General features: G+C 37.9%; 7 protein-coding genes and 1 non-coding gene across 13 annotated transcripts; 3 read left to right on the top strand and 5 right to left on the bottom strand.

The window, feature by feature from the left end:
- Window positions 1–799: 799 nt before the first annotated feature.
- Window positions 800–10,473, bottom strand: WDR83OS (WD repeat domain 83 opposite strand). The gene is made up of 4 exons (XM_070937397.1): window positions 10,354–10,473; window positions 5,793–5,898; window positions 3,865–3,962; window positions 800–1,014 (listed from the first exon to the last, which is right to left on the bottom strand). The coding sequence occupies exons 1-4, from the start codon at window positions 10,401–10,403 to the stop codon at window positions 948–950; spliced, it is 321 nt and encodes a 106-aa protein (XP_070793498.1). The 5' UTR covers window positions 10,404–10,473; the 3' UTR covers window positions 800–947.
- A 42-nt stretch (window positions 10,474–10,515) lies between these two features.
- Window positions 10,516–20,297, top strand: WDR83 (WD repeat domain 83). Its single transcript, XM_070937396.1, has 10 exons — window positions 10,516–10,746; window positions 12,205–12,458; window positions 12,791–12,911; window positions 13,490–13,595; window positions 15,735–15,783; window positions 15,867–15,993; window positions 16,497–16,564; window positions 17,012–17,120; window positions 17,640–17,754; window positions 18,488–20,297. Exons 2-10 carry the CDS (start codon window positions 12,356–12,358, stop codon window positions 18,638–18,640), a joined length of 951 nt encoding a protein of 316 aa, XP_070793497.1. The 5' UTR covers window positions 10,516–10,746; window positions 12,205–12,355; the 3' UTR covers window positions 18,641–20,297.
- Window positions 20,298–33,532: 13,235 nt separating this feature from the next.
- On the bottom strand, window positions 33,533–47,722 carry FBXW9 (F-box and WD repeat domain containing 9). Of its 2 annotated transcripts, none has more exons than XM_070937394.1 (11): window positions 47,350–47,722; window positions 46,181–46,612; window positions 45,392–45,531; window positions 43,415–43,543; window positions 40,628–40,740; window positions 39,117–39,208; window positions 37,657–37,805; window positions 35,797–35,910; window positions 35,594–35,683; window positions 34,511–34,576; window positions 33,533–34,328 (listed from the first exon to the last, which is right to left on the bottom strand). In XM_070937394.1, exons 2-11 carry the CDS (start codon window positions 46,608–46,610, stop codon window positions 34,254–34,256), a joined length of 1,398 nt encoding a protein of 465 aa, XP_070793495.1. In that variant the 5' UTR covers window positions 46,611–46,612; window positions 47,350–47,722; the 3' UTR covers window positions 33,533–34,253. The 2 variants fall into 2 exon arrangements, with proteins under 2 accessions (XP_070793495.1, XP_070793496.1); XM_070937395.1 differs by lacking the exon at window positions 47,350–47,722 and adding an exon at window positions 47,237–47,281.
- Window positions 47,723–51,209: 3,487 nt separating this feature from the next.
- Window positions 51,210–80,633, bottom strand: TNPO2 (transportin 2). Of its 3 annotated transcripts, XM_070937387.1 has the most exons (25): window positions 80,450–80,626; window positions 77,716–77,831; window positions 76,719–76,794; window positions 75,010–75,159; window positions 73,240–73,346; window positions 71,452–71,585; window positions 69,001–69,082; window positions 67,523–67,645; window positions 66,284–66,402; window positions 65,766–65,826; window positions 64,590–64,758; window positions 63,991–64,143; window positions 63,610–63,835; window positions 62,519–62,690; window positions 60,129–60,215; window positions 59,724–59,831; window positions 59,040–59,198; window positions 57,990–58,077; window positions 56,878–56,976; window positions 55,724–55,819; window positions 54,513–54,588; window positions 53,208–53,307; window positions 52,518–52,592; window positions 52,112–52,242; window positions 51,210–51,392 (listed from the first exon to the last, which is right to left on the bottom strand). In XM_070937387.1, exons 2-24 carry the CDS (start codon window positions 77,812–77,814, stop codon window positions 52,135–52,137), a joined length of 2,667 nt encoding a protein of 888 aa, XP_070793488.1. In that variant the 5' UTR covers window positions 77,815–77,831; window positions 80,450–80,626; the 3' UTR covers window positions 51,210–51,392; window positions 52,112–52,134. The 3 variants fall into 3 exon arrangements, with proteins under 3 accessions (XP_070793488.1, XP_070793490.1, XP_070793491.1); XM_070937389.1 differs by lacking the exons at window positions 51,210–51,392; window positions 52,112–52,242; window positions 52,518–52,592; ... (8 more) ...; window positions 62,519–62,690; window positions 63,610–63,835 and having other exon boundaries at window positions 64,043–64,143; window positions 64,586–64,758; window positions 80,450–80,633; XM_070937390.1 differs by lacking the exons at window positions 51,210–51,392; window positions 52,112–52,242; window positions 52,518–52,592; ... (12 more) ...; window positions 65,766–65,826; window positions 66,284–66,402 and adding an exon at window positions 68,817–68,853 and having other exon boundaries at window positions 67,553–67,645; window positions 80,450–80,633.
- LOC139313501 (small nucleolar RNA SNORD41) lies at window positions 62,866–62,938 on the bottom strand. Its single transcript, XR_011600109.1, has one exon. It is a non-coding gene; the product is annotated as a small nucleolar RNA SNORD41 (small nucleolar RNA).
- Window positions 80,634–87,503: 6,870 nt separating the features above from the next.
- Window positions 87,504–98,425, top strand: LOC139312525 (RING finger protein 11-like). Of its 2 annotated transcripts, XM_070937392.1 has the most exons (4): window positions 87,504–87,713; window positions 93,586–93,755; window positions 95,475–95,647; window positions 97,701–98,425. In XM_070937392.1, exons 1-3 carry the CDS (start codon window positions 87,588–87,590, stop codon window positions 95,644–95,646), a joined length of 468 nt encoding a protein of 155 aa, XP_070793493.1. In that variant the 5' UTR covers window positions 87,504–87,587; the 3' UTR covers window position 95,647; window positions 97,701–98,425. The 2 variants fall into 2 exon arrangements, with proteins under 2 accessions (XP_070793493.1, XP_070793492.1); XM_070937391.1 differs by lacking the exon at window positions 97,701–98,425 and having other exon boundaries at window positions 95,475–97,152.
- A 1,358-nt stretch (window positions 98,426–99,783) lies between these two features.
- On the bottom strand, window positions 99,784–104,537 carry TRIR (telomerase RNA component interacting RNase). Its single transcript, XM_070937393.1, has 3 exons — window positions 104,258–104,537; window positions 102,055–102,132; window positions 99,784–101,576 (listed from the first exon to the last, which is right to left on the bottom strand). The coding sequence occupies exons 1-3, from the start codon at window positions 104,513–104,515 to the stop codon at window positions 101,469–101,471; spliced, it is 444 nt and encodes a 147-aa protein (XP_070793494.1). The 5' UTR covers window positions 104,516–104,537; the 3' UTR covers window positions 99,784–101,468.
- A 116-nt stretch (window positions 104,538–104,653) lies between these two features.
- GET3 (guided entry of tail-anchored proteins factor 3, ATPase) lies at window positions 104,654–117,542 on the top strand. 2 transcript variants are annotated; one of them, XM_070937385.1, is made up of 8 exons: window positions 104,654–104,774; window positions 105,092–105,252; window positions 107,385–107,532; window positions 109,552–109,700; window positions 110,214–110,364; window positions 110,767–110,874; window positions 113,304–113,501; window positions 115,320–117,542. In XM_070937385.1, the coding sequence occupies exons 1-8, from the start codon at window positions 104,736–104,738 to the stop codon at window positions 115,449–115,451; spliced, it is 1,086 nt and encodes a 361-aa protein (XP_070793486.1). In that variant the 5' UTR covers window positions 104,654–104,735; the 3' UTR covers window positions 115,452–117,542. The 2 variants fall into 2 exon arrangements, with proteins under 2 accessions (XP_070793486.1, XP_070793487.1); XM_070937386.1 differs by having other exon boundaries at window positions 104,689–104,876.
- Window positions 117,543–138,661: the final 21,119 nt, after the last annotated feature.

Here is a 138,661-nt window from a genome sequence, read left to right as displayed (position 1 = left end):
GGGAGTACTCATGAATCACCAGATGCAATCCAGTCTTTGGAAGTTAGCCAAAGAACACTGCTTTGAAGCAACCAAAAAGCCTAAAGCCGTCACTCTATCACTTATTAATTGTTCATTCTTGTTTGAGTAAAAAAAGATAAAAATACTATTGAGTCCATGAGTAAAGGTGGTTCCAATTAATTTTTCAGAAATTAAGAGTGTTGTGGCCTCTCCATTCTATGCCTGTTCTCTAATACAAATTTGAACCCTTTTATACAGGAGAATGCTGTTAAACTATAGTACACAGATTAAATGTCCCTACAAAAATGTAGTAGTACTGCATTGCGAATGAATACAATTCTCTCTGGATTCATCCAATTCTTGATATAACTGAGGGTACCTTTTTAAAATTGTACTTGGAAAGATCCTTGTCTCATATACTTCATAGATAATAGTGCTAGAAATCAAAAACTAGTACATGCCTCTGCAACACGCTATTTTGATTAAAAGCTATGAGGAAAGCTGCCTACTTCTATAGATACAAAAAGCTTTATATTTCCCAAGACATTATTTCTGTTGTATACTAATTAGCTACAAGTAACAATTTTTAAAATATATTTATTGATGATAAACTTATTCCTGGACCACACTGATTCTTTTTTCTATGGAGCAAACCCTCCTAATAGTCCAGGGAATACACTGAGAATGCTTTCTTTATATTGGTTTGGCTCAGAGTTATACTGGCAATCAAATAAGAGGCATTCTTAACATGTTAAGAAAACTTGGCAAGATAGCCAATGTATATTTAACAATCATTACTTTATTGATATAGCAAAGTAAACATTCCCAATATGTTGCAATGGTATACCTGTGCAATTAAATTTATGTTGTATAAGAAAACCTTCTACTCTGAACAGGATAACCCATCTACTTGGGAAGATGAGTTTTAAAGGAAAGTGTTATTTTTTTCACCAAGGAGGAGACATGGGCTGAGGATTTTGAAGATAGGACATCACTACAGCAGAAATAGACAACCTGAAAAAAAAGAATAGTGACAGAATTAATGTAGAATCCTTAACATTTTATCCACAGTAATATCAATATTAATTACAATTATCCCAGCTTTCCAAAATAGGTAATCAAATTAAAAAATATATTTGCTCAGGAATATGTATTTGACATCAATCTAAATTTATTTCTTGCAGGTGTTTTCCTCAGCAATAATTAGCAAAGGAGAAACTAAATGAACACTTCTTGTACTTGAAGCCTCAACTATTTGCCTAATAGTAGCGGCTCACAAAACAAATACCTTTCCAAATTAATAATTTGGTCTCTGCGCGAGCTGCACTGGCTCCCGGTGGTCTTCTGGGTGCACTTCAAGGTATTGGTTACCACCTTTAGAGCGCTCCATGGCCCGGGTATTTACGAGACCGCCTTCTGCCACCGATAGCCTCCCACCGACCAGTACGCTCCCACAGAGAGGGGCTCCTCAGGGTGCCGTTGGTAAAACAATGCTGACTGGCAGCCCCCAGGGGGAGAGCCTTCTCTGTGGGGGCACCTATCCTCTGGAATGAGCTGCCCCCGGAGATACGGCAGATCGCGTATCTTCGCATCTTTCGCCATGCCCTAAAGACGTTTCTATTCCAACAAGCCGGGCTGGCCTAATTTTTTAAATTGTTTTAATTTTAAATTGTTTAATTATTGGTCTTAATACAGGGGTGCTTTTAATTGTGGGCCAAATTAATTTAATTAGATTTTAATACTGTTTTTAAATTTTGTATTTCTTGTGTTTTATCTGTTGGCTGTTCACCACCCCGAGTCCTTTGGGAGAAGGGCGGTATATAAATATAAACAATAAATAAATAAATAAGAAGTTAAATTTAGAATCATTAGCCATTACTGAAAGTTACTGGATGATTTTTGTTGGCAGAAAAGAACTGAAACTTTAGAATTTAATCAAGAAAATAAGAGCTTTTGTGAGAAAAGAATAACATGTATCTACAAATATTTTCTTGTTAGATGTAAGCAGTATAATCCTAAAAAGAACAGAAAAGACTGAAAAAGAGAAGGTCAATGAGCAAGAAGACAAACTAGAAAAGGAGAATGCAAGTTTATTACTTAATCTGTTGACACAAATAGAGAAAGAGGGAATCTAGGATAAAATCTTTTTAAAAATGCAAAAATCTAGCATTTCCACATTCATTGAAACCCCACAGAGTTTGAAAACTGTAACAGAGAATTGCTTCCACAATATAAAAATCTGAGGTAAACACCATATTTATTAGAAAGGAAGATGATCACATAGGCATCTGCTAATAGCTCCAATCATGAAAATAATATGACTGCAGGAACATGAGGCAATACCTGCCCCTTGTAATTCTGACATCAGACAGATGTATTTAAGCCATAGGGTTGCATTGTAATATCCTGATGTATGTTTCTACAGTCACTTTCCTCCAGGAACTCTTATGAATGATCTTCAATTCAAGGCAATCCCACTCCCTCCTCAAAAAAGAAAGAGTAAAGAGAGGGAAAACTCCATAAATAAAAAATCCCATGTACTGTCCAACTTCATAGTCTTGTAAACCCAAGACTTGCAACCAGTCCTGGAGATTTACTTCTCTCAATAAATTTGTGCATGAATTAGCTTGTGTATTATGTAGAAACATATAAAAAATCCATAAAAGAACAAAACAACAAAAATACAGTAACTATTGATTAAAATTGGCAGTCACACTTTATAATAATTGATTCCTATCTGTACATACATAAACATACAATACACAGAAAACTTCCTCATACAAAAATAGGAGTACAAACATTTTTTCAATAAAATAGGAAAAAGAAGAAGAAAAATGGAAATACAGGTAGGTGTTAGTTGCATTGTGAAGGGAAGAGAAGAAAAATGATTGAAGGAAACTGAATAAGGATGAAATAAGAATTTATTAAGCAGGGGAAAAATAAAAAGCAGCTCTGTTAAGGCTTCACAAAGACTTTAAATTCAATAAGCAAGTTGAGTCTCCCAAATAATCTAATTTTCAAAAGCATTGATATTTTCAAGCATTTCCTCACTGTAGATGTAAACATGAAAATGTCTGGAGATCAGATCACTGAGGTGACCTGGAGTTTCGGGTGATTTTTAATCTTAGGCTACTGTTCTCCACATGTAGAATGTGTATGTCTGTAGTGAGGCAAAGGAATATGCTATTATTGCTTTCTCTCCATGGATGAACTCCAGATCCATTTTTCTAGAGACCTTTTTTACAGTCAGGTAAAACTTACTACTCCATTTCAATAGTGTCTGTTTTTAAAGTAACTTCTATTCCATAAATATAACATCCATCTCAATTCCAATGAAAGGATCCTTTGAAAAGCCTAACAATGAGGCAGATTTGTCTTAATCGGTCACATACATGGTAGAGAAAAGAGGCAAAATGGAGATGCTCAGGCAACAGAAGTTAATAAAAGTTTACCACAAAAGCTAGTCTTCTAGATTCCATTATTTGCCAATGTTTCTTATCGGTGGATGATGTACCCCGTTGTTGTTAACGAGTATAAACTCAGCAGAAAGGAGGAAGAGAAGGCAGCTTCAATTATTAATCTACCATGAAGCATCAAGGCTTCACTTTGATGAGAAGCGAAACAGCTTTTACTTTAAAGATAAGTATTATAAAATGAGTCATTATCAGAGGGAAAACTACTCAAATCAAAAGAAAAACAAGAATCAGTAAGCTTTTGGACTAGTAGGCATATTTGGAATTTGGAGAACTTTGCAATTAGCATTCTTGAGAAAGTATTTCCAGGGCAAGACCTATGTATTCCGAAATGAATACCATAGCAAATCAGACATAATACAAGTCTGAAAGAAGTAAAAACACGGCTTACATGAAACTGCTCATCATCTGTTTGGTGTCTTCTGAGCTCCTAGAGTTGGCAAAACTGATAAATGAGCAGTAGACAGCAATCCAAGCACACCATTTTAACTGCAAACACCATGGAAAAATATGATGAGAACCTCATGGAGTCACAGATACACCAGTTATTAAAGTTTAATAATATTATAAATATTCCACTTTGTTATTCCTATGAGTTCAGGAACAGTTAAAAAAATTAATAAATATTGCTAAAGCATAATCATGATGTTACTTATAAAATACATATAGACAAAAATAAAGCCATATTAATGAACTCAGACTTTTTCAGTTGCTTCTACTGAATTAAATGCCATTATCAATGAGAAATATAAACTGAAAATTCTAATTTCAAAAGAAATATATGACATATGAAGTTGTGTGGTTTAATAATTTTAAGAAAAATATATATGTTGAGAATACATATCTAAGGACATCTAAGGAAGACTTGAAAAAGATATCAGTAGTTATTCAACATTTTATTAACACATTCAGAAAGAAATCCCAAAGAACTTTGGAACAACCAGGACCTGGATGACTGAGAATCATTACAGACATTCAGATAGAGATTCTATTATTTGTGAAAACCACAATATAGATTTCAATACACTGTTATTACAATGTAGGTCTTTATGGATTTTTCCTAAACTTTGTATAGTGTCACCTCAAATAGAAACTCATGCAAAGTGCTCTCTCTCTCCCTCTCTCCCTCTCCCTCCCTCCCTCTCTCTCTTAAGATTATTTTAGCAGTAGTTAAAAGATTTCATATTAAAGGTATGGACTATTGTTATGTGAATAATGCCTTGGCCCTCTGTAAAAAGAAAAATGCTGATGATTGAGGAGCAAATAAATGACATTGAGGCTTAAATTTATCTCATAATTAAACTGAATTTCTATATATATTAACCTGATGATAGCTTCTCAATTACATAACCGTAATTACTATTTCATACAGGCCATCCATTCAGAGCATACAGTTGAATTACTATTAATGTATCTGTCTCTTAATACTAAGAAGAGATCTGATATAATTAAACTCTTAGATATTTTAATCTAGAATTGAGATCTGAATGAGTTGTTGTAAAGTAATTGACATATATTTTCAAAAACATTTATATATGATGGTACTATTACCAGTAATGGGTATTATTACTTTTACACAGAAGACGTTATCCTCTAGGCACAATTCAGTTCCCTTAGGGCAGTGTTTCTCAACCTTGGTAGCTTGAAGATGGGTGGACTTCAACTCCCAGAATCCCCCAGCCAGCGCTGCTGGCTGGGGATTCTGGGAGTTGAAGTCCACCCATTTTCAAACTTCCAAGGTTGAGAACCACTGCCTTAGGGAGAATCAAACTGAAATTAATGAAAAGAGCCTTGCACAGGATATATCTTTATATCTTTTCTGTAGCATGGATATATAGCAAAGCATTCCTCTAATGAAAGAATTTCATTTTAACCATTCTATCATCTATAATGCTCCACAATGCTTATGCAGATTTTAAAGTCAGTTTTGATTTCTTCTGGAATAATTTACACTAATACATCTTAAACAGCCTATGTAAATTTAGCTAAAACTGTTAAAAATAAAGTCCAAATTAATATGAATTGAAACATTAAGCTATTAATTTATTGCTGAAAGTTAAATAGTAACTAGTCAGCCTTTGAAAGTTGGCAGAAAAGTTTCTGAGAAGTACTGTGTAATTAATCCAATTCAACACTGAAAAGAAAGAAAACTGGAGTTACAAGGAATAATCCAGATTTTATTGCAAAATGCTAGAACTATACTATCCAATAGCAATTCAGTAATTGTATCATAATATGTAAGTAGTAAAACATTTTACTTGATTTGTTCAGTTAGTGCTTGATGTCTTTTGGTCAAAACCTGGGTATTCTAATACTCACTTTTAACATTAAGCCACACATGCTGAAAATCATCCCTAGCAAATTCATATAATCTGGTGTAGGATCTTCTAAAGTAGGGTTGTTTTCTGTAGTTGGAGGCTTGTATCTGCAAATAAAAATTCATTATAAGGAAAAGCAAAAGTATTACATTATATTCAAACCCAAAACAAATATTTCTAGCAACAATTCTGAACTGATGAGGAAAACATAAACTCTACTTTTCCTGCAAAAAATAAAACTTTCATACAAGTTCAAAGTCAACAGCTCGAAAAAAGAAATGGTATCAATATTTAGTATTTTTCCCCAAGTGATACTTCAGCACACTACAGAAAGCTCTCTCTAAATTTTAATAAAGAATATTCTGTTTCAACCACTTCAAATAATAAAGACCAAACAATAGGAGAAGAGTCTTGTTTTAATATGGACAAAAAAGAAAAGGATTATGAGAAACTCTGTAAATTAAATTCTATAAAATTTGTGTACAAGTAGTCTTTGAGAGCCAGTTTGGTGTAATGATTAAGGCATCAGACTAGAAACTAGGAGACCATGAGTTTCAGTCTTGCCTTAGGCATAAAGTCGGCTGGGTTACCTTGGTCTAGACATTTTTCTAAACCCTAAGAAGGAGGCAATGGTAAACCACTTCTGAAAATCCTTGCCAAGAAAACTGTAGCGACTTTTCCAGGCAATCTCCAAGAATCAAACATGATTGAATGGAAGGAAAAAATAAAAAATAAATTCTTATTTAGCGATTGCCTTGTTTAGTGACCATCATAGTTACAACAGTGATGAAAAAGTAACTTCACAAATCCTCACATTTATGATCCTCACAGGTCTGTAAATAAAGGAAAGCTGGAGTAAGAATATAAACATAGTTGCAGTTTCACTTAGTGACCACTTCTCTTAATGATAGACTTGCTGGTCCCAGTTCTGGTTCTTAAAGTGTAATCTAGTATATTAAATAGAATAAAAATGATATTATGAATTACTGGTTAACTGTTCAATATGTAAGGCTCACACAGGTAGCACTTAGATTAAGGCAGCAATTAGGACCAAGATTGCCTTCACTAAGTGTTGTGGATGTAAAACATATTACCAGATTGCATTGTTTAATGATGGCAATCCTGGCAGTCCCGGTTTCTGTTGTAATCCCTGGAGTGAGAAGAGGTAGGAGTCCCAAGTAAGGAGCACAGGAGGAATTGCACAGGTGCCACGGGGGCTCTGAGAGCACTAAGAAGCACAAGCAGGTTAGTGTGGGCCTGAGAGGCTGAAGAGGGCCAGCAAAGGTGCTGCAACAGGCATGATCTACAGAGTGCAGGTGGGCTGGGTGTACTATAGAATACGAGATCTCTGGGATCTCGTAGTCCATAATGAACTCCTCTGGGGAAAAAAAGCAGAAAAAGTGACTTACTGGAGTGACTTGCAACCTTCCCTGCCAGTTTTCCACTGATTGTTTGTTCAAAACCAGCATGATAGTCCGCAAATGGCAATCACATGATGTGTCTTGCGGTGATGTCATAATTGTGAGCTGGGCACCCAAGCTCCCAGATAGTTATCAGACAACCAAATGGATCCTGCAACAGCTGGAACTTCAAGGGCTGATTGTAAGTCTGTAGTTTCAGTGGGTTCAGCATCACTGTATCTTTGAATGGTTAATGAACACATGAATGCAAGCCAAGTACTATCTGTGTAGGCAAAACTAACAGCTGAAACTTCAAGGGCTGGTTGTAAGTTTGTGGTGTAGTTTTTCAGTACCACTGTAACTTTGAATGGTCACTGAATGAATGGACATAAACCAAAGACTATCCATGTAGGCAAAACTTACATTTAAGGGCCAGAAATCAAGATTAATTATCTCTTTTTATTGGATTCCTTTGACCAAAGGGGCAAAGTAAAAACCATACAAAAGATATAGGGCTGTTTTCTATTCTTTCTTCTTACTATATTGGCCTATTTAGTTTGTTGTATGCCCTGGACATCTCATGGGTGGTTCAAAAATTTGCTCAACAGAATAGAGTAAAAGCAGCAGTATACATTATTCCTTAAGCATAAACATCTCAATGCTAGATTGGGATTCCTTGTGCACAGTCACTCATGCCTTCGTCATCTCTCGCCTGGACTATGGCAATGCTCTCTACATGGGGCTCCCCTTGAAGAGCACCCGGAGACTCCAGCTGGTCCAGAATGCGGCCGCGCGGGTAGTTATGGGAACTGCATGGCGCTCCCACATAAACTCCCAGTGGTTTTCTGGGTGTGCTTCAAGGTGTTGGTTATCACCTTTAAAGTGCTCCATGGCATAGGACCTGGATATCTTCGAGACTGCCTGCTGCCACCAATGAGCCTTGATAGTACAGGGGTTTAGTGCACCCTGTTATTAACACAGCTGCCTGCAATTTCTGCTGGTTCGAATCTCTCCAAGGCTCAAGGTTGACTCAGCCTTCCATCCTTTCTAAGGTAGGTGAAATGAGGACCCAGTTTGTGGGGGCAATAAGCTGACTTTGTATAAAAATATACAAAAGGATGAAGGCTATTGCTTAACGCATTGTAAGCCGCCCTGAGTCTCCGGAGAAGGGCGGCATATAAATCAAATTTAAAAAAAAAAAAAATGGCCTCCCACCGACCTGTGCGCTCCCACAGAGAGAGCCTCCTCAGGGTGCCATCGGCCAAACAATGTAGACTGGTGGCCCCCAGACGGAGGGCCTTCTCTGTGGGGGCACCTGCCCTCTGGAATCAACTGCCCATAGAGATACGAAGAATTCAAGACCTCGGTGCCTTCCGCCGTGCCCTGAAGACCTTTCTTTTTCAGCAAGCTGGGCTGGCTTAACACTTTTTTTAAAATGTTTTTAATAGCTTTGCTATTGTTCTTTTAATTTTGGGGCCAAACATATATATATCTTTTTAAATTGGTTTTAATGTTTGTATTTATATTTTTACTTAAACATAAATTTACCGCCCTGAGTCCTTCGGGAGAAGGGCGGTACATAAATTTGAAAAATAAATAAATAAATAAATAAATGCAGAGATATTGCAAATCAAGTACAAATTTGCAACTTGCTGTACACTTACTTGGATATAAATCCTTCAAAACTCAATTGGTATATCCATAAATTACCACACATGGGATTGTACAATCTGATTTGTAGTAGCCTAATTTAACTACATAGTTTAACAAGATTTAAATGTGGGTGTGTTTCTACTGCTCCACTTGGCATTACTGTATTAGTTACCACCATCTACTCTTAGTTATTTCTTATTTATTTCTTATTTATTTATATCCTTCTTGATATGCACTTATAATGGATTTTTCAATGTAATCATGAAAATGTATGACAGTTCAATCATTCTACTTTAGAGATTCATACACAAGCAACCACTCCACTCTATTTCTTCATTCAGTTTGCCAATTTACTTCCTGAAACTCAAACCATAATTACTAGTTTTTGTTTTTACTAAACTTCACTACATGTATTCTATAATGCAGAAAAAAAAAATGTCCAAAATTTTATCTAAGATATATTGCCTCTTCCCTCATGTACATTCAAGTAATATAGTCAGACCTCAACCAAACATAAAGTTATTCATAATTTAATAAGGCACTCTTAAAATAAAAGGACTTGAGCCATGCCTATCTTATTTCAATACAGCAATACATTTTTCTGTGAACTGAAGGTTGTGTCTGAAATTAGCCGTATCAAACTACGTTATGCTTTCAGAGGCTTTATTCAGGAATCAATTTATCCTCTCTTTGAAGTTGTAATATTAAGTATCCCTGGGCCTTTCTACATAATCACCAATTAGTACAACTACTAAAAGTAGTTAGGCTAGAGTTAAAGGAACTGGGCTACAAAGAAGAAAAACCTCTAGCTCTCCTTATCATTTCATAGTTGTGTATTTTGTATCTGGAACTGGTAGAAGTTAGCTGCTAATTTACCACGGGGTATATATATAAATATATTTAGCCCTTGAAAGTAAATAATACTTTTACACTTCAAAGCATTCCATTTGTCAGGAAAAGTTCCAGTCTTTCATTGGCATAGAGTTGTGGATGTGAAGTACTGTGTTTAATAACTTTGGAACAGTACCCATGAAACTACCTGGGTGACACTGCTTGTGCCATTTTGTAAGCTTTTCTTTTTAACTTTACCAAGTAAATTATTCTTTATTAAAAAAAAAAAAAAAGAATATCAGCTCTTCGCAGACCCACCCATAACTAGCAAGGCCCTGACCTTCTTACTCGCACCAGATTACTCATGGGTATTATTGCCTTAGAATCAGGGCCTACTTTGATCGTTTGAAACTATCTGCCCTTTCGCAATATTTGTCTCCATTCTCCCCTTTTTTTTCCCCTATGTGATTTTTCCCTCGTTGTCCCTCAAACGACAGCAGCCAGACCCCCTCCCCCCGAACCTCGCGACTTCGCTACGATGTTGCCATAGTGACCCCAGGCAAGTCACGTGCCACCGTGCGTGACTTGTCCGTTCCGTCTCCTTCCGTGCTACAGCAACTCCGGGACCCAAATCGTGACGTTACCATGCCAACTCCCAATCCCACACTGCAGCCTGACCTGAGAATGCGGTTGGGACGCCGCGGATCTGCCATACTGTTGCTAGACATCCCACTGTGCCGCGGGCTACAGTACTGTGCTGAGAGCGACCTCCTTTCGAGGCTGCAGCAACTTCCGCTTCCTTTCAACGCCGCAGGGGGGGTGACTAAGAGTGTAACACCCCCGAGTTTAGGCGCTTTTGTTCCGGCCTATGAGTCCACGCTTATGTTGACACTGGAAAGGCCTTGCAACTGAAATTTCTGGAGGAGGAGGAGAAGGAGGAAGAATGTTGTAGCCCTTCCCTTCTCGCTTGAAGAAATTATGCCGAGAGGGGGTGGAACCAATGAAACTAGATTGGAGGAGTAAATGGACGAGTCGACGCCTGCATTTCCCTATAATCTTTCTTGCTATTTCGTAAGTAAAAGCTGCAAGAGGTTACTAAGAAATGTGAGCTATTTTCCCACATGCATAGTTCCATGATTCGAAGAGGAGACAGCGGGCGGGTAGGAGAGAGGTTTAATTTCAATAACTGGCCTCTTATACAGAGACAGCATTTGACCTTTGAAAGGATCCCTGGTACAACCTACCCATCCACCCACCCCCTTCTTCTGCCTGATAAAAACTCCATTTGACTATCCGGAGATTCTCCCATCTAGTAGCATCATCTACTACAGACCTGCAGATCTGGGCTGCGAGAGTCCGACCCTCATTTGATGGAAACCCAAAGGTGCTTTTTTCAAGAGGCAACTGGACTTTCTTGTTTTTCTTTGAAGACGTTTCGCTTCTCATCCAAGAAGCTTCTTCAGCTCTGGCAGGATAATATGGGGTGGGGGGGGAAGCACCTGTGGGACAACCATGACCTGGATGACTGAGAATCTCCATAGACATTTGATAGAAACAAAAATGAAATTTGGCTAGATCATTGCTGCCAACTAGTGGTTGTCCCGTTGTTTGTAGTCCTAATCAAATATCAAGACCAATGTTTCTTCTCCTCCCTGCTTTTCCTTTATCCTGAATTTTTGGTCATTTTGCCTGATACGTTTTGGACGTTAAAAAGCTTGTGGTTTCAACTTACAATAGTTCATTTAGTGACCTTTTTAAGTTACAATATCACTGAAAAAAGTGACTTATGACTATTTTTCACATTTATGGCCATTGCAGCATTCCCATGGTCATGTGACCAAGATTTGGATGCTTGGCAACTGGTTCATGTTTATGACAGTTGCAGTGTCCCCCAGATCTTTTGCAACCTTCTGACAAGCAAAGTCAATGGGGAAGCCAGATTCACTTAACCGGGTTATTAATTTAACAACCAATGATTCACTTAACAACTGTGGCAAGCAAAGTTGTAAAATTGGGCAAAACTCACTTAACAGATGTCTCACTGAGCAACATAAATTTTGGGCTCAATTATGGTCATAAATCGGAGACTACTTGTACAGCTGCCGTGTAATAAAGGCACCATAAAATACAATTAAGTTTTAGTTTAATGCCTAAAGAAGTAAAGCTGAAAGGTTTTGAAGGAAGAGACCTTTCTTTCTTAAAAGTTTAAAGTGCCCTAGGTATGCTTAAGCAAGATAGACTTGTAAAGATAAGTGGTGTGAAATCGGAGAATGCTGACAGCCTTCTCAAGAAGACTGGCATGTTGTTATTCAGCAGCTTCCCAAATAGATGTTTTACATACAATACAGGAAGATATTTATGTTGCTTCAGCAGAGCAAATGTAGAGTACGTTTGACTTGGTTTAGTAAGTAGCCATTGACTGAAGTACAGTAATCTATTTTGATATGTTATTTTTGAAACAAAATTGATTGCTCAAAAAGAGATTGCAACTGACAAATATTTTCTATGTATCTTCTATTTTGCAATAAGGTAATGCAATTCGGGAGGCAACAAGTACCCAGAAGCAACATCACCTAATGCATCAGTCTGCCTTAGGCTATTCCTGATTCTAGAGATTTTGCTGTGGAGGTTCAGTATTATGCATGTGGATTTAATTTAGCAATCAAGCTACATCTATGTGATGGCCTTTCCAGAACCCAAATCCAAGAAACCTGAGCTTCCCCAAAAATTGCTTGGTACATTAGAATGTAAACAAGGAGCTATAAGAGCAGTGAGATTCAATGGTGAGTCTATTTCTGATTCCATAAAATAGAATAAAATAAAATAAAGGATTTCAGTTATTAGAACTAGAGAAAACTCAGAAGCAAATTTATATAGAATTAATAGTGTAGAACTATAAGCTTTTAGTAACTTGTGAATGGATCAAGGCAACAGTTGTAAGGATTATGAAAAGATAGCTAGTGAGAGATGTGACTTGTTGGGTCAAAAAGTTTGAAATTGCAAAATGAATAGTGGAATTTGCATCATTCTAAGCGAAATGAAACTGACAGTCTTCCAGGGATTCCCTGAATTTACTCAACTAGATAACATTAAATGAGACTTTTCTTTTTCTCAGTGGATGGAAATTACTGTCTCACCTGTGGCAGTGACAAATCACTCAAGCTTTGGAACCCACACAAAGGGACTCTCCTCAAGACGTATTGTGGCCATGGCTATGAAGTCCTAGATGCTGCAGGGTAGGAACTAGGGGAGGTGGATCCACTTTATTTTAAAAAAATCCAACTATTTTGAAAACACTGAAATACTTTAAGAAAGTTTAAAATAACTGGATTAGATGATGGGGAAGGAACTTTACAAAAATATTATTTTGAAAAATACAAATATGTAAAATTCTATAATGAAATAAAAATAAATGAAAAATATTGACATAACTATAATGAACTTAACAAAACTAATTTATCTGAAAAATTACTATGACATTAAAAATTTAAATTTAAGTACTACTCTTATGTAAAAGTGTGTTTCTGTAAAGTTTGAGTAAGGAAAAAAAAACAATACAGTAATTGCCAGGGAAATTCTATTCATGTTCATATTTTAAAATCTTGTCCACTCATTTAAACCTTTTTTGCTATTAAAATGACAAAAAACTTACATTTAAAAAACTGAGAAGCTCAATATATATGCTACACTTACACATTACAGTTGAAAATTTGCATATACAGCTTTTAAAAAGAAAAGTACTCTTTATTTAGATGCTAAAGAAAATTATTTCTCTTGCTTTTCCTATTCCCCTCTTTATCTGTGTTTTTCTTAGATCATTTGATAACAGCCAACTTTGTTCATGTGGAGCAGACAAAACAGTTGTGCTGTGGGATGTTGCCACAGGCCAAGTGATTCGCAAGTTCCGTGGCCATGCAGGGGTAAGATCTATTTTGTCCTTTGGGATGCTTGGAAAATTAGAAGATTTATGTCTTTTTGAAATATGAATTCCTCTGAGTTTCTACCTTAGAGGTTAATAGTTATGTGTTCTGCTTCTGAGAGCATCAGAATCCCTGTTCTGGTTGGCAGAAACCCCTGTGAAATATAAAATGTTTATAATGGGAGATAAAAAAACTGGATGAAACTCAGAATTCTCTGGGATAAGTCAGAAATGTTACTGGAGACATGGATAAGGAAAACAAGATTATAGAAACAGAATTGTAATTCTCAGATTAAAAAATACAAAACACTAGTTGATTTGCTGAATAAGGAATTATTGGTCTTGTACATTAGAAATGGAGGAGAAAGACTCTATGTCTCATAGTGAGTTTGCTTAGAATATCTGCCCCAATAGCTTCCGTATTTCAACATATTCTTCCAAAGAAACTTTACAAAAAAGAGGAACCTTTATAAAGTGCAATCATTTGCTTGTTCAGCAATTATGCATACCATAAACTGCATCTGTATGTACCGTATTTCCCCGAAAATAAGACCCTGTCTTATATTTTTTTGAACCCTGAAATGAGTTCTTGGCCTTATTGCCATGCGCTCAAAAGCCTGATTGGCCTTATTATCAGGGGACTTATATGGACTGTCATACAGTGAGCCAATGCTGTAAAGTGTAAGCCTCAGCATGGCCTTTAGGATTAAGGATCAACATGAATTTTTTTCACAAGTAGCTTCAGTGATCTTGCATTTTTTGAGGGGAGGTTGGGGTAGGGTTAGTTGAGATTCTAAGTAAGGAATTGTGAGTTCAGTAGCACATCTGCTATGAGGCAAACAGATGTTGTCTTTGTCATGTGCCTCCAGAAGTAATTAGCCTGTTGTAGTATTCTGACTTGGGCATAGGGCCTAGCTATCTTCGAGACCGCCTACTGCCACCGACGACCTCCCACCGACCCGTGCGCTCCCACAGAGAGGGCCTCCTCGGGGTGCCATCAGCCAAACAATGCAGGCTGGTAACCCCCAGGGGGAGGGCCTTCTCTGTGGGGGCACCCACCCTCTGGAATCAGTTGCCCCCTGAGATAAAGAGAATCCATGACCTCAGTGCCTTCCGCCGTGCCCTTAAAACTTTCTTTTTTCAACAAGCCGGGCTGGCTTAATTTCTTTTTAAGGGTTTTTTAATTGTTTTGTTTTGTTTATCGTTTTAATTAATGGGGCCAAATCTATATATATTTTTTAACTGTGTTTTAATATTTGTATTTGATGTTTTTATTTGGCTGTTCACTGCCCTGAGTCCTCAGGGAGAAGGGCGGTATACAAATTCAAAAATAAAATAAAAATAAATAAATAAATATTATTATGACAGCTTATTGACTGTTCTTTTCATGAGCAGAGTTAAATGGAATATTATTTTAATTTCTGCTCAGTATACTTGTGTTTGTATCTTATTGGAAAAAATGTAAACCCAATAAATATACCTATGCACAGCTGATACTAAGGTCTCTGGTTGAGGATTATAGTGAGTGGCAATAAGTAGGAGTGATAAAAAATTGTACCGTGGTACTGATGAAGAGAGTATTTAATAAAAAGTATAATGCCTAATAGTTATGAAACTGCTAGGTTTGACTAGCTGTGGTGAGGGATGGAACTATGGCTGTATAAACATTTGAAGGATGTGTTACAAAAAATATAGATGTGAACAAAGCATCCCTCCTTGAAATCGTTTTGGAGCACATACAGACAAAATTCTACTGGGTCTGTTGGCAAAACAAAATACTGGTAGCTCTGTATGACATACACGCAGTGACAACCAAAAAAAGATGCTTAAGCAGTCATAGTGAGCTTTCTAGTAGATATGGTTGCCTCAGCAGTTTGAAAAATAATGTTTCACTCATGCTAACACATTTTGCTTCAAATACTTTGCACAGCTATTGATGAAATAATAATGGAGATTAATGTATGGAATTCCAGCTACTGCCAGAGTTTGCAATAGTTTAAGTGTTGAAGGACAAGGGAATGGGAAAAATAATGCAGACTTGTACACTCTCTCCAAGCTCAGCTCCCATAAATGGGAAGTTAAACATAAATTGAGAACAATAGCAATATCTTTTTATATTCCCTTTTTTTCAACTGAACAGAAGGTGAATTGTGTCCAGTTCAATGAGGAGGCCACTGTAATTCTTTCAGGTAAGAAATCTCCTTGCCTTCTATGTTGCTTCTAGATTGTTCATCCTAGCCTTTATTTAGCATGGATCTTTACCTTCTTGCAGGTTCCATTGACTCCAGTGTCCGTTGCTGGGATTGTCGTTCTCGCAGACCAGATCCAATCCAAATCTTGGATGAAGCCAAAGATGGCATCTCCAGTCTGAAAGTCTCAGACTATGAAATTCTTACAGGGTAAAAGAGGATAGGATGAAGTTTGAATTGGAAAAGGCAAATTTGGTGTTTTGCTAAATCCAGAATAGATTATTTTAGAGAAGGGGTTAAATATTCTCAACTTTTCCATATCTGTTTTTAATTTAAAAAAAATAACTTTTCTCCCTTTTGGAACAGAATCTAAAATCGTGTTAATTTTTGCTAAAATATGAGAAAATGAACGAACATGTGTACGACTGTACTGGAAATTTTCATAATTCCATAATCCAAACTCACTCATAGCAAGTCTTATGGTTGTTGTTGTTAGTTGCTAAGTCGTGTCTGATCCATCGAGACCCCATGGACAACATTCCTCCAGGCCTTCCTGTCCTCTACCATCCTCTGGAGTCCATTTAAACTCACGCTCACTGCTTCAGTGACTCCATCCCGCCACCTCATTTTGAGAACAGATATTTTTGAAGTGTATAGTTTGTGACTTCAGGATCAGAGTATTCTCTTAACAATGTTGCTCTGTTGTTTCCCAGTTCTGTGGATGGACGTGTCCGACGTTATGACCTCCGTGCTGGAGAACTCTGCGCAGACTACATTGGAAGTAAGTTCATATATGGAATATCCAATAAACTGCTGAAGTGAGAACCATATTTTTGAAGATGTCACTTTGTTGTGGGATATGGTGCCTTTAGTTGTCTTGTGCTTGATAAATAACTCATTTTTTTTCATCCTCTGTTTGGTAGACTTCTATCGGCTTCAAACTGAAAAGTGTCTGCAAGGACATCAATTGTATCTTCAGGCTTGCATCCACATTTGATGATTATGCACTAACAATTCATATAATAATTGTCACTGTTGACTCATTGATTTTCTCCATGATATATCGATATATTCTTAGATAGTAGTTAGCAGTACTTGGCATAATACCTACAAGGCACTATACCTTCCTTATTTCTTTTTGAATAGGTTCTTTCCTCTTCATGCACATAGACCCTTGTATCTACTGCAAGAAGCAATAACATCCAACATTGCCATGTTTTCATTATAGGTCCCATTACCTGTGTATGTTTCAGCAAGGATGGGCAATGTACACTGGCTGCTAGCTTGGATTCTACACTGCGATTGCTGGACAAGGATACAGGCGAGCTACTAGGAGAGTAAGCAAATACTTTTCATTGTTAACTGTAATGCTTCCTTTAGCACAGGGCTGTCAAACATGTGAGATGGATGCATCACACGCTGTCCACGCCCAGTTTAGCGAAGGGGAAAAAAGTCACGATACGTCACATGATACTGCCGTGATGACGCAAGCTTGACATCCCTGCTTTAGCAGTTAGATTAAGGTTGACTCCAGCTTTTCCCAGTACAGAAGTATAAGTGCATGCTGAAGAGCAAGATGCAATTGCTTTAAATACACATAAATATTTTATACACGTATAGACATTTCCCTTAATTATTGAGTTAAAGAAAAATGTATTTATGTAATAGATTTTAATGTATATATGAAAGATCTTCTGTGGCTATGAATAAGTTTGTGTTAAATTTTGTAATGGTGTCCTTTTTTAATTAACTTTCTATTCACACAAGGACTGGTAGCAGCTTCAGGCAGCTTGATGGGGAAACATCTTCCAAGATGGCCAAGAATAATCTCCTTTTTCTCCCAATTGTATCTCCAGCTACACAGGCCACAAGAATGTAACTTACAAGATGGACTGCTGCCTGAGTGAAAGAGACACACATATTGGGAGCTGCTCAGAAGATGGAAAAGTCTATTTCTGGGATCTGGTTGAGGTAAACAGGATTGGCTGGGAAAATCAAGAGCTTTCCTTTGAGGTAGTCATTTGACTTTTTGGTCAGCCAATCACTGGGGTGTAACCAAAATTCTACTTGGTTGGAGAAGACAGTTTTTTTCTGGAAATAAAGCAAGCCACCTTCTTCTTTTCCCAGCACCCATCAATGATTAGTAGGAAACAGACATCTAAATTGGGAACAGAAATAGCAGTTGTTTTTATTGGTTTGTTTCATTTGGTCTTACTTAGCGGTTTAAATGGATCTACTTATAATATAATCAGGACAGTAGCAGCATCAATGCAGGTTTTTAATCTAAGAGGTAAATGACACTTGACATAAGTGATCTAGGTATTATATTTGAAGTTCATGTGTCAAGCATTTCTATGCAAGTTTATTTGGCTTGAAGCTAAGTGCCTGGCTTATATTTGTAAAAGGTGAACACTGTTTATTTCTCTTCTTGAGTTAGGTAGCATTTCTTTCAATTCAGATAATCAAATGAGGACAATTTCTTCTTAATATTATTCATATGAAATAACTGGCCTTGCTAGTGGTTTATATGTCCTAATCCCTTGTTCAATTTTCTTCTCTAAGATCATGCTGGTTAATGAGAGGACATTGTCACAAGCAGTCCTGCAAGTCAGATTTTGTGCAAATAATATATCTGTAGGTAATCTCTGTCCTCTGTAGGTTTTGTGATCCATGTAGCTACATTTTGTCCTTTTCCCTCCCATAGGGCTCCCTTGTTCTGGCCTTGCCAGTGTGCAATACTGCTGTCCAGTCACTGTCCTTCCACCCAGTTGAAACCTGCCTACTCACTGCTGCAGGGGGTCTTGTTCAGTGTTGGAGGGAAGAATCTTACACAGCTGAGGAAGGTGTGCCTGCATGACTAACATTGCCTTTGTGACTGCGTTGAGCAAGACTGAAGATACAGGATGATGGATCTCTCTAGTGCATTTCTCTTACAGTTCTATGAGTACAGTTGTATGTACTTTGCTTTCAGGAGGAAGGATGGAGCATAATTTGGACTCTGCTTCTTCTGTAGAGCCAGCCTGACTGAAAGCTGCCCTTGACCTTTCAGGGCTCAAAAGTTTCCTTGCTTTAAGTGACAGTATTTTTAAATTCAGCCTATGTATTACAGACAGTCAAGTAAAAAGTTCATTTTTAAAAATTGGGTGTTTCTGGATTAGAAAGAAATAGAGTTTAAATGGTACGTGGACATTGTTTTATTGTAAGTTTTTGCGGCTCAGATGCTTAAACTTCATAAACACTAGCCCTGATCTTCACTTGGACAAATACATTAATTGAAATTGTCACTGCAAAAAAATAAAGTAATCTTGAGAAGAAAATATAAGTTTTTTACTCTTAGCTGTTCACCTGTTTAAAATAACAGGAAAAATATTTTGATTGCTGATGTTCAGAAGTGCTCAGACCTTGTTGGTCACATCTGCTTGGTTAGTGAACCATGCATGTCTTTAGTTTTACATCTGAATAGAAAAAATGCCGCAATGTTACAGATTGTTAATGACAGATATTGAAGAAAATGTTTTTAGATTTAGATTTAGATTTAGATTTTATTGAACTTCTATACCGCCCTTCTCCCAAAGGACTCAGGGCGGTGTACAGCCATATTAAAACACATATAAACCACAAAATTTAAGAACAATTTAAAAACAAATATATAAAATTTGGCCCACGAAATTAAAAACTAACCAACACCCAATTTAAAAATTCCTATTAGGCCTGCCCGGCTTGTTGGAATAAAAGTCTTCAGGGCACAGCGAAAAGTACGCAGGTCGGGGATCATACGAACCTCTAGGGGCAGCTCATTCCAGAGGGCTCATTCCAGAGGGCTAGTGCCCCCACAGAGAAGGCTCTCCCCCTTTTAAAAGGCTGTTGTCCAGGAAAATTTAAATGTTAACTTGAACTTTTCTAGGGAGCTCATCCTCCTTCGATATAAATATAGTATTTTTTAAATTGGATGTTTATGAGTCCAAAATTAAAAAGGTTACGTATATACTCTGCGTCAGTGTGGAATTCAGGCTGAACCCCGGAAATGGAAGAGAATAGTATGAACAGATCAAGTTACTATTTTCTCGGGAGTGTATTTACTACCCTTGAATTCAAACAACTGAAGCCAGAATTGTATAGGTGCTAAATAAATTAAAATTCTCCTCCCAGAATTACTACATTTTAAGACTTGCACCAGTTATGTATAAATAAGTGGAAACATATTTTTTTTTATTGTGGGAATGTATCACATAGCATCTAGAAGTATCTCCTATGTTTTAGAAGTCCACTCAGTTGCTTAATTCTATTGTTACATATTCAATGAGAAGACAGATCTCTCTCCCTAAGTATTTTAAGTCATTAAAATAGATTGAATTGGTTTTTTCTTTTATTGTTCAGATGCAAGATGCTTTTCTATAGAAATAAAAATGAAATTATAAGAAATAGATGTGTTCTTATTGAAGTGTTCAAATCTCATATTCATGCCACTCACTGTTGCTCGAAAAGTAATTAGAAAAAACTGATTTTAAAGAAACCAGCCCAGCAACTTAAGATCAATAAAATATTTCTGTTTCAGTTATTGTGGTTACTGTAATAAAAAAGACTTCAAGAATCAAACATTCAGTCTTCCTTAATTTCATGCCTTTAAAATCCATTGGATTTACAACCGTTACCATCCCCAGATAGCATGACTAATCTGAAAGGCACCAGTTGAGGAAAGCCAATAGAAAAAAACCTACAAAGTGCAAAAGTATGCATTGCATCAACATTGCAACACTACTACATCTAGATACCTTAACGCTAAATAAAATTTATATGCTTTACTCCTGATAAAATGATGAACAAAATGCAGCAATCAACTGTGGTTCTGGGTGAGATAGAAAATTCTACTTTGTGATTGTCTTCTTTCATAAATAAGATTTTTTTCTTCTTCTGTTCAATCAAGAGTTGGAGACTGCCTGGAGAAATCCCTGCATTTTCTTGGCAAGATTTGCCCTGCTTCTTTCCTAGACCTGAATGAAAGTAACTAGCCCAAGGTCACTCAGCTGCCTTTGTGTCTTAAGACAGGACTAGAATTCATAGTCTTGAGTTCTAGATAGATACTTTAATCACTACACCAAACTGGCTCTCATAAAAATCAGATTACTGCGTAGAAAATATTAAATGCCCTCTAAAGCTGTTCTCTTGACATTTTTTTATATGGAATATATTTTCCAACTCTACATTAAAAAAAAAGGTTACTTGCTTAAATAAACTTCATAGTTATGTAAGGAACCATCTCCGGGTTGCTCATATTCTACTAAATTTCTACAGTTAATGCCACAGATTTGTTCTTATGAATCCTAGTAGACAGCTGAATAGAGGGATGGCATGAAATCAGATTTTCTCAACTGAGCAATTTAGTCATTGCATCATATCCTGTGGCATCATGTGTTCTCCCATATTGTTTAAACTGACTTTACAGGTTTGGAAACCAAAACTCTCTGTTGTTGAGTTAGTGCATGATACACAAAGGATTACTTGGAACACAAGATAGTAGTAGGTGTGGCAGGGACAGCAGGCATTCAATTAATTTGAAATTATTCCCTCCACTGCATAGTCATGGTAGCAGAACTTCTATGCGGTTTGTTTTGGTGTCTCGGAATAGTCAGATTAAGCAAAGAAATCAGGTGAAATCATTGCATTCAGTTTCTCATGTCATGAAAATGGCACAGAACAGTGATATAACTAGTAATCAGTATCATCTGGAAGGACTGAATTCAGCTTATCTCAGTGCTTTGGCCCCCTAATGCTGCACTATGGCTCAAATAATATAAGTTAATGGCAAGTGTGCTGAGGAGCAATGGGCCTTTTGAAGTCAATTTGATCAAGAGTCCTGTAACATGGAAACTGGTATCAGTCTAAGATTTTGTAGAGAGTAGGAAATCACACCTTATTCAGGTCCTTTAACTTGACTCTTCATTTAACGCCAGACAGATGAAGTAATCAAGAGCAAGAAAAGTACAGTTAATTATGAGGATTTAGATCTGCTGTTTACACCCCCAGCAAATGCTATTACCAGGCAGTTATTTTGATATGTACATGCTAAAAGCATTCAAAAGAATCCAAGATCATTGAAGAGATGAAGACAACAGAGTAGAAGCAAAGATTAAAATGGTGGTAGTTTTAGTTTAGAACGAGAGCATCCAACCTTTGCAACTTTTAAGTCCTGTAGACTTCAACTCCCAGAATTCCTCAGCCCAGCCATATCTGTTAGGATAGGGCAGAAAGTGGCTATTTATTAGAAATCTTTTTTAACCTTGAAATAGAAATTCTAGCATTGACAATGTTACCTAGTTTGGGTAACGAAACATCTGCAAGAAAACAGGGTCAGAGAACACCAAGGACCTCCTCATAGAAATTCTTGTAATATTTTCTGCCTCCAGTGTGAAAAATGGCTCAGCTAAACTTGAATAATAGTACTTTGATTTATGGAAAAATAACAGCTGTCATTCTACACAGGCAGCAATGATTTTAGATTGTTGGTAAACTAGAGTCCAGAGCATTAGGATTCCAATACCAATTTTGTCATTCTGGGCTAAGTCTTGTTAAAGAGATAAATTTTTAAAAGAGTTAAATGCTTGATCTGTAAGATTATTAAGAGAACGAAAAGCAATACATTTTTCAGAAGACACCAGTTCAAAACCGTACTTTCCTAAAGATAAGTTCTTTCATCTGATAACCAAGATAGTGTTTGAAACATTATAATGCTATTTATCTTCTGTGCCAGCATTTCCCCACTCAGGATTTTGATATCAGCAATCAGCTGATTGCAATTGAAGATGCCAATCATTAGAACAGCTGTTGGCTGAGGATGGACCACAGAATATGCCGGTAGGTTACATATGTTCATAAGCCTTCTAGGAATGAAGGTTTGACAGAAGCAACAGATTTCTTATTCAAAGACCCACATGAAAAAAACACTGGCTATTGTAAGATATGGATTAAGGAGCAAAGAGTTCATGGGTAAAAATACCGAGTATATTTCCTAACGCTTGGATTGATTGGCTCAAAATTTTTTTCCTTTTGGGGAGAGAGAAAAATGCTGTCAAGGCAGAACAGGATTTCAGGGGAAGATGGTGCATTGAAGAAGTTTCAGCAAAACCCTGGAAATTGTAGTCATTTACAAGGAGTTGGTTAGTAGTTCAGCTCCTACGATCCTCTCTGGATAAGAGAGAAATGTCAGATCACCCAAGCTGTTTCTCCTTATTGTTGCTCCTTACAAAGAGACTGCAAGACAGCAGATTCTGAAAGGGGGAAAATTGGCAGATGGTTCACCATAAGTATGGTAGCTGCAAATGGAATGGTTCAAAGGCACTAGGTTTGTGCACTTCCCTTGCTAACCATCTTTGAAAATTACTCATTAACTCATTCAAGGAAGTTAGATGTCTTCAAAGTGACAAGCCTGGAAAAATCTGGTGAGTGCCTTCAATCTCTAATATAAGAAAATGAAATTTATATTTATAATTTTAAAGAATTTAACAACAAAAAAGGCAATGTTTTGGCTACAGAAAGTTTTAAATGGACTAAAGGGCTCAGAAAATGTTGGAATATTGGATTTTGAGTATGAAGACTTCAAAATTATTTTTAAAGAGGAAATGTATGTTTGTGAAAAATAATTTATTATGGTATTTAAGGATATATTTGAGCAACTCCATCAGGAATTGCACTGAGACTTTGAATTAATTATGTCAGCTATGTTGTGTCTTTTGGGGAACAGGCTGTCTCCAGAAGATGTTACAGAACTAGATATTTATTTTATTTTAAAATTTTAAAAACGTCACCTTTATTATTTTAATTCAAGACAGTGAATATGCCTAATACGCCTCCTATCTCTTTTCTCCAAAACAACCATCTGAGTTGAGTTGACCTGAGAGACAGAATGATTGGCCCAAAGTCACTCACCCTATGATTTTGCAACAAATATATCTAGATATACAATAAGCTCCACTTGAGAACAATATGAGTGAAACTCCAAATAAAAATTTGCCATTAGATGTAAAGAGAAAATTGTGGGAAGCTTTAAAAATTATGAAGGAAAAAAAATGACAATCCTAGGGAGCAATTGGAATAATACTTTTTTTATATTTTTTTGCTGGATTTACAAGAGACTGCTTAAAAATACTCAAGAACTTCGTAGTAAGGATCAAAAACTATTGACCAGGATTAAAATGGGACACGCTGTCATTTTGGGCGGCTCTGTTTGTATGTACTGATGACTGGAAAAATGTGATATACTAGGTTAGCTTATATAGTGTTTAAACATTAACTATATAGCCATTTTATGTATCCTAAATTTTTAACATTGAAACACTTTGTATCTAATATGTGGATTTATTTTTTAAAAGAAAATGTCTTTTTGTTATGTTAAACTCTAGTTGTTTGTTTATATTAGGATGCTGGGAATACTTTATTTTGTTAATAGTTTAGAATTGAGATATGGAATGTTTATTTGAATTGATATATTGCTATTTTGGGCTGGTTCCCTCTGGAATTGTTGGCATTTGAAATGGGAGAAATATTGGAGTTTGTCTTAAAAAATAAATGGCCTCTTTTTCTAATATTAAACATTAGGCTTTGTTTATTGACACCAGGATATTGAGATCTTTTTATGTCTTTTAAATGGGATTTTGCTTACAGCTAAGAGATGAGATATGGAAAGTTAAGTTTTATATATGTTAACATTTTAGAGCTCTAAAATTTTTCCTGATAATTGAATGAAGAGATGTAACTTATTTGATTTGCTTGGGGTTTTATGGGAGTTTGATACTTATTAATTAAGAGAAGGTGAAGAGATTATGAAACTTTATATTTGTCATGATAGTGGAAAGTTGTTTTCTAAAAGGGGATCTTTTTAGTTTTTTGTTTTCTTGCACTAAATTTATTTCTTTTCTTTTTTCCTTTAAGCTTTTATTGTTCTTTTTATTTATTTTTTTGATAACATTATGAAAAAAAGCAGAACAATAACCAGGAAAAACAAGATTGCGGCACCAAAGAAACAAGGATAAATATACAAAACATTCATTTTTCCCCTTCCAGACAGATCTATTAATTAATTAATTAATTAATCCCATTAATATTAATGAGAAAGAGGAACAGGAAGAGAAAGAGGGGTATGGTTAACAAGCCACATCACTAGGAATCATTAGTTACTTTTTCTCTCAAATTCTGATTAATATATTCTGCTGCTTACCAAGATTGTGTTTCTTCTCTCAGATATATTCTGTTTGTAATAAGAACAAGATATTCATTGGAACAATTATTCAAAGTAGGCATCATCTAACACACCACAATAGACCTAATAACTCATCAAAGATTTTACCCAGAGGTTCTTGAGATATAGTATAAACTTCTAGTCCCAACTGTTCTAGACAATCAAACTTTTGAATTATTTGATAAAAGCTCAGAATGAAAGATGACTGTGAGGTTTTTAAGATCCCTCATTCTAAGCAGTGGTGGATTTTGTAATGGAATGTGCAGATGACTTTGAAGAAAGAGGCTGCCTAGGAAACAAATAGACAAGAATGCCTTAACAGTCAGAGAAAGAAACTTAGGAAGGACCCAACCGAATGGACCAAGCAGTTAAAAGTAGCGACAGGAAGTTTATACTTTCAGACTTGCAAGATTCTGTAAAGGTAGCCTTACATTTAGATTTAGCTCATCTATTTCATTATCTGGTTTACTTGACAGATTATAACATGCACCCATTTCTCCACCAAGAATGGGTTTTCGTTCTCCAATCATAGGAGTTATGTAATGTACTTCTCTTATTCTCATTACAATTCTCCAAATTAGCTACTTACCTGCGACAATGTTGTCTGGATTAAGCCAAATGTGATGCACTCCTTAGCAGCATCAAGTCTCTAATTTTCCTTTTAGATTTTTTAAAAAAAACTTCTTTATGGAAAACCTTCGTTCCAAGTTTGAGCATATCTTTCTGGATTTTATATTATGCTTTCTGCATTTAATAGAAAACATTGTTCATGAATGTAAAGCAATACACATTATAAGATGAAGATCACAAAATTTTGCCAGGTCAGAGATAGTTTATTACCATAACTGAGTTTCCACTATATTCAGGGGAATAATTAGTGTAAACTGTATTGTCCCATTCATTATTTTTTTCTCTGAGCATTCCATTATTTCATACTGCTCATTAAATAAAGAAATTAGGAACATGAAATTTAGTGCATCAATGTAACCTCATCTGATTTGTAAACCACAGCAGGTTTAAAGTCTGGATTAAATTTGACTAAAACATGGAACTATAAACAATGATAAAATCTTAAACCTAGGAAGTAATGGGGGTGGAACAGGAATTTTTTTATTCACTTCTATTGGGGCAGAAATTTTAGATGGGAAATGAATTTAGCAAAGATTATTTCATGTCAAACATATTAAACATTCAATATATTTTCAGCCAGGTCCCTTTCAAGAAATTGTTAGAATTGACTTCCGGCTGATGTCACGGCGAGATCGGAGGTGAGGAGCGGTTCTCTGCACTCCTGTGCAGAGTTCTCCCTGTTGGAGGGCTCCAAAAGGAGCTAAAGCCACCCTGTAGGGGTGGTGAAGAAAAGAGGAGCACCCCGCAGGTCACAGAGAGCAGCAACTCTCCTGCTTGACCCAGGGCTTCTTCCCTCTCATCCACAACGAGGAGAAGAGGCAGCCATCATGGCTGCCATGAAGCTGGGACAGCCGAGACAACAAAGGAATGTGCAGGAGTGGTGTAAATGAACAGTGACTGGAGCTGGATGAGAAGATTCATTTTTTTATTTAGACCCTAACTTTAAAAGAAAAAAAAAAGAAAAAAAGAAAGAAAGAGGAAAATCCAGGAAAAGAGACTCTTAGAACTATTTCTTAAAGCAGCGAACAACCAGAGAGAAAAATCCTAGACTCGAAAGAAAGGAACCAAGGGGAGAAAAGCTAAAGATCTTTTAAAATATAGAAAATTGGATTTTTTTAAACTGGGTAGGTGTTCTTTTGGAAAGGTATTATAAAATGCTGGAATTATTTACTTGAATAGCTGACTTTGTTTCCATAAATTGAACTAAAATTGGATTAATCAATTTATCAGACTTGAAACAACACTGAAACCTAAGCTGAAGGCGCCATTTACTAGTGAATGAAAAATATACCATATCCCTGTGCCTTTGTGTTTTTTTTTTTTTTTCAGGCACAAAAATTCTGGAGGATGATATGGGTGTGGATTAGAGAAATAATAAAAGAAAATTTTGATTTTGACCCAAAAGCTTTTCTCCTGGGAATTTTGAAAACTGAATATGCAAAAAAGAAAAAGTATTTAATTATACATATTCTGACAGCCGCTAGAATTTCCTTTGCCCAGTATTGGAAAGAAAAACAAATACCACCTCAAGAACATGTTATTGGAAAAATATTGGAGTGCGCCGAAATGAACAAATTGACTTCAGAAATTAATGACAGAGAAGATTCAGAATTTTATAGCGTGTGGGACATGTGGTACGAATGGATGGGGGAAAGAAATAAAGAAGGTAATAGAGATTAAATTTTAACTAATTAACAAAATCTATATGAATAGTATTAGATTTAGTCTTAGGGAGTTGAGCACTATTATTTTTAAGTGTTTGAAATTAAATCTAGCTTCAAGAAACAATATCAACAAAAGACAAGCAATAATGTATGTAGATGTATATATGTATATAACTGCACCAATGAACCGAAAATGTACCGATTGTATCACTATATGTTATAATAAAATCAAATTTAAAAAAAAAAAAAAAAAGAAAAATATACCATATCCCTACAAGCCTGGGAATAAACAACATTCATCATTCTGGAGGACTATAGTGTTATTTACTGTTCTATAACTATTTATTTTATGATTACTGGAGACTTTATTGTGAAAATAAAGAAGACTTTTAAGTAAAGCAAAGTAAAGTAAAGTAAAATGACTTGATTTGTGGAAAGCTGCCTGGACTATTTAAATGGAACTGATCAATAATCCTTAGATGTAAAGAACTATGATTATTGAACTTTCTGAGGAGCAACATTGGACTTGAATATATTGTTTTTGGACTTGAGTAAGAGCAGGACTTATTAAAATAAGACAAGATGCTTCCTCAGGGGGAAATGAGTGAGATTTCAAGAAAAATGGCATTGATGTTTCAAAGCATTAGGGGTACTATGACAAAGAACCATAGAGAGAAAAAAAAACTAATGCAAGGCATAAATGGCAAAATAGAAAATAGGCTACAACTGATAATGAATGAAAATCAAAGAGTCCAAGAAAAAGAGGAAACAGTAGAAAGAATAGAGGAAAAGATAGAATAGACAAACCAGGAAACAAAGCAAGAAGATGAGAAAGAGAAGATGATAAAGATAATAATGACTGATGAAATAAACCAAGGGAAAAGTACTTTAAGAGATTTAAAAATGGAACAGAATAATTTGGAAAATACTTTTGACAGGGAGATAAGGGTTTGTGTGGACACTCTGGAGATCTGGAGACCTGGCAACTCTGGAGACCTGGCAGTTTAGGAGGATAGAGATGGCAGAAATATTCAGACTGAATGGTGAAGACACAGATGCTGATAGAGACAAAGATCCAAGAGAGAAGTATGGGAGGCAAGCCAAAAAACGAATAAGAATTGAAGCATTAAAACGTTCAAGAGATGGTGGATAGAAAGGAATTATTATGTTTTACTTTTTTTCTAATATAACAATGGCCTGATTAAAAACTGAAATAGAGGTAGAAATAAGAATACATACCTTTATATAAAGCAATAGTTAGATGGAAAGATTGGAGGTTGAAAGATGGTATTATTAGGTATGTCTAAGATGACTGGTACTTGAATGGCATATTGTGACTTTGAACAACCAAATAATGAAGAACTATGTTTTAATATAAACATGTGTATTAACACTAGGATTAGTAATGGTGGCCTGACTAGAAGCTAGAATAGACGTAGAAATAAGAAATAGGGGGGATATTAGCAGATATAATTTTCATATAATAGAATATAAATAATAATTAGATGGGAAAATTAGAGATTGAAGGATGGTATTACTATGTATGTTTAATAATATCATTGGCATTAAAATGGAACACTGAAATATTGAATAACTAATCTAAAACTATCATGTATATCAATACTAGGATTATATAAGTTTGACTAATGTAACAAGTAGTTGTTGTTGTTGTTGTTGTTATTATTATTGCTGTTTGTATCAAAATGAACTATATCCACAGGCCACATAATTCATGTATTGAGATTGATGTATATTTAAAAATAAAAATCCAATAAAACTTTAAAAAAATATTAGAATCTGCCAATTTAGGGAATCTTTGTTGTTTATTGTCTAGAATCTACCTTTCCAGTTCTACCCTACCCATCTACCCATTTTGTAGTTTTTCAATCATTTGGGCAAATTTTGTGTGCTTTTGAACATAGCCAAGGTTTTCTGCAAATATTATTTTGAAGATTATATTTTAAGAAGCAATACAATGCCACAAATAAATGAATTAACATTCTCTTTGGATCTAAGATATTTCACAGACACTCCCTTCCCTCTCAAATCTTATTGATAGAATAATTAATTTTTTAAAATAATTTTGTGTAATTTTAAAAATAACAAATTCAGCAGGGAGGGAGAAAATGAAAAGAGAAAGAATACAAAGAAGAAATAAAAGAAAAATTAAAAATTTTTTTTTAAAAAAAGTGACTATAATCTTTATTACAAGTACAAGCTTAATATTTCTTTCTCCTTGCATCCATATATCTCTTCCCACAGTTCATCACTTATCCATTTGCAAATCCATAAATCATTAACTTTTCAGTCCAGTTGTCATCAAAAAGTCCATAAAGAGCTACAGAAATTTAACAAATTATTTTGACTTTAACCCTGGTAAAACAAATTGGTTTTAAATTCTAACAATGGTAGATTTTGATTCGTTCAAATGCTGTTTTAGATTTTGATCTTCCTTTCTTTTTTCTTTTTTCCATCTCTAAAGTTGCTTCAAGGCTTTAACAAGCCTCTTTTGTTAATTCATCAAGAAGTTGTTATCCAGAGCATTATCTTGGCTTGTCATTTGTATTTCCATATTAACTGCTGTCTCTATCTTGTTTTTCTTTATTTTCTAGTAAATCTGCCTATGCTTTTTTAGGTCTTAGTTAATTAGTTAGTTAGTTTATTGTATTTGTATACCGCCCTTCTCCCAAGGGACTCAGGGCGGTGAACAGCCATGGTAAAAACAATGTACAACAAAAATTAAAAGCTTATTAAAATAATTCAATCATTCGGCCAAATTTAAAACATCCAACTAAGATCATTTTAAAACCCCTATCAAAACCCAATTTAAAAAACCTTTATCCTGTCAGTCCAGCTTGCTGGAATAATAGGGTCTTCAGAGTGCGACAGAAGGCACGGAGATCGGGGATCCTTCGTATGTCCGGGGGCAGTTCATTCCATAGGGCTGGGGCCCCCACAGAGAAGGCTCTCCCCCTGGGGGCCACCAGTCTACATTGTTTGGCTGACGGCACCCTGAGGAGGCCCTCTCTGTGGGAGCGTATTGGTCTGTAGGAGGCAATTGGTGGCAGAATGCGGTCTTGTAGATAACCAGGTCCTAAGCCATGGAGCGCTTTAAAGGTGGTAACCAACACCTTAAGCGCACCCGGAAGACCACCGGGAGACAGTGCAGCTCACGCAAGATAGATGTTACATGGGAGTGACGAGTCGCCCCCATTATTACTCGTGCGGCTGCATTCTGGACCAGCTGGAGCCTCTGGGTGCTCCTCAAGGGGAGCCTCATGTAGAGAGCATTACAATAGTCCAGCCAGGAAGTGACGAGGGTGTGAGTAACTGTGCGCAGGGCGTCCCGATCCAGAAAGGGACGCAACTGGGAGATCAGGCGAACCTGATAAAAGGCCCCCCTGGCCACGGCGGTCATATGATCCTCCAAAGACAGCCGTGAGTCCAGGAGAACACCCAAGTTGCGAGCCCTTTCTGAGGTGGGTAAGATCTCATCCCCAATAGCCAGCGATGGTGTCAGCTGGCTATATCGGGCCGTCGGGAGTCACAGCCTCAGTCTTGGAGGGGTTGAGTCTGACCCTGTTCCTCCCTATCCAGATCCGCACGGCCTCCAGACAGCGGGACATCACGTCAAGGGCATCATTGGGGTGGCCTGGGGTAGAAATGTACAACTGTGTGTCATCAGCATACAGTTGACACTTCACCCCAAAGCCACGGATGATCTTGCCCAGCGGCTTCACATAAATGTTAAACAGAAGAGGCGAGAGGACCGACCCTTGTGGCACCCCACAAGTGAGGAATCTCGAGGTCGACCTCTGCCCCCCCGTCAACACAAACTGCGTATGGTCAGAGAGGAAGGAGAACCACCGTAGCACGGTGCCCCCCACTCCCACCCCCTCTAGCCGACGCAGCATGATACCATGATCGATGGTATCAAAAGCTGCTGAGAGATCTAGGACCAGGACAGAGGAGCAACCCCTGTCCCGAACCCTCCAGAGATCAACCAATGCGATCAATGCCGTTTCCGTGCTGTAATCCGCCCTGAAGCCCGACTGGCACGGATCTAGATAGACAGCTTCATCCAGGAATCGTGGAAGTTGTCGCACCACCACACTCTCAACAACCTTCGCTGCGAAGCGGAGGTTGGAGACAGGACGATAGTTAACTAATACAGCTGGGTCCAGGGAAAGCTTCTTGAGGAGAGGCCTCACCACCGCCTCTTTCAGGGCGGGTGGGAAGACCCCCTCACTCAATGAAGCGTTGGTAATCTCCTGAAACCAGCCTCGTGTAACCTCCCGGGAGGCCAGCACCAACCAGGAGGGACACGGGTCCAGTAAACATGTGGTAGCGTTAAGCCTCCCCAAAATCCTGTCCATGTCCTCAGGAGTCACATGGTCAAACTCTTCCCAGGTGACACTCTCAAGACTCACCTCCGTCCTCATCAGGTCTTCATCATGTAGGTCTTTCAAAGCATTTTCTTTACATCTTTCCTTTCTTCTTTTCTAAATTATACATTCACATAAGCAAACATTTCTGACATTGCAGCTGCAATAGGCCCCATTCTTCAAGTATCTTGAAATGATTCATACTTCACAGCATTATCTGTCATTTTCTCCAATCCAATACTTATTCTCCAATTTAAAAATTAGAAGTAGCCTTTTTTATTTTCCTGCCTTCTAGTGTGTATTTTTTGACACCATAAAGACTTATTTCTCTGTTATTTGGATAGACTAAATAAAATAGTATCCCCATGAAGGAATTATTTATTAATTTAATTTTCCCAAAATCTTTTAACAAAAGTCCTATAGTTCCAAATGTTTCTTGTCCTTTTTGACATTTATTGTTGCTTTAACCATTGCTATCCTGTCAAGCACAGCTTCTTTCAATTGTTGGATATTCAACTTTGTATCAGATTTAATGTTATCAAGTCAGCGTGTTCTTTGCTTGCTCTTCTTGTTCCACCATTCCTAGCCTCATTGCCTTCTCCAGTGAATTTGCATGCATGACATGGTCAAAGTAAATCAGATGTGATTTTGGCATTTATATCTCAGCTACAAACTTTCCCAGTTTTAGTCACAAATTGAGCTCCGTGGATCTTACTTCATACTTAAGAGATCCATAGAGGGGGCATGCATAAGTGCACTAATGTTCCTATTGTCCATCATTGTATTTTTATTTTATTTTTGTTTTTGTTTTTTTAACAAATTACAATAAATAAATAAAATAAATAGAAGGAAAAGAATGACACTGTCCTGCTTAGAGTTAGTAACTGTTGTGGCCCTCCAGCGGCCTGCGCGGATTGTGGCTGATCCTGACGATGAGGAAGCTGGTGTGGGGTCGCGCCAGCAACCTGTGCAGCCAGCACTTGCATCGGACAGCGAGGAGGCTGAAGAGGATGTGGTGCCAGAGGCAGAGACTCATCCAAGTGGAGAGAGCGAAGTGGAGGAGCTTCTCCTCAATGCTCGAGCACGCAGAGCTGCCAAAAGGCAGGAGTGGCTACTCAGGAGGAGGAGGTCTCCTCGAGAGTAAGGTTTGAGGATAATTGGCCACTCCCTTAGCCTATTTAAGTCACACGCAGTTAGTAATTTCTTGCTGGAAACAATGTGTAATTATTACAGAGCATTTTGGAGAGTGAGTGTCTTATTGTATCTTGTTTTCTGGGCTGATTGCCAACCTTTGCCGGACTTTATTTATTCTTGGTACGTTATAACTTTGATAAGGACCGTTGGTGTGTGTCACAATCCTTGGGAATCCAGAGCTGGGGCAGAACAGTAACATTTTTAATTCTCAGCGATAACAAGAAGATGGAAGGATTTTAGCTTATCGATTTGCTTTTGTTGGATAATTCAAAAGCAAGTTTATGTACACATATCCAAATGCATTCAAATTTAACCAGTCCTTAGATTGCTTATAAAATGACAAAGGACTGACAAATAAATTAAAAAAGCTATAAATGATAATACAGCAATTGATATTTTGTGTTGCACTCGTGTCTATATTCTAGATTTTCACATTATGTTAACCCATGGTTTACTTTAATCATGATATACTGAACAAGCCTCAAGGCTAATTCAATAATGCTAGATTACAAATCATGCTTTATAAAATACTGTGGTATTGTTCATACATAATATTAAAACAAAACCAACCAAACCATGTGGCTGAGCACAAGACATGAACCTTGCCATATGTCATTGAAGAAATAGTTCATCTTGTTCAAAACTTGTTTTTGTTATAATTTAATAACGACAAAATTGAGAAAATGGTTGTACAGTCAAAATTTGCTATAATCTTATTTAGTGGGTTTCATTTCTTAATTCTAAGCCAAATCTTTTAAAAATCATGCTTTAAGACATGCTTTGCTTATCACAAGGGAGGAAAAAGGCAACATAACTCTTGATCTGCCATTATGGCAGAGTTATTTTAATTAAATGTAAACGTTCACCAGGCCCGGTTAGCTGGGTAGTCTCTTTAATCATCACCCTCCCCTCTGCCCATAATTCACCCTTTCATGCTTAGACCTGTGCTTATTTACCTGGTAAGCCAATAAGTTCTTGGCCATCAAGCCATAGAGAGTATACTGCCCCTATATGTTGAGTGGGGCAGACCTCGAAGGGGCCAGAGGATGGAAAGAGTACACACAAATATGTGTTTCAGCCAAACAAGATAAATGAGAGAGAGATGGCCAGCAAGAAAGGGTTAGGTTAAGGTTAAGGTTCAAGTATGAATCAGATAGCCTCCATACAAGCCTCTGTGTTACCCCTACTCAGACAAGCAAGGCTGAGGTTTCAACATCTGATTATTCAGCACCAAAGAACATATTAAAAAAAAAATAACAACAACAACAATTCAGCAGATACCAGGAATCTGGAACCTATGAGGAAATAATCCAATACACTGTACTTGATGATCCTGAACTTGAGAGCATGGCTTTTGGCTTGTCATCAAATACTGAGTTTCCAAACCTCCAAGGACAAACCACCTGAGGCAGCTACTGCCACATTTCCTTCAGCACAGATCTGCAAAAAAAAAAAAAAAAAAAAAAAAAGGATGATAAGCACTAAGCCCACAATAAGCCCACAATAAAATTCCATTTGACCCAAAACAGTGATGACGATAGTGAATGGATCCCTCCTTTCATAGCTGCAGCACTCCTTTCCTAGAATAATATCTACCAGCATCTCCATCCTGTTGTCCTTACCCCATTTAGCACATAGCTGTGAGTCTGTGAGAAGATGACCTTTGGTGGATCTGTAGGAACATGGATCTGAAAGAAAAATACAAGAGGTTTAAGTCTAAAAATGATACGAGAATATAACAAATTGGGAAAAAAAAACCCCTTATTTTACTTTGCTATATGTAAAGTCTAGAGTCCCAAAACATTTGTGCCAATGCAATTATTTGGTATAAGCAACTCTCCAAAATAATGGTCTACGAATCTGATAAAGCCAGGCAGTATGGAGTGAAGGAGCTTATCTGTACACAGTGATATGGAAGCAATATGTGAAAAAACTATAAGATGGCCTTCACCATATTTCATCATCTTTATCTGAAGCTACCCTAGAGTTGGTGAAATAATCCAATGTTTTGGTTTATAGCTAAAACTTTATGGAAACTAGGATCTCATTCTTGCTTTATTTTTCAGTAAAATATTTAAAAATGATGGTGGACAGAATTCATTTTGCTTCCACTGATCAAATCTACTGTGATGTGATTATTTTTTTGTTCTGTTTTGTTTTGCTCCTCAGTCACAACACTACCAGAACTATTTTTCCAGGCCACAAATAATTCAGTTATTCTTTAGATTTGATTTGATTTTTCAGTCCAAAGAGAGCACCCACCAAATATATAAAGCATGTTAAGGACTAATTGTTTGGAAATGCATATTTTGTAAGAAAATACACATAATTCATGCAACTTCTTGTGCAGATTTAAAAATAAACCAATGCAGAAACAGAAGAGAATTTACTTTTTGATGAACTCATGTGAAACAGAAATAGATTGGAAATCTATGAGTCGTGGTGGAGCAGTGGTTAGAATGCAGTATTGCAGACTAATTCTGAATTCCACTGCCAGGAATTCAACCCTGAGAAGCTCAAGGTTGACTCAGCCATCCATCCTTCTGAGGCTGATAAAATGAGGACCCAGATTGTTGGCAATATGCTGACATTGTAAACCACTCAGAGACTTCTGTAAAATACTATAAAGTGGCATATAAGTCTAAGTGATTTTGCTATTACTGTTCATTCCTAATAAAGTACTTAGATACCACCACAATTCTTACACGGAACGTCTTGTCAGTGGAAGTTGTATACAGTGCACCCAATGAGTGTTGGACTCCAGTGATCTGAGAGCGATGACCTACATCAAAATACTGACAAAAGAAAAAGCAGTGAGACGTCAAATGACAGAGAATTGTTGTATGTGTGGAAATTAGAGAAGAACCATATTTCTCTGTTCCTCCATGATCTATCATCAGTACCATACCCGAATTTGCTGGAAATGCCCTCCATTGTTCTCAAAGACATATAGCATTCCATAATTGTCACCAGCCCATAGTTGAGAACCCTGGTATGACATGGAAAATAGGTATGTATCCAGCTGTGGGAAAAGATAAATATCATTGCCATAGGCTCAGTTCTGCATGACACCAGAGGTAAGTATGAAATAACACAACTCCCATGGTCAGTAGGTTTATTATAAAACTTATATACAAAAGTAAGGTCATATATACATTTTGTCTCAGGTAAATATTAAATTCCACTATTTTCTTGTTATTAGAAAAATATATGTGATGCATTTAATTCTATCCTATTTCTTATTGTTTAACCCCTATATTTCATAATCCTCACAATTTATTTCTTATCAGCAAAAGTCCATTAAGTATTACCAGAAATAAATACCTACTTTAACCTTGATCAAATAAACCAGCTATAGATTCCTTCCCCATACTTTAATAATCTTAGTTTTTAGTTCCCTTCAAATAATGTCCTATAATTTGATTTATTTTTTTCATTTTTTTATCCCGTCTCAGAAAGTCCTTCAAGCCTTTAACAGATTTCTTTTGTACATCCAGTAAGAAAATGTTATCCAATTCACTCTTCTGATTCAATACTTGTATGTCCGCTTTAAATATTAAGACAATAACAAGTTTCATTTTTATGTCCACTGTATTATCTTGTTCCATGTTGTTCTTGTAACTTCTCATATTTAAATCCCCTATTAAATCAGTTTCAGTCTTATCCAGTATAGCTTGTTCTTCTTCTGTGACATCTGGTATAGCTTGTTCTTCTTCTATGACATAGATATAATCTATCTATGGTATCAAACATTCTTAAAATTAAGACACAATTTCTGTGTCTATTATTCAAAATGTCCAACAAAATATACAGTCACATTATTTTGTTCCATTTTTTGTTAGATCAAATTTAAGTATACTTCTCCTTTAGCTGTAATACTTATTTTCTTTTAGTTCCCTCTAGTGTCCAATCTTCAAAGTCCCATTGTATCATTTTCCTCCAATGAACCCAAGCAAAAAGGATTTTTATAATTTGTTTTAAATTTTTATTCCAAATATGTTTTTTAATTTTCTAAAATCAACACCCTTTTGCTTCTTATTCAAAACCCCTCAGTATGTTTCCAAGTCCCTAAAATCACATTTAAAACTTCTTTCCTCAAGGAGGAGGAGACTCACTCAATGAATACCATAAAAACCTGCTGTTAATATTTCCAAGCAGTAAACAATAATTCCAAAAATGATTTAGAAATAAGATTCGGTAGAGTTTTGTACATAACAGGCTGTGTTACAACTGTGAGCTTAGATGATATCACTGAACTCCTAGCCATTTGACTCATAAGCCAATCATAAAACCTCAGTTCTTGTAGTCTACTTATGTGGACTGGCAGTCCAAAGTGTGAATGGCAATCACATGATCTTTTCTTTTTCCAGAGAGAACTTGCTTGTCTGCAGCTAACATTCAATCACCATAAACACTATTCCCCTCCAGCAAGATGTCTAACTTTACCATGGTGCTTACTGGAAATCCATTCCATCTCCTACTTAATCTCATCTTCTACTTCCTTGTACTAGCTTTGCATTAGCTATTATCTTACTAATATAATCTAGTCCTGTCTCTTTACACTACCTTATTCTTATCTAACTTTCTGTATTCTTACTGTATTCGAATATGTATGTAACTTCTCTCAGATCTGTTCAATTTACAATCTAAGGGAAAATATGAACAATTGTATGGAATAGTTAAGGATCAGATTTTTCCGCGGTTTATTTTCTTATATAACTATTGGCTAGTTTTATCATGAAAAAGAGATTGAAGCTGAGTAGCTCACCTGAAGCCTTTGAAGCACACTATTGGTCCGCCTGTCAAAACATACCAGCGTTCGATCCTCACTGCCAGAGACAATGATGTGTTCATCAGCTGCAAGGGATAGGACTGCATTGGAGTGAAGCCTGCGGCTCATCACTGGGGCATAAGCAGCTGTGAGAGAGGGCCAAGAGATGCATCACAAGAGCCCAGTCACCTGCACAAGATAAATCTTATAAAATGTGTGGCTTGCTCAACTATAATCACATACAAATTCTTTCTTCAATTGAGGTTTGCCATTTAATTATCAAGATAACTGCAAGCAGGAGAGAAAGCAGAGTTTCCTTTAGGAATTCTCTTGCCAGCTCCTCCCTGTCTCACCACTCCTAATGAATTGGATGGGATGGGGGGAGGGGAGGGTGTTTCTATTACATACAGAAAATTAGTATATATTACCCATCTTAAGAATTTATACCCAAATAATCAGAGTGGGGAATTATAATTTTCTTGCAGCAAGCTTTCTGCTTGACATGGTAGTATTCAGAAATTAATTGTAGCTGTAGGGAGGCAACGTACTCTAACCTACCAATATACCTCTTAATGCCAATTAATTCCCTACCCCCACCTAATTTAATTTTTTTAACAAAATTATATTGATTTAAACATAAATAAACGGAAAACTGTATACTGCAAAACAGAGTTATTTTCAAGAATATTGTACTTCCAGGCTTTGCATTGGCCACAGGGAATATAAAAATGGTAGATGACTGCAACCATGTTCAGAAATAGACTTCCTTTTCTAGAAAATAATAACTGTAGAGTAAAGAAGTAGAAAGCATCTTCGGTGGCTAGGGAGAATGATGGGAATAACCTCAATAGTTTGCTTTGTGATAACTGAGTGTTTTGTGATTGGTTCATAGACAGCTTGTGAATGGGCAAGCCTTCTACATGGTAGTAATTTGGGAGCATCCACAAAATGCCTAAATCTGGTACAGAAGACATATAATGTCTAGATAGATGGAATAATCCTTTCTTTTCTGACTGCTCTTGGTCCACTGAGATAAGAAGACCCTAATATATAGTAATCTATGACTTACAACCATAATCAAGTTCAGAAGTTTGATTATGTTATTGAGGTTGTAAGTTGAGTCATTATGTGACCAGGCTCAATTTTATGATTGTTTGCAATGGATGTTAAGTATGTCACTGCAATCATCAAGTAAACCACATAGTCATTAAGTGAAACACATGGTTGATTCCAGCTTATCCTATGGGCATTTTTGCTGAAAAATGGCAAAAAAACCAAAACAAAACTTAATCACACGACTGGAGGATGCTGCAACCACTCATAAATGCCAGCCAGTTATCAAGCACCTGAAATGCAATCGTGCAACCTCTATGCCTTAACTCTGGGGAAAATGATTGTTTGAAAGCAAGCAGTGGCATGTTAAGTCTCCAGAATGTAAAGAAACAACTGGTACTAACCTCGTGGATCATAGACTGACACTTTCTTGTCATATGTTCCTGTGACCAGAATGTCAGGCAAGTAAGAAAGGCACAATACGGCTGCTTTCTCACTAGAATCCAAAAGGAAATGATCAGGCGATGTGTCAAAAAGCATATTTTATGGTCACACATTCAAGTCAGTAAATCCTTGCTCAGCCTTGGGTTTTCCATTATTTCTAGCACTATTTACAACATAAATTAGCAAGTTCCCATTTTGCTGCTTGCAGTGAATGTCTATTTAGCATCATTGACTACAACTGATAGGTGGAAAAGCAATAGAAAAAAACCATTCTGCTGCAGCATCAGTTAACAAAATTCTGTCTGCCTAACTTCATTCCCTTTGACTGCAAATCAGAAGAGTCAATAGAGGACTTATTTACATGCTAAATTATAGAGAATTTTAATTTTAATGGATTAATTGAGCAAAGCAATTTATTCATACATACATATAATTAAATGTGAACTTTTAATAGATAAGAATATCATCTTGGTGATTTTTGGCATTTGCATAACACCATAAATTAAACTCAACACCATAACTTAATGCAGATGATGCAATCTGCACCATCTGCTTCATCAAGTAAGCCATTACAGAAATTAGTTTATTATATGAAACATCCAATATAAATCTGGAAGTGTATTCCAATTGTCCACTATGTTAGTTTTCATTAAATTTGTAACCACCAGCTCTCTAGATCTAAAACCAGCATGTCGGTGTGGAAATTCTAGAAATATAAGACTAGAAAAGATTGCGCTATTCTTACAGCTATAATACATTTATGTAGAATAACCTCCCTCCCTGCGATAGGGTGAGCTACTATGTAAGTGAGCTGGAATTTTCTTTGTGGGCTTGTACCTATCCAAGTTAAATATTTTTCCTTGAAATATCTCACAGCCAAATACAAGGGGATGAACCCAAAGATAGGAAGAAAAGAAATTCTAAACTTTCTAGAAGCACCTGCAAGCTGCTACATATGCATATCAGAGATAAGGTATACAAGGTTAAAATGAAAGAAGACTTATTGTACAATATTTACATTATAGTAAACATAAACTGAAATAAATAAAATTTTAGTTGATATTTTGGCTCTGGGTAGGTCTGCATCAGTTCCTGTCCTTATTCACCCTCCAATTCTCCTTCACAACCCTTTGTCTAGTCTTTTTTTCTTTTTCCTTTTTATGTTGATTTAATAGTAATTGTACATTAATCTAGTCTTTTTAAACAAATCCTTGGGAAATACTACAAGAAAAAATTAGATGAAATTATCTGACATTTATTATAATTCAAGACTGGATACTTGTACTATTTTAGGCCTTTTGTCATGATTTGATTTTGGGAAGTAGGATGTTAAATTTCTCTGGGGCCCTGATTAAGAACTGAAGCCAACATCTTTATTCTCTGGTCATTATTAATACTGTTTCTTTGAATCTAGTTTTCCTTTTGCCATTTACTCTTTCAAATAAATATAGTGTATAAGCAGCAACAGTACCTGATTTCTCCAAACTGTTTTCCATCAGCAGCTATATCCCATAACTTCACTTTGCTGTCCCAGGAGCCTGAACATACACAGTTATCACATGAAGCCAGAGACCAAACCCACCCCTAGGCAGTGGGAGGAGAAAAAAAAAAGGGGGGGGGAAGTAGAGACAAAATATATATGACAACTCCAGCTAATCTTTTCAATGATTACACATTGCAAGAACAAGAACAAAAGTACAACAAATGCTTACAGTTAGGTCAATTAACTTTTCCAGGTCAACTACAGAAATATTTCTTTTCTATCTCTTTCTGCTTTTTCCTCATATTGCTATACACGGCAAAACATATAACTGAGAAAAACTCTGAAGACAACCAATCTCCTGTTATATATGAAATAAGATACAGCAGCTTAATAAATATACATCATTGTAGAATAGAAACTCAGTTTCAATTTGGTATCACAATTTTTTTGATCTACAGTGGATCTACATACCCTTGTTAAAATGCTAGGTTTTTCAAGTGAAAAAAAAAATCAAACCAAGATAAATTGCTTCAGTATTCTTAAGTTGTACAATTCAATTGAAAAACAAACTGAAATCTTTGGGAGGGTGGGGAGAATTACAAAAAAAAAAAAAAAAGATTAGAATAATGTGGTTTCATAAATGTTCATACCGGCTTATAAGTAGGGTTGTATTCAATAAGTTGTGTTCAAAATTAACCAATCACATTCAAACTTATATTAAATAGTATTCAATACACATCTGTGCTTAATTAGAGTGACCCTGATCAGGCTTATATAAAGTTCAGCTCTTCTAGTAGGATTTTTCTGATATTTACTCTATTGCCTCTTACAGCTAAAATAATGGTTCACAAACAGTTCACAAAGCATCAAAGTTGGAAGTTATCAGTCAGGAGAAGGACAGGAGAAGAACACTAAAAAATTTCCATTGGATATACCGTGGAGCACAGTGAAGAGTCATTAACAAGTGGAAAAAATATGGTACAATAGTGACATGACCAAGAACTGGTTGGAAGCTGCCAAGAGGCCTATAGCAACATTAAAGGATCCGCAGAAATGTCTGGCAAGTTCTGGTTTTGTACTACATATGACAACAATCTCCCATATTCTTCTTATGTCTGGGCTACGGGGTAGGGTGGCAAAATGGAAGCCTTTTCTTACAAAGAAAAACATCCAAGCCTGGCTACATTGTGCAAAAACTTACATCAAGACTGACAAAGGCATGTGGGAAAAAGTATTATGGTCTGATGAGACCAAGGGTGAACATTTTGGCCATGATTTCTAGAAGTATGTTTGGCACAAAAACAACACTGCACATCCTCAAAAGTTACACCACACCCAGAGTGAAGCATGGTGGTGGCAGCATTATGTGTTGGGGCTACTTTTCTTCAAGGTGGAGGGAATTATGAAATGTTCCAAATATCAGCCAATTTGGGCACAAAACCTCTGCTAAAATCCTGAAGATAAAGAGGATTTTCCCTTTTTAACATGACAATGACCCAAAGCATACCTCCAAATCAATAAAATAATGGCTTCACCAGAAGAAGATCAAAGTTTTGGAATGGCCCAGTCAGAGCCTAGACCTGAATCCAGCTGCAAATCTGTGGGATGACCTGAAGAGGGTTGGGCACAGGAGATGCCCTTGCAATCTGACAGATTGGGAATGCTTTTGCAAGGGAGAGTGGGCAAAGATTCCCAAGGCAAGATGTGGCGTGCTGATAAGCTCCTACCCCGAAAGACTGAATGTTGTCAGAAGGTGCTTCAATAAAGTATTAGTTTAAGGCTCCCTCTTTTGAACATTAAACCTTCCCCTTTTACAATCTTCCCTGGTACCTTCTTTGTCATTTACTGTAAAAAAAGAAATTAAAATGGCCCATGCTTTTTTATGGCTAGTTACAAGGTATATGCTATCCTGGCAGAAATATGGCCTGTTGCTTCCAGGAAACAGATGGCATTTTGAAGATCTTTCAGTCCTCTCTAACCTCTGAGCAGGGAGTGACCATTCCCAGTGAAAAGGAAGGGAATGCTTCAGCACTTTACTATGGTGATGCCTCAGTGCAATATCTTCTGCAGTGGATAGAGAAAGTCCACGTACCCGTTAAGATGCCAGCGTCAGGTTCTGATGTAAACGTGAGGGGAAAAACTAATGGCTATACAGCCATTAGTTAGAAAATTCCCAAATCATGAGTGATGTCGAACACATATAGGTAGTCCTTGCCTTACGGCCAGTCACTTAACAACTTGATTGAAGTTATGATGGGTCCCCCATAACATAGTTATGACATGGTTCTGAAATTCTGATGTCTGCTCCCCCAATGTGATCATATTTTGGGCTCTTGGCCCACATTTACAGTCATTTGCAACACCCCGCAAAAACATAATCATGAATCACAATTTCGCATTTACTTCTGGTTTCTGGCAAAACTGCCTCATAGCAAACAATGGGTTTGCATAATGACCACAGTGTTCACTTTATGATGGCTGCATTTGCTTAATGACTGCTGCAAAACAGGTCATAAAACTGGTTCTGGTCATGTGGTGACCTGCTATATCACTATCATTACTTATGACTATAATTGAAGGCTCAGTTACAATAGTAACTTAAGGGCTACCTGTATACACCTCACCCACACAGAAACTCGTTACACTTTATTTTCTGATTTAAACAATGGAATGGGGCTATCAGATGGAAATTTGGGGGTTGATGATATAGAATTTCTGTAATAATACTTAATATTTATGTTTAATGCATTGATCTGCTTCAGAATCTCCAGTTACCTTGTGTGTTCCACTGCGCTCTGTCCCCAGCACTTTCACTAGAACTTTTTCTGGTGCTTTGCCCAACTGCCTTAGATCCCACAAGTTGACATTTCGGTCTCGAGAGCCAGAAATACACAGATCCCCACCCTGGATAAGATAATAAAAATAAATGCTGATCAAATGATACAAATTAGTGTCCCTCATATTTCAGAGTAGTATCACAAAGACAGTGAGCAGACTTCCAACTTTTTTTCAGTACAAAAAAAAAATTATGTATAGTTTCTGTCACTCATACCCATGTCACTTTCCCGGGTGGATTCCTGTAACATGTTCTACATAGGCTTGCCCTTAAAGAGCATTCAGAACAGGGGTTAAATGCTCCTGGTTCAGACTGGATCGCCCGATCCGGTAGCGATGGTGGTGGGTGGTTCGGAGAACCAGTAGCAAAAATCCCTGCCCCCCTCCCATGCCCAGCTGAGCTGCGCAATCATCAGAGGCTTTCTTTTTTTATTTTTAAAAGCATTTTTTCTACAACCTCTTTGGCCGAAAAAATGCTTTTAAAAGTAAAAAAAAAAAAAAAAAGCCTCTGATGATTGTGCGGCTCAGCTGGGATCATCAGAGGCTTTTAAAAGCATTTTTTTACAACCTCTTTGGCTGAAGAGGTTGTAGAAAAAATGGTTTTAAAAGAAAAAAAAGTGTCTGCTGATCAGGCAACTCAGCTGGGATGGTCAGAGGCTTTTAAAAGCATTTTTTTTTACAACCTCTTTGGCTGAAGAGGTTGTAGAAAAAATGGTTAAAAAAAGTTTGCCACGCCCACACAGTCACATTACCCCCCACCAAGCTCACAGAACCAGTAGTAACAAATTTTACATTTCACCACTAATTCAGAAGCTATAGCTGGTGCAAAACATGGTGATATTTTATATGCATGCCTAGAGTCCGCCTGTGAGAGAAATGGGTAGTTTCTAAATTTGATAAATAAAATAAAATGTGGGCAGTTATGTGCATCCAAGATTGATGCACATTATACCTCTATTTTCTGAGCTGCATTGGTTGCCAATTTGCTTCCAGGTTCAATTCAAGGTGCTGGTAATGACCTACAAATCCCTATAAGGCACGAGGCTTTGTTGTTTGAAGGACTGCCTTCCCCCGATTACCTTTACCCATTCCAGCAGATCCAGCAGAAAGAACATATTGTGGGTCCCATGCATGAAGGAGTTCTATCTAACAGGACCCAAGAGGAGGAAAGCCCTTTCTGCTGCATCATCCACTCTCTGGAAGATTATGTCCCCGTAGGTCAGATTGTGTCCAATCTTGGTCTTTAGGAAGTCTGTAAAAGTCAAGTCCCCAGTGGATGTGGGGAGCCTGCAAGATAGCTGCATTGTTTATGAGCATTGGTTGATATTCTCCTGCATTTTTATTTTTGTAATCTATTGTTTTAATTGTTTTAATTTATGCATGTTTATTTTTCTGCTGTTTTTACATGTAATCCACAAGTAAGAAAGGAGGCTATATAAATTGAAATAAACATAAAACTAAAAGCTCATTATAAAGACAAAATCAGAATGATTTGACAAATGCAGTGCTTTAGGAGTGATTAATCAAGAGTAAGTATGATGGGAAAGCAATAGTAGCAAACAAGGAATACTTTTTAGATTAAGTGATAGACAAATGAGGGTTGATTTTTTTAAGGAAGTGGCCAGTTAATCCTCTACTCAGCATTTAGGTCTAAAGAATTATTTCATATAAAATGCTAACAAATATACAACCAACTCCTACTATGAGGTAGTTATGCTTACAGTATAATGGAGCATAACATTGAGGAAAGATGTTTGGCCAGATTAATTTTGTTAGTTATTTTTTGACAGAAAAATGAAAATCCAGAACATTTTTCAACACACTCCTTTTAACTAAACTTCGGATGTTGAAGGATATACTTTTCAGAACATCAAAATACTGCATCATTAAAATCAGCAGAGAGAGACAGGTTTTTACCTGAAGGAGCAGTACAGAATCAACAGATGCAAAGTGCCCTTCAGTAAGGGAAAAATACTCTGTGTTTTTGCCACTCTCTGCCCAATGTTGGAGATGTTCCTCTAGTTCAATGCAAGCTGTTGGCCAGTTAAAATCATTACCTGCCAAAAATAAAAAAAAACATATATTGTTTGGTGTAAAAAAAAATTAAGCAATATAGATAATATATAGAGAGCTTATGTGTCTTATTTATGTTTACATAGTGGTTTCACATATAAGCGTTAACATGTTTACAGAATTTAAACACCAAAAAAGGATAGATACTAATCACAGGAGTTTTACATAATGGAGCCAGAGTTGCAACACTGCAAAAGTGACTTATGACAAGTTCTAATATTGCATTTTGGGAACTAACATGTTAAACACATTATCTTTAAATCGTAAAGGACTTGGTACTATCAGTTCAGAGACAATATTATTGTGCTTACCTGCAACACTCTAAAAATGAAAGAAAAGCAGGCTAGGAAATATTTATTGTTATTCTATCCAAAATAGTTACAGCAATATTTACAAATTACAGCATTTGAAAAGTAGCTCAAGAGTGAAATTTCTATTCATTCTTAGTGATAACCTTCTTACTTTTCAGACAAAAAAGAAAAACTCCTTTTAGCTTCCTTCTTCCTCCCAATATCATCTACATTTAAAACACCAGTTCCAGCTTCCCCTAAAATCAAAAGTTAATCATATGAGAAGCTGCTTGTGAAAAGCTAAAATATAGGTCACCAACAGCTAGAAAGAAAACCCACCTACCTTCTACAACTGGATAGCAATTGCCAATTCTTTTTAAAAGTCGAATTCTCCAAATGACTTCATCTTGCACAATGTCCCTCAGTGTCTTGCAGACTAAAGGAAGGACATGCAAAACAAATCTGGCTTGCAGGTAGGAACAGATTTCTAAAATCAACTCTAGAGGAAGAGATAACAGCCCTGAAGCAGTTTCTTCAACAACAGAAGATTTTTTCAGTTCTAGAGGTGATTTGAGGTCTGATGTTCGGACTCTACCACCTACTGAGAGACACTCTGGAGGTAGACACTGAGTTGCTTGCCTGGACTGATTTGAAGTTCCAAGAACACGCTCCACATACTCTAGGGCCTGGGTATCTGGATCTATTTTGCTCTCTGTGTCAGAGTCATTGTCAGAGTCTTGCTGTTCAACAGAAGAACCTGGGACAGTTTCCATTGCTGCAGGAAGGCAAGAAGCAAACAATGCAGATAAGGAATGATAAAAACCAAAGTTATACCTTATTAGAAATTGATATTTCAATTAATACACTATTTCAATTAATAATACAAAAGTTTTATGCTCAAGGTACAAGATGTGAAAAGAAATTATCTATTGAACATTAAAAAAAAAATCCTAGATAATTAGCAAGATGACGACTTCTGAATGATAAATGTAGAAATAATCTTATTTGTTTTATCACTTCAAATAATAATGTTCATAGGTAGAGAAAAGAATAAGATTAGAAAAGTTGTTCTCATTCTGACTTCCAAACTTTCATCTGAAAATGAGAACCGAGACCACACAAATAAAACTGTTGGTTCCCAGCTACATCAGGAATGTTCAATTCATGCACATCCTATGGGCAAAGCATAGTTCAGGAGGAGGAAATTATGTTCTGAAATGGCTGTCATTTTTCCTAATGAATAAACCCAGAAATATGCCAAGAGCTTCCTGGAAAGAGATTCCGGAAAGACAGCTTATCCTTTGACACCATAGAGAGGCAGAGTCCAAATCTCACAAAAGCAACTGCTTCTCTCCCACTTTTTATCATTATTTTAGCAAACACATTTTTGGAACCGAACCTCCTTATCTTGCTCTTCCCCGCGCACACAGCCCAGAGCCGATTCTAAAAAGGGCTGCTCTTCTGCTCTTTTCCTCCTCTCGCTTCCTTCCTCCACGCACGCTTATCATGTACCTGTCCGGGAAGTGCAGCAAGTGCAAAAACCAGCTCTTGTTGCCGAAGACAACTCCTCCGTTCAGGCAGACATGGCATACGAAGAGCGGTCACGCCCGCCTTAGCGCCCTGGAAACAGCTCCGTTCTGCAGATGCGGAGCTCCAGAGTTAAAAGGTTAATCGCAACGTCGGGTCTTGTTTCCAGGCCCCAACAGTGAGCCAGGATCCTAATCCTCACGGCAACCTGCCTCAGCCGCTTAGTCGGAAGGGAAGAACCGGCACCATCGGTTTAAGAAAGCTTCGTCCTGACAGGTCAGGCCCGCCTTGTCTCCAAGGAGCAACCGCTTCCGGCGCCAATTGATGACGCAAAGCAACCTTTTAGGAGGCGCTTCCACAAGTCTCCGATTTTCTAGGTTCTAAGTACGGAGCATGCGCACAAGAACTTTTAGGTAGCAGCTGCACTTCGGCAGCCTCAACCATACTTTTTAAAAGAAATCTGGTTATTATCTGGCTTATGGCAGCGTTTTAAAGACATTATTTTACATTTTCTATTAACAAAACGGACTGCTGTTTAACATCTCGACGAGGATTAAGACAATTGAGGAATTCAGGACAGGATTGCCTTATATATGTATGAACAAATGTATGAAGTTATGTGCATGTTCAACTATGTAGTATAAAGTTATATTCTGTAAATGCATGCATAAACTATACAATCATTTTACTTTTGTTTAAATGAATTATGTAACTGAAATGTGTTTTGGTAATTAAATATTACACATGCATGACTACCATCTAGTTTAAAGGAGCTCCAGAACAACCGTGTCCAGAAATATAAAATAGAGTTGGTAAATTCTTGCATTGACTTGTGTAGTAACAAATCTGTAATGTAGATGGTGAAACATAAAATCTTGTCAGAAAATTGGTTAGTGGCTAAAATTCTGATGTATATTGGATTGCCCAAGCTAGGTACATTTAAAACCTCAAGTCCAGGTAACAGGAAAGTTGTTACAGCTGTCTGATTTTAAGGATACAAGAGTTATTGTGACCTCTAATTTTCCTCTTTTCTGAAAGCCTGACAATTTGCATAAATCTAGTTATCTTCTGAGCTCATTGCAAAATAATGGTTATCAAAGGGCTCCAGCAGCTTCACTAGCACAGCTGTATTAGAAAGGAAATAATCTTGAGTTTGTGTATAATTTAGAATTCTAATTCCACATTAGTCAAGTGCATCTTTTCAAAAAGTGTTTCATTTGACCAACAAATTGTATTATGATAACTTGAAAAGGCAAATCTTTTTACCAACAAACTGAAGTTACTTGAAAAAATAGTACTTCTGTGGAGGATGGGAAACTATCTTCAACAAGGCACTTCAAGGGAAAAAATTAATAAAAGTTGAGCATAAGGAAATACAAAATTCAGGAATCTTCTGCCCAGCTGAATTTTGGGGGGACACCAAATTATTACATTGGAAAATATAATGAAAAACATTTAAGTTAAGACAAAGAAAGTGTCAGAAACAAGGAAACTGGAGTCACAGGAATTTTTTTTTTAGTTGACAAAAAATTATACATAAAAATGAGAAAAATCTCATTTGAGCAAGGTGCAAGCAGCTGCTTCAACACTAGGTACACTGCAGTTCCACCATTGGAAACATTACGGCACATTTACAAATATACAAATCCAGGATTAACAAACAGGAGGCAATACTAGAAGCACTTGTACAAAAGACAAATTCCATTTCAAGAGGCAGTCAGGCCAAGTAGCTTAAACTTCACTGGATGGTAGAGTTCACAGCCTTCTTTTCATATTCCTGGAAACTTGGTTTCAAAGCACAAGCCAGGATTCCACCTCCACATATGCATATTTTTTTCCCATGCATTTAAAAACCAATAGAATCTCTGCTCCCCCTCCCCCCAGGACAAGGAGAATACAGCACAAGGAGGAACACTTGTAATAAAACAATTAAAATGCAAAGAACTAGCCGATTGCTTTCAGAGACCTGCTCAAGTTTGATGCTATTAAAAAGATGAATTCAGGAAGTTTGCTATCTGCAATTTTACTATTGTTTCTTTGACCCTTTTGAGGAGATGCGGAGATGCAAGGATGTGCCCCACCTCCTAACAATCGGATCCAAAAATGAGAATAGCAGCTTTCACCTAGGTATATGTCATCTCCAAAATGAAATGATTTTCTGGCACAAAGGCCTTAATGGTAATGCCCCAGCAAGTTCTATGTCAAATTCCAAGAACTGCAAGCATTATTAACATAGGAAACAGAGGCCAGAGATATAAAGAAAAATGTAGATAGGTGTATCAGTGAAGCTTAAGTTACTGGGCAATCTCACAAATACACTTTTAAAAATTCATACACAGTACCGAGTGTCACCATCAGTTACTGTCAGAAAGTATAACTTTAACCCCCGAAAGAGATGTCCTTTTTGTCACATAAATCTTCTTTAACATCTAAGTAGTCTCACCGCTTTTGTTTACCACCCTCAGAAGCAATGCAGGACACAAGGCACAGTTCAACCTAGTTGTCTGGCTATTAATCCTGATGTTGCCGAAGTTCCATTGGGATCTGCTAAGAAAGCTGGAGATGTAGCTCAGCTCACTTGTTCCTTGTTACCAAGCTGTCTGTAGACAAACACTGCTTTGCACAAATCTTGTCCTTGTTTATTCTGCAGAATGTTCCTTTTGAGTATTACCTCTCCTCAAGCATTCCTCATTTTTTCCAAAAAGTGTGTTTCATTAAGTATTCCCTTTCCCCCACATCCTAGCTGCCTTTGGGAAAATGGGCTTCTACTTCAACATGTTCATTTCTTATTAAAAATCTATGGCTTTAACTATGTTAAAAGCATTCAGTAATCCCCCATTGTCGGAGAATAATGTAATTGGATCTGATAAGAATTTCTTAAGACAGCAACTCCATTAATTATGCAGCGAAAGCTACAAGCTTTCCCTGATCATTCATGAAGGGTTCCCTGTTTAATCATTCTTCTGTACTTTGTTATGTTTACTATTTCTTTTGTAAGCCAGAATGGTGAATGTGGTAAAGAAGTCCTTAAGACAGAAAATGTAAATTACCATCATGTAAAATACCACTCTGATCAGAAGAGTGCAGGATGTTGTGCACGAGCCATTTAAAAATGCATTGTTTTCTACCCATGTTTGTCCCAGGTGAAATTTCCCTCCTTGCTCCTTCCTGCCTCCTGCAACTGAAGCAATGTAATAGCAGTGTCACAAAGTAACAGCTGAACAACAGGGTAAAAGACTCATTGCACTGTGGCATCTTAAAAAAAATGAAGACATGCTTCTCCAACAGTATTTCTTATGAAAAAGACTGCTCCCTAGATGGCTAGCAGGTCCCTGCAAGGTCATAGGCTGCCTTTGCACTGAGCATCACTTCTAGCACACAGTGCCATGGCAATTATTATGGCAAAAAGATTTTGTAGGTTTCTTTAAGGTTCCTAGATGAAAATGCTTACACTTAGTCATTATGGGCTACTCACAGATTTGCTAATCTACTTCTTGGTCACCATGCAGTCTTGAAAAGGTGAAGAATAGCTGATCTCTTGAATCCCAGTGACTGGAAATATACAGTAGTATAACCCCCTTGGATTACATTTTAACCCTTCCCTCTTCATCAGCTGGCTTTAAACCACTGTAGCTTTTAAATCCTTTTTAACATCTTAAACCTATCCTTTATTATTATTAGCTAGTTCTTTATGATGGCCCCTAGTTAGATCCCCTTCTCAAGAGTGTTGCAGTTTAAGTTTGCTCCCTTTTCTCAGCGCAGGGCCGAGTCCCACCCCACCCCATTCCATCTATGATGGCCTCTGAATAAAGAGGCCTTTCCTTCTGCCACTGAGATACCCTGGTTTTTGTTTCAATTGGTTATGGAGGCCCACCCTCCCCCCCAACTTTGTAAATTTCAGGAGATGGGGAGCGGTCATTTTATGTCCCACAATGCTCTTCCCGTCCTCCCTAACCCCCCATTAACAGGGATCTGCAACACTGGGTTATGGACGAGTTCCCAGTATCCCTCCCAGCGCACACAGGAACCTGAGGAAAGAAAAAGATTATCGGAATTAAAAAAAGTAGTCAATAACAAACACAGAATTCACAAGACTGAACCATTTTCTACAAATTCGTTTTATCAAAGTTACTTAACTTTCATCATGCAGAGTAATTAGTTGAATTAATACAGCCACAATTAGAAGTGGAAACTGACCACAATTCATGAGCAATAAAAATCACTACCACTAGTTATGGTGGACATTAAAGTCTTATTGGTATATTTATTAAACCTAGTACATAAGGTAAAATGAAAAGGCTGGATCTTCAAAATCAGGATGGATTAGAGATTAGAGCTGGAATATCTATCCCTTTCTTCTCAATTTCTATATTATTATTGTTGTTGTTGTTAGTTATTATTATTCATATTTCAATGTCGCCCACTCTCCGAGGACTCTGGGCAGCTTACCCCAAAGACAGTATACTAAATAGCATATTGCCCCCAACAATCTGGGTCCTCATTTTACGCACCTCGGAAAGGATGGAAGGCTAAGTCAACCTTGAGCCGGTGAGATTTGATCCACTGATCTGCTGAACTAGCAGTCAGCTGAAGTAGCTGCAGTACTGCACTCTAACCACTGTGCCACTCGGCTCTTATCCTTTCTCATCCTTGAGACAAGATTTCATTAAAAAACGCTACACCCCCTCCACCCATTCTCCTTTCAATTATATGGGATATAATCTCTCTCAACATTCTTGGAACTCACCAAGTATGGTTTTGCTGCTTCGCCTAAACACCATAGAATGCAGCAAGCCTCTCTTTCAGAAGTGGAGGAAACTGCTCTGAGAACTGCTGCCAGTTATCTTCCCCAACTTGATCTTTGAAACCATGGAGAATCTGAAAAAAATACATTATCACACATTGGGAGAGAAGAAAAAGGCACACCATTACAGTCACACCATATCAGTACAACCCTATCTCTCACATAAAACTACTAGAACTACTAAAATCTACAGCTTCCAAAAAACTTGGATAGAAAATTCAGGGATATAAATTAGGAAACAACATGAGTATATAAACAAATAACATCAACTTATAAAGTAAAGCAAATTCTAAAATATACTACTCTTAATATACTACCAAACAAATATTTTCCTATGATGATGACCTACCTTATAAAACATATCTCTCAGGTCATCCTTTGGACTCACCCATGAAGCAACAGCATCACAGAAGAAAATAAAATCCTACAAAAATATGAGAATTCTTAAGAAAACATTCACTACAGATTATAGTTCAAGCCAACAAAATCAAATTTATAATTCTACAAAAGTATAGGCATGAAATCAAAAATCTAACCAGTATGAAGCTAAGAAACCTGGCAATCCTGCCTCAAGTTAAGAAAGATCTTGTGGAACTACTATATGTAATATACTGGATGTTTTTGACTAGTTTTCTACATATTAATGAGCATCTGAAAATACTATAGAAAATGGAACAGCCAGCTCTAACATTGAGCAATGAGCAATGAAGAATCATAAGAAATGGAAACTTACACAGGACTGAGTAAATGTCTGATTATTATAAATTAGGCTGGCAGAGTTCAAGGTAGCAGGATCACTCTTTTTAGAAAAACATCTGTACTTGGAGTCCAGCAAAGGAGACACATGTAAAATTTAAAAATTGTCTCCTAATATAAAAATCTATTTCATAATTGATTACTACTATGGCTAAGCATTTGAAAGTCAAACATCCTTAATTATTTTAAGAGTAGATTTACCAGTATAGGAAGATCTTCTTGTTCAGCCTGGGATAGCATATATAATAATGCACAATAACTTAAATCTTTAAAGCTTATTTACTTGTACAACTCCACCAGGGTTTACTCCAATCATCATACAGATGCCACGGAAAGCAGAGTCCTTCTCTTCATTATCACGAATGTTCCTCAAAGATGTACACCTATGAACAAGAATACATCCTCCATATGTTAAGAAAGCAGGGAAGACCAAAAACAATGCATTTCCCAAACCATGCACTAAGATTGCGCCCATATGGAAGATCAACCTTGTTATTTTTGGCAGATACAATATCAGATTTATTAGAGTCATGTAATAGATTTCTTACACAGTTTCTGTAAAGTATACATTCTTCCATTAATATATTTACATATAAATATTCACTTAGCACCCTTCTTTATACAGGGCTTATGGTTCAGTTTAAACTCTGATCATTATTTAGAGTGAGACTACAATCAAAAAAAATAAATAAAAATACTGTTAATTTTAGGATCTTTCCTTTACACATCTTGTAAGAAAAACTGTGACATTAAATGTATTTTAACTGTAGACTTTAAAAATGTTGCCAAATAATGGAGAATCTAGCCATTTAAAAACTGCCAAGTACCAGTCACAGAAGAGGAGCAAAAAAGGAAAGATAGCAAGATGAATGGCAAAAGTTCTGCTGCGTCAGACAGAGATTCCATGGACAGCTATCTGCCTTGTGCAATTACAGTGGCAAAGAATGTGTTAGCTATGTGATATTTTTCATGTATAAAGAATTGTATGCAATGCTCAGAAAGGCTTTTATTTTTTTGTAGGAATACCACAACTGAAAGAGTCAGTGATCAAGGTGAAGAAACAACTGAATGGAAATTCTAGAGTAGTGATGGCGAACCTTTTCAGCCCCAAGTGCCAAAAAGGGAATGTGCGCACCTCTGGGCCGCAACCAGGAAGAGGAGCTGCCCAAGGGGCATCCCCCCCCCGAAAATTAGCTTCCAGTTTTAGCTCATGAATGTCCGGCTTCAGCCAGTTACTCTTCCGGGTTCTTGGTGTGCATGCACACGCAATGATTAGCTGGCCAGTGCGCGTGCTCACGCAGGAAAACGGAAGACCAGCTAGAAGATCTTCTAGTTTCTGGTACTGCCGCATGCAAAAAGGCCAGCTGATTGTTGCGCGCACATGCACGCCAGAAACCCAGAGGGGGAACGGGCAACACCACGCGTGCCAGGCAACATGGCTCTTGCGTGCCACTTTGGGCACACATGCCGTTGGTTCACCATCATGGTTCTAGACGATCAAATTGACAATTTGAGATGTCGCCAATCTGATTTAACCCCTGAAAAGCAAGCCCCAAAGTCTGTTTTATGCCTCTTCATAAACACTAACCAGGGTCTGATAAACTGCTGCAACATCGGTGCCACTTCCTGAGGACAGACATAGCCCAAGCGGCCAATTGTGATGGCTAGAAAAGACAAAGAAACAAATCTGTCACAAAAGTAAAAGTGTCCTATCGATTTGTAGTAATAAGATATGGGTGGAAAGAATCAATGGAGGTATATGGTAGTATACCACTTTAGCTTTACTATACTGCAGCACATAATATAAAGATCCACACTAGTACATGGTATCAAATTAGTTACCTGCCATTCATAGGAAAAAAAAAACTACTTGATAAATGCACACAGCTTTTTAATTCCATTAAACCTTTAGCTAGTCATAAATCGTTTTAAATTAGTGAAATTTTAGTGAAGAAACAGCTATAGAAGTCCAAGGTTTAAACACATTTCCACCTGATGATTATGTGCTCCTTTTATAATTAAATCAATCCTATTTTCAAAACACCTGCATGAAAACACAAAGCCTGTATTTGATTATGATTATGTGTCAAGTCATTTTGAAGTTCTTCTTACAGATTCCCTTCATGATGATCTATCCCTAACCTATTCTTTCAATCTCTCAATGGTGGACTCATTATCACCATAACTGATTTCACACACACCCCTTGCTGCTAGTCGTCCTCTTCTTCTCCTTCCTTCCACCTTTCCCAGTATTAGAGAGCTAAATTTTTGCATAATGTGTCTGAAGTAGGATAATTTGAGCCTGGTTGAGTGATAACGTTTGAGTTGATTTGTTCAATGATCCATCAATTTGTTTTACTGGCTATGAGTAGTATTTTCAGGAGTTTTCTCCCACACCAATATCCATCTACAGAGGCATTATTTCCGTTGTTTGAAGATAGCCATGAAATAATTAGAACAGCAGATATTGATAAGTTGGTCCCCTGCTTCATTTCAGCTTCCTAAGCCATACTATTTAATATTTTCTTTGTGTTTCCAACACTGGCATTCCAGTCTCCAATCACAAGCAACAAATCTTGCTTTTATGTTCTGCTTTTTTCAAACTGGATTTGATCATAAAGATTATCAACTTCATTTTCTTCTCAATTGGTGGTTAAAGCATAATCTTGAATGATAGTCATATTAAGCCCATGAAGTTTAATCAATATTAATACATTTGTATTTATGAGTTAGTAAACAATCATAACTATCACTAGGACAGAAAATAAATGTAATACAAGAATCAGAATGCCTACTCACCTGTGTTTTCCAGAAGAGTTTTAGGAGTATTTGGTCTGTTGATGATCTCCACAAGATTATTCAGCACCATCTGAACATATGGTTGCATTTCTGCCCCTGGTAAAAAGAAATTAGTGAACTGAGTCATGCCTAACTGTAGAAATCTAGATTCCATATTTGAATGTCTTCCAATTTAACATCTTGCTGCTTCTTCATGCATGAAATAAAATGATTTTAATTCATTGATCAGAAAAGCTTGTATCAGTCTTAAGAACACCATTTAAGGCTAGAAATCAAACATACGAAAAGGGTCCTATTACAATTAGGTGTGAGCCACAACTAAAGATAAAGTACAAATTGATGCTATTATTTATGTATTTATTTGATTTTGGCACCATCTAACTCTAGGCTGACTCACAATGTTAAATTCAAACAAATGAACATGGGGGATTTGTATGTACACCATCAAAAACCATGCAAGCACATCTAGCAAGGGGTTCAATCCAAGGTAGCCCAAGCATCGGAGAACACCCTGATATTTAAGGGCTTCCAGAATGCCATTAGGGTGGGAGCCACTCAGATCTCAGGAGTCCACCATTTCAGATGTCAGGCACCAAGACACAGAAATGCATGCTTCCTGACAAATGGCACTGTTTATTAATGGGATCCAGAGAATGCCCATTTTGGTTTCTTAAGTCCAAGAAGAGCTTCATCACTCTTGAATGGACAAATGCAATTCCATCCATGAATAAAGATGTAAGGTCCCCATATCTAGATGGTTCCAACATATACAACCATTTGGTTTTTGTGGCATTGAATTTGCGTTAGTTTCTTTCTACTGAGGCTCACACAGCCTCCATGCACTGGAACAGCACCTCAACAAATTATATTATAAAATTATCAAAATATATCACAGCCATCATTAACAACAGTTGCATCAATGGCTCAAGACTGTGAGAGTGAAAATGTCATTGGGGAACTAACAGAATTAAACATCAAAAAGCACAACTTCAATAGCTTTCATGAAGAAATACATCACCTAAGCAACAAGAAGCCTATCACCCTAAAATGCCAAAGAGACATTGTTCTCATATAAAAACCAGAAAAGAATACAACTCCAAACTGCAATAGTAGTCTATTCACCCATATTTGTGTGGGAACTTTTCTACACTTACCCATTTGCATGCATATTTCTCCAATTGCCCAAGTAGCATTGTTGCACACAGAAATGAATTCTGGATTCAGGTTGGTCCCTAAGATAGGCATGAATTCAGCTAAAGAGAAAATATGTTTACTCAGCATTGATTATCAACACAATAAAGAACACTCAGACTGCAATTAACCATTATTAAAGATTCTGTACAGAAAGAATTGACAAACTCATCACTGTTTTAGGTCTTTCAATCTTAGCTTAGTAAGGTAGCTCTGGATCTGGACTGGCAAAATTCAGATGTTTCATTAATTTGTCTTTTATTTTAAGAAAATCTAGCCTTAGTTCTAAAAGATCAGTACAGAACACATACATTTGAACTCCTACTGTATTCAACTACAACATTAGAAGTAGCATTTATAATATTTGGATCACTGATTTTCTAGCACTCATCTGAAGCAGTAAATTTTTTAAATCATTTTTGTCAAACTCCAATAAATGGGTTGGTATAAAGGGCTCCATTTTAGCCTAAACAACAACTGTTTAACATTTCCATTTAAATTCTCAAATGTGTAATAACTTCAGCATCATCTTTATCAAAGTTTTAGCCATTGATTTGGCAGACCCTCCCTTTAACAGTACTTGTTAAAAGCTAATGACTGAGCTGATCAAATCATCCCTTTCTTTAATCTATTAATCTACTTCTGTGTGTTAGCAGCACAAAACCCAGAATAGAGATGAGTTGTGTATCTGCCATCTTTGAGTCCTCAGCCCACACAAAACTGACTGGGACAGTTATCACTTTCTTTTTAATATTTTTTCTCACTAAAGCCGGAAACAGAACTAGTTGTTAACATACTGCATTCAATGGAACTTTCTTTTATCTAATCGGAGCTTCTTTTAAGTGGAATAGAAAGGAAAATATCTGGAATCTGTACTTTTCAAAATGTCCCAACAACTATGAATTAGGATGGGCAAAGAAAATGCCTAACAAATGCCTGACATAATGTCCTTCTGACCTCTCCCACTAACATACATTTCTTGCTTTTCTTATCTGGGATTTTAAAAAGCATCAATACTGAGACTGCTACCATCATAATAAATACCTGCAGGTCTCAGGGGAAAAGGCATACCTACCTATGCATGGCTTGACGTGCATAAAACAGGCTTTGGTAAGATCTCCCAGGAGTGCAAAGGAGCTTTGCCGAACTTCTGGCATAGTATCCTATAAAGAGGAGTAGTATGAGAAAAGAAAGTTCTATTTATTATTTTAATCACAGTATTGTGTAAGAAGTGAACAAAACTATAGAAGTACAAGATCTAACATGATGCATAAACCAAATATGTGAATTTATCAGCTACATGGTTAAATTTTATTTCAGACACAGAAATAGGACCACCTCTGCCAGCTTTGTTTAAGGTCTTGCTCCAGGCACTTTGCCTTATAGGTATTACCATACATCTGATTAATTTTTCTCAGATTAAATGTTTATATGTTTATATTAAAAGATGAAGTAAGCTCAACTAAGATTAGGACAAATAACCTGTAACTAACTATTTGGATTCTTTTTTATTATCCAGTTTTGTTAAGCTTTTTTTTGATTCACTTAATTATAAAAACTTATGTATATTTCTAAATTACTTATTTAATCTACTTCAGTTCCACCCCCATCATAGCTTTAATATATCTTGAAGTGGTAACTATTACAAAGTATTTACAGCTTCCATTTTCAGAATGTTTTTATAAAGCAAATAATTAAAAACATGCAATGCAAAATATTTCCTCTGAACTACCTACATGCCAGTCTTGCAATCGTAACATAACATAACATAACATAACATAACATAACATAACATAACATAACATAACATAACATAACATAACATAACATAACATAACAGAACAGAATTTTTTATTGGCCAAGTGTGATTGGACACACAAGGAATTTGTCTTGGTGCATATGCTCTCAGTGTACATAAAAGAAAAGATACGTTCATCAAGAATCATAAGGTACAACACTTAATGATAGTGTTGGAAACTATCAGGAAACAATATCAAATATGTTATATAACAGCTCACTATTTTTATTGCAATACTTGGACTAATATTCAAGCCTTGTGATTTTTTTTGAGCCCTGAGGAACTATTTCTGGGCTAAACAGCCAAACATGTAAAACGTTCACTCACTTGCATGCATTGGAACAGTAGAGTCATTATATTGCTACGGGCCACAAGCTGCTCAACATGACATCCAAGACCTTCAGCTAAACCACTTAGCAGATCAAGGGCAACTATCATGAAGTCTTTATCAGGTGCTTCATACTGATCAGGGTGTTGACTGTACATCTGCGTTGGGGGGAGGGGGGAATAATTTATCGCAAAAAAAAAAAAAGAAAAAAGAAAAGAAAGTAATGTGATTAGACTTCAAGTTTTCTTGAGCAGATTGAAAAGAGTAATTCTGCTACTATAAGAGATAGACAACTTGCAATCGTATGCAGCTCCCAGGAGCCATCCAGAAATTTCCACTGAATTGTAATTTTTGACAATAATTGTTCAGTGTATTTTGATTAAATCCAAACAAATTCATATTTGAACTTTTACATTATTCCACATTGTTCTACAGAACACAGCCCACACCGCCAAGCTCTAAACCAAATATAGTCCCTGGATTGAAAAATTGTACACCCACACATTAAAACAATAGACTGGCAAATTTAGATTCAGGCAACTAATAGATCAAAGATTTTTTTATGATGAATTAATCTGCTCCGTTAATTCTTATCCACTAGCAAGCCATGACGACAAAACAGAAACATGTTTTGGGAACTTAGAACAAATTTCTCAGGTACTGCTGTGAAAATACTGCCATACCATTGCTTGAGCCAAGGTTTTCTGCACAAGTGTTACACAGCGCTGATAGACCGGTTCACAGTATGGTAGGAAGCCACTTTGCAGAGCGGTCGCTACAGATGACAAACACTGTAGAAGTGAATGGACAGTGCATGAAAGATCATGTTGCATGTACATTTCTGTACTTAAATACTGACATCAGGAATTTGAGATCAAACATAAAAATAAATATCAGTTTTCTCTCAAGTTGCTAAAATGACACACCAAGATGTAGCCTTACAGAGAACAGGACCTACAGACAAGGGTAAGACATTTATCTTTAAACAGAGCATCAGATTGGTCAATTTTTCATGTACAAGGAAATTAATCATATCATTTGAGGCACTAAAACCCATCCAAATAATTAGCAGCTGATTGGCTACTTACTTCTAGGAGGGGAAACAGATCCTTATCCTCATCCTTCAGCTCATTCCATTTCTGGATCAGTGGAGGCATTAACTTTTGGATATACTCCTGGGAAAAATAAGGCAACTTACAAACCACATTTCAGTTGGAACCATTGCCAGTATCAGTCCAGAATCTTTAGAACTAAAAATCATTCGGTACATTATGGATTCAAACAGTCTCAATTTTAATTTGTCATATTTGTTTCTGGCATTGGGATTTCAGCTACAACTGAAATTAATTGAGTAATATTTACCAGATTTGCAAATGCTAAATTGCATTGATAGGGGCATCTATTCATAAAAACACAATTAACAGATGGAGAAAACAAGATCCGGAGAAATTTCAGTTCTTATTCAAAACATCTGACTTAAGATTTTGATTATAATAAGTAAATTAAGAGAAGTGATTAAGCAGCTGACTAGGAAGGTGTCAAGCAACTAAACATTGCCATTAACCTTTCATTATGTATACTTGAAGCAGGAACCTGTGGCACCTTGGTTGTTTCTAGTAACAGTAAACCACACATACACCCATCACTATTGAAGGCTGTTTTGAACTGCAGTTCAGTAATATCTGGAAGGCCAGTTTTCTGATGCACTTGATACAGAGGCAGATCACCAGCTGTTCAATATAGTCCGCAGGTAGTTCTCAACCTACGATTCATTCAGCTACTTTTTGAAGTTGCAATGGCATGAAATGAATGATGGCTATGACTGGTCCTTGGAGTTCTGGCTATTCCTAGCACTGCCATGGTCACATGATTGCAACCTGAGCACTTGGCAACCAGTTCACTTACAACCAGTTGTAACACATTGCAATCATGTGATCATTTGCAACCTTCCCTGCTTGCTTCCCCATAAAGTCAATGGGGAAGCCGGGAGGGAAGGTCATAGATCTCTGGGGTAAATCTCCTGCAAACCCTTCCTCGGCCCTCTGTACTTGTGCCATGCTGGTCACTTGTACATCTTCAGCAACTGTCACCTTGACTTTTGTACATACCCTTTGTAACCTTCCTGACATGCACCATTCATGCACTGCCTTGTGCACTCTCTCCAACTTCTTGCAACACTTGTACTCCTCCACACTTCCAACCCACACTTCTTGCACAACTTTGTGCACCCTCACACACCTTCCTCAACCCACATTGCACCTCTTATGCATCTTCTCACACTCTCATATAATTTCCCCAACCCTCTCTGCAATCTTGCATACTCTCTCCGACCCTCCTCCATACATTTTGAGTCCCTCCTTCACCAATTAGGAACCACTTACCTGCCTGCCTGGGACTTGCCACTTCCTGCTAGCTTCTCTGTTGTGTTTGACTGTGGAAAGTTGGCAGGAAATTGCCTCACCTAATGACTATGGGCTTCAGTTAACGACGCCAACCGAGACTGCAGGGGTGCTATCCCTAAATGATGCAGTCGTGTATTACAATCTCATCGCTTAACAATGGAAATTCCAGTCCCAATTGCAAGCTGAGGGCTACCTGTTTTTCTGGATGGGCTAAAGGTAAACTTTGATCTCTGAATGATTTGCAATAGACAATAATGATTTCTAACTTCCACTTATTTAGTACTGGCAATAACATTGCTCTTTTCTTGCTCTAAACTCCCCATAACTATAAATCTTAATTATTAGGGGAAGTTGTTTTCTGTGAAAGAACTCTGAAATTCATTCTATCCTGGTGCCCCAAAAGATTCTTCGATTCAAGGGGGTTTTCCCCCCCTAAATATATAACTGTTACCTCAGAATCTGCATAATCCTGGTTTATTCTACCTTAGAACCTGGACTACACCTTGAGATCCTTTAACTGAAGATGCCAAAGACCGAGTGTGGGATTTTCTGCACAAAGGGTAAGATCTCTTCCATTGAGCTAACCCTTTCCATCAAGTTCTTCTAGTCACTAGGAAATCTCCTAGTATCAAGAGCATCAACAGTCATGAACTGAGTATTTATCTGCTTTTCTTTTCCAGAAATCCCATCTGTGAGACATTAGCATTAAGGAAACAGGTTTGCTGAAAATCCAAGAGCAGTAAAAGAGGCACCCCACTATGGTTACACTCTTTTGTTGGGGGTCAGAGCCCTACCTATACTACCATCAAATCTTATTATGGAAGAACATTTAATTTAGGGATTTCTGTTTTAAAGAAAACAGATATAAATAGCAGATCCCTTTCCCTCTAATCTTATCCTATTGAGTAGAAAACCCAAAAAAATTCAAAATCTGGATTTGCCTATATTCAAAAATTCTGGCACTAATAGCATTTTATTCAAGTGGGAAGAAATAGGGAAACAGTTCAACTAAACACAGTCATTGAATGCTAGCAGTTTTTGCTGACACTGCTGCCAATAGGAAAAAATGTACTAACCGGCTGGTTGAGGTGGTGTCCAACAGAATCAGCCAGAGTGCCAATTGCATCATACAAGATCAGCAAATTCTTGTGCTGGTATTTTCCAAAAGCAAAAACCAAAGTATCCAGAATGAAACTGAGATATGGGACCAATTCTGTGCAAGCTTCTTCCTCAAGGGTGGCAAAAGCACTAAAAAAGAAAAATGAATATAAGAAGTGAATACAAACCCAAAGGATAACAGCACTAGGAAGCGGACAGATAGAAATGAAGAGTCAATCCAATACTTGTTTCAGTTTGGATAAAAAATTAGTTTTATTGTGCTAGCCTAATTACTCTTTTTGATCTGAAATATAAGGGTATTTCTCTGGATCAGACAGTACGAATACATGACTCATCATGTGATAGAGCTCAATCATCAAATTCTTCATCATATCCAAAGAAAGCCTCAAGGTAACAGTAGAAAGCCTTACAAGGGGAGTTTTGTAGCAAAGACATGCTTCAGGATATGGGTGGCCAGCCCACACAAACCATATATTCTGGGTGCAGGCTGGCAATGTAATAATTATTGTTCTCCCAGTGTTTCTTTCTCAGGATTGTATTAGGCAGGCAAAATGAAGCTTCGCTCTTCCAAGAACCCAGTGTCAAACTGCTGCTTATATATTGGAAAATAGAAGTCATGATCTCAAGCCAAACTGCCAGGAATAAAGAGCACTAGAATATGTAATACCCTATGCAGCATTTATGTTTCCCAAAAATCCATTCGTGCTACAAATCCTAGTTTTATTCAAGGCTACAGATGGAAGCTCAAGGTTTCCAGATACCTTTCTTAAGCATTTTTAAGCTCCCTATCAAGCCCAGGTGATAACAATAATCTGCTAGGATTCTACAAAGACATTTCTACATTTAAGCAGAGAGAACTGAGGGTGGTAAAGGATCATCAATGTTTTATTTGTATTTTAATTATTAGCCACTTTGATTACAAATTAAAAGAAGCACAAGAAATAGATAAGTAAATAAATAAGAAAGCATATTTGTGCCGATAAAGAAAAAACTTAAGTTTCCAATGCTGTCCTTCACAGATAACTGACGCATTCCAGGAGCAGATTACCTGCAAGCAGCCTCCTGCACTCTTTTATTACTGTCAAGAATCCTTTTGAGCAACTCTGTCATCAGAGGCTTGAGATACATGTCTGGGGGTTGGCTTACAACCCAGTGTGCATAGCGACTCAGGGTCCAGCAGGCAATGGAACGCACCAGGGCCTTCTTGTCAGACAGACACTGGATCAAGTGGGGAATCAGCTCAGGAAGATAAGGAACCATGCCCTGCATGCAGCCTAGAAATGCAAAAGATGTTTTTAGTACATGATCTAGACTAGACGTACTCAGGTAAACTTATTAAAACTGTCAGTTCCATGCTTTTTTAAAAGTGATCACTAATGTCCCTCAGTAGAAATAAATTCTGGTTTAAGTTAATAACTTCAAGATTCACCTTCAGCAATTGCCCCTAGGACAAGGATTCCAGATTCCTTGATGACCCACTCAGGATGGAAAAGCAGCCCCTTGAGTAGTGGGAGCAGATGTGGGAGAAGCTCATCTCGAAAGACATTGGCCAACACATCAAGGGCAGCAGCCGAACACTTCCCTGCAAAAGAAATGAACCATGTGACAGAAATGACATGAATTCTGAAAGGAGAAAAACTTTTCACATCAATAAGTACAAAGAGCTTCTGCGCTAAACCCTGTTATGTCAGAAACACATTTATAAGTTCAACAGTATGCATTGGAAAATTAAGTATATGCTCTTCTCTCAAGTCCCTGCCAAGATGATGTAAAATTAGAATAAAAAAGGGGCAGCCACAAAGAAGAGTAACAACTGGTTCCCAGCAAAACTTGTTTTCTGCCTCTAATTATCATCCAATTTCATATAACATCAAAGTATTTCACCTACACAGGGCTAGAGTTTCAAGTTCAAAAATTGTCATAGTATAGTACTCTCTCCATTTGACCCATGTGCACTATTTCCACATCCCTGGCATTTTACTCCTCTCGATCCCTAGAGCACCGTTTAATACTAATTCCCCTACGCACTCAGATTCCAGTCAGACAGTGTGTCATCGTCATCATCCTCATCCTCTCCATCTTCCTCATCCTGCAACCGCTCCTCTTCGTGCTGCAGAGTAACTGTGCGTGATTTATGAAAGCGAGGTTTGATATCTTGTTCACTATCTGGGATAGCTTCATCCTCCTCCACATCACCCTGTAAATGAGAGGAAAGAGCCTATGGAATCCCATTTGATAGGGAATATCTCTTTTGCTAGGAAAACAAAACACTGTATCGTATCCCACTGGTTCTTCAATGAATTATTCCCTGAAGCCCAGAGTTACTCTCTGTATAGAATAGATTCTGATAAGACATCAACAAAGACCATGGATATCATGTTCACTTGCAGCCATTTGTATTTGACTAGTGAGAAATCAATTTATGAAAATACTTTAAAATGCTGACTTAAACATTTGATAGAATGAAGTGAACTACAAGTTTCTAGTTTCTCAAGAGGCTTCAGACAATGCTTCTATGGATCAGACAGTACGAATATAACAACCCATCACTGCTGTCAGGTTGAAGATCATGCATCATTTCCATAAATGCATTTGCTCAGCCTTTTCCTTGTATTTACAAATATGTTATAACTTTCTTTAAGAGGCAAAAATCCATACCATCTGATTTATTGCTGATAACTTTTTTTTTGGTTACCTGATATATAAACTATAAGTGCCAGTTTGGTGTAGTAGTTAAAGCACAAGGCTAGAAACTGGGGGACCAGGAGTTCTAATCCTGCCTTAGTTAAAAAGCCAGCTAGGTGGATATCATTCTTTTTCAGCCTTTGGAAGGAGGCAATGGCAAACCACTTCTGGAAAAATCTTGCCAAGAAAACTACAAGGACTAGTCCAGGAGTCAAAACTGACATGAAGGGACCAGTATGTGTATAGTGTATGTGTGTATTACATTTTTTTCAATAGATAATGTACTGTTTCATAAAAATGTCTACTATCTTTTTTCCACTATACCAGGATGGATGTTCAGCAGTAATATAAAAAACAATGAAGCAGTATTGAAGCTACTATACAACACAGAATAATATCATTTTAACTAACATGGCTTAGTAAAGAACTATGAGTGGTGATAAAAAGTCAGAAAAGAAAAATTATCAAGAAACTAAGCAATATAGTATTCCTAAATTGTTTGGATGGTCAAAGTAATACCTTCAACAATATGATGTCAATTTCTGAATATTTCATGCCCTTCACCAAAATAGGAATCAATCTGTTAAAAGAAAATGAGATAGATTAGTTTATCAGGTGAAAATTTGATTCAGAACAATACGGATAACAGCAGCTTTGACAAATAGGAATGAAAATGTATGATTTGCATTTCAATAGCATCTTGAGAGTTCAAAAACATTTGCACTATTTTTAAAGGCAAGATATCATAGCTTCTGTTGTTAGGCAAGCAACTACAGCATGTCACAGTAAATTATAAAGTCCATTCAGATTTGGGTTGATTAAAAAAGTGATAAATATTCTAGAACACTGGTTCTCAACCATTTCTTCACCATGGACCCTTTCAATGATCATGGTGCACAAACCTTCTGTTAAGAAAGGATACAATAGTGGAATCATCTGCAAACTTTCACAATGTAAATATCAATCACTTACTACATGAAAACAAAGTTCATGGATCAAAAGTAGACTGGCACTACAGCCACTATTAAATTACTCACTGTACTAGAGGTGAAGACAACACCTCTTTGCAGATGGGTTGCTCAGCCAATGTCAGCCAGAATTCACATGCTTCCAATGCCACATTTTCATCACTGTCCTGAGTCCTCTCAAGCATATACTGTAACAGACAAAACCACGTGACATAAAAGCTTTGATTCAAGAAACCATTTTTTGCTTTGTGTTTGCTGCAAAAAGCAGTAAACGTACTCCTTGACTTACAACACCTCATTTAGTGGTGTTCTTAAATTCTTAAATATTTTCTTTAAAAACCCTCCAACATTCATTATGATTATACTACTATTATTTAATGACTTGTAAAATTAATTAATTTCTCCTGTTGTAGAATTAAGAGTTGTACTTGAAGTTTTGTGGGTTTTAATTTTGAAGGCTTTTGGGGAGGAAAGAAAACAAAGGTTGGAAGTAAATAATTTTTATTTTTGAATAGAGAATACAGATAGTCCTCAACTTGCAACATTTCACTTAGTGACAGTTTGAAGTTATAACCACACTAAAAAAACTGCCTTATGACTGTTTTTCACACTTACAACTGTTGCAGCATTCCCATGATCAGGTGACCAAAATTCAGATGCTTGGCAGCTGACTCATATTTATGAGTGTTCTAGGGTCAGAATCTTTTGTAACCTTCCAACATGCAAAGTCAAACGGGGAAGCCAGATTCACTTAACAACCGTGTACTAACTTAACAGTTGCAGCAGTTCACTTAACAACTGTGGCAAGAAAGGTCGAAAATGGGGAAAAACTCACTTAACAAATGGCTCACTTAGCAGAAGAACTTTTGGGCTCAATTATGATTGTAAATTGAGGACTACCTGTATTTGGCAGTGACCTGATATGTATTTGCTTGTGACTTGTAGCATAAGTAAGTGAGAACGAACATTTCAGTAGACCTATATAAGTGGCTATTACACATTATCCCTTTTTCGTCTTTGTTCCCCCAAAAACTGGTGAATAAATATCAACTTCTAGAATGTTGCACAGTGTAGACAAAATTTTAGACTGGATGGTGCACATGTTTTTTGTATTTTTGTTCATTCAGTTTCTTTGGTAATCATCGTAAACTTTATATTTGATAAACATCAACAGGGTGAATAGTTGTTGGGTATCAATAAATGCTGCTTGTCATTCAAAATCTTGTAGCATGTCACTTCTGACATGCATGTGGTAGGTTTGCTATCATTGGTTTAGAGGGACCAACTTTTCAAAGCAAGAGTACTTACTTGGATGATACTATGCATGTGAGGGATCAGTCGGTCAATTCGCACTTCTAGCAGCATTACTAATGCTCTACAAACGTTCTTTCGAACCTCAGGATCTTCATCTACTGCCAAGGCAAATAAGTGCTGCCAAGAATGGGGAAAAATTATTTTAAGACATGAATCCAATGCCATCTTCAACAACTGGACAAATACTTGGATCTTCGAGAACTGTTGCAGCCTAGAGAGAATATCTTCTTTCCTATGCAGAAAAAAACTACAATCTGTGTTCTTTGTCAATAATACAGAAATGCATTTATTTCGCATGCAACTCAAGCCAAGTGCAAGTAGTATTTCTAACAAATGAACACATGGTGACAATGAAGTTAGTAAAGCAAAAACAAGCGTATACAGAAAGAAAACAGAAAAGCTTCAGGTTTACTGTTGGTTGTACACTCTATGAATATTCAACTTTTTCACAGACAGTCTGCATATTTTCAAGTACAGAGGTGGCACAAGACAACAAAACAGTGACCTCAGTATGCATAGCTGAGGCCATATTATATTTATCTAAATTTAGGGAAAGGAATATGTTGGTATTAAGAACCAAATATCTTTCTCTCTGTACTGGACAGTGTTTTCTAAGGTTGTCTCTGTCCATGGATATGTAACTGCAGTAAAAAAAAATTACTAAAACATAGAAAGCTAAGGATGCAAATGTTGACATCCTTATCTTCCTTTAAGAAATCATATTAAGCACTAGACAAAAAAAAAAAGACCTGATACTCCCTATAGTTACAGTAGTAGACAAATATAATAATCACATAAGAAAATCTGATCATATGTTGCAAGGTTAAAGAATTGTTAATTCAATGACAAACTTTGTGCTGAAGAATTTTAGCATTTCTTAAAATTTCAAGGCCTTCTCATCTACACATAAGCCAGTAAATAAATTTCCCTCCAAAAATTCCACAGCTTCTCCCCACCATTGTTCAGATACGGAAAACATTTGATATGTTTCCAGTTTCAGGATACTTGATCCAAAAACTATAATAATCAGAAAGAAAACCTCTGGAAGATGTTCACAGACTTCTTTTTATTTAAGATGAAGTGATTTCTCCTTAATTAAAGAAGAGAATTTACCTGGATGTGGGAAAACTCACAAAGTCAGAGCTGCAAGTTTCCCCTCCCATCTATAAAGTGTTATGTTATAATGATATTACAAGGAGATTTTTGCCTTAATTTTAAGGATGCATTTTTAATTTTTAGAAGTCTATAAAGTCTATCAGAAAGTTATCAGTTTATTATAGTTGCTCACCAAAGTTACACAGGAAGTGCTGCAAGTTGGAAGGAATCTGGGAGTTGGAGAAAAGGGATTTGGGAATTACCCAACTGTACTTTAAAATTATAATACTAATGAGTCCATAGAACACCTAATATATAAGTGGACTTTAAAACCTGAACCTTCAAAACAACCGTTGGCCTAGGCTAATTCCTCTCACCTCGATAAATGTATCTATGTTATCCATCAAGGCCTGGGCCCTCTCCATGATGAACTGGTTGACACAAGCAATAGCATGCGACCTAAGGAACAGAAAACAACAGCTTTAAAAATATTTGGTTTAGCCTTTGCTATTGACTTCAGTAATTTACTAACAACATGGTATAAACTCAAGTTCTGGACAACCAATAATTTGTTCTAAAAATAGATCAGACTTAACAAAACAATTTTCTTTGCTTATTTATACAGGTAGTTCTCGACTTATGGCCAAAATTGATCCCAATTTTTCCGTTGCTAAACGAGACATTTGTTAAGTGACTTTTGCCCCATTTTACAACCTTTCTTGTCACAGTTATTAAGTGAATCATTGCAACTGTTAGGTAACATGGTTGTTAAGTGAATCTGGCTTCCCCATTGACTTTGCTTCTCAGAAGTTTGCAAAAAGTGATTAAGTGACCCTGGGACACTGAAACCATCATAAATATGAGTCAGTTGCCAAGCATCTGAATTTTGATCACATGACTATGGGATGCTACAAAGTTGTAAATGTGAAAAACAGTCATAAGGCACTTTTTTCAGTGCTGTTGTAACTTCGACCAGTCACTAAATGAAATGTTGCAAGTTGAGGACTACTGGTATTTTCTATTCAAAAATGAAATTATTTACTTATAACCTTTTGTTCTCTTTCCTCCCCCAAGCCTTCAAAATTAAAACCTACAAACAAATATTCCTTCAAGTACAACTCTAATACTACAACAGGAGAGCTTACTCTAATTAATTTTACAAGTCATTAAATAATAGTAGTATAATCATAATGAATGTTGGAGGGTTTTTAAAAGAAAGTATTCCATCTTAAATAAAACGGTTTCCATACTTTGCCGCTCTCATACAATGTGAAATAAGAAATAGATCTAACTTTAAGAAACTTAGCAAAATTTTATTAAGATCTGAACATTCGCTAAGTATTAAATTTCTATTTCCAATGAAGCCAAACACAACTGAGTTTGCTTATTGCACAAAGTCCTCATACAATTTATTTAATTGTTGCTTCGCATATAACATTGGTTTTGATTTATTCAGTAAAATATGTTTAAACAATTTTGAAGCACGATGTGCAAAACTATGATCATATAATTTTACAACAATGGATGCTTGTTTCCCAGCAGTCACCTTCAGAGGAAGGAACCATGCTTGTCAATGCCCACTGCATTTGATGGGAAAAAAAACAACAAGGTTGGTGGAAGGAAACTATAGTATTTTAGTGCAGTGCTCATTTGTAATGTAATCCTAAGAACTAAGGATCAGTTTGTAATTTATTTATTATTTATTAGTTCAATTTATATGAATTGTATTTTTATTTTATTATTTTATTAATACACTATTTTAATAATAGTAAATTTAATATACTATTAAAACAATTAACAGTAAAACTGATTACCAAAGCAGTAATTTGATTGATTCTATTAAAGCCTAACACGATAGAAAATATATTTTTACATTACTAAAATGGTAACTATGTTACAAGGATAGTTCCAAAGATTAAAATATGTCACTATATAACAATAAATGTTCTTCTTCACACTTGGCACTCTGTAGGGAACATTCAGAGAAGAATCTTGCTTATGGAAGCCTGAACATGACAAGCAGCATTTTCTAACAACTTTGCTTTTCTGTTTATGTAATCAAGGGGCCTAATCTGAAAACTGCCATTACGAACATTTTCTTAAATTGAAAACTGTATTCCAAGCAATTCAGGATGCAAAACCCAATGGTCACATATCTATTATTGTTTATTAATAATTTACTCTATCGCCTGTCATGTGTAAACTAGACACATAGAATTAATGGTGGTTTCTAGTTAGTTCCATTACTTGTAAAGAAAGAAAGAAAAATCCCATCACGAAGGAGGGGACTGCTGCCATTTATACTACACATTTATTTCCTGATTTATTTCAACCAGGACTTTTGGCTTAGTTTCATGAGTTTATGAAGCTTCTATCTAGATTCACCTATTACACTAAACTATCAAATGTTTTGTCTTTTCTTTTTAATATGACTTGGTCACTGTGCTTTACAAAATTATTGTTAAGGATTAACATCATGTGAACTTAGACAATTGTGGTTGAATTACCCACAAGTATGGTTAATTATTGTAATGGGTGGACCTTGACTGTCAGCACTCTCGATTGCTAAGAAAACTGAGAATTGGAAATCAACCCAATCAGAGATTCCAAAGATCAGTAAGACTAGTTTAGATACCCAGGCTATTTGCCAAACCTACTACTAATTTTGTGACAGAATTTTTTTTTGAAATTAGATAGCAATACAATTTTGGTTTATTCAATCAAAAAGCAGTAAATATATTACAAAAAGCTTTAATTACTATCATTAATTTTAATCTGAAATGGCACATTCCACTAAATGTTTCATTGATGTTAGAACAGATACATGCCTAATTTTGGGGCTGCAATGCTTGAAGAACTGAAGGAACTTTGGGATCATGACATTAAGAGGCCGGTTGAGAGCATCGCTGTCCAAGAGTTCAGCAGAATCTTCACAGATCTTCTGTAAGGCACCAAATGCCCCCTATAGAGCATTGTAACATTTAGTAACAAATATATGGAGATGAAAAACAGGCAAAGAGCACCTAAAATTCATTTGAATGCCTGCAGCTTGGCTCTGCTCCTCAAATTGCTTTTCTAACATGAGCGGTATTCACTGTGTGCCAGAAAAAAGAGACAAGCTGCCAATTTGAAGGAACGTGTTGTCCTCTTACTCAGAGCCAGACTTCCTACGCAACAACCTGATTATGTGCCATTCTAGTGGCTAAATAGCTAAAGAGATTGCAGGAGTACCAATTGGATTGTTATTTTTTAAAAACTGGGAGCACTTCGATATATTCTTAGAATATCCATATTTCCAAGATGCAAATGTTTAACCTGAAATTTTTTTAGAGTACCAGTTGGACATGATACTGCCCAACTCTCTCTTTTTATACACCTCCCATTTTAACTATGAAGTTTTAGGATGATGAAAAATTGCACAATAAAACAAGATACAGGTAGTCCTCAAATTACAGCCACAATGGAATTCTGAATTTCAGTCATAGATTATTCAGACAGTAAACCAAGGCAGATGTGACTGTAACAACTCTTTTTAGGATGGTCATAAAGTGAACTGTGTTGTCATTAAGCCAATCTATACTTCTGAATGGGAGAGGTTTTTACTAGAAAGAGCAAAAAAAAAAGTGCAGTCATGTGACTGCAGGGTGCTGCAACCAGTTGTAAATGCAGATCAGTGCCAAGCTCCCACAATGCAATCACGTGATGTGGGGTAGCGGGTGAGGCAGCTGTCGTAACTTTGAGGATGGGTTGGTTGAACAGTTATTGACCAACTGGTTGTAAGTCAAGGACTACCTGTACTACCTGCATCACATTGTGTAAAGCAAGAACACATTTCTGAAATATGACATTGCATCTTCAAAAAATTGTGAACACCATCTAATACCAGCTAGGCTTTTTAAAATATTCAATTAACTTCATAAATCCTGAAAACACCAATATTTTATCTTATCCTATGTTATCTATCTTAGAGGGGCACAAACACCAAGCAATTAAGACGCTGGGCTTGTGGACAGCAAGGTTGGTATTCGAGACACAAGTCATGTAACAGGATGACCTTCTGTTACTGGCCCCAGCTCCTGCTAGCCTAACAGTTTGAAAACATGCAAATGCAAGTAGATAAATAGTTACCATTTTGGTGGGAAAGTAACAGTGTTGTGTACACCTTGAGCATATAATTATTCTGGCCACATGACCATGGAAATGTCTTCAGACAACATTGGCTCTTTGGCTGTGAATCAGAAATGAGCACCGCCCTCTAGAGTCAGACACGAGTGGGAGGGGAAGGTTTGTCTAATTTTAAAACTGTCATCTCCCTCACAGAGGGACTCTGATGTTTACTGATCAGAAAGAGTAAACTCACAATAGTCGATTACTGAGAAGACATAGGATTCCAATGAACAGGAAGTGACTAAATTAGAAGTTCAATATATTAATATACTATACCTAGAAATAACTGAAAAATCCTTAACACACTAAATAAAATATGGCCTCTGGCATCACTTACACTAGCTTTCTTAGGAAAATTTCAATGCCAAATCTATACACTCTATAGCCGCAGTTAAGACCATCTTGCTGGCTCAAGCCATCAATTAATTCTATGCAGTTGCCAGACTCACTTCACATGTGTTGTAATCTTCAGAATTAAGTAAATTGCAGAGTTGGGGCAGAAGCTCTGGCCACATCTGCAATTCTCCTTTGGAAGCAATTGTTGTTATAAGAATACCTGCCAAAAGAAACAACAAACTATAAGATCACCTCACAAGCCAATTTCTCATATAAGAACTTTGATTTTATGTTTGCAATAAAAAATGAATTTTCTACTTAAGACCCAACATGTTTGTTACCTATTATTCACTGGAGCTGAGAGCTGTTGGTTCCCCAGCTAATCTAACAGAAAACATGCTAAGACTCTGAAAGCCACTGAGACATATTAGGAGGAACTATTATTTATACGTAACAAAAACAAAGTGCGCAAATCCTTTATGCTACATGTTAACTTTTGGAGAGCCACAATTGGAGTAAATGAAACTTTTATATATTTTTTGCCCTTAAAGAGATACTCTATACCAGTGGTCACCAACTGGTGGTCTGTAGACCACTGGTGGTCCGCGAGAAAATTTTGGTGGTCCGCAGAACAATTATTTGCATTTTTTATATTGCACTAAATCAGGGGTCCTCAAACTTGGCCCCTGGGACGGATACATACAATGAATGTTTGTGTTGCTGCAGAGAGTCTCCCCCTTTGAGGTCTTTTTGTGCCGGTCAGACGGGGATAGAAATTCCAACTTGGGGTCTGCTTCAGCCTCCTGGTGCGGGGCTTTTGGCAAAGGCTGGAGGGAAGTGCTGCTGGTGGCGAAGAGCCAGAAGGCCTTGTTCCAGTGGGACTGCATCATGGCCTGGAACTGGCTGACCATCTCAGACCGCTGAGCCTCCATCTGCCAGTACCTGGCCTTGCACTCCTGCAGGTCTTCCCTTTGCTTGGAAAGCCTATGCTTGTAGTCCTCAATGAGGTGCTTCTGCTGAGCCTCCTTCTCGGTCAGATCCAATTTGAACTGAGCCAGCTGTTTTGTCAACTCTTTCTCATGGTGGCTGCTTAGCTACAACAACTGCTTCCTGTTGGGGCCCTAAGGAGCCCGGGCAGGCAGGCAGGCAGGAGGGGAGGGGCGAGTAGAGGCTGGCAAGGCACCCCTCAATGTGAGTGACATCGAGTTGGCTACACCTACCCAGTCACATGACCACCTAGCCATGCCCACCCAGCTGGTCATTAGGCAGATCGTTTTAGTGGTCTGTGAGATTTAAAATTATGAAGTTAGTGATCCGAGGTCCGAAAGGTTGGTGACCCCTGCTCTATACTATGACTAAGGTCTATACAACAAATCCCATTTACACAGTCCACTTGCTTCATGTCTGATAAGCCCTGTCACCTACTTTTTACAACTCTTCCTATACACAGAGGGAGGTAAACAAGTTCCAATTTGCACAGTTAGCTGACAATTACAAGTTAAAGCAGCACCTTATTAAATAATTCTGCTTCTAATTAAAACACTTTCACAGCACTAATTTAGAAGAAGACATTGTATAACCCTTCCTTCCTAATAACAAGCAGCTCTTCAGAAATAATGTTTAAAAGAAGGCTGGGAGTATACAGGAGAGAGAAAGTAGCATCTATCTGAAACCCTTCAAAGTATCTATGTCTCTATTGGTATGCATAGCTGTTATTTGCAGTTTCAATACAATCCTGGAAAAAAACCCACTGCTGCTGCACAGAGTTGCAGACAGATACTATTTTCACATTCCAATATGCTCCAGAGCTCATTTCAGACCCAAAACACTGCACAGATTAATTGTAGTTAGTAATTCATCCTCAGCTTTTTACTGTTACTCACCAATTGTAGCTCTTATAAGAGAAGAAGCATCCCCTATGTTATTAAGACACTCTTGCTTAATAAATTCAGCAACAGGCTGAGGAAAACTCTGGTAGTGAGCTTTCACATTGTTCTTCAGGATCAAGCCACTCAGAGAACGGGTAGGTTCATCTGTTTTAAAGAGATCAGTTGGATTAGAACTAAATTTTATGAGATTACATTACATAAAATTACTGAGACATTTTATATAATAACATGTAAAAAAACAGAAATAAAAGTGATGTGAATAAGGACACAAAAAATTGGATTCAACAATTGGCTGACTGTCATGCAACGAAGTTATGTATACTAAAAAAGTAATGCAGCCTATGTATGCATATGCATTTTATTACCTTACTTGTGAATGTCTTAAACACATCCATAGGATTATGCATCTATAATTTTCTCATATATTTTGGACTGCAAAACTATGTTTAGACTCTAACATCTGATCCTGCTAATAAACTGGAGAAAGTTCATAAACCAAGCTATGTTGAAAAAGGTCACAGTCTGATCTCCCATTCAGCCAACAAATTTAGCAGCATGATTGTATTTTGGCTCTACAAATGCAATTTAGCATTTATGTACTTCCTTGTGTCTTATGTAATATATATAGTTCTAGATTTTAAGAAATTTGACAGTACCATTGTAGATGTACTGAGCTAGATTATATCAATTTCTATTCATGTTTTTCATGTTGTATTTATTCTCCTATAATTCAGAGCAGTGCTAAAGATCATAGTATTTCAATTAAAATTTTAAAAATCAAGATGCATGGATTATTCAACAGTATTTTTTTTTAGTTTCAGTGTACCAAAGTATTATAATTGATGGGGTAAACACTACTGCCTCGATACCAAAAATACAAACTTAAAGAGTTAATAATATTAGCCTTTTAGTAGTTTAAATTTTGTTAAAAAAGATCGTAAGGGTGGGTGACCGTAAGGGCTATATGAACCCTAGCTTTCACAAAATAAAAGAGATCATTTTAATATACCAATAAATCTAGTGTGTAGAATTAAATGATTCTTTGTTCCTAAGTCATCCAACAAAACTTCCAAAAGCTTCAGGGAAAAAAAAGGTTAAAATATAATTATTACAGTTATTTCACTCAGGAGTCTCATTAGTTTCTAGTACAAACATTGGCTTATTACAAATTATTGTAAAGATCCAAACAACTTCAATCCTTTTGGTATACTTAAAAATCAGGACATTACAGACCTTTGGTCATCAGTCATAGAACACCTTTATCTATAGGATCTCTTGCGAGTTAATTTATGTGTTTACAATGGGCTTGTCATATTCTTTCATTGGAACTCTTCCAAAAGCTCAGCCTATTAACCCTTGCTCTACCATTTTGAAGGGGGAGCATAGCTCCAATGGAGCAGCATTAAACAAAACAAAGGAAGCTAGAGTTTTTGATTCCTGAAATCCTCCTTTGCTTTCTAAGACATATAGAGCACCAAATTATCAGTCACACATCAAAAGGGAAATCTCCTTTAATCTGTTAAATCAGGCAGTTTTCCAACATTACTCAGAAGCTAAACATGCCATGTCGCTTAAGTCAAAATCTAATTTTCCCAATATACTAATGGCTAATTAATTTAAGCAGACATTATAAATTAGATGTATTATACAGATAATGCATAGCTTTTTTAAAATTTGTGTTGTAATAGATTTAATAGACATACCCTCAGATTTCAGTCGTGTCAGAACAAATATCAAATAATTATTGAAATCAGGGAACTGGTTGAGCTGTTTCAGTTTCTGTAGCATTAGTTAAGAATTCATTCTTAATATGTTCTAACTAAAAGTCTCCAAAAGCCCTCTTTTTTCTAGCCACAATAAGACCATATTGTCCTACGACAGCAGCTTTTTGCCACCTGGTGTTTGCCAGATATGCTGAAATGCAAGAACCAAAATCCCGCAGCCAGCCCATTACAAAAGACTACAACAAGAATAAGAAGCTGCCAGAAGAACTGCTTTCAGGTTTGTTTTCTCCTAGCACTGTTTTAGAGTAGGAGTTTGTGATATCCTCCAGTGACCTAGATTATAAATCCAATCAATATTAATGCTGGTCCAGAAATATGGGAATTGCATCCCCAAATATCTGGAAAAGTAGTATGTTGGGAAAGTTGTTAATAAACTGTTTATTAGTAATTACAGGTAGTCCTCGACTTACAACCACAACTGAGTCCCAAACCAATGGAGGTTAGCAACCTCCATTGCTAACCAAAGCAGTAATTAAGTGAGTTTTGCTCCATTTTATTACCTTTTTTGACACAATTGTTAAGGGAATCACTGCAGTTAAGTGAATCATGCAGCTGAGTTTGCTTGTCAGAAGCCAACTGGGAAGGTTACAAATGGTGATCACATGACCCCAGGATAGTGTAACTGTCATACATACATATCAGTTGCCAAGTGCCCAAATTTTGATCACATGATCATGGGGATGCTATAACGGTCATACGTGGGGAAAAACGGTCATAGATAACTTTTTTCAGTGCCATTGTAACTTTGAACAGTCACTAAATGAATGGTGACAAGTCGAGGATTACCTGTATTACCCAATGTGACATATCATTTTTCTCCCTCTATTCTTTAGCTTCATTGCAAATGAGAACTGCATTTTGTTTTCTTTTTAAATCTCAAGCAATGCTGTAGCAATGCAAATTATTTCAAGGATACATCTTGCACAATACGCTGGGTTGCTGTGTTTGGAGACTGGGAATCTTTGAGCAACTGAAGAACTTGTTGGAGGCCCTGTTCATCTGGCTGCCAGTCCATGATGGAAAACTGCCTATCTGTAGTTAGAAAAATTATTAAAACATAAATTAAAAGTAGTTATACACATACAAGCAAAGCTAACAGCAAAATTCCTTAAGAATGCAACCTGGACATTAATCTACATGCAAAATTATATGGCTACACATATTTGATATCATTGCTTTATAAACCAGACTTAGGAAATCCACACAAACTTTACTACATTCCAGCCTAACATATATTCAGGAAAGAAAGGATGAAATGTAAATCCAAGATTTTGCTTATGAGGGCTTAAAAATGCATTGTATTAATAAAAAAAAGTGATAAATTTAATTCCATATTTCTGTGGCATAGGATATGTTGAAGATCAGCCAGAGTTTCTCAGATGGAATGATGGCATATTTCACCAACAAAGTACCATACTTTTATGCAATATAATACTCTACATGAACTTTATAAATAAAATTGCTACGATTTCCTATGAAAACAGAAGAATATACAAGACAGAATAAATGAAATCTAGTAGGAACTTTTATCTGCAATATCTAAGACAATTTTTTTTCAAAGGAAAAACAATTAGAGGCTACTAGAAAAATATGAGGCACCACACTGAAACTCTACTTATGACTCAGCACACAACATTTAGTCATGGTGGGGCAGAGGGGGTAGGGAACTATTTGCTTCCATGTTTTCCCATATAGAGAGATCTGGTAGGGAAGGAGGATTTATACTGAAATAAATTGAAAAATAAATTACATGAAGACAGCAAAGGAAATTAATGCAGAGGATGATATGGGATGAAGAGAAGAAGCCAGATGCCTTAATTTACCATCTTTCAAAAATAGTACATTAAAAATTAAAAAGCTGTAAATTCTTCAAACTCAGCAACTTATTTGACTGCTCCCTCTCCTCCAGCTTCACTTTCAGACCTTTAGCTAAAACTCTTGGTAGAACTGATTCCTCATCCCAATATACTTATATGACCAGTTTTGCCATGAAATGTAATAGATTTTTCAAATCTTTCAGTCTGTTTGAGCACATGAACTCATACATGTCAAATGCTCCTTTGTTACAGGCAATCCATTTATCTCTCATAAAGTGGTCCAATTATTTCCAAGCTGTGATATTTTGTATGGGGGGGGAACCTTTAATGACGTTTAGTTATACGTATTTGTGGGATTTTTAAATATACCCAATATCCTATGATAGAGGACCAAACAAAACTATAACTTCTAGATCTGTTTGTATTTCTCTTTACATTTCAATCAAGACTGAATGCTTTTATTATAGAAATTAATCCATGGGACCTGCTCTTCCTCCTTTAAAAGCCATCCCCTCTTCTATTGTTTTTTAAGCTTTTTATGCCATATGTTCCAAAACACCCATTTTTTAAAAAGATCATATTACCATGACCTAATGCAAGGAAACTTATTACTTTTGGATTGAATTGCACCACGATACTGTGTTGTTAAAAGAATTACAATAAAACCCAGGGTATTATTGGAGACAGGCACTCAAGGATAAGCTATTTATAAAGCCCCAAGAACAAAAAATACAAGAGAAACATTGCTATGAAAAAAAAAATCGGTATATTGAATCCTCAATTCTCAAGAAATATATAGAAGAATCAAGAGTTGCTAATAGCAGACATTTGTACTCGTCAATTGGCAAATATATCCCGATAATTTTAAACAGTAACGAAAGAAAAAAAAAAGGTTGTATTCCTTCTAATGTAAGCATCTTATAAAATCAAGCATAAATGCTTGAAAGGAGATCATAAACAGAAAAATAAAGCCATTCTACCATTCTGTAGCAGTTATTTTGATGGGGGGAGGAGGGGAGGGGAGAGGACACGGACTAAATCCATTGAAAAACTCAGTGCACACCGGACAGAACCCAGGAAATCCTTTTATTCCACGATCCCGCCAGGCAACCATCAGCAACAATTCAACGGGGCCTCCATGTTAAAAGATTATTATCTCCAAGTACCGGGAGGGAGGGAGGGAGGCCCCAGAAGACAATCGCGTTAAGAAAGGAAAGCAGCACTTTCTTGCCCCTTACTGAGCTTTCCGAAAGCGTCTGGGCAGTTGTTCGGGGAGGGTGGGGTGGGGGGGCAAAGCAGATACCGGGCTAAGAGAACCCTCGGGCGCTCTCGATCAGCCCAAGGCTTTTGTCTTTTGCATTTTCGAAGCACATTTCCGCTCAAGTCCCCAACGCGCTTGCTTTTCTGTCTCCGCCCGCCCGCCCGCTCGGGTTCCGCAGCATCACCTCCTACACAGAGGCGCACCGCGGTAAGCAGCCGACACCGCGGGGCACCTGAGCCCCCTTCTCCCCCCCCCGGAAAAGCCACTTGTCCCTCCAGAGAGCGGAGGGCCCCGCCAGCCGCAACGGAAGCTCCGGGGTCGCTCCCCACGCCGACGGCGTCGCGCCCACCGACCCACCCCGTTCCAGCATGGCTGGCGTCTCCTCAGACAATCAAGAGGCTCCGCTCCGCCACCGGCCCTCCTCACGCCATCCGAACGCAGCACCTTCGGCCGAACTCCTGAAGGCTCTCCTTCACCCAACTCCTCCTGCCTAGGCCGAAACTCGCGCCATCCGCCTCGTACCGGCGCTCCTGACCCTCCACCGACCCCCCTTCCGACCCCCGGCGAGGTACCTGTCCGCTCCCCGCGTGCCCAGGCTGAGGCCGCGGCGTCAGCTCCGAAGGAGGGAGAGAAAGAAGGAAGGAAGGAAGGAAGGAAGGGGGCGGCAAGCCAGAAGCGAACGCTACACGCGGGCTGTGAGCCGGGCCGGCCGCCGTCTCTGCCTGTCACGTGTCCCGGCGCAAACGCGAGAGGAAGCCGAACCGCTTACGCACGTCGGAGGAAGAAAGTGCATCATGTAGCAGCTCAAGAAAGGGCGGTAGCCACGCCCCTTCTCCTGGAGTCTGGGTACTAGCGGTCACGTGGCACAACCTTGTCTTGCGGCGAATGGTCCCGAGCTGGAGTGGAAGTTGCTTTCGAATGGCTTCCTAAAATATTTAGTTTAATAACGAGCAAGCGGTTTGTTTTCCTTGTACAGTTGTTGATAGGCCCTGTCTTCACGTGGAATGGTAACCCATGATTAACGGAACCATGGTTCATTGAATTAATCCAGTTTCCTGCATCTGCACAGCATGTTAATCCACAAGTAGCCAATTAAAATAGACTGAAGTACTGTACAACGCATATTCGTGCACGCTTATTACTTCATCGTTAAGGTAAACCGAGGCAACTGAATTGAATCGGTTATGAAAAGTCTGCTTGGGGATGCAAAAACTGGGTTTGCAAATTAGCTTACCACATTTTAGGTAAAAGGTTTTTCAAATCCAAAATTGTTTAGATTCAGTGTACGGTGTGAAACGAAGCAATTTGATTAAAGTACGAAATAGTGGATTGGGTAACAATGGATTTGTCATGCAAACAGTTTAACTGGATGGAAACAAAATCCAACAGTTCTATAGCATATATTGAAGTCAATGCAACAAGAAAAACTTGGTTATGTTCACACATGTTAACACATGTTTATTGTTTATTCAATCCCTTTCAAACAAGCACCAAGTTATGCTTGTCAGGACTCCTCATATAAGGAGCAGAAGGAATTCTGCCTGACAAATATGGCAGTCTGAATTCTCACAAAAACAATCTAGAATAGGGGTCCCCAGGCTGCAGCCAGCTACCAGTCTGTGGCCTGTTTGGAACCAATCCGTGTGAGTGGTAGGCTGGCGCATTTGCGCAGTTTGACTAGTGTGCACATGAGCAGCTCAACAGCCCACCACTTGCGCTATTTGAGCTGCACACACATGCTGGCCCACTGCTCGTGCTAGTTGAGCTGTGTACTCACAGCCTGACACGCGGCTCGGTTCCAAACAGGCCACAGCCCGGTAATGGCTTGGTGGCCCACTTCCCCCCTCTCCCCTTGCTGGGGCACCAAGCCATAAAGGTTGGAGACCTCTGATCTAGAATATTGTGAGAATTTAATCTCCTGTTTGTTAGTACTTAGTTTTTGGTTCAGCATGCCATGGGCACCATTCGATCACAAAATGCTCTGTGCTTGATAGCAAGTTATGATAACAAGACTTTCAGAATCTCATCATAAGTAAAAGGTTACAAAGCTGTGGAAGATTGTACCCAAGTACTTCCTATTAATACTATTATATATTGTAGTCTTTAGATATGCAGTCCCATAGGGAAAACCAGAGGAATGAGACAGTCTTCTATTAAAGTAAAGTAGCTTATTTTCATGTTTTTTATTCTGTACTAGCTGTACCCGGCCACGCGTTGCTGTGGCCCAGTCTTGTGGGTGTACAATATTTTTTGACCGAGTGCCAATAATGTCCCTCTGTAGCTCAGGTCATACCTACTTTGCCTCCATCCCACCAGTCTTTTTACTCAGTCGATTGGATTCAGACCTGAGTTGCCTTTCCCTACGTTTCTTTTTGGACTTTAATGTCACTTAATCAATTGCTTTCTTGGACTTTTACCTATTTGGTGCTTGTATTGGGAGAGCTGCGCGTCGTGGGATTGGCGGAGGCCTCTGCCCGGGCTGCCGTCGGTGAGTTTGCGTTCCTGGGGTTCCGGAGGTTTGTCTTCGGACCCCTCCGAGGATACTTTGCCGCGGGTGTAAGAGCTGGTTTCCCGGCTTGCCGGTATAACCGCCTTCACCTTTGCAGCTTTCTGCACCACAGGCGGCATCGGGGTCCCTGCCAAAGGTACGGCACACTCCGTTAGTCAGGAGGACGCTTAGCGGCGGTTGACATTTCCCGCCATTTTGCTTGTGGGTTTGGCGGCGGTGGCGCTGAGGGGAAAAGACCCAGCTCGTGCCTGCCATTGTGGTGCTGCGACGTTGAAGTCCAAAAAGAAACATAGAGAAAGGCAACTCAGGTCTGAATCCAATCGACCGAGTGAAAAGACTGGTGGGACGGACGCAAAGTAGGCGTGACCTGAGCTACAGAGGGATACGGCACAGCTCAATTCCAACGCAATGTCATATGAAATAATTAAATCAAAATGAAAATAAATCGAACTCTATGAAAATTCAATTTAACAATGCAATCGGAAACATTGAAATGGAATCGTAAAATTGGAAATTTGGAAATCGTAAATGGATCGTAAATTGGAAACATTGAAATGGAAGCATGAAATATTTAGTATAGCGTGTGTTGCTTTTATGTCCAGCAGATGGCGCTGTTTTTCAAGAAAGCATGTTTTTACCTGTCACAGGTGTGACATCTATATAATATAGGTATATAAAAACACGCGCGTATTCGAATGCAACGTTGTGTCAAAATTTCAAAGAAATCAGTGAAGAACTTTAGGAGATTTACGATTTTGAACAAACGAACATTTACCTTTTTTTTTATATAGATTGATTTAACAGCATGTGTTTTTCTATGGAAAAGAAGCATTTATGTATATTATGGAACATCTGCAATTAATATTGATAATCAAAAGGTTAAAGAATTGGGAACAAAAAAATCAGAATGGGAATAGTCTGGAGAGACATAATGGATGTGGATGCCTCTAGTTGATAGAATACCTACAATATCTATCAAGTTGAACTCTCATTTTATATTTGCAAGTATGTTATCCTTACATCTCTTATCTGTTATCTTTCTGTGTACTGACAACTATGATCTCACATATGAAATAGTTCGGTGTGAGTATCCAACATCTCTTTTCTGAGCAGAAATTTTACAAAGAAAATTATTTTGTTCAGCATTTTAATTGCTACAACTCCTTGTTTTAACCAAACACTGTATTGTGACTTGCTGCAATTGCAGTTTTAAACTATGTGAACAGATAATGATTCATGTTTATTTTTATTCTGTTAATTACTCAGGGATAGAACACTTTATAAATAATGACTTTAATCACACTATGGTGAATTAATTTAGTTTCATGGGTTCACACAACACATTCAAAGCAACCTAATTTTAATCTAACTTGTTGCCCAAATTCAGGAAATGCACAAATGCTGATAAAAGTACTGCCTTCCTATAGGACTAGGAGATAAATACTTGAAATTATAAAATTTGGAGAATATTCATATGTAAACTAGATTACATCTTATTACATTAGGACTCTATTGCCTTTGCAGTGATAAACGTGGAGCTTTATTTTTTTTATTTTTTTTTATTATTTATTTGATTTGTATACCGCCCTACTCCCGAAGGACTCAGGGCGGTGAACAGCCAACAATAAAATACATAAATACACAAAATTTAAAAACCCGATAAAATCAAATTAAACTTTTTGGCCCAGACAAATTAAAATACCCTAATAATTTAAAAACAGATTAAAATTTACATATTTAAAAAGGGAAGAGATCAGGCCAAGCCCGCTTGATGGAATAAAAAGGTCTTCACAGCACGGCGGAAGGAGCGCAGATCCGGGATCCTCCGTATCTCCGGGGGGAGCTCATTCCAGATGGTAGGTGCCCCCACAGAAAAGGCTCTCCCCCTAGGGGCCGCCAGTCGACACTGTTTGGCTGACGGCACCCGGAGGAGTCCCTCTCTATGAGAGCGTACTGGCCGGTGGGAGGCTATTGGTGGTAGTAGGCGGTCCCGTAAATAACCAGGCCCTAAGCCATGGAGCGCTTTAAAGGTGGTAACCAAAACCTTGAAGCGCACCCGGAAGACCACCGGGAGCCAGTGCAGCTCGCGCAGGAGAGGTGTTACATGGGAGCGCCATGTCGCTCCCATTACCACCCGTGCGGCCGCACTCTGCGCCAGTTGGAACCTCCGGGTGCTCCTCAAGGGGAGCCCCATGTAGAGAGCATTACAATAGTCCAGGCGGGAGGTGACGAGGGCATGAGTGACCGTGCGTAACGAGTCCCGATCCAGAAAGGGACGCAACTGGCGAATCAGGCGGACCTGATAAAAAATCCTCCCGGTCACGGCCGTCAAGTGCTCTTCTAAAGACAGCCGTGAATCCAGGAGGACGCCCAAGTTGCGAGCCCTCTCCGTGGGGGCCAATGATTCGCCCCCAATAGTCAGTGATGGCGTCAACTGGCTATATCGGGACGTCGGAAACCACAGCCACTCGGTCTTGGATGGGTTGAGCCTGAGCCTGTTCCTCCCCATCCAGATCCGTACGGCCTCCAGGCACCAGGACATCACTTCAAGGGCATCGTTGGGGTGATCCGGGGTGGAGATGTACAGCTGGGTGTCATCAGCATACTGATGGTACTCCACCCCGAAACCACGGATGATCTCGCCCAGCGGCTTCACATAAATGTTGAACAGGAGAGGTGAGAGGACCGACCCTTGCGGCACCCCACATATGAGGGGCCTCGGGGTCGACCTCTGTCCCCCTGTCAACACGGACTGCGACCGGTCAGAGAGAAAGGAGGAGAATACCGCAACACAGTGCCTCCCACCCCTAACTCTTCCAACCGGTGCAGCATGATACCATGGTCGATGGTATCAAAAGCCGCTGAGAGATCTAACAGGACCAGGACAGAGGAGCACCCCCTGTCCCGAGCCCTCCAGAGATCATCAACCAACGCGACCAATGCCGTTTCCGTGCTGTACCCGGGCCTGAAGCCCGACTGGAACGGATCCAGATACGTCGTTTCATCCAGGTGCTGGGGAAGCTGTTGCGCAACCACACTCTCAACAACCTTTGCCACAAAACGAAGGTTGGAGACCGGACGATAATTTACCAACATTGCCGGGTCCAGGGAAGGCTTCTTGAGGAGAGGCCTCACCACCGCCTCTTTCAAGGCGGCAGGAAAGACACCCTCACCCAGCGAAGCATTTATAGTCCCCTGGAACCAGCCTCGTGTCACCTCCCGAGAAGCCAGCACTAACCAGGAGGGACACGGGTCCAATAAACAAGTGGTCGCGTTCAGTCTACCCAGAATCCTGTCCACGTCCTCAGGGGTCACAGGATCAAACTCATCCCAGATAACATTCTCAAGACCTGCCCCAGTCCCTCCCCCTGAGACTATCCAGTCGGAGTCCAGATCTTCCCGAATCTGAGCGATTTTGTCATACAGATATTGGACAAAATCCTTGGCTCTACCCTCCAAGGGGTCCTCCCGCGCTTCCTGGTGGAGCAGGGAGCGGGTCACCCTAAACAGGGCGGCCGGGCGATTATCTGATGACGCAATAAGAGCAGCAAAATAGCTACATTTCGCTGCTTTTATCGCCACTAGGTAATTCCTAATATGAGCTCTTACCAGTGTCCGGTCAGATTCAGAAAGACTGGCCCTCCAACTACTCTCTAGGCGTCTTTTCCGGCGCTTCAACTCCCTCAGCTCCTCAGTGAACCAAGGAGCTAAATGAGATCGGCGCCGGGTCAGAGGCCGCAAAGGCACGACCCGATCCAGAGCTCCAGCGGCCGCCCTATCCCAGGCGGCCACTAGGTCTCCAGTCGAGGCGTGTGCCAGAGCCTCAGGGAATGGCCCAAGCTCCATCTGGAACCTATCCGGTTCCATCAGGCGCCTGGGGCGGAACCATCTTACCGGCTCCGCCTCCCTGCGGCGGGGTGTAGCGGTTCGAAGGTCGAGACGAAGGAGAGAGTGATCAGACCATGACAAGGGCTCGGTGACTATATCCCCTATCTCGAGATCACTTTAAAAATTATAAAGCAAAAGTGCATAGGCTGTCTTAGCAGTTAACATTTTAATTATGCCTAGTGATCATGACTATTTGGTCTCGCTTTCTTAGGAAATAAACTTGTTCATAAAAGTTAAAATAATATTTTATTTTCAAAGGACAAACCTCTACAAAATGAGAACAGTAAGATAAAACCAAATTGGGCCAGAAAGTTTTGGTTCAAAAATCACTGCAAATGTCTCCAGAATTCTTCAAAGTTCATCAAAGCCATATTAAATAAAACAGGTAGAATGCATATTGTTCCCCCTCTCTGTGGTATATATATGAAATAACATCAAATCCATAACGCTTCTTTAAGAAGGCAGAAGCCTTGCCCAATCTAAGAGAACAAAATTTACAGGCAAGAAAGGCACAATGAGGGATATAGCCTTCCCTTTTAAAAAATCTTAACGTAAAAACCTATAATAATGTAATTATTTAAATAGACAGGTAGAAGAAGTTTCCCCTCACAAAATACCAACAAAAACCTCTTGCGTCAAAGCATTGACTATCTTACAGAGATTAACCGTTGACAACAAGAAAACAAAGCTCAGCCAATACCAAGATCCCAAGGTAGTTAGTAGTCTGTTGGATGAGAGGAGAGTTATAGAAAACAGGAAAATAATTCATGCAAGACATTTGCCTGAGTTGATGGTTTCATGAAAAGTGAGGAATGTATAAAGATGCTCTATATTTTTTTAGTTAGCCACTAGATCAAATGTTAACCATTAGAAGCATTATTTAAACCTCAGGAATGCTTCTAGCAAAAATTTGTAATGCAAGTAATCGCCAGAACAACACTGTTGATTTCGTATTGTAAAACTCAAAACTCAAATATCAGGGGGATGGGGGCTGTTTAGTAGCTTTATCACTACTACGCATAAAATTACATAATTGTTTTAAAGCAGATTGTTTACTGCATCAGCTTGAAAGGAAAGGAGGCCGCTGAAAGCGAAGTACAGAAAATGCAGTATATACCTAACCGGTCTTCTCTCCACCCTCAAGAGAACGAGTTCTTTATTGCGCAAGCGCAAAGGCTCCCGGAGCTGAGAACTACAATTCCCGTCCTCCTAGACGAGGCCCCCTTTCCCAGCCGCCACTCCCCCCCTCCCTCTAGAGCTGGTAGACGGAGGTTGGCCGGGCCGGTCCCGGCAGCGGCCCGGAGCGGGCGGGCATGGGGGGCTGCCTCTCCTCGCAGGCAGCTGATGACCTGTCGCTACTCAACGATTCTACCGGCGATGGGACAAGTCTTGGGCCTGGAGACCCACCTCCCCTCCCTGCCCCGCCGCCCCCCTACCAGGTACCGCGTAGGGTGGGGAAGGGAGTCCCGAAGCCCTGGGGCTGATGATGCTCCCAGGCTCTCGCCAGTTGGGGTCAGCTTTGAGTAGCCCGCGAGGGGCTAGCGGGCAGACGAGGGGGTGGCATTGGGGAATGTCGCGACTCGGGGGCAAGTAACGCGAGATGGACTTGGGGTGGCCGGAGCCATGATGGAGAACTTGACTCGGTCCACACGTGAACCCTAGGAGATAAAGGGCAGATGCTGCTGCAGTGTTGACCCCCACTTCTTCCGCAGATTTCTACAAGGATGAATCAATTTAGCGGCTCTAGTTGCACAATATCGACCATGGTTTGGAAACATGTTTTTAAACTTGGGGTGGGTTTAGAGGAGGCTTTTATTATTGTGGTTGTTCTAACTCGTTTGTGAAAATTTGGACTCCAGAAAATGACATCTGCTTGTTGTAACCTTCCTGTGTTTTCTCATTACTTCCTGTTTTTCCCCTCTTATTACCGGATACCTTTTAAGGAGAAAAATATGAAATATCAGCTGCACAATGCTGTTTTTGTGCTACCAACCATCAGTCTGGAAGCTCCCTTGGTTGAAGAGAAGACTACTTGGGCTGTGTGAGTGTAGGCTAGTCTACATTTGGACTACTGTAATTACTCTTCCCAATCAGAAAAAGAAATCCTATGAGACATAAATTAATGGAATTAAGCTAAGTCATGGTCAGTATTCTAAATAAAGAACTAGGAACTGCCATTCAGCTATGGAAAAACATTAGAAAATATATTTTCTTTTATGAACACAAGAGCATATGCACCAAGATGAATTCCTGGTGTGTCCAATCACACTTGGCCAATAAAGAATTCTATTCTATTCTAGCTTATTACAAGACATGGGAAATGGAAGGCTGTTCAGGTAATTTATTAGAGAATGTACTTGATTTTTGCGGTGGGGGCTTCCAGGCAAAGACCTAGTACTATGAAGCAAAGAAATTGTGCAAACATTCTGTCTTTTATTTTTTTAATATATTGTATGTAGTAGGAAAAAAGGAAGTAGAAAACACAGAAAATCCAAAGGTGCTTTTTCAAAAGGCAACTGGACTTTGTTTTTCCTTGAAGATGTTTCCCTTCTCATCCAAGAAGCTTCTTCAGTTCTTTTCAGCTTTGGAGAGAAGCGAAATGTCTTCAAGAAAAACAAAGTCCAGTTGTTGCCTTTTAAAAAAGCACCTATGAGACAACCATGAACTTGATGACTGAGAATCTCCAAAGACAAAACACAGAGTTACAAAAGGAAGCTGTTATTGGATTTCCTGTAACATCATGAATGAGATAGGAAGAAAGACAACAAATGTGCTTTTAGGAATATTCTGTAGGAGAAAACAAAAAGTCAAATGCCTCTTAATACATAAAAAGTTTGGTTTTTAGAGCTGGGGGACTCTAAAAACTAACCTGTATACAGTTTAAAATGTAAAGTATAAAAGTGAGGGCAGATGCTTACTAATATATGCATCATATATATGTGCCTTTATCAAAGAATCAGGCTTGACTGTAACTGCATCAACATACATTGCTAGCAAACCTAGGTTAACATATCAAATGGTCTGCACTGAAACAACCCATAATCAGCATAACATACTTAACATACTATCTGATTATGGGCTAAAGGGGATAGTCTGGAAGTACAGAACACCATAAAAACTCTGCCTGGGCAGAAGTAGGAAAGTAAAGGAACAGCTACATTAGCTCTTACTGTCTTGTTGAGTAAATGTATTTAATCTTTTCCATCTATGGAGGGGCAGCTTTTCACTTAAAATTATATGTAGATATGTAGGTGTCCAGGGTATGAGAAAGAATGAGAATATAGTAACCCTGCTAGATTAGGTCAAGGTTCATTTTAGTCCTGCATTTCATTCAAATTAAGATAATAGAGCCAAGGTGGCGCAATGGTTAGAGTGCAGTACTGCAGGCTACTTCAGCTGACTGCTAGCTGCAGTTCGGCATTTCAAATCTCACTGGCTCAAGGTTGACTCAGCCTTCCATCTTCCAAGGTCGGTAAAATGAGGACCCAGATTGTTGGGGGCAACATGCTGACTCTGTAAACTGTTTAGAGAGGGTTGTAAAAGCACTATGAAGCAGTATATAAGTCTAAGTGCTATTGCTATTGCTATTGCTATACCTCTTTCTGTTACCATTATTCCCTTATACATGGTACTTGCAGGCATGATGCCCCTGACCCAGATGTAATATTAAATTTTCATAAAAACTGTCCTCCATGAATTTAGTCAATCCCACTTAAAAAGTACCCAAGTTAGTGGTTGTGTCACCTTCTACAAAGTATATATTGAATTAAATATTTGTTTTTTGTCTAAATCTCTGTCATGTCAACAGCATTGAATGACTCCTAACGATGCTACCTTGAAAAACAGAAAAATCTCATCAGTTTTTCTGTTTATCATTTGTGGTTTCATTTGCTTCAGTCATGTCTTCAATTGCTTCTTTTTCTATTCTCTAAAGTTCTAGCCTTTTTTTTTTTGCAAGGAAGATGTCAGAGGGCCTCCTCATTTTTTAAAATTAATTTTATTGCTACATTGCCTTTCATATAGGCAGCATACATAAGGTTCCAATCTATTATCCCATACAACCACAATCCTGTGAGTTGAGAATGACTGTCCCAATGTCACCCAGTGAACTTAGTTTCTGACCACAGATAGTCCTTAACTTATAACCGGTTGTTTAACAGCCATTTGAAATTATGATGGGCCTGGGATGGGTGCCTTGTGGTCCTTGAAGCAGTTCTGGCTATTTTAAAATGTGCCATCCCATCACAACCTCATGGTCACATGACCACATTTCAGGTGCTTGGCAGCTGGCTTGCCATTACAATCGCTTGCAGCATCCCATGGTCATATGACTGATTTGCAATGATTATTCCTGGTTTCCGGCAGTTTTTGCAGATTTCTGGTAAAAAACACCCATTTGGAAGAATGGGTTTGCACTTACTGCCACTGTGTTCACTTAACAGCCACCACACAAAATGTTGTAAAATCAGATCTAAGTTATGAGGGTGCCTCAACTTACTACCATAAATGAATTGTGCCTGGTATTCTGGTCTCAATTGTAGTTGTAAGTCAAGCACTACCTGTACTCTGTATGTTTTTCTAGTTTTATTATGTACATCTCAAAATATCAGACCCAGAACTGTTCATGGGGTGCCAGAAATAGATTTGTATAAAGGTATTACAATGTTGGCAATTTTATTTTCAGTCCATTTCATAATGATCCCTAGCATTAAATTTACCTTCTTCATAGCTTCAAACCCTGAAGCAACACTAGTCAACAACTATTCACTTCTTTCTGATTAATTACAGATAACACAACCCTCAGCAGCATATGTCAAGCTAGATTTTTTGCCCTATTCTTTATTAATTTACACTTACATAAATTTTAACTACATTAGTCATTTTGCTGCCCATTCACTCTGTTTAAAAAGATCCTTCTGGATTTCTTCATAATCCCTTTTGGTTTTTACTGCCCTGAATACTTCTGCATCATTTCCTATCTTCTAAGTAATGATCATTTAGGGACAAGTTTAAAACTACCAGGCCCTTGAGGGATCTACTTTTTTATTTCTGTCCTTTGGAAGTCACTCAGTCAGAATAGAGCTGGAAGGGATCTTGGGGGTCTTCTAGTCCAAATCATTGCTCAAGCAGGAGCCCTATACCATTTGAGACAGTCAACTGTCCAGTCTTTTCTTAAGAACCTCCAGTGATGAAGCACCTACGACTTCTGAAGGCAACCTGTTCCACTGTTAATTGTCCTCACTGTTAGGAAGTCCTCATATCTCATTATTGCTAAATTTACCCAAGAACTTTTGATAAAGATCTCTATCAAGTTTGAATTGCGAGTGAAATTGGATAGAGGGAAACTGGAATTTTAACTCATGCTACAAAAATGCTATCAATCAGCGATCGTTTCCTAAAGCAAATAAAGATCTGAAGCATGTGTTAAGCTTCCAGCCTATTTTTGTTAAATATGCATACCTTGTTCCTTGTGAATGTTTAGAAAACAAATCCTTTTGATTTCATGTGCCACTGTCTCTTTCTAGAGATAAATTACCTAGCACACATTGTTTGGTGTCATTCTTTGGATAGTTGTCTCAGCTGCCTCTGATTTCTATTACTTGTGTCTGAGAGCACAAGAGATTTGAGAGCAATTATATTTTTCTTTTATGTTTTCACAAGCTGTCACACATGCAGGCTACTTTTTTCCCAAAGTGAAGTTGCTGTTCTGTAGAGGAAGAAGAGACAAGGAAGACTGAGAAATAGAGAATAGTTTTATATGTTACTACAGACCTGAATGAAATTGGTTACAGCAGTGGTTCTCCACCTTTTCCTCACAACAGACCCCCTTTAAATACCTTTTGTGGTCACGGACCACCAAGACTTAACTCAAGATTTAAATCATAACATTTTTTCAAGCTTTCCTGGACCTCCTCTGTGATGACATCGTGGCCCCCCAGGGGACTGCGGACCACAGGTTTAGAAGCATGGAGTTACAGGATATGCTAATTCATGGTTACCTGAGTCATAGCTAGCTCATTTGCTTGGATTCATACAATACACTGTACCGTGCATTTAATTATGGGCTGTGGTCATATAATATCCAATGCCAAAAACTAACCATCCACTTTAAGCTAGGTAGGCATGAACAATTTGTGCAGTAAGTAGCAGGGAATGGACTAAAGCAATAATTCCCTTTATATTGTTCATAGTGGATGTTTGAAAAGAGACTGTACGTACGAGTAAGGATTTACAAGGACACTTCAACATTCAGCTGAAATGAATAGGCAGAGATGAATAAAGACTGATGTTTAAAAAGACCAAAATCAAGCCAGCTCCATGGAATTCATTACTGCATAATTGTGAAGCATAGATTACTTTTTTAAAAAGTTAAATACATTTTATAATCCCAAGCATCCAAATGCAGCAGTTGTGTATGTCAGTCGTTTCCAGCTTGCTACCTTCCATAATTATTAGGCTATGTCTCCCATTATTCTTCAAGCCATGCTGGCTAGTATTTGTGGAAGCTGTGTTCCAACATGTCAAGTAGGCATCAAATTGGAAAAGGATAATAATACATGTACCAGATGTTGACTGCTAGTGTATATTGTTTCTGATACTCTTGCTGTGTAAATTTTAATTAGTGATCATTGGACAAACTACAAAATTAAGCTGAATGTTGACTTCAGACAGTCCTCCTGAAATTCTGAATGGAGCAGTGCTATTTAGGATTTCTGTGTACACACAGAAAAGTTTGTGCATATTTCTTACCTAATTTGCCTCCTTAGTTCAAAATAAAATGATTCAGAAGAAATGCCTGAAATATCTGAAATTAGGAAATTATCTTTACATTCTAACATATTGCAAATCAAAATGTTTGCTCTAAATGTGAGACTAGTTAGAAAACAAGTAGGGGATCCACTCATTAGTGGTGAATTAATGGCCTGCATGGTTCATAACAGATGTGTGTATAGAAAAAAAAAGGATCCTGTGACATGTGAAAGTAACAGGTGACTGATCCTGTAGAAAAGCTTCTGACACTCATTAGAAAACTTATTTTAGCCCATCTGCCATACCACAATATTATCTTACAGTTCAGCCCTCTGTGTGTCAAAATGATAAATAGCTATGTGTGTCAGTGTAGGATTTATCTGGATTATTTTCATTTGTTAACAGTGAGGGCATGTTAAAAGGGAGAGTATTTTAAATTTTCTAGCAATCAGAGAGAAAAGGGAATTGTTACTTGTATTATGATGTGTAATTATGAATCCATGTAACAAGCTATTTATTAGAATAGTAAATGTTCAGCCACACTGTTGTCTGACTTTCTAGGATCACACTCCAATTCCAGTGTATCACCCAACGCCTAGCCAGGCACGTCTTGCCACACAACTAACAGAAGAGGAGCAAATCCGGATAGCTCAAAGGATTGGACTAATTCAGCACCTTCCTAAAGGAATATTTGATCCCGGCTCAGAGCCATCAGAAAAGAAAATCAAAGAGTATGTAAAGCACCATGCTTTAAATGTATTTTGTAAAGTCAGAACAAATCTTGAAAGTATTATAGTGATTAATTGCTAATGAATACAAAAATATTTTTAGAAGTTATTGACAGTATGCAGAAATGGCCCTCCCGGCGGGACAGAGCTGACAGCAACAGGAATATGCTATGCTTTATTTTTATTTATTTATAATATTTGTATAGCTGTCCATCTCACCAGAAGTGACTTCAGGAAGCTTTCAAACTTTACTTGCTTTGTTTGTTTGTTTGTTTGTTTGTTTGTTTGTTTGTTTGTTTAAAAAACAGATTACTGCTGACTTAAAGAAAAACTGCACACGATATAGGGATTCTGCTAGATAACACAGGATATGATGAATTGTGCATCTTTGCAGAAATTGTACTTAAGTCTTTTGAATCTATTCCCAAAGTAATCAACACAGCAGGGCTTTATTATAGCTTCTTATGCTAAACTTTTAAGTAAAATAGTTACAGGTAGTTTGTGACCACAATTGGGAGTGGCAACTCCATCAGTAAGCATGTGGTCAATAAGTGTAAAATCATGTGACTATGACGGACTTAACATTACTTTATATTTGGTCATTGAACAAATCACCCCAGTCGTTAAGCAAGACATCACATGACTACAACTTCAATTTTACTTCCATATTCTCCATTAACTCTACTTGTCAGAAGCCAGTTGTCAGTTGTGAAACAAGTGAATGGTGAACATATGATCGCTGTACATTGTAATGGTCAGTAATGCATGCCGATTGGAAAGTGCCCCAATGGTGATCATGTCACTATGGTCACCATAGTGGCGATATGGTTATGTGAGAGTCATAAATACAAGGATTGGTCAAAAAGCTATTTTTTACATCATTCTAACTTTGAATGATGACTAAAGAAGGCAGGTAAAGTAAGCAAGAACTACCTGTAATGAGCTGCATGTTTCTGAATTTTCTCTGTGGAAAGGACACAGAGCATCTTCCTCTGTTAAATGTGTTGGAGTATAATTCTCATCATGGATAGTCAAAATGATCCAGAAATTTGAACTGTGCTTCTTTGCACTGGACTAGCAGAACAATATTTATTTCAGAAACTCAGTATTACTGAGAGCATGAAGGAAAATTTGATAATCAGCCATCAGCCAGTAGGCTAGAGTACATTGCTCTGGCATTTATAGCCAGCAAGAACTCAGTCCATTCCAGCATCACAGCACAATCTGTTGGGTGATATTTACATCAACAGTGTTAATTGCTGTTTTGGATAAGATATTTGTGATTCTTTGTGGTTACTGTGAGATTGATATCGAGAATGGGATGGGATTGGATTAAACCAGTGATATTCTGATCTCCTGACTAACAAAATAAACTAGAGATCAGGAACCCTAATAACATGTTAAAAATCTTCATTCTTTGTGTGCTATTTTTTGGAGTCTAGAACATGTGGCTTATACATGGAAGAAAGCAATTCTTGCAAGTTTCCACTTGGAAAAAGTAACACGGGGGAATTTTCAAATATCATAAATTAAGTTCGGTGCAGGAGGCTGATATTATACTTTTAAAAGCTGAGTATATGGAAAACAATATAGCAAGTAGTCTTTTGCAGTTGAATTGAAATTTACCAAGCAGGAAATTGAGCAGGAAATAGAAGCAAGTTGGCCTGGTAACCATCTTGCAACCTTTGTATTAGCATTCAGTTTCTTTTTTTACTTCTCCAGGTGTGTAATCTGTATGCTGGATTTTGTATATGGAGATCCCATCCGATTCCTGCCTTGTCTACACATCTACCATGTAAACTGCATTGATGACTGGCTGATGCGATCATTCACATGTCCTTCTTGCATGGAGCCAGTTGATGCTGCTCTGCTCTCCTCCTATGAGACTAACTGAGGTGGCTTTGAGCCCTGCTCTCGTTCATGCTTCCAGGCTGTGGATATATTGGGGGCCTGGGATGTTGGACATTATTTGCACAATTCTGGGGTACACCAAAGAAACCGGTCCCAGCCCCTACGGACACATGCAGCCATGCTGGCTGTACTAAAGGATGATTTGTGCCATATTTTGAGTGTTGCATCCAGTGTATGGTGGGGAGGGGTTGGAAGGAAACAGGGAAATGGCAGAACTAAAACTTTCCTTCCACTCTACTCACAATTTAGTTTTGTAGAAAATCAAGATTCTTCTTTGACCCAATTATCTACCCTCATACCTTTGTATGTCCCTGTTAAACTACTGGGTACAGTTGTAGGAAACTGTAGTGGAATTCTAACTTGTTAATGAAAGAAAAAGCTGTTTAAAGCTGATGCTGAAGATCTCTTAAGATTTTACAAATTAAGAGAAATTCTAAGGCTATTATACCAGCTCTGGTCAATTCATGAAAAATTCTAAGGCTATTATGCCAGCTCTGGTCAGTTCATGAGAAATTCTAAGGCTATTATGCCAGCTCTGGTCAGTTAATGGGGAAAAAGAATTTAATGTAGAAAAAATCCCAGGCATTTTATATTTGGGCCACTATTGAAATTCACCTATCAGTACAAGTACACAATGCAGAAAACAAGCCTTAGAAGCTAGTTAGCTACCTGCCTAGAGTAGCTTGAAGCTGTAATATTTGCTAGGGAAGGAGATTGAACCTGTTCTTGTTGCTTTTGGAAGTGCTTCTTTTACAATATTTTTGTTTTAGTTAAGAGAGAAGGACACCATTTCCTTGCTCTTTTTTTCTCTATCAAATAAAGAGTTTTTATCTATTTTGAAGAAGTATATATAGTGCCTCTTCTCAAACCCCTGTAAGGCAAGATTCTCCACCTAATACTTATTCACCATACTAGGAAAAAGTCACATGGATGTAACAGATTTTGAAAGCAATAGTTTGTTTCACTCAAATCTTCATTTGGGTAAAGTTCACTGGAAGGAGCAGGGATGGGCTAAGTGCAGATTCTTTGTCACAATCTGAAATTTCTGCCTTTCTACTATATGAAAAAAGTGTTGACATTTAGATATATATATATATAGCTTGTTTAAAGTGAGAAATATTTTTATGGAAAGTTTACAATTCAGTTTGGTAAGATCCTTTTAAATGCTGGTTGTGAGTTAAACATCCATATATTCTGAAGAGTGAAGAAATGTTTATTTGTAGGCAATCTACTATTTGTCTTACATAAAAGAAGATTTTGTCCCATAAGAACCTGTTAAGACAGGCTGTTACTAGGATGCAGCAAAGCCAACATGTGAAAAGGCTTTCCTTAAATCATATTGTTTATTGCCTTGCAAGTACAGAAATGTGAAAGTGCTTTTCTGATTATGTATTGTCCATAACAAAGATCTAGTGCTTGAAAGATTTAAAACGGATGTACATTGCATTGAAATGGAAAATAAACATTGTCAGCAGTGCCTTCTAAAGTACATACATTGGCCAAGGTGACTGTAGAAAACTTTTCTATTAGTGAAAATGAGTAGAAATAGAGAATGAGGTATTCTGAATTAGTTTATCATTGATTCTGTTCTCTTTTTTACCTTTAATAGAATTAGAAATTAGTTGCCATTGTTGCAATCAAGCATGATTCTATACATTAGTAGGATCTGATCTTGCTATTGTACAGCCCTTCTGAATGGAACTCCCAGCAGACCTACGGTATTGTAAGGAATCTTGGAAATTGCAATTTGGCAACAAGAAAGTTACATTGGTTTTGGGAATGAAGTCATATCTGTTTTGTAAGCCATACTACAAATAATCTTTATTTGCAATTCCAAAACTGGCAGGGGAGAAACAGCATAATGCGTCAAATGATTTGGCCATGAGAAGACAATACAGAAAATTTAAGGAACAAATAGGAGCGTCTAGAAATCAGTTTAAGGCAAAAAATATTAATTCCTTTGGATGACAGTACTAAGGGGCTTCTTGTGAACAATATCTTACTCTTCCCTTTTATTCTGTTTTCTCATTCACACAGCCATGACACCCACCCACCCCTGGTGAAGTAAACAGTGAAGGTCTCCAACCTTTCCAGCTCCGTGGACCAGCGGCGGGCGGGGGCAATGGTTCCGCACGCGCTTGCCAGCTGCTTGCATGGTCCGATTGCCAATAAGCCACGAATTGGTAGTGGTCGTTGGAGTTGGTGGACCCATTTTAAAGTACATTTCTTTGAAAGTCCTTGTCCCATGTTATCTCATCCCTTGGTATCACTTGTATCTTCATTTTGAAGTTCACCCAAAAAAAAAGTGGCAGAAGTAAAGATGGAGCTCAGTATTTAAGTTACTAGTATACTCTAACCAACATGCTCAGTTGAGTATTAGTATCTCGTTGTTTAGAGATATGGGAAATATTAAGATTGCTTCATGCAGACCATCAAAATCTGTATTTAGGAAATCATAATACTGAGGAAAATAACATGGTATATATCTTTCAGGCCAAGCACGGTCTCCTAGAGAGTACAATATTGTGCCAAACATTTCACTTCATCTATGAATTCTCTTAAGCCACTCAGAACATTGAAGCGGGCAATAAGAGCCTTGGTACTACAGTGGTTTAAAGCACCCTGTTATTAACACAGCTGCCTGCAATTTACTGCTGGTTCGAATCTCTCCAAGGCTCAAGGTTGACTCAGCCTTCCATCCTTTCTAAGGTAGGTTAAATGAGGACCCAGTTTGTGGGGGCAATAAGCTGACTTTGTATAAATATACAAAAGTATGAAGGCTATTGCTTAACGCACTGTAAGCCGCCCTGAGTCTCCGGAGAAGGGCGGCATATAAATCAAATTAAAAAAAAAAAAAAAAAATATATATATATAAATGACTTAAAAGTGGCATAGTTCCTTTCAAGACATGGGATCACTATCTCCAATGCTGTATAGAAGGATATTTAAAGCCCCTATCCTTACTGGTTTGGAAAATCAAAGGAAAAGGGGGAGAAAAATCAGAAGTTTATTTCTTTACAGAAGAAATTTTTTTTCTTTACAGGAAGATGGGGGTCTACTATAAGGGACTATCACTTAAAGAGAAGTAGTACCAATTATTTCTTTTTTTCTATCCCAAAGAATCACTAGGTAAGGTAATTGCTCTATTTAATTCATAAAAAAATAAAATCCACAGAACAGAGGGTCAATTCCATGTGGCTAATATGACTGATTAAATCTAGTAATATAACCCAAAATTATAACTGATGTGAAAATAGCTTGGGAAATGGAAATGCAGTGACCATCGTTTAGTAAAAGATATATTTCAAAATACAAAAGTACATGCAATAGTCAAAGAATGTCTGGAAAATATGAGCAACAGCTTGTGTACTGTGAAAGGAACTGTTTTCATGCTCCACTTACTATGGTTTTTACCTGTTCCATTAACTATTTTTTTTCAAAAACATGGTAAATATAACTCAGAAAAGGGCAAATGCATCTTTTTTAATTGAAAGCAAAATACAACATTTCACTAATTTATAGACAGAAGTGCCCTTTTTTCCATTATGTAATTATAGCTATGTTTATGCAATATGGTAAGCTTTAACATGAGTTATCTCATTTGGGCTTAGCACAATGCATGAACCTAGTAGTGTCTGCATGTACAAACCATGACAGTTTAGAAATAAACTTCTTGGCTGCACTATTACAGTAAGAAAATTAATCCATTTTCTCTAACTTTACAATGCATATTTATGGAAAGCAATTCTAATCATTTTAAGTGCAGAACAATTCTTCATTTAGCTTTCAACCCTCTGATAACTATTGATCAGTATCACTTGTATTTAAAGGCTTATTATTACCACATAAGCAAAGGAAAATCTGGATGCTATGGTTATACCTTCAGTAAACAGTTTTAATGACTTTGCATGTTTAAATAATGCCATCTAGAAAATATATATATGGAAAACATATACCAACAAATATCCACAACAAAATTGTATTATTTAAAAATATTACTGTTATTAAGGATGATTAGTATTCTAATCTGGGCTGTGGAGGTCAAAAGCAATAGAGTCGCAAGCCTGATTGAGTGTATAACAAAGAAGAAAATTGGCATCACTTTACAGGAAGCTGGAAATAAAATAGCAAATCTTTTATTATTTTTTTCTGGTGTTTTAACAGCAATCTCTCATGATATTATGAGAGGCAAAAACAGAATTTTTGTTTTGTCTAACCACTCCCTTACCATATTCAGAAATATTTCCTACATGCTCATTGTGCATGTAAAAGCTGTTATGTAATGAGTTCTTAGTTACACTAAAGAACATTGAGATGTTTTATGTGAAATTCCAGCAAAAATGCTTAAAGAACCCTAATATAAAGAAAGCATTGTTCTTCAAATGCATTACACAAAGGCCCAAGATATATTGAATGTGGAAACCAATGGCCTTTTCATGGCAGAAATTTATTTAATAGATCTGGTCCAGTGATGAACAGTGATGATTGAAGAAAAAAAATAGACCCAAACAGTGAGATCAAACCTCAGATTGTTTTTCTCCAGAGTACAAATCCATCTTTGTGAATATCGCATTAATAGTGCAGCTCAAAAATCAGCCCAATCTATTAAGAGAAAATGGCACAAACTGGATAACGTTTAGAAGTGAAACCCAATTCCAGCACAACAAAAAACAGCTTCTCTATGTAGCCAGAAAACAAGATTTCATTAGTGTTTCCTGATTTGAAATTGATTGCTGGGATTGTACCAGAAGCCCTTATTTGAAATTATCATGCCCAGTTTAAGTGTCCAAATGCACGTCAGGTGCTTTCCATTTCAACAGTATTTTATGGAAAGTATAAGAAACCAAACTCAGTATACGTAAACAAGTGATAAAAAGGCATAGGTCCCATGCATGCAAAAACCCATTATCAATACAGTGGCTATAGACCCGAGTTCTTGCTTTCAGAGTCAAGGACCTCTGCTCAAAACACCTAGGAGTGGGGCATAGGAGCAGTCAAAGGTTAAAATTATAGTATCTAGAATTCATTGCAGAGCACCTAAGGTAACTTTAGTGATTTTCTCAAATATGTAATACTTGGTACAAAATCAGACCAAGTGTTTTGCTTCTTAGTAGACAGGCACAGGATATCCCCCAGTATTAGATTGGAGCATGCATAGGAAAAGGCTAGGAAAAAACTTAAGCAGCAGCTGGAATTAAATACAAAACTCCATAATTCACTGCAATATGCAGTGAAATTGGAGTACGGAGAGAACACCACGGGCATAAATGCAACTACAGAACAGTCAGACATTAAACGTATCGAGATCCAGATTCATTTGTCTTTCATAGTGAAGAGGGATTACTTCAAGCTCTGGAATTATTAGTCTGCAGTACTATTTGCAACCATATCTTAAATTTGTCTTCAGCAGTTAAGAGGTACTGAATTTGATAAAGAGAGCTTCTTAGCATGTCCTATAGTAGAAAGTTCAGGGGTACAGAAAATGTTAAGCAAAGGCTCAATGCTGAAGGTTTATCAGCAAAGGTATCTTGCCTGATGATTTTGGGAAAGAAATGTTAGACCAATTCACTATTTGGAGACAGAGTGTTACAAATTAAAAATCTGGCAACTAAGTCAAAGTTCTTAGCTCTCAGAAGAAGGGGAAAACAATAAATGAATCAGTGAAGAAGGCTCTAAATTTTCAAATATAAAAGTATGGCAAGTCTCCTGCTGCCATGGCAGCATTCAGTCTTGTGGGGCCGCACTACTCCTTTGATATTTTAAATAATTATGTACATCACAGACAGTCCAGGCTGGAGATAAAAGTTATTTCACTAAAGGCCGGGTTTTATCATCATCACTGCACTGGTGGGCTTTGTACTTTTTCACTTCAGCCATATATTTCGCCCATGCATCTCCTTTATTTGTCAAAACCTACAACAGAAAAAAAAAAGGGAGCCAGTTACGGAATACAAATTTAACAACTGAACTTAAAAACATTCTTAGGGTACCAGTTCTCATGAACATCAGCCTACATATAAATCTAGGGAAGCCATTCAATTGAAACACAGAGATTGTAATTTTATTGGAGAAGTCAGCCACAATACTTACTGCATGGACTTCCGATTACCCTGTCTCATTCTAATCTGCTACATAAGGTGCAGTTAGGACAACAGGATATACATTGCTGCTCTGATCTTTTTGGAGCTAAATTCATTTTATACACCAAAAATGGACACAAAATCTCACTTAAAACAGATTTAGGAAATGAATAAAAATTGTTCTTATTACAAATGAACAAGAAACAAGTCAATATTTTTCCAAGCCCATAAGGACAGACCCAGCTGTCAATTTTAAACTAGGGTTTTAAACTCATATCTCAATTTATTATTCCTGATGTGTCCCAGCTTACCTCCTCCTCTGTCTTTTGTTTCTTGGCTACCACTCCTGTCTTCAGGGCTAGCTTGCTGCCCCCTCTCCGCTTGCCCACCTGGGTGAAGGGATAGAAGACTGCAACCGTTATACGAGCCTGGGAGCTGCAAGGGGAATGTTGCCCACTATATAACGGTATAGGGAGTCCTTCAATTAGATCATCTTAGCTCGCCATCACACCTGTCAGTCTGTACAGAGCTGCCGAGCGTTACCTACACCGCTGTGCTAGGAGGGTAAAAGGGCACCTTAGCAGTGTTCACCAATACATCTGTACAGTTAAGCCCAAACATTAAAAGACATTAACAAGTAACAAGAAATGGAAGTATTCCAATTTCTGTTCAGGTTTGCTGCCTGGTGGGAAATAGGAACACCATTCTATTTTTTACTTTTATTTCCCTACAATATAACAATCTGGAATACATTATGTGAAGAACTTTTATTTGCTCAAAATCATGAAAGCAATAAAGTTAGCAGAATCAATACAACATTAATTCAAAATAATCATCTTTTTTTATGGTCTTGGGAAGTGGTGTATGCTAATATAATCTTAGATACAAATGCAAAGGCCTTCTGCATACATTTAAAAATGGTATTTAGAATACCATATAAGCATGTATGTGATTCAGTTTTATGTTAAAAAACAGAATTTTTGATCTTCAGTTGAAGAGGACAGTTTAAAATAGAAAATGTCAATTTCAATTAGCAATAAACAAAACAGGGATTCCAATTATCACTTTTAGATAATACAGCACTCCCTCCCCAATCCATTTCTGGAGCAATGCCACATGCATTGCAAGTACAAATTGTTTTATATATATAGTGATGGAAACATACATGTTGGAAAACAGTTTATAATTAAAAACTTCCACCCAACATTTTAGACTGGAAATAAAACATCTTTATTTGTAATGTTTAGGCTACAATGCCTACAGATACTTAGGAGTAAATTCCATTGAACCCAATTAGAATTACAGGTCAATAAATATGGCCAGGAGTATATTTCATTTTAATGCAGAACAGACTTTATTCCTCATGTTCAAATTTATAATTAATGCTTGATGTAGGATGAATAAAATCATACTTCCAATTTTCCCTAGCCAGTGCAAATAAAAATGGTTCAGTATATTTCAGACTTATTGTATCACATTAACAAGAACAAAAATATTTCATTTGGGTCCCAAAAGACAGACTGATGACTTTAAAACTGTGAATACAAAAAAACAATGTGCCAAGAAACATTTGTTACTATTCACTAGCAACAAATGTGTATGAGGAGGGGGAAGCAATTTCATTTCAAAAACATTTTGATAGACTTTTAATGCATTCCACTTAATTTACTTGTGCTTTAATAAAGGCTGAATCAGCCTAAAATGAAGTTTTCCCAAAGACAACTAAAAGCAAAGCACATTGCATTCCGTACTAACAGATCAAAACGTTTCCATCTCTATTGCTTCCATTAAAAAAAAAAAAAATCTACATTATATGCACGTCAAGAATGGCAGCTTCACATTCACAAAAGGAAAACTCGAAGTTGGGACATCTGTCACCACAGACCCTTATCGAATCAAGGTTAGGGTTATGGCATAGAGTTAATATTATTCAGCCAATATTATGAAGCCCAGCAATTATGAAGCCCATATAAACCTGCCCAGGAATGAATGGTGTCGAGCATGGAGCATCACAGTCCTGTGAACAACTGTGGATCAGTTCATTTTCTACTCGTATTTGGGGTGGGGGAGGGGGGGGCAGGAGGAACTAATACAGTGGGGAAGGGGGGTGGTGGAAATGTACTAAATAGCCACAAGTACCCCAAGAACATGCTTAGAAAGATGGGTCCAATATGATGCCTTTCAAAACAGATGGGGGGGAGGGAGGAAGAGTTCAGAAGGAAGAAGAAAATGTAACATTGCTCCTGCTAACATCATATTGCTTTAATAAAAAGTAATCTCTTTTATAGAGGAGCAGGGATGCAAATACTATGGGTGGTGGTGGAAGCGAATGGTCTAGAGAGGCGGCACCTGGAGAATCACTGCCCGTGTTTATTAAAGAGATCCTACTTTTGAGAGAAAGCAAATTGACAAAAAGGGTTCTGAGCCTCGGTCCTTCGGGGAAGGCCAAGGGGAACCAAAACAAAGGAGAAACAAGGGGGAAGAGGAGAAAAGGTCAGTGCCCAGATCCCTTACGAAGCTGAGGGCGTTCCCGCTCCGCTTCTTTCCCGGTGGCTCTTGGTCCCCGGGCGGCTCTGGCCGCGGTTCGGTCTCTTTCCGCTTCTCGGCTCCGGCCATCGCCGTTTCTCGCCCGCTCTTTCCACCCGACGCAGAGGCTTCCTCCATGCGCCGCTTGAACAGCTCGAGAAAAGAACCGTCGTTGGCGAAGACGTTGACGCCGCCCGGTCCTGCCGCCTCGGAAGCCGGGCCTTCTCCCCCTGGCACCCCGGCCATCTCTCGAGCCCTTCTCTGGCCCACTCTACGCGCGCCCGGAGGATGACGGGAAACGATTACGAAGCCTCCCCGCCGCAAAGCATCCCGGGAAAGCCTCTGTCGTTAAAGGTCCGGCCACGCGCACGTCGAAGTGAAAAATTTTTGCGGACTGAGGCGCACGGATGGCCCAAGAATCGACAGCTCTTCCGGCCAATCAAAACACATTAAATCACCGATTAAGATGAACCGACATTTGCCAATCAGAGAAAAGGAGGGGCAGGTATTTGAGTCTTCTTCCGCTATGCCGAAGCCAATTGGGAAAGGTACCTAAGCGACCAATCCGGTTAAATTTTTTAGACAGGAATATACCAGCCATTCAGAGGTAAGGGGGTGTAGTTTGTTCTGGCGTCAGATCTGTTTGTGACGCGGTGATTTGACGTGATGACGTTAAGGATTTAAGTCCAAGAGGAGGCCCACAAGGAGAGGGCGACGTACCGTTTCTCTCCCTGTTAAATGTTGATGCGCCGGTTTTTAACCATTAGAGCTCCGCATTAAAATGGTGTAGCCGAGCATCTTGTCACGTGATTTTGTTCCAAGATGGCAGCGGTGGCATCTGGGCTGTCGGCTGAAGCGGACGAGTTCGAGGACGCGCCTGATGTGGAGCCGCTGGAGCCGACGCTGAGCAACATTATCGAGCAACGGAGCCTGAAGTGGATTTTCGTGGGCGGGAAGGGCGGTGTAGGCAAAACCACTTGCAGGTGAGTCGGACGGCGTCAAGGAGGACTGTGATGGCGGGCGCCGCTTTACTCTTTTTACCGGGAAGGTGGCGGCTGTTTTCTGCTTTCGTGAGTTGTTGAAGGGTCGAGATAAGAGGGGGGGGAGGAAAGTGCTGCTGCGCTCCTTGTTGGTGACATCCCACCTCTGGAATTGCTGCCTCGTATTACCTGGCAGAGGAAGCCGGACGGCGGTGAGTGGTAGGACCTTGCAATAAATGAAAGTGTGAAATTTATTGTGAAGAAATCGGAGGGGTAAGGAAACAAGGGGCTTGCTAGTGTATGCCGGGTCGCAGGGTTGGCGTCATTTCCTCCCAAAGGATCATTGACTGCATTTGAAATCTGAAATAAAATTAGGGGTTGAAATTTCTTTTTAAAGTCAAGGTTTAAACTATTCTTGCTTAGGTCTCTGTAGGTCTGGGTTTCCTTCCTCAGTGGCCTTGAATGTTTTGCGGCTCCTGATACAGCGGGTTGAAAATATTTTCTGACATGTATATAAAAGTTTTCAAACTGTAAATTAGAAAAATGCTCTATTTTTTTTTTAAAAAAAAATCCGGATTAAGGAAGTTAAGACCTGGCATTCTCTTTGATTCCTCATCCCATTTGTTAAACTCTACCAACAGAGTTTTTGTACTTTCAAGGGACAAAAGCCGTGTGATTTGTGGTAGATTTGCTATTGTGGAATATTTCTGTTCCAAGTTGTCTTGGAATCATAAAACAGAATTTGTGATAGAAACATTGAAGGGCATTGGCATGTACCAGTAGTGTTAGATTTAGTCTAACTTTACAGTGGTAATTTATAATTATGTGCTGCACATAAATAAAATTATGTACTGTATGGCTCCTAATTGATTATCAAATGGTTTCTCAAGATTAGTTTATCCTGAGATAGGGATGTGATAGGAGAAAGCTATAGTACTATATATGTGATGTTTTGAAATGAATTTAGGGGGCCGTTCTTATCTTAAATGACTAAAGTTGCATTCTTTCAACACTGAAAGTTTTCCAATGAATTTTCCAAAGCACTATTTTGACATAATGTAAGATTATTTTACAGTATAAAAGAAGTGTCCATAGGATAATAATTTAATATTGAAGTCAAAGTGCCATCAAAGGTAAATAAAAAGATGTTTTGCAATTATAGTACAGGTAGTCCTTGATTTAATGTTGATTCGAAATTACGATGTCCTTGGAAACTGACTTATGACCCATTCTTGAAGTTATGACCATTGCATCACCTCTACAGTCACACGATTATAATTTGGACACTTTGCAGCCGCTTCAATTTATGATGGCTGCGTTGTCATGTGATTAGGATTTGTGACTTTTCTAACTGTCAGGTACAAACAACAAGATGCTCTGAGGCTTAGGTTTCTTTATTGTTGACTCAATTGTACGTAAGAATCATGCCAGACTGCCTGCTTTCCCCTGGAAAAGCCAGAAATATACCTTAGTGTTTGACCTCATATGCTTCCTCCTCCAATCTGTGGAGTCCAAAATGGAATGTTTCTTAACTACCGAAATGGGCCGCCTTCCTTTCCTTCCTTCCTGACAAGAAAATCAACTGAGCAAGTAGGATTTATTTGATGACCATGTGTTTTGCTTAATGATTGGGGTAAAATGGTCATAAAATCAGGTCTGGTTGCATGATGACTCCGCTTGAGACCGTATCACTTAGTATTATGTTATGAACTATAGTACTGTATTATATAGAAACATTCACAGGTGTCTTTTGCAGCAGAAAAAAAGCTTAAATACAAACGTATATGAAGCATAGTAAAATGTCTCAGATTTTTTCTAATATATAATCCTATTTTTACAAATTGCCTCATTCAAAATCTCAACTGTTTTAGTCCTAAATACAATAATTCACAAGCGTAATATCTATTACAGTATTATCTTTTCCTTCAGAGTAGTTTATTCATTTTAAAAAAGCATGCAGTAATCACTTGCAATTTGTTAGTTTATATTTGTATTTACTAAATAGTTTAAATAAATCTTAAAAATTCTGCATATAGTCCTTCAGTAGAGGCAGATCTGAATTTTAGGAGTTTGTCCTATTTGTAGTTTGCGTGCTTATATTAATAACTGCTTCTTGCTTCTCTTTTGTGGTCCAGTTGTAGCTTAGCTGTACAGCTCTCCAAGGTACGTGAGAGTGTCCTCATCATCTCTACTGATCCTGCTCATAACATCTCAGATGCGTTTGACCAGAAATTTTCCAAGGTTCCCACCAAAGTAAAAGGTTATGATAATCTTTTTGCCATGGTGAGTGTACTTCTGAGAAGATAAATAACATGTTTTTGTGTGTTAAAATAGTGTTTATATTGTATATGTTGTGTAGAAAGAAAGATCTGGACCGAATGTATTTTAGTTTTATCTTAAGTAGTACAGTAATACTCAGAACTTATTTGAAGAAAATATTCCAGTTACTTTGTCTCCTTATTATTAAAGGCTTTTCCTCCTAAAAATTTTGTAAATATTTGGGCATTCTTTTAAAAAATGGACTGCCTTATTGCAATTATTTTATTAATTAAAACATTACTCTGGACAGTGTACAATAAGCAATAAAATGCATTTAAAATATAAATATTTATGTTAAAAATAAACATTAAAACTGAAATATATACAAATCTCAGAGAGAGAATAAGTACCTCTAATCTCAACAGTGGATATATGACTCCTGTTCAGTCATATGAAACAGTAAGTGCACCCCATTGAAATTTTTGACTTTTGCAATATATTTCAGCATATATTTATCTTTCAATAATATTGATAAAGGAAATCTAACACACGTGATGCACTGTTTACATTTCATAGTCTATTCTGTAATTTAAATATGCAAATTTATCATATGGAAAAAGTAAGTGCACATCTTCATTTATTGCCACCTCAATACCTAAAATGAGAATCCACTGCAAATGTTTAAGCCATCAATCATCTGTTCAAGAGCTGTTCAAGAGGTGGAGAAGATTTCAAATAATTGCCAGCTTGTTCTGGCCAGGCCAGCCTACAAATTCAATCTGAGAGCAGAATGCAAATAGCTGAAAAAAGTCTCTTAAGTACCCCAAAGTTTTGTCACATGACCTACAGGTAGATTTTGTCACGACATATGTGAAAGTGTTTCTCATTAGGAAGAAGCTGCACAAATTAGATCTTCGTGGCAGATGTGCCAAGAGGAAACCTTTGCTTTCTAGAAAGAACATCAGGGCAACAGTAAACTTTACTTCAGACCCTGTAGACAAAGACCAAGACTTCTGCAACATTGTGCTCTGGACAAAGAGGACAAAGATAGTTATTTGGCCATAATACCAAGGGACATATTTGGCAAGAATCAAAGACAGCATTTCAACAGAATAACCTGATATCAGCTGTAAAGTACGGTGGTGGAAATGTTATGGTTTGGGGTTGCATCACAGTTTGGCTATCATCGAATCCAGTGTGAATTCTTCATTGTACCAGAGAGTGCTTGAGGCATATAGTCATGATGGTGTTAAGTCCCTGGGTCATGTGGTCACATTTTGCAACCTTCTGAAAAGCAAAGTCAACGGGGAAGCCAGATTTACCTAACAACCATGTTACCAGGGATGAAATCTAAAATTTGTTACTACCGGTTCTGTGGGCGTGGCTTGGGTGAGGGGTAATGTGACTGGATGGGTGTGGCCAACTTTTTTTTTTTTTAACTTTTAAAAGCATTTTTTCTACAACCTTAAGAGGTTGCTGAAAAAATGCTTTTAGAAGCCTCTGACGATCAGGCAAGTCAACTGGGATCGCCAGAGGCTTTTAAAGGCATTTTTTTTCCTACAACCTCTTCGGCCGAAGGAGTTGCAGAAAAAAAATGCTTTGAAAAGCCTCTGACGATCCCAGCTGAGCCGCGCGATCATCAGAGGCTTTTTTTAAAAAAACTTTTAAAAGCATTTTTTCGGCCGAAGAACCTCTGATGATCATGCGGCTCAGCTGGGCATGGAGGGGGGGGGCGCAGGGATTTTTGCTACCGGTTCTCCGAACCACCCGCTTCCATCGCTACCGGATCAGGTGATTTGGTCGGAACTGGGAGCATTTCACCCCTGCATGTTACTAATGTAACAGTTTCAGTGATTCACTAAAACAACTATGGCAAAAAAAGATCGTAAAATGGAGCAAAATTTAACAAAGTTGAGGACTACGTGTAAGTTATTTTCATATCGTAAATTCTGTTGTTTCACTCAAAGCATTCATATTGAGAGGCTTAATGATGCAGCTTCTACATGGTGGTGTTGAATTATTCTGTCCATAATTTATTATTAGGAGATTGATCCTAGCTTGGGTGTGGCTGAGCTTCCCGATGAATTTTTTGAGGAAGATAATATGCTAAGTATGGGCAAGAAGATGATGCAGGAGGCAATGAGTGCCTTTCCTGGTATTGATGAAGCAATGAGTTACGCTGAAGTGATGAGGTGAGAATTATGAACTGAAGTATCGGGCTCATCGTTTACCCTACTATATATTTAAAACTTCTCTTTGGAAGCAAAGGCTGAACTTTTTTACCTGCATTCAGCAATATAACATGTAATAGAGTTTTCTTTAGCAGTAAGTCCAATGTGATGTGGATGTGGACTTCTCATTTGTGATGCTGATTTCATTTATTAATTTAATTTTAATATTTAAATTTATATACCGCCTTTATGTTACAGACTCCCGGCCTGCTGTGAATATACAATTCTCTCATAAGATTCTTGTATGTATGTTGTGTTTGTCTAATGACCAAACCTCAAATTGCTGAGATTCTGCATTTCACCTTTCCATTGATGGGATGAAAAACCAAAATTCATAGTTATGGATTTCATTTGATTTGTGGGAGAAAGATTTGTAGTATATTTTAATTGATGGCTACAACCATAGAAATTAGCAATCTGGGAATAATACTGTTTTGGAGTATGCTGATAGTGTTCTCTCTCTGGCCTGAACAGGTTGGTGAAAGGAATGAATTTTTCCGTGGTGGTGTTCGACACAGCACCCACGGGACACACATTACGGCTGCTCAATTTCCCCACAATCGTGGAGCGGGGACTAGGTCGACTGATGCAAATAAAGAACCAAATCAGTCCCTTCATATCCCAGGTAAAGGAGGAGAATCATCAGCAACATAAAAGCATAAGACTTTATTGTTAAAAATATTACGCTAGTATCTGACTTGAATGCTACAAAAGGTAGCACAGGAACAGTTCAAGCTGTTCCTGCTTGAACTCTAGTATTATTCTTACAATACAACCTTAGGAAGTAGTGTATAATTATCAGCTCTGGTATGTGACATGGCTTCTAGGATGAAATAGAAATAAAAATATTGTTTATTCCGTCGACAACCAGCAAGATGCAGTAGCACTAAAGTATATTGCTGTGCTTGATTATTCTGCCCTGAGTTGGTTAGCCTATTTCAGTTTCTCTTTCACTTGCCTTATACTACAATTATGATTTGCCTCTGTTGGATGTTGCCCATCATTGCAACTTTTTGTTTTTCACTAGATGTGTAACATGCTTGGCCTAGGAGACATGAATGCTGACCAGCTGGCTTCCAAACTGGAAGAAACACTTCCTGTCATCCGCTCTGTCAGTGAACAGTTCAAAGATCCAGTAAGTATATGGCAAAAGCAGAGGGATTAGTGAGGATATAATCTCTAAGCATAAGCAGATCTGAAAGAGATTCACTTCTTCCTGGAAATTGGAGAAACATATTCATTTTAGCAGTAGTGAGGGAAGGTGGATGATTCCTCCTGCATCTAGATTCTCAAAGAATAACTCTTATTTAAACTAGGACCATTTTTATTCACAAATGTTTCACTAGGTTAAATAGAGAATACAGAATACCAAAGTTGGAAGGGACCTTGGAGGTCTTCTAGTTCAACCCCTGTGCTCAAACAGGAGACTTTATAGCAGAGGTGTCAAACTTGTGGCATCATGTTGTCACATGACGTATTGTGACGTTTTTCCCCCTTTGCTAAACTGAGGGTGGGGGTGGCCAGAGCGTGATTCATCTGGCCCACGGGCCGCAAGTTTGACACCCCTGCTCTATACCATTCCTGACAAATGACACTCCAATCTTTTCTTAATTCCACACGTGGACAGCGCCACTATTATCATATGTTGTTATTGAATTCATGCAGGAGGGACATGCCAGCTGCCATGGAAGACGTTTTTGAGTAGTTTTCAGGTACAGTTCCATGTAAATAATGTAGGTAAAATTACAGGGCATCAGTTATAACTGGTGTCATTAAGATATATAGGACTGAAGTCAAGTTTATTCATATATAAAATGTAAAGATTGGAAAGTGATAGACTTTTTGCTGAAAATAGAAAAAAAGGAAATAGTGATCTCTGGATTTGATTGAAGAACAGGTTGAAGGGATTATTGTAATGTTGAGGGAGAAGGGATAGAGTTTGTAATTCTGTGAAGAAGGGTGGAAGTCACTTCTTTAATTATTTTTTTTTGTATTTTCTGCACCATTTTCTCTTTATATATTTGTCTTTTATCTATGTAAAAACATAATAAAAGTTATAAAAAATCATGCATAGAATGCTTTTGGGTTGTACCGCATACAAATTGAGCAAAAGTACTGGTTCTTGGCCATCAAGGCTAGTTTATATGGTTACAGTCCCACTCTGTTTTTTTTAAAAAAAAGTCATACATGCTCCCGCCGCATCCCTCTAATAATGGGAAGAAACATTAATTAGCCAGTTACAAGTAAATGCAGTTCATTTGTTTTTCATGTAACATTTATTTGAGTAATTTATTTGATCTTTGTGATTGTAGCTGAATAAGCTTGAAAACAGAATATTCCAATTAAAATATCAATTTGATGTGTTGCCAACAAGAGTCCTCAAGCAGGATTTTTTTAAAAAATGGGTTATTAGAGATAGGTCATAAATGACTAACAAAAGAACCCACAAGCTGTCTTTTCCAGACATTTTCTGAGATTGTACATTGTACAAATTTTGTGGCTTGGCTTTACGCTTACTGTACTAATAGTGTTAGTATTTATCTGGAAGGGAAGACCAGATATTTGACATATTGGTTAATTTTGCTATAAGATTTGAAAAACAAGTATATAATTAAATTATATACTAGTAGAAAATGACTGAAATGGAACTGAACTCATATTAGGAACTGAGGCTTGTAACTGAGGTTGCAAATGGACACTAGAGGGAAGTAAAGGCCTAGGTAGAAAAGAGTTAAAATGGCTAAGCAAGCTATAATCTTATCTTGAAGGGTTTTTTAATAATTAAATTCAAGTATTAATAGGTAATGTCTCAAAAAGGATACAGATGTCAGTGGATAAATTTTTAGAAGAAGATGAGAAAAAATAGACGTAGAGTTTGAAGGCAACATTCAGATAACCAACATGAAAATACAGAAGACAAATCAAGAAAAGGATCTAGACATGAAATAGCTGTGACAAATTCTGGATGTCTCTTTATGGAATTTATAAAGTCGAATAAAGCTGATAAAAGATTTTGAAGACTCTTCTTAAATATCAGGAGATTGATGGAAGATCAACTCTTACGATGTCATTGGAATGACTTAAATGTTAAGATTGTGAAGAACAAAAAGAAGAACTATAAGGTTGGACCATTTGATCAGGGATAAATTACTTGTTCAGTATTTCTCACAACTCCTAATTGACTTTTTGCTGAAACAATACTGAAAAGATGATAATTAAGCTACGTGGAGAAAAGCTTTTTAGTCGTATTTTATTTGTAATTTTGTTTTTCTTCTGCACCTTCTGAATTTTTATTTTTTCTTTTCTTTTGCATTATTTTTTCTTATGATTATTAAATAAACCTTAAAGTGCTTAGGGTAAATTGTTTCTGTTCTGTTTCTGTTCTTCAGATTTGATTTCTGGCACTAACTCCTGTTTTCTAAAACATGACCACAAGACATGAGAGGGAATGGAGAAAGAGGCAGCTGCATTGATGATGGGTTCTGGGGAGAGCGAATGAAACAAAACTATACTTTGCACTTCCGTTCACATCATTGAACTAATTATATCTTGTCTGTGTTACAGGAACAAACCACTTTCATCTGTGTTTGCATTGCGGAGTTCCTATCACTGTATGAAACAGAACGGCTTATCCAGGAGTTGGCCAAATGCAAAATTGACACCCATAATATCATAGTCAATCAATTGGTCTTTCCTGACCCTGACAAGCCGTGCAAGATGTGTGAAGCTCGGCATAAAATCCAGTCTAAATACCTTGACCAGGTATGATTAGAAGCACTGCAGATTCCCTGATAAACTGGGAACATATTAATCCATATTAGGCCTGCATAGTCTTCCAAGCAGCCTTATGTGGTAATAAATTTGCTGTCTTTGTGCCAAAAGACACTGCCAAGCACCTCCATTTTTCTAGGCCAGCACCAATTCTAGTGGTGCTCTAGGCATATAAATTGAATTAATTAAATGCTGCTGCTGCTGCTTGGCCAGCTGTGCAATACCAGGTTTCTCTGTGTGGTCTGAACTGATTTTTAATATGTCAGTGTGGCCCTTTCCCACTACAGGTTGTGCAGGCCTGATGTGTATAACAGGAATTTGCTTTATATTAGGAAAGATTGAAAGCCAGAAGTTAACAATTCTATTTCAGCCTTTAAGGCTATTGTGCTTTAGAATATTCTCAGCATTTGTTTCACAGTGAATGTTTAGCCTTTCTGAAGGTATATAAAATCCAGTTGTCCATTACTCATTAGCACTTAAAATTTGATCACAGGTGACTGAAGAGGGCAGAAAATGTTTCAGCTGTTTTTCTGGATATGCTGTTCTTTAGGATGTCATGCTCTTGTCTTGTTTTTATATGCCTATGGGGTGTGCAGATTTTTCTTTTCTCTAACCCCTTATGATTATAAATATTTTAGATAATATAAAAGATGTATATAGTAACTAATTTGGATGGTAGTTTTTTGTCATATTTAAATAAGTTAGGGTCCAGTTACCTATATTTGTCAAACTGCTCACCTATTTCTATTCTTTTTTCTGCTGTTTCCTTTTAAAAAAACTTTTCCTTGCCTTCACTTTTGTTTTTTTCTTTTAAAGTTCTCAACCTTTCTGTCTGTCCTTCTAAATGTAGCATCAGGATTCTGTAATTTTCCCCTTTTGTTCTTTAATTTCTTCATAGCTTTCAAGGAACATTTTCTATCTCTTTTTTAGTCCCAGACCACTTTCCTTTCAAGTGTTTCTTTAATTTAATATTTTCTTTCATAATTTCCTCCCCTCCCTTTTATATGACTTCATATGACTCTTATTTCACTAAATCTTGCTCTGAGGATGACTGACCTCAGATAGAATTTCCTTGAGCCCAGCATTTAAAGCCCAGTGTTACTCTGGAAGATATAATAATAATCATCTAAACGGCTTGCCGACCTAATAACTGATTTGACAATGCCTGGGGTTAGTAGAATAGAACAGAAAGAATTGGAGAAAATCACAAAGTATCAACATCTGTAAATCAAAATTGAAAGATTATGGCATAAAATGGCTGTGGTAGCCCCAGTGGTATGGCCCAGTGGATGAAATACCAAAACATATTGGACAGCACTTGGGAAAAGTTGTGCATTGGCAGAATTTCCATGTCAATTCCAAAAGGCCACACTGTTTGGATCCACATATATATTATACTGATAATTATGATATCCTAGGTTCTTGGGAACAACTCAGTGTGTATGAAGGCCTAACCAACAAAACAAGTAGCAGCTGTGACTTCACATTGTTGTGAACGGATAGTAATAATACAAAGGATCATCTGGTGAGCTAGTTGTATAAGTGAAATTGCACTAAGATACAACTTTCCACAGAATAACTTGCACAAAAAAATTTGATCTGCTATAAAAAAAGTAGCATACTTAATGTATTGAAATGCAAATTATATTTAGAATTTAAACCTATCATTGAATTAAGAAGAAGGATTATAAAGAATGAACACAGTAAAACTTTCTAACCTAACAAGATAAATTTAAATAGAAAATGCCGTAATTCTTAATCCTGATTCTTAGGTTTTTGACGGTTCCATTTTTTTTTTCTTTTATCCAGATGGAAGACCTTTATGAAGACTTTCATATTGTAAAGTTGCCACTTTTACCCCATGAAGTGCGAGGAGCTGATAAAGTCAATACCTTTTCAAGTCTTCTACTGGAGCCCTATAAACCACCCAGTGCAAAATGAACCCTATGGACTGACTCCCCCTATTGCCCCCTCTACCATTCCATGCCTGCTCTTCCCTATTCTTTTCCTGATGGAATTCCATCTTTTCCATTGACTTCTCATCTGTTGAAATCGTACGACTGACAGTTTTGTGTGAAGCTAGAAGAAGCAGAATTGGCACTCTCACGTAACTTCTGTTCTAATACACTGATTATGTAACTCCTTGGGACACCTCAAAGCCAACTACAATGTTGAATCCATTCCCTTCCTGGACCAACTACCTAAGTTAAATGTTTGTCAGTTTTTTGTTTATTTCTCTGTCACTTGGTTTCTCTTTGGATCATGTCTCCTGGGATTAATGATATTCTGATTGAGTGCCAGTTAGGTGCTATGATGATGATACAGAAGCTGTCAGTTCATTTACAACATCAGGGTCATCAGTGCTGATGGGAAGTTTGTAAATAAATTGTAAGGGAAATAATTTCAATGCTTTTTGTCACTCAAACTGTCTGATTTTCATTGGGTAGTGTCAGAAGAACTGGAGACAAAACATGGAAGTTATTTGAGGGGGATGCTTGCTTTAGGGGAGTATAAAGCCACTGAGCTTAAATTATTTGTTTCCTTAAGGTTAACAGAAGTATTAACGATGAGGTGGTTTTATTGGCTTTCTGATGCTGGAAATCATAAGTGTGGAAAATGGTTTTAAAAATGGGGAAGGGAATAGAGAGGTTTGGAGTTTAACAAATTATAGGTGTTTAAAATATTTGGGTATATGTACAGGTCATTTTCTAGTCCCCAGTTCCCTCACACAAAGAAAACTCTTGGTATTAAAATGTCATTGTATGCACTATTTATGAAGTTTATATTGTTTGTGTGCTGGAATATAAAAGGAAAGAGTGTAAATTGGAACAAAGCAGTTAATGATAGAGCTGGACTTATAATTGAGCTCTTCCAGAGTTCAAAAGTGTTCTAATATTGTATTTATGGAGTAATTTAATTCTAAGAAAATTAGAAGAGAAATTACCACGTCACTTTTGAATCTTTCACTGGGTACAATGTAAAACTGGGATGGGGGAGGGCTAGATATTAGTAGTTCATGGCTTTAATCGGCTATTTTAATACTTTGAAAGCATATCCCTTCACTTGGACATTAGGGATATGGTCTTGATGACTGATGATGAGTTGCCAGTATAGATAGTCCTCAACTTACAACAATGCATTTAGTGACCATTCGAAGTTACAATGGCACTGATAAGTGACATGACCTTTTCTCAGACGTATGACCATTGCCACATCTCCATTGTCACGTGATTTACATTTGGATGCTTGACAATTGGTTCATATTTATGACAGTTGCAGTGTCCCCAGGTCATGTGATCATGTTTGCAACTTTCTGACAAAGTCAATGGGGAAGCAAGATTCACTTAAAAGCCATGTTACTAATTTAACAACTGCAGTGATTCACTTAACAAATTCGGCAAGAAAAGTTATAAAATGGGGCAAAACTCTCTTAACAAATTTCTGAATTAGCAACATAAATTCTGGGCTCAATTGTAGTCATAAGTTGAGGACTACCTGTACTTTGCAACTCTGAATCCTACGGAAATTTCCTTTTGTAAAATAAAGTAGGTTCTTTTGAAGACTTCATTTGTAGACAAAGGAGCCAGTGTGTTTGCTCCCACAGTATGCTGCTTTTCAAAAGACATGGAATTTACGAACTTAGATCAGATCTTTAAGTATGTGGTATTTTCTTTGATAATAGGCTTCATCTTTTGAAAGCAAGGAATTGTGGAATCTTTTTCTGGCTTTTTAAAGAAGAATGGGTGAATTAATGTGAAAATGCGTGTGGCAAAAGTCTGAATTTTCTCATTGAAAAAGACTACATCCTCTTCTATTTCTGTGGCAGAAACAAATGTGACAGTACTTTTATTTTTAAGTTGCAGGCTTTAAATGTATATAAAACGCGGTACAACAAATGGACGGATAAGTAGTACTTCAGGAGAAGATATCTGTAGAATAACATTACTAACTTCAGTTAATAGATAGAGACAGGTCAAACTACTGTAATTTTGAAAGCCTTCCTAATAAATCTTTCTTTTCTCTCTCCTTTAACAGTTTTATAATGTTATTTTGGAAAAAAAATGAATCTTGAGCAATGCGTGTGCTCAAATCTGCATCAGAAAGGTTTTTTAGAGTTAATGCAGCTGTGAAAAGCATTGCCAGAAGTGTGTCAACTGCAATTTGTTGTATATAAACATTTTTCTGATGGGAGGAAATAATTGCTTTTTCATGGACCAAAATTCAGTGGGGTTTTTGGGGAGGGAGGGTGGACCAGGGCTTTGAAGTTCCAAAATTCTCTCCCTAGCATTCCTATTTAGAAGAATTAAGTAGATGGTGAATGAAAGACCTCCTGAGACCTTGTCAAATGGAAGTTGATAGTTTTCATTCCAACGAACTGAAAGCCTGGCTTGGGCTAAGGCAAGCCAGACTTTTAGCTCATTTATTTTTTCATCTATATACAGATATTTTGGAATTAATGGATATAGGTTCCCACAATTTTTTTTCCAAAATTCAATACATATTTTTGCCAATATAGATACTAAATATTGTACAGGTATATCAAAAAGTGAGGCTGAGTCTTAAAATGGTATCTAAAATTCAAATAAGTCTAATGTTAAATGCTACACACATTGCTAGATGTGGAGTAACTCAATTCAGTGCTCAGTTCTTTAGTCTGAAATAGCTACACTATATGAATCTTACCGATGGAAGCCATAGATGGCAGCTTTCCAGGAGTTCCACTGAAGAGATTTAGTCATACTTGTGCTTGTTTTTGATATTTCAGGGTTCTATATTCCCTCAATTAATGGCAGAATACAGTGATGAAAGTTTGTGAATCTGTCGAAAGTTTGTGAAATCTTTGAAAGTATCCATAACCCTGCAATATTGTGGCCTATTAGTGATTTGAGGGTGCTGTTAGTTAGCTTGAATGACTCTGCTAACTGACCATTTGGCTAGCTGGTAGGAAAGTTGGGAGGAAGTTAATAATGGAAAGGGCCTGGAGCTACAGGAATACAAGGGAAACCGGTTAGTTCTTGTTTGTGTTAGATTGAGATAGAGTTGAGAGGAGAGGAGCACCCTATAGTCCATTTCAGAATAAAGGAAACCATTTCATTGATAATCTCATTTTCACTTTAGTGACCTTGGCCTCAAATTGTAAATCATAAACAGATTCATCTGCTATAGATTTCGATTATTTTCTGAGCATTTCATGGACAAATAGGCAGACACGATACCCATCGGCAAATCTTGGATGGGCAGAGGTAGAAATATTGTCAGAGATTTGCCCTTCTTAGTTTCAAAGCCTCAAAGTAAAGATCAAGTGGGGCTGGGGTGGGAATGCTATTGATCTTTAAAAGATACTCAGCTTGACTAGGGATTTTGCTTCTGAAATGATGGAGTACGAATGGTTGGGCCATAAGGGCAAGGCAGGAAACTTATTGGTGTAACCATCCTGCTCAACAGTTTCTACCTGCCTTTCTGGGCTTGGGGGTCTGAGTTGGTGTTGGGTTTTGCTCACCTTTTGTGCTGGGAGGTTTCAGTCTACGTGCACTATTGGCTAGGAGAGCTCAGGAATTCATGACTTACATAAAGACCATAGGTCAGTCTCAGGTTTGTCACACATAGGATACACACGTTAGACTTCGTATTTCCCTTGGTGCAGTTTCATGAAAGGCATATGGAGGGTATCAGCCCTTTCCATAGTTATACTACTTCCTGGTCCAATTGATTGCGACCCAACTCTTTAAGACAGTGTTTCTCAACCTTGGAAGCTTGAAGATGGGTGGACTTCAATTCCCAGAATCCCCCAGCCAGCGCTGCTGGCTGGAGGATTCTGGGAGTTGAAGTCCATTCATCTTCAAGCTTCCAAGGTTGAGAAACACTGCTTTAAGATGAAAGATCCCATTCAGATACTCTCTGATGTCTAATGGATCCAAATGTCTTTTTTAGCAGATGCTTGCACAGCCTCTCAGTCATCTGCTGAGCAATTTCATCTTGTTTTCCCACTAGCAGTAAGAGGTTTTCGTGGCACTTTTAATTGCTCTCCACCAGTCTTTTTCTATTAGCTGATCTTGGAAGACACCTTTACTTAGGGGCTCCAGGAGAAAATGGCAGTAAAAATCCCTGGAACACTGGTATGAAATGAATCTGACTAGACAGAAGTACAAACCAAATTCAGGCCTACACTGTGGGAACAAGGGGGTCAAATTTCCTTCCAATTATTTTCATTGAATGAGCAGGATATTTTCCAGCTTTCTTAATAAGAATGGGAAATTCCATTTTAGGAAAGGAATAACATGTAGATCTGCTTGGCCATGGTGACCACTTTGCCCAGGATTTTGCTGATCATATCACTCAGGTTTTCCAGACATGACTTCATGGACAGAGTGATGTGACTGTTGTAATGTCTGCATATATCATCCAGAGATGTCTTTTGATCAGTGAACCTCAGTGAAATAGAAATAGGGTGCTCTCTAGAATGAGTTCTGTTCTTTACAGGCTTCATCCATGCCTTTCCTAGTACTTTTAGCGGACTTGATGGGGGTATCCTCAGTGCAATCTGGGAATTCATCAGCACCACACTTTGAGAGAGTATGATACTACAGCTTTGAAATATGTTCTGGTGGCCTTCCCCTGTGGATGAAGAAGCCCACTATGAATCCAGTTGTTTTGGACAATAATATTGTTTCCCTTCTGGAACAAGGTTATTGTGACATAATTATCAGAAGACACCGACCGTATTTTTCGGCGTATAAGATGCACCTTTTTCCCCAAAAAAAGGGTGGAAATCTGGGTGCATCTTATACTCTGAATGTAGCCCTACCCAACCTCTCACACGGAGGTTTCAGAGGCTGAAAAAAGCCTCAGAAATGAAGATTCAGAAAAAAAGCCTCCAAACAGAACTTCAGAAAAAAAGCCTCCAAACCAGAGCTTCAGAAAAAAAACAACCTCTGAAGCTCTGTTTCGGAGGTTTTCAGAGGCAGAAAAAAAAGTTTTTTCTGAAGCAGTTTCTGAAGTTTCAGAAGCTGAAAAAAAAGAAAGGTGCAGAGCTCACAACCAACGAACCTATTGCTAAAATTCACCTCTGGGAATAGCTGATTAGGGGTATTCCGGGAGGCCGATCCACCTGCCAATCAGCTTTTTTCTTATTTTCCTCCCCAAAAACTAAGATTTATCTTATACTCCGGTGCATCTTATACTCCGAAAAATATGGTACATTGTTCCCATGAAGAAGCAGATTATCTGGACCCATTTTCATCAAGAGTTCAGGCCTGAGCTTGGGATAGAGGTGACAACTGGTTACTCTAGTGCTGTGATGGTGAACCTATGGCACGTGTGCCACACAGGTGGCATGTGTAGCCATATCAGTGGGCACTCAGCTCTGGCGTGCATGCGCACGCCGGCCAGCTGATTTTCGGGCCTTCTGGGCCCACCAGAAGTAGGGAAACAGGCTGTTTCCTGCCTCCGGAGGGCCTGGGGGGGTGGGGAAGGCCCGTTTTTCTTTCTTACTTGGCTCCAGATCCTCTCTATGCATCTGCGGAGGGTGAAAACAGCTTTCCCACTCCCTCGGAGACCCTCATAGAGAGGATCTGGAGCCAGGTAAGAAAGAAAAATGGGCCTATCAGGCCATCGCGTGCCAGGAGCGGAGGGGGAGGGGGGTTGCACGCACATGCGCAGGGGGGCACATAGAATTATGGGTGTGGGCACGCGCACACACAAACCTCACCCAGCCACCCCTCTCCTGGCACGCAATGGCAAAAAGGTTAACCATCACTGCTCTAGTGGATTATCTTTGTAAGGTCTTCAGTTGGGGAAGTAAGCCCCTCATACTCCTTTTAGACCTCCCAGTGGATACCATCAAACACAATAGTCTAGAGTCTCTAGACTGGACTCTAGACTATCTGCAAGGGTTGGAGACTGGAAGTAGTGTTCAATGGTTTCATTACTTCTTTAGATAGCAACCCAGTCAGTTCTGTAGGAGCAAAAGAGGTCAACTTGGGGACTCTCTTGGATTCAGTCTTCTTGCCTCAAATATTTCATTGGCTAACTCTAAACTTTCAGGCACAATTCAAAGGGCTGTTGAGATCTTGCTTCTTCTTTCTTTGGTTTCATTTCAGTTGCCGCTAAAAAAAATAATGCTCCAAAGAGCATTTGTTCACTGAGAATTGCATCTAATTTTGAATGTTGTTCATGGGTTTTAAGGTTGTGTTTGCCAGTAGTTGGTTGTTATTTAATGTTGTCATTACTTTTTCCTAATTTAAACTATGGTTACTGTGAATACTTTGATATTGAGTGTGTTATTTTGTTAACCACTAGCTGTCTCAGCAGATTACTGCAGAATCTAAATTCAATGAATAAAGATATGAAACAATAAAAGGTTTTGGATGATGATTGTTTAAGAAAAGGAGCCCTGGTGGCACAGCGGACTAAAGTGCTGTTAAGTAGCGCTTAGCTGCCAGCTGTCTGCAATTATTGTGAGTTCAAATCTCACCAGGCTCAAGGTTGACTCAGCCTTCCATCCTTCCGAGGTAGGTAAAATGAGGACCCGGATTGTGGGGGCAATAAGCTGACTTTGTATAAAAAGAACACCACTTAGGGAGGGCCGAAAGCCCTACTAAGCAGGTATGTACAAAAGTATGAAGGCTATTGCGTAATGCATTGTAAACCGCCCTGTATCTCCGGAGAAGGGCGGCATATAAATCAAACAAATAAATAAATAAATAAATAAATAAAAATCTCTTTGGATGAAGCTGTGATCATAATGTAAGTCATAGTATATAGGATCATGAATAGTTCTAAACGATTCACAGGTTTTCTCTCACCACTGATACTTCAATAAACTTCCATGGTATTTTTCCTTATTTAACAAAGTAATATATCTTAATATATCTTAAAATATGTCATTGCAGCTGGGACTTCTTATAGCAGAGTATTTAAACAGTACAAATTCACTTATATCAGAAAATAAGTTTGTTTTTAAATGTTTTAGCAATAAAAAAATATCAGAATGTGAAGCTAATTCAGTTGATTTTGATTATAAAGTATTCTGACTGAATTACTTTGATTTGCTTATCCCTAAGTAATCATTAAGAATGTTATCAAATAGCTATTGATTAGTTTCTATTCTGTGCATTCTAACCAAGAAAGAATAAAATAGGATCCAATTTATGGTGAAGACACCTGAAACATATGAATGGCCAGCCAGCTTGTTTAGTTGCAGCTAAGATTCTTTAGAACCACAGCTCTTTAAATCCTTAGCGAGTTTCAACATATTAAGCAAAAAAAGTGGAATGCCCTGGTTGTAACTTGCTTGTTAAAATTTTTGTTGTTGTGACTAGTTATTCCTGGCTGGATTTCTGTTTGGTGCTTTAAGCAAAAGCTATGTTGTGTCAGGGTGAATAATTTTTAGTGTGACGGCTATTAGAAATCATGAAATCTATCACTAAAGTCTCATTTTAGTTATTTTCTTTAATATGTCTTGGAATGTAGAGTCCAACACCCCACTTAAAGCTCAAATGTAATTAATGGCTCAGAAAAAGCTATATAACACTGATCTAAAGCAACACAACTTCTTCTTTATTATGTATTTTGTTGTGGCTTTCTGTTTTGAATCTATGGGAATCTTAGAGCACCTGTCAAGATAGTTTCTTCACACAATATTAATAGTTGAATCTATTTTCCTGTTGAAGTAGCAGCAGGAGGAAGAGTTAGAAGCTAATACCATGATCTCTGATATTGGATCTTCCAGTACTTCTGTGTAGACAACTCTCTGAGGTTTGCCAGCAGTGTTGTCTCCAGAGGAGGCAACAAGTCATGGTGGTCACAACCATGCAGCTGAAGCTCATTCCTGTTTTGTGTTTATGTCTCATATGGTTGCCGACACCATCTTGATTTTTAAATTAACCTCCTCTGTGGAATACTTCTTGTTGGCCAATTCTAACCCATTTGTGGATGTGTTTTGTTACTGTCACTTCTTTATTCTTTATTGCTCTGAGCATCATTACCCACTTAATTTCCATGACCATAATGTTATGGTTCAAGGGACAAATGTGATTTAGTATGGTATTGGGGGCTTAGACCCATATTCTGCATTAGATTTTACATAATTTTTTTCTTTGCCTTGACATTTGCTTTCTGGAAAGACCATACCAGCACTGCAGCCTTTTGGTGAACACACACCTCCTATTTTCATCACAGTATTGTGAATGAGAATCAACAATCCTGATTAATCACTTTTGTTCCAAATGATCCAAAAAGTTTAACCAACCATTTTCTACCTTTTTAAGGAAAGATTAGATGAATGGGAGTGAAAAATATTGGCTGAGAAGCCCAGATTGTGGGTCACCTTTAAAGACAGGGTTAGTCTTTTTGAAGTTTATAGATGGAGTTTGCTTGAAGATGCAGTGCTGCTCTTCCTTTACTTGAATGCTGTGTTTTTAGTATCTGATTAGAGAAATGACTGAAAAGCCCCAGATCCTGCAACTTCTTTTGTAAACTTCAAAACACATTCCAAAAGACAAACAAATTGACCAAAATGCAGCTAGAAGATGACATTTCTTTTCCATAGGAAGAGAAGTGCTACCTACAGTATTTGCCTTCCCATTCCAAACAATGCTAAAATTTCACGTTATAAATTTTTTTGTACGGACACTGTACACCCCGTTCTATCTCAAGCACATAATGACATAGTGTAAGATCATTAAAAATATCTTTTATACTGAACTGTATACGCCATTCTGATGGATTCTCTTCAAATCTGCTAAAGGGCATCTAGCAAATTTTGAAACTATACGGAGGAAGTTTCCCCCCCTCCCCACTTAATGTTGAAAAACGTTGCTACTTACAGAGGGGAATCTTAAAAGCAGAGAATTGGGAAGAGAAGGGTGTTCAATGAGAATTTGATTCCTTGGCAAATGATTTTGTTTACTATTCCCTCACATTTCTTAAACCAACTCTGCTTATTTTTTATTCTTGCTTGGTGAACAGGTTTTAAGGGTTGTTTTTCAGGCTTCCTGTCAAGAGGGAAACTTCCCTCCCTTCATGGGTAGTTTAAGTGTCTGGCTACCACTTCATTTCTTGTTACCCTTCTATGCAGAATGCCAGCTTAGGCCTTTTTCTCCCAAAACTGCCACTAGCATACAAGCCACACGGTTATGAAACAGCATCCTGTGGGTGTTGTGGCTGCCTTGTCTGTTGTTCGGCTCAGACAGGTGCCTGGGGTGGTGGTGGCAGCAGCAGCAGCTGCGCTGTTATGTAAGTGGGCTCAGGCGATGTCTGGAACGGTCTGCCTCAACCAGAGGCTGCTGAACTCATTAGCAGCCGCTCAGCCAAGCATCTGAAACCAGTCCGGCATGACTGCAGCTGCACGCTACAGCAGCTCCAGAGGTTTAATAAGAACAAAGTTGGGGTGTGTGTTTGTGTGGGAAAGTTTTTGGCTTCTGTGGTCCAAACATGTCCTCCTAATCCTGCAGCTGTCTCTTCCAAAATGTTCTCATGCAATGTGATGATTATATGGAAGTTTTCACTGAACTGTAAATAGCGTAACTATAAATAATGCTTTACTTAGAGCAGTGTTTCTCAACCTTGGAAGCTTGAAGATGGGTGGACTTCAATTCCCAGAATCCCTCAGCCAGCAGCGCTGCCTGAGGGATTCTGGGAATTGAAGTCCACCCATCTTCAAGCTTCCAAGGTTGAGAAACACTGACTTAGAGGAACAACTTTTTTTAACACAGGTAGTCCTCGACTTACGACCAGAATTGAGCCCAACATGTTGCTGAGAAATTGGTTAAGTGAGTTTTGCCCCATTTTACAATTTTTTCTTGCCACCTTTGTTAAGTGAATCACTGCAGTTGTTAAGTTAGTAACACGGCTGTTAGGTGAACCTGGTTTCCCCATTGACTTTGCTCGTCAGAAGGTTGCAAAAGGTGATCACATGACCCCCCCCTGGACACTGCAACCATCATAAATGTGAATCGGCTGTCAAGCGTCCGAATGTATATCGCATGAACATGGGGCTGCTGTAACGGTCATAAGTGTGAAAAATTGTCATAAGTTACTTTTTTCAGTGCCGTTGTAGGTTCGAATGGCCACTAAGCAAACTGCTGTATGTCAAGGACTACCTGTATATAGTACAGGTGAAAAACCTTGTAGAATAATATGGATAGGTTTCCGGACCTTCAAAATTCCCAAAAGGTGGAACTGTTTCTCTGGCCTTTAAAGTAAAGACACTTTCAGGGTCCCTGCTTGTGCTGAGCTCAATTATATTAGACTCAGATAGTGGAAATGTTAGCATAGATACTGTGAAGTCAATTGCACTGCTGTTGGAAAACTAATTCAGCTCAAAGTTCTACCGATGTTCACTCTAAGATAAAATGGAAGTCATCCTAAACTGAATGGAAAAAGCTTAGAACACATATTAGAATATGTCACATGTAAATGATATATTAAGAGCTGAAGAAGCTTCTTGGATGAGAAGCTAAAAGTCTTCAAAGAAAAACCAGAAAGTCGGGTTGCCTCTTGAAAAAGCACCTTTGGGACCTATGTAAATATCTAACAGTTACTGCACCTAATCCCTCTTGTATGGTGCTGGGCTTCCTTGGTCATTCAATTATAAGTCCTCTGTTGACCTATAGAATCACCACTGAGTGTTTAACATTACCTAGAGATACTGTTTTTAAAGTACAGGTTCAGGAGATTTGCATCTGAAGGAAAGAGAAAAGGGATAAAAGATACAAATCTCAGTTGCAATTTCCATGCATTCCAGAGAGTCATTTAGCGTTAATTCTGGAATGCCCCTCTGCCACCAATCTGAGGTCACTGTTTGAGGAAGGACCATTGTAATCCTATTTGTTTCTTTGAAACATTATTTCTGAAGGTTTACAGTCAATTGCTTATAAATATATATGTTTGCTACCAAAAATGTGCCTGTGCTGTACAAAACACACACTAGCTTACGAGCTTGAAAAAACTTTAGAACTTGAAACATGCTTGATAACATGCCTAGAACATATTACAGGCATAGTTGTTGTTGCTTTTAAAGTGGATTTGGAATGACAGCAGTATGCAGTGTACATTTTACATACTGATTTGCTGATAGAGAGTGGTATGTCTGGGCATTTCAACATGAGGACTGAAAGCAATTCTGAGTCTCTGGGATCTCACAGAGTCAGCTAAATTCAATGGCCGAGTCCATTGGAGTCAGGTAATCCCAAATATAAACAAACCCAAATTTCTTGCATTTATTCATTCTCTTTGCAACAGTGTAATTCTGCAGAGCAGGTGGGTAGTCTCAAGTCTGTAACCCTGGTGGAAGTTCTCTTGCCTCATCTCCTCCCTCCTGAGCTTCAGCCACCCTTAATTGTCAGCAGACTTTTATGAAGTTTATACTTTTAAAAGGATAAAGGTGGGTATCTTTATGCATGGTTGCAAGAACATAATGATTCTCCCATTATTCTGTCCAGGTACCTAAAATATAATAGATAAGAACCCAAATACAGGATGGAATACAAGTTTCAGTATAACACACAATGCAAGAAGCAATGACAATAAAGGTCAGGGTATATGAACTGCTTTTGTGCATATAAACATGATTTCAGCAGAAGATTAAAAATCGGCAACATTCATTCAGAAAAGTCAAGTTATAACAAATTAATGTTCTGTAAATATAATTTTGCTATTAACATAAAATCTTAATTTTTTTCAGCTTTAAGATTCTGAAACAGTGTAATTTACTGACATGGACAAATTACTAGGTATGAGAACTTGATCTTATCAAAGGTTCTGTTAGTTCAATCATCTGTCTCTGCTTTTTTGCTGTTCTGGATATTTTGTGTTCCACATTAGCACTTCTTAGAAACATACACACCCATGGACATTCCCACATATGCTCAGACAAATATTCATTGTTGATATTTTGTGACGTTGCCTAGTTTTGAGCCCAAGTACAAATCACAAAAAGATTCAAGTGGAGTAATAATGGCGGATTATAACATCATATTGTGAAACAGAAAGTTCTGGCACTGAATCCAAGTAATGTTTGCTGCAGAACAGTGGGCAGAAAAGCTTACATAAGCAGAGGCCAAGGCTGTTGGGCTCAAAGGCAGACATTGAATGAAAACCAATATTAAGGATGGATTAGAGTTGGTAACCAACCTTCCCCAATCCAAAAAGACTACAAGCTCCAGAATTCCTCTCTGTCCAAAATATCTAGAAAGCACCCAATGGAGGAAGAAAGGTCTAGCCCAATGATGGCTAACCTTTTTGCCATCGCATGCCAAAAGTGGGGGGAGTGTGGTGGGGTCACACGCACGCGTGCCCACATCCATAATTCTATGCACCCTGCCCCCTCATGCTCCCCCCTCTTTTGGCACACGATGGCATGGTGGGCCCGGTAGGCCCGTTTTTTCGCTCTCCTCAGGCTCCAGAGCCTTTCTAGGAGCCTGGGGAGGGCAAAAACAGCCTTCCCCACCCCACCCAGAAGCCCTCTGGAGGCTGGAAACAGTGTGCTTCCTGACTTCTGGTGGGCCCAGAAGGCCCGAAAATCAGCTGGTTAACGCACGCATGCATGCCAGAGCTGAGCTTGCATGCCCACCGAGATGGCTCCACATGCCACCTGTGGCACCCGTGCCATAGGTTCGCCATCATGGGTCTAGCCATTATTCTAGCACAGCTAGAATTTGTAAGGCAGAATTTTATAAAATTTGAGGAGCACATCAGCTTTAATAATAGTAAATATAATTTGATGTGATGAGTATAAACTATGATTTATAACTAAAGTGGCTATTTTCACCCCACATGTTAAGCCAATAGCAAATAAGCCACATTATGGCTTGCTGCAAAATGTGATGTCATATGACTGCATCGCTTACCAACAGTAGTCCCAGCACTCCCAGTTTCCATTGTAATCCCAGGACTGCATGACTGGTTTAGCAAGGACCTCACCTGACAGTGATGTAGGAAGAGGTGAGAGTCTCAGAGAAGCAGGTGGGCGGACAGGCACCCCAGGCAGATGTTATGATCTGCAAAGTGGCAGGTGTAAAAAAAAAAAGCCTTGGGAGTGATTTGCAACCTCCTGTGGCTTTCCCATTGACTTTGCTTGTGGGAAGCTGGCAGGGAAGGTCACAAATGGCAATCCAATGACCATGGGAGGCTGCAACAGTTATAAGGGCAATCCAGTTGCCAAGCACTCTGATCATGATTACATGACTGGAAGGGGGTACCGGAATGGCTGGAACTTCAAGGACTAGTCGTAAGTCCCACTTGTTCAGCACCATAGTAACTTTGAATAATCACTGAACGTGTAGTCATACCTGTAATTGCATAACATAGGGATTTTCCACACCATTTTCACACACACACACACACACACACAAGTTTAAAATCAGCTCAATGTCTTCACTATATATATATATATATATATATATATATATATATGAGCAATAGGAAGATGGAACAAATATTGCACAATCTGTTTCCTGTTACCTGAAATACCATGCTGATTCTTCCATGTTTTTTAGTACAGGTAGTCTTTGACTTACAACAATTCATTTAATGACTGTTCAACACTGAAAAAAGTGACTTATTACTATTTTTCATACTTATGACCAATGCAGCCTCTCCACGGTCATGTGATCAAAATTCAGACGCTTGGCAACTGACCCACATTTAGGACCGTTGCAATGTCCCAGAGTGGTGTGATCACCTTCTGTGACCTTATGACAAGAAAAGTTAATGGGAAAGCCAGATTCACTTAACAATTGTGTTACTAACTTAGTAATGGCAGTGATTCACTTAACGACTATGGCAAGAAAGATCATAAAATGGGGGAAAATTCACTTAAGAAATGTCTCACTTAGCAACAAAAATGTTGAGCTCAATTGTGCTCCTAAGACGAGGACTACTTGTATATTAATGTTTATCTAATAGTTTACAAAAAGCATTCATTTAGTTGCTATGATAGCAATCTATAACTGTAGAGGAGACCGTGGAGTATAAAAAACATATGCAAAATCTCCCAAAGATTTTCTTTGTTGCGTTTGTAAGTCCCTGATTTGGAAAGATACAATAATTCAAACATTTGGCAATTTGCAATAAGGTGCTTTTCTTAACCACTGTGGCCATGTTTGCATATTGGTGCAGCAGTTGGAAAGACAGAGAGAAATTAACAACAATGCACACAGGCAAACTTGTGTTTGGAGAAAAAGTCTGGTATGTGGAAGGATGGATGAAGCAAATGTTCCTGCCAATGGAAAAATGGACTATGATCAGGTCTGCAAAATTGCAGTATGTCAAAATAAAATAGTAGCTTTGCTGAAGTTCCAATGAATCAAATAATTTGATTCAGCCCTCCTAACAGACATTTAGCGATTGCTCCGGTCCAGAGCCAACCTTAGAATTTGGCACAATCCTGATGAAAAATGCTTGTTTTACTGGTAAGGCCTGTATGCCCTAGGTAAAATGCTAAGCAGTGCAGTCTAATTTCCTTTAAACAAGTTAAATTAATTATATTCTAGATATTATCAGTGATACACTAGATAAGAAAAATAAATTGTCTGGATTACATCATTGGATGTTACTCATCTCATTCTTTCCCAACTTCTATATTCAACTACTATTTCTTTATTCAGTGGCTTCGGTCAAAATTCTATTTTGCTACGAGAAATAACTCTTTATTTGCAATAAATGATGTGATGGACTATCATAAACCCAGAACATATTGCATATTTCTACCTTACATGCCTCATATCCTAGTGTGCAGCTTTGAAATTGGAGGTTGCCATGCTAGTTTGATCACTTAAGAGTATTTATCTGGAGACTGCATCCATTCAATTGCTAGGGTTGGGCTTTAGCAGGTACCTGCCCAGTTTATTTTACAACCAGCTAAGTTTCCCATACCACATTGAATACAGGAGCTGTTGAACGCAGATGATGCATCTCTGGAAGTTTCTGTAAGGTTTGTAATGGGCGTTGGGCACGGATTAGGCCATAGACTGTGAATGGCTGGCAAAGCAGGGCTTGCTTCTCCTTATTGTCTCGTTGCTGGGTAGAGAATGCTATTTTTTTTTTCTGTCCATTGGCTTATTTAGATCAGTTCAGATGTGTTGGCCTTTTGACTTCTCTGACTCTCAGGCAGTAGAACCCTGAAGTCTGATGTATCTAGTGGGCATCACTGGGGGGAAAAGCCTTCTAGAGCAAAACAGTAGCTGTAAGAAGAGAGTTTGTATCATTTATAGGTGGTGGGGGGGGAACATGTAATTGATACTTGACCAAAAAGGCTTTATTTGGAATATATAACAGAACTTCTACCTCAGAGTTCTACCTCTAACTGACAGAGTTTAGAAATGATTTCTTTAAAAACTCAGTTCCACATTCATAACATAGAATGAATTGTGATTTAAGGCTAAGGGTTGGGAGATTACTATTTTAATTGTTACTTTGCCCCTAGAGTCAGACACGACTGGATAAGGGAAACCTTTTCTTTCCTTTTTTATATGTATTTGAGTATGATTTTACTTTTTACTCCTTACCTAGAGCTTAAAGTACTTCTACTGTTGTGTTTGTTACTAATTTACAGTACATTAAAATTGATCCCTGAATTTGGAGATGATAAAAAAAAATATCTGTAACAAACCAAGAAAATGCAGTTGGATTAGCTGTTCAGCTAATTAAAAACAAGCAGTCTTATAGCTTCAAACTTATATTTAATGGAAACATGTCTTTTTGAATTAACCTAATTGCCTGGTTCTCACAATATACGGAACTATTAAACAAGCCATACTGGTTGGGCTTGCACAATATATTGAATGACGTACTACATCGTAGTTTAGCCTAATATATTATGCAAATTCTATGAGTAATGTTTCTTGGTTGACTAAAATGGCATCTATTTTGTTATAAAATAGTGAGAGCAGTCTCATTCGGATAGGCTCTAGACTCTAATGATCTTTTTAAAGAATTAGTCTATAATTAGCATGCCCTCCAAGAAACAAAGCTAGGACACACTGGTTTTGTGATGTTTGCATTTTTTTATCAGAGTCACAACCCATAAGTCTATGGCAATCTGCTTCTCCAAAGGACTACCTGTCCTATGTGATTAGGGTAAGACTAGGACTTGGAAGAACCAGGCTGAAGTCTACTTTCAGCCATGAAAACTGACTTGCTGACTGTGACCCATCACTGACTCTCAGCCTTGCCTATTTCATAGATATGTTGTGATGATGAAATTAAGGAAGATTCTTCTATCAGTGTTTTTTTCTGGAAGAAAAGCCTGGTATGAATCTAGTGAATAAACTCAACAACCTCTAATGAGTTATTTAATAGTATCAGGGAGAAAGGGCAAAGTCAGCCACGCAGATACAAAAAATATGATTCATATAGCAATTTCAATCGTCAAGGAGATAACACATCAGCAGAATCATTACAGCTGGCTTACATCTCTATAACTAGAAATGTTTTGAGACAACACAGGAATGATAATTTCCATCTTCCTACTCAATATTTAAGTCTTATCCCTAAAGATGGAAAAAATGCAAAAGAGATGGGAGTGTTACACTTTTGTACATGTAAATGCAAGCACTTAAATATGCTTGCGAGAAAGTAATTCTTTTGCTTCTCCTCTTTATTTTTCTGTCATAGTTTCCACAGCAATATAGCTGTTTGCTTGGTTTGTCTTTGTTCTACAAACCAAACCCTGAAGGTATTGACTTGTTAAACACTGAAGGAGAAAAGGGCCCAAAGGGGAGAATGATTCCATCAGGTTTCAAGCAGAAAAAAAGGATTATAAATTCTTTCACAAGCTTATTATTCGCTGGTTTTAGAACAGCCTGAGATTGTATATAAAGATCCAACTTCCATATACAGATCATTCCCAAACTAAATCATCAATGCAGAAAATCAACTTAAAATACTGTAACCTATGAGGTTAGAAAGCTCAATGGTAAGGATTCAAGGTCATGTCAAGTTTTTCTTTCGCCAGCGAAACTCTTTTTCTCAGATAATTTTCAGACTACCATAACATTTATTTCTGAGCAGAGTGTAAGAAATTGCATATACTGGGATGGATTCAGGATACAGTAGAACCTCTGGTCACAAAAACGCTTCTGACCATGACCAAATTGGGTTCCGACCAAAAAATTCACATTTTTTTTTCACGGCCGATTTCCCCTTCCGCACCATTTTTTTTGTAAGTGCCAAATTTCCAAAATTAGGTTCAGGTCATGACCAAATCAGTTTGCGACCAAAGTTATGGAACAAATTATTGTCATGACCAGAGGTTCTACTGTATTTAAGAGTTTGTCTTTCATCTTATAAATTTACCCATCCTGTAGCTGTCTTTAAAGTTGCAATTGATACTTCTTAAGTAGCAGTGCAGGTTCTGGAATTCCCTTTCTTGGTACTTGGCTTTCACTTTTGAAGTGTTTGTATGTATTATTTTTGTGTGTGTCATACTGAGATTTTGACTGAAAAAATATTCTTTATAGCTTGTTTGGTTTTACTATATACTGCTTGGTATACTGTACTACCTTGCTTTTTTTTTTAGCTGTTCAGGTCTGTATTTTACATCAGTTTAAATGCATCTAATATATTTCATGTTACATATTATTATACCCATATAGTTTTCAAAGAACTATCTCTTTTCTCTTGTCCAAAAGCTTCTGCCATTCTGCAGTTCTTCCCCCTTCCTCTCAAAATTGACTCAAAAATAACCTGCAACAATTCTTGCAGATTTTCAATTCAATTGCTTACCTCTCCCCTCTCAATCCAGATTCAGATGCCCAGCAATCAAAGAGTTTACCTGTGGGTGGGTTGTAAAAGGTCAGTTCAGATTTCAAAGGCTTAGATATGTAAGTACCGGTATTTAAAAACCTGTAGGGGCTGCCTGAGCTGTTCCCTTTTTTTGGCACCTTATCTCTAATACTTGCATCCCTAGTGAAGTTTGAATCTGAAAATCATTGTGAGAGAACTTTGCAAACCAGTCTGCTCCTGCAGGTATCCTGGCTAAAGGCTACTGCAAGACAACAAAAAAATATTTTGCACAGGTTAGTGTTAAAATGGTTTGTTTAGGGTTCCCTGTTCCTGCAAGCAGCTGGTTCTTTTTCCTTGCTTTGTAAAATTTTGAATCCTGTGAATGTTGTTACAAGCTTATGGCTTCTTTAAAAGCTATTGCATGCTGAGATCATTAATAAAATTTACTTACAGGTGTTTCTAGTCAGCCTGCATGTGGTTTGGGATTGTAGGTGGTAAAGTTTAAATGCTTGCCTTTTCCGCCTTTATCAGTATAGGATCAGAGTGATAAACTTAGAAAGACTTCTCCTTGGATGCATTTATATTTATTCCAGTATTGAATTCTGGGCTTAAATCTGAAGGAAAATCCTGTCTCTTCTTTATAGTCAATTAGCTTGTCTAGTTCAGCGTTTTTCAACCTTGGCAACTTGAAGAGGGATAGAAGTCAGTTCCCAGTATCCCCCACGCATCATGCTTGCCAAGAAAGAGCAACACTGCTTTAGCTCAGTCTGAGACCCTGAAAGTTTGAATATTATAGGAAATGTATTGAATATTAATACCCATTCTAGAAATAAGGTATGCTTTAAGCAATGTTCTATATTATATCTGTGTATTTAACTGCTGAACAATAAGTATTAATGAAATCAGATTATTTGTAGTCTAATCTATACATATTTAGCATCACAATATACTTAAGCTCATTCTAAAATTATTTTTACAGTCCTTTAATGTCACCTTCAGAGTCTGATGCTGCATTTGCAATGATAGGCTAATGACAGTACTTATTCCCTGAATTGTTTACAGGAATTGGTAGAAACTCTGTTGAATGTTTCTCTTGTGGCCATTTTCCAAGGGAGAACTACATTATAGCAGATTCAGTAAAGATTATGCTATATCCTTTGGTCTATCAACTACCATGAGAATCTTGGTGATTTCATGTAGGGACTTAAGACAATATAAATCTTAAAGGAATGAACTGTTTCTATTTGCTGAGTTCTCCCATTAATTGATGCAGCATGTGGAAAACTTATCTGTGTTTAAGGTGATCAGTTTGATTCCAGACATTAGGATCTCCTAGATTTTCTGACTCTGAGAAAGAACTTTCTGCAAATACTTTATCGGCTCTAGCATAGTTGCATGCAGACCAAACTTGCTAACCAAGATGCTTATTGCATTATCTCCATTTGCAAGTTATTAAGACTCATCTCACCTAAGAGCAATGCTTTGGTTTGAAGATCAGTATTCTCTCATTCATATTTTCTTTTCTTCCATCCCCCAACTGCTTCTGGGGAAGGGAAGGAAGGAAAGAAAAAAGGAAGGAAGGAAGAACACTCAGGGTCTTATGGTATTTGTTTATGGGTTGAATCTCAGTCAGTGGTCAGTTGTACGACAGCCAGACTTTAGTTAAGGAAAAAAAATTGGCTCAGTATTTACTCATTAATGAAGAACTCATTTAGATAGTCTGGGAAGCTGCCCTCCTTCAAAGGCTTTACCTTCCACTCTTAATCCAAGAAGGTTTGATTGTTGTTCCCCCAGGGGAAGGCATCTGATTTCTCAATTCTTCTTGGAATAGCAAGTGGGGAGGGGAAATCTCTGAAAAGAATGTACCAGATGAGAGAAGCATTGCTAGATCTGGACAAGGTAAGGGTGTGCGTGTGAAAGATTAAATCAGACCCCCTTCAAAGTATAGTTAGAGGTCTCTTTTAGAGTTCAAGGATTTGTTCTACTGGTTTGAAGGAGCAACTAATTTAACTCAAGATAAAAAGGGAAGGGGCTACAGCTGTGCCCCAAGGTTTTGCAAGAGAATATATTCTGATGAATGCTACATATTTTGCCAAATGCAGATCTACCAATAAAAATTTCAATAATCCAGCTGAATTGCTATACTATGATGGAAGATCTTTTTTCTAGATTTGTAGCCTGCATTTCCTTGAGGAGCATAAATTGGCATATTCTGCAATCCTATATCCTGTTTTTCCTCCTACAACAGCCTTGGAGTTTGGTTGGGCTTGGAAGGAGTGATTGGTACAACGGTGCCTAGTAGGTATTGTTGATGGTACTTTGATCTACCATCTGTAAATCAAACTGCTTTAAACAAAAAGCTGAAGTATTGGCAAGGTTGTCCCAGTCCAACAAAGGAGTGTTATGGGAATCCTTGCAGGTTTTGTTTTACTTCTCTTCTTGTTATTGTATATAGCCTATAGCTTGCAAAGGACTGGCTTTTATTCTTTTGAATATTTATGTATTAATCGTGAGAAAACTGCATATTCTTTTCCATCATGGGACCTTTATTAAACTGTGATTTGATTATAATACTTATTAAAATGACTGTGTTTGAATTCTGTATTTACTGTCACATTTGCCCATTATCCAAAGAATTTATTTGGGGAATGGCAGCCCTCCTTTCTCTTGCACACGAGAAGGATACCAATAGGAAATGCTAGGCTAACAATTCCTGTAGGGAGAGAATGCTGTTCAGTTGTGGGAGGGCCAAGCTTAGCATTATAGAGATGTGGAACCAGATTCAAGAAGTGATGGTCATTGGTTCAGTCATTGTTTCTCAGCCTAACTTGCCTACTTCATAGGATGGTTGGGAAGAAAAGGGGGAAAGAGGCAATCACTACAGGTAAAAGAAGGTTTAAAATGAAATAAGACAACCTATTCCAACACAAGGATGGTGCAGAAAGTAATCCCTCATAGCATCGTTTGATTTCAAATTACCATAAATAAAGCAATATCACATTCAAACGGGCACACAGCTATTTTTCCAGAATTAAGTTTATAACAGAATAACATAGTTGGAAGGGAACTTGGAAGTCTTTTAGTCTAACCTTCTAGTCCAAGCCCCTTCTCAAGCAGAAGACCCTATACCATTTCAGGCAAGTGGCTGTCCGTTCTCTTCTTAAAAACCTCCAGTGATGGAGCACCCACAACTTCTGAAGGCATTTTGTTCCACTGGTTAATTGTTCTCACTGTTAAATTCCTCCTTAGTTCTAGGCAGCTTCTCTCCTTGATTAGTTTCTATCCATTTTTCTTGTCTTGCCTTCTGGTGCTTTGGAAAATAGGTTGACTCCTCTTCTTTGTGTCAGCCCCTCAAATATTGAAACACTGCTATCATGTCATCCCTAGTCCTTCTTTTCACTAGACTAGACAATTCCTGCAACTGTTCTTTATATGTTTTAGCCTCCAGCCCCCTAGCCAACTTTGTTGCTCTTCTCTGCACTTTTTCCAGAGTCTCAACATCTTTTTAATAGTATGATGATTTACGATGTGTGCAGCACCAGCAATACACATGATGGCATAAGAAGATGTGCTTCTGCCTTGGGAAGCACATCATGCAGTATTCAATAAAGTGAAAACCACAAAGAATATGTAGGAGAAGGCGGCATGTTATGCAGCAATATAAGATTGTTGACAATTGTATCTAATAAGGCTTAGATATGTGCTATTTAACTAAGGCATAAAAAACTATAAAGCTTAGAATAATCATGCAAACTTTTAAAAAATGTCAGACCCACATTTGATGCATGGAAAATGAATAATACTTTATTAGATATTATGTACTTACTTTTAACAGTAATGTCTGATGTTGAAATCTTCTAAGCTATTTCAGTGAGGATTGTTTAAATTCAAAGCAGCGGCCATTCCAGCATTAAACTGGTAGAGCAAGACTGATATGCCTGCTGTTCTTTGTAGAATCTTTAGTAGGTCAAAAGGTACCACCTTCTATCATCAGGTGTTTATTTACATTATTGTAACTCATACTAAATGTGAAGCAATGTTAGAAATGAGTAATTTAAGTTGGCAAAGGAAGCGCTGCTTTCTTTCTCTCACAATTCTACCTTCGATTTTATAAAAAACTTTTTCCCTCCCCGATGATGAGCATGTGAATATGGTGTTGCCTGTCCCCATTGTATTCATTAAGTGATGCCAACCTGAACATGTAACCTTATTAACATTATTAACTCCAATTTTACACACAGCAAAATTTGATCAACAATGGCTTTTTGAATATAAATTTTAAAATATATTTTTTAAAAAATCTTTAAGATGAACATAAGAGCCTTGGTACTACAGTGGTTTAAAGCACCCTGTTAATAACACAGCTGCCTGCAATTTACTGCTGGTTCGAATCTCTCCAAGGCTCAAGGTTGACTCAGCCTTCCATCCTTTCTAAGGTAGGTTAAATGAGGACCCAGTTTGTGGGGGCAATAAGCTGACTTTGTATAAATATACAAAAGTATGAAGGCTATTGCTTAACGCACTGTAAGCCGCCCTGAGTCTCCGGAGAAGGGCGGCATATAAATCAAATAAAAAAAAAAAAAACATAAAGCCTTTCCTGATTTTGTCTGTCTGTTATAACAAATAACTGTGGTTCCAGAGGACATTTTCTAGGATGTGCTCACATAAGGGACTAATCCAAATTGCAGTTTATTGAATTAACCCTGAATCATAAAGTAGCCAACTACATCTTAGCCTAAGGTGTTGTATGTACCAGGTGTTATACAATCTTTTGCAAATGCTGGTACAACTTTACATTATCATTTCAGTGTTCAGATAATGTTATCTTCCACTTGCAATCTTGTCTTTTCCTGCCATATTTAAATGTTTAGTCTTATTTTAAAAAGGAAAAAAAATAGAATCCTTCCTTGTCTTTTGATTTGCTAGGTATTGTCCTAGGAACACCCTTGGTTGCAAGGGGGAAACTAATTTCTCTGTGCCATTGTAGAGAACATAAAAGAAGAAAGGAAGATGCAAATCAGGGCTATTCTTTTTAGTTGATAGCTGAATTACTGTGGAATAATGGCTTGAGGGCCTGACTCTCTGACCCAGTTAAAATCAGCAGTTTTGTAAAAGGGAGGGTTTTTTTTTTAATCTCCCCATTGTAAAAAGTATTCTTCCTTCCATGACAATTATCAGTTTGGATGTTGTAATAACTCCTCCTCAGTGATGCTACTCCCTGTTCATAACTATCACTTTTTCCAAAGGAAAAACACTTTTGACAGGGGCTGAGGCAAGGAAAGCTCTTTTACAAACACACCCACTTGAAAGTCAAGGGAGTGTTCTCACCAGAGCATCCTCAGAGTTTTTCAGTAGGACTTGCAAGGAATTCCCGCAGGGTTTTCTCCTTGCCTTGGGAAAGTGCCGAGCCAAAAGGAACCAATCTG

Source organism: Pituophis catenifer, unplaced genomic scaffold (genome assembly GCF_029215685.1).
Source record: "Pituophis catenifer annectens isolate HBS135680 unplaced genomic scaffold, rPitCat1.0.hap2 SCAF_2, whole genome shotgun sequence".
NCBI classification, from domain to species: Eukaryota; Metazoa; Chordata; class Lepidosauria; order Squamata; family Colubridae; genus Pituophis; species Pituophis catenifer.
Note: the sequence above shows the minus strand (reverse complement) of the source record. Positions and strands in the feature narration are given on the sequence as shown.

What these genes read in the sequence shown, in the direction of transcription:
- WDR83OS (XM_070937397.1), bottom strand. Translation starts at nt 10,403, where the DNA reads ATGTCTAGCAACAGTATGGCAGATCCGCGGCGTCCCAACCGCATTCTC. An exon ending in CGTCCCAACCGCATTCTCAG is followed by an intron (nt 5,899 to 10,353) that starts GTCAGGCTGCAG and finishes TTTTATTTGCAG; the next exon opens with ATACAAGCCTCCAACTACAG. An exon ending in TGTGTGGCTTAATGTTAAAA is followed by an intron (nt 3,963 to 5,792) that starts GTGAGTATTAGA and finishes TGGTGTTTGCAG; the next exon opens with TTAAAATGGTGTGCTTGGAT.
- WDR83 (XM_070937396.1), top strand. Translation starts at nt 12,356, where the DNA reads ATGGCCTTTCCAGAACCCAAATCCAAGAAACCTGAGCTTCCCCAAAAA. An exon ending in GACTATGAAATTCTTACAGG is followed by an intron (nt 15,994 to 16,496) that starts GTAAAAGAGGAT and finishes GTTGTTTCCCAG; the next exon opens with TTCTGTGGATGGACGTGTCC. An exon ending in ATTTCTGGGATCTGGTTGAG is followed by an intron (nt 17,755 to 18,487) that starts GTAAACAGGATT and finishes TCCCTCCCATAG; the next exon opens with GGCTCCCTTGTTCTGGCCTT.
- FBXW9 (XM_070937394.1), bottom strand. Translation starts at nt 46,610, where the DNA reads ATGGAAACTGTCCCAGGTTCTTCTGTTGAACAGCAAGACTCTGACAAT. An exon ending in GTCAGTCTATGATCCACGAG is followed by an intron (nt 37,806 to 39,116) that starts GTTAGTACCAGT and finishes CCTCTCTCACAG; the next exon opens with CTGCTTATGCCCCAGTGATG. An exon ending in CCACTGACAAGACGTTCCGT is followed by an intron (nt 34,577 to 35,593) that starts GTAAGAATTGTG and finishes TTTTTCTTTCAG; the next exon opens with ATCCATGTTCCTACAGATCC.
- GET3 (XM_070937385.1), top strand. Translation starts at nt 104,736, where the DNA reads ATGAACCGACATTTGCCAATCAGAGAAAAGGAGGGGCAG. An exon ending in TCAGAGAAAAGGAGGGGCAG is followed by an intron (nt 104,775 to 105,091) that starts GTATTTGAGTCT and finishes TTTTGTTCCAAG; the next exon opens with ATGGCAGCGGTGGCATCTGG. An exon ending in GTAGGCAAAACCACTTGCAG is followed by an intron (nt 105,253 to 107,384) that starts GTGAGTCGGACG and finishes TTTGTGGTCCAG; the next exon opens with TTGTAGCTTAGCTGTACAGC.
- TRIR (XM_070937393.1), bottom strand. Translation starts at nt 104,515, where the DNA reads ATGGCCGGGGTGCCAGGGGGAGAAGGCCCGGCTTCCGAGGCGGCAGGA. An exon ending in GCGGGAACGCCCTCAGCTTC is followed by an intron (nt 102,133 to 104,257) that starts GTAAGGGATCTG and finishes CCCTTCACCCAG; the next exon opens with GTGGGCAAGCGGAGAGGGGG. An exon ending in AACAAAAGACAGAGGAGGAG is followed by an intron (nt 101,577 to 102,054) that starts GTAAGCTGGGAC and finishes TTTCTGTTGTAG; the next exon opens with GTTTTGACAAATAAAGGAGA.
- LOC139312525 (XM_070937392.1), top strand. Translation starts at nt 87,588, where the DNA reads ATGGGGGGCTGCCTCTCCTCGCAGGCAGCTGATGACCTGTCGCTACTC. An exon ending in CCCCGCCGCCCCCCTACCAG is followed by an intron (nt 87,714 to 93,585) that starts GTACCGCGTAGG and finishes CTGACTTTCTAG; the next exon opens with GATCACACTCCAATTCCAGT. An exon ending in TCAGAAAAGAAAATCAAAGA is followed by an intron (nt 93,756 to 95,474) that starts GTATGTAAAGCA and finishes TTACTTCTCCAG; the next exon opens with GTGTGTAATCTGTATGCTGG.
- TNPO2 (XM_070937387.1), bottom strand. Translation starts at nt 77,814, where the DNA reads ATGGACTGGCAGCCAGATGAACAGGGCCTCCAACAAGTTCTTCAGTTG. An exon ending in CCTAGGGGCAATTGCTGAAG is followed by an intron (nt 63,836 to 63,990) that starts GTGAATCTTGAA and finishes TTGCATTTCTAG; the next exon opens with GCTGCATGCAGGGCATGGTT. An exon ending in ACCCTGGTGGAGTTGTACAA is followed by an intron (nt 52,593 to 53,207) that starts GTAAATAAGCTT and finishes ATATTTTTGTAG; the next exon opens with GATTTTATTTTCTTCTGTGA.